This window comes from Corvus kubaryi, unplaced genomic scaffold, assembly GCF_017639235.1.
Source record: "Corvus kubaryi isolate FWS band 111438036 unplaced genomic scaffold, C.kubaryi_AGA036_p1.0 37334, whole genome shotgun sequence".
Taxonomy (NCBI): domain Eukaryota; kingdom Metazoa; phylum Chordata; class Aves; order Passeriformes; family Corvidae; genus Corvus; species Corvus kubaryi.
The window spans coordinates 7,683,668-7,793,827 of NW_024581108.1; the positions used below are offsets into that span (position 1 = coordinate 7,683,668).

Consider the following 110,160-nt stretch of genomic DNA (forward strand, 5'->3'; position numbering starts at 1 on the left):
TGACTGGTACATTCAGCTCAGTGCAGAGACCTTCTTTTTCCTTGTTCCAAAAAGGACACTCCTGTTGCCCACAGACTTCTCAGGGATAAAAGATGTGATAAATCTGTTTGGGTTAAACTTCTTGTCCTTTCTCGGTAAGAGCCGGTCATTTTAACTGCATTCTAACGTTAAACTCCCAGGTACAGACAGCATTGTGTGATGCAGGTTCAGTGCAGAGCTACATTTGCTCTGAAATATCTAATAAACTGTTACATTTCTTTCTCTATAATAGGATAATGGACCCCTTGAAAATTACTGACTTGTTCCTGATAGTTTTCTATTTAAAAAGGAGAAGAAAAATTTGACTCCCATTACCACAGAAGCAAAGCTAACCAAAGAGGAAAATCTGCATGATATGGCACTGTGTGTTTTTAGCACCTCTCATCCTTAGCTCTAAAATGAACTCTAAAATGCTAATTTTCTATTTCAAATTGCTGGTGGTGTAATTAAAATAGACATTTTTACTGAGATTACATACTCCTTCTTTTTACAGTGCTATGATATTTTAATATATGATAGTCTTAAGTTCTGAATGTACTAATGTACTACCTTGTGAAGAGCTGTTATGGCTATATTCACTCAAAATCTAATTTTTGCATATAAATATAAATATAAATATATATATACACATATACTGTTTTCATGGCCTACTTCAGCTATCTCTATTAACAAAAAACAGTCAGAGAATAGGGACACACATTTTAAGAATGGTATGTTTCAAATCTTCCTGCTTAATTTAAATAGATTTCTTGAAATAAATTGAACTTTCAGGCAAAAGAGTGAAGAACACCTCTTTATACTAGGTTAGAAATATGCAAAAACTCCAGCAATCCCTTAAATTCACTTCTGCTCCAATGCTGCATTTACCTCACTCTAACCTTTCAAATTCAGCAGGAAAATAAATATACAATTCTCTCCTATGTGTAGTCCAAAGAGAAAGGGTTGTAAGCACCCCAGGCCTTACATGGATACATTCCCTGGATGCTGCCATGGGAAGGCCTGCTGTTTGTAGCCTGCTCGGAATCGTTTGCCTGCAGTTACAGTTGTGACAATGGGGCATCTTCTGCCTACAAGTTTGTGCTTCACAGCACCAGCAGCACTCTGCACCAGTGGTTTGTCATGTTACAGGGGACATTAGAGCAATTCTCCTTCCCTTTAGATTTTTTTCCTTCTGAACAAATGAATTTGCCTCGTGTGTCACTGAACATCATGAGGAGTAAAATCTCCCTATTTTGGACAATATCTCTGCTAGAGAAAATCTTTCATCTTCAGAGTACAAGTCATAAATTGAGAGTTTCTCTGTGTGATTTCAGCCTTGCTAGAATTTCTATTGAAGGCTGAAGGGTTGTTTTTTACAATAAATACTGAAGAAGAAAAATATTAAGAATATAAGATATCCCATATGCAAAATTCTCTAAATTTGGATAAAGCCGATAATGTTCATTTTTCAAGTGGACAATATCATACAGAAATAGCATAAAGCTTTAAAGAAAAGCAAAAATATATGAAATTCAGTAGGAATATCATTGCTGTTCTAGAGTAAATACTACAAAACTGTACAAAATGTGTTAGTATACACTACATTCAATGACATTTTCTCATGGGGGATCAACATATCATCAGAGTTCTTGGGGTCTTCTTTACAGTTACAGCTACAGACAGCTTTTGGTTCAGATAAAGTGATGTCTGCCTCTGTAACTGCTGCATCTCAGTTGTGCATACTGCATGTGAAGGTTGCCCACGTATGTGTACACTTCACACTCCTTTGTAATTTTGCCCAGTTTCATGGGTGTCAATCCATATTCATATTCATGCACTTGCAATTAGCCTGCTTGTTGGTGCCCTGAGAGTAGAAATGTTAGTGTATAAGGGGAACTGAGGGAAAGGATATACATTTGTCCTCTATTGTACAATTAGCCTCTACTGTACAATTAAGGACCCAAAACTAATCAATGGATGTACCACAAACTGGATAAACATGCAGTACTAAGCACAAAGAAACCTTGCTCTTTTTTTCTTAAATCTAACAACGACTGTAATAAAAAAGAAATAGTAATTGTTCTATTACCCTCTAGAGAACATATATTGCAAGGCACAATATAAAGGGTGGGGTATAGGCTGGATATGCTTCTGAAGAGTGTTTAATTTAGAATAGAGCTGATCTACTTGCAGTGGCACACTTCAGAAGCAACTGTACTGCAGTGAAGGGAGTAATCCCAGCATACACTCAAAATCAGGCCAGTCAGATTGCTTCTGTATTTCATGTTAGGCTCAATTAAGTAGTTGTTTCAAATGTTTTTGAGGTGGTATTATCAACAACCGGAAAGATAGTACTGCTCTTTGGTACTAAGGCTCATTTTTGTCTGCATTTAGCTCCTTCACAGTTTTTCTATAGCCTAGAAAGCACTCAGTAAAGGAGAAGATGGAAGCAGAGACTGACATCCAGGCATGTTTTTCAAGAGCATCTTTAATAAGAGAGAGGACAAGTATTTCACTGTGTTCACTCAAACAGAACACGTTACGATATGTCACTAATGCAGAGTGCATGGGCACATGAACCCAAGCATGATTACTACTCTGCTGTCTGCTTTTATCTGTGTGGTGGATATCGCACAGAAACAAAAAGGACATGAGCCATTTTATTTCAGTCTCTGCAGCTCCTCAGTCAGGAGCGCCATAGATTTTTTTTTTTCCCCCTGCTAGGATAAGGTTTGATCTCCACACAGTTGTATGAAGATAAATCATGCAGCTTATTTATTCTTTCAAGTCAACAAATAGGTTAGCCCTGATGTGCAGACAGGTTTCTGTTTGGTGCGCCTGGCAGCCCCTGCGCTGTTCCCCGGGAGCGTGTGCCGGCTGCGGGCGCTGCCGCGCGGGCCTGGAGCCCTCTGCCGAGCGCTGCGCTCGCTCTGCGGCGGCCACACCGCGCTCCGCCCGCTCCGCTGCGCCTCTTGTCTTGGCGGCCTCTGCTCCTGTCCTCTTCATGGCTTTTCGTGGTGCAAGAATATGTCGTTAGTATTTTTATCCAGCTTCCCGACTGTTGTTCGGGGGATCCGTGTGCAGTGCGGACTGATGGCGAGGGTGAGGCAAGGGGGCCCGCACAGGGCTGCCCGAAGCGCGATGGGCTCGGGTTGCGGCTGCTGGGGACGAGCGTGGGCGGTGGTGGCAGGGCCTGGGACACAAGAAGAGTGACACCAAGGCCCACAGCCACTCCTAGCCCTGGAGTCTGGGCAGTCAAACAGGAATTTTGCTACAGGACGTAGAAGTCTGTTGTCTTTTGAGAATAATTGATTTATAAAACTCAATCAACAGTGATTTGCATTGCTCCTTACTTGGCTGTGAGGGACTGTCAGTCATGTGTGCATAATCCTGTTTCAGTTGGCCCCAGCAATTCCTGTTGGGATTTTCCATTGCATCAACACAGTGCATTCAGTAGTGACTATGCATCAAATTCGCTCAGTCAAAAAAAAGCCTCAAATATTTGGCTTTTTTTTTTTTATTTTCTCAGTAAGTTCATGTAATGTAGAAGCAATCACATGCTATTAGAGCTTTCTGTGTTTATCCCATTATTCCTCTTACTCTTGGCAGCAGCTGCGTGCGGGCAGACAGCCACCGAGAGCAGCCTCTCGCCATGCTGCCCATCATCCTGGCTCTGCTCAGTCCAGTGCTCTGCCATGCCCTGCCTTTTCCTTTCATTGCCTTTTTAAAATACTTTGGGCACCTTATTTTCCTTCAACAGAAGCATTTAATTTCGTTAAAAGCATGTAAGGTAGTTTGTTTACATAAAGGCCTAATGCATATGGATACTTCCTAAAGACTCTTGTTACTTTGTACCTGGTTCTATTAATGTTGATTTAACAGGCATAACGAGTAACTGATGTTGCTAAGGATGGCAATAATTTTTAATATTTTTAATTACCTAAAATTATCTATCCTCAGGAAGAAATGAACGAGAGATTGAAATATGCAGTGAAATGTTTTTTAATGCATTGGGGAATTGAATATATTACAAGAACTCACATAGATGAAATGCTGATTATTATTTAGGAAGACTAATTATAGCTAAAGATTGCTCTGCAGAGCAGAGGTTGATATGCAGCCTTGCTGTGTCTTCAGAATCTTTAGTGTAGGACATACAACAGACTTTACCTTTTCTGAAATCTGGTACATGTGTATTTGTGCGGCGTACAAAATGCTTTTTGTATGCAGTGAGTGATGGATTGGTATGTAAATAAGGAGCCAAAGCATCACACAGCTGTAGCAAAACTGGATACAAATTCCCTGGAAAAATGGAGTCTGATTTCTAAGGGTGTTCATCTAACAGGATGAATCTGTGCAAAGCTTGCAGGATGTAAACAGTAATGTTTTTGCTGATGTCAAGGGCTTTGTGAGCAGGGAATAAAGTGTACTGGAAGGAAATATATTGGATTTTTTTTAATCTATATTTGCATATTTTCTTCAAGTAGGTTTTTCTTCTAATATACAGTTGCAAACTCACAAATGATTTTTGGATTTTGATAGTAGTTGGATTTTCTGTAGTAGAGCTGTTCAGTTCTATACATGCTTTTTTGTACTGAACTTTACATACATTTGAATGCACTGCAGCACTAAGAATGTTTAACCCTTGGGGCATAAAATGATCAGCTACTCAGAATAGGAAGAAGTTCATCCTTCTACTAAACAATACGTTATTGGAGCTAAATGTTTTCTGGAGCAGCAGTGGCTTTTCAGAAAAGATATAAAGCTAGGTAGGTCTTTGGTCTTTCTTACGTAGTGCTTCCAATGTTTCTAAATTTCTATTGACAGCTAAAATTGAAGGAAATGTTGCAGATGTTGATCCACACAATACTTGCTTCCTTTATACAAAATGTTCCACTGAAGGCAGCTGGATAAACCTCTGAAGTATTAGGATTTGGTTCAAAATATTAGTTTTATAAAAATGTAGAATACAAAATAGGTGTTCAGTAATATTTATCAGAGAAAAATGGTAAAGCATATTTCATTCTCCAGATTCTCCAGCCACCAAAAATTCCCTTTCACAAAGCCTTTTTCTCTGAAAATAGAAAAGGAAACCGCAAATCCAGTAAATGCCCCAGTGACCAAAGCATTTCTGCTGAAGTCCCTGATTTATATTGATGTATTGCTAGATGGCTATAATGCCCTTCTGCCTAACATAGTCCCTCACTCCAAGCTAGACACCCAGAATGGGATCTAATAAGACAGTCTGAAAAGGAAGAGCTTAAAGTGCTTACGGAAATATTTTTTCCTACCTAAAATAACAGTCAATAAAGTGACATAACTAAAGCACATCATCCCAATGACAACTGAATTCTCAATGGAAAATTAGTACATGGCCTTTGGCCTATGTGATGGAAGAGCAAAGCAGTTTGTATGCCCAGAGCTGAGACCTCTGAGAAACAGATGCACCTTTGTCATGGTTCAGACACAGAAGGAAACAAAAGGCACTGGGAACATCAAGAGATACAGGTATAGAGAACAGCAATGGATAGAAGTACAAAGGATGCAGGTACTAGCTTCTTTTTCAAATTTACATTTAGGTAGCTATTGCTAAAAGATCTTGATCTTCTGTGTGAAATCTTTCTCAAGCCATATGCCTTAGTTTCCTGGAAAAAGACTTTCAATAATGAAACGGAGGGGTGCTAAGTATGTGTGAAATACAGGAATATGGGGTTCTAAACCAAGTGTCATTCCCTGTAGTAATGCCTACTTGGAAAGCATGGCTGTTTTCAACTTCCTCTTGCCCAGCCCCTCCCCCAGGATACACGGTCTAATATGTTGGAAAGGAGACAACCTTGGCAATGTATTTTATTATCAATAATGACAATGTAATTTTTCTTCTACTAGAGATATTTCCTAATATGTGTCACTCTTGGTGTACCATTCATAAAATCCAAACACAAAGGGATCTCCTTACAGGAATTATGACCTTCAGCTTCCTACTAGCTTTCTACTACCTATCTGCTCTGAGGTTTATGTACATTAGAAATACTTAGAAAAACTCATTGTTCTTGGAGATCATCAATTACGTATTTGTGTATCTTTGGATAGTTTGAAGAAAGCAATTATTCAGACTGAAATGGAGAGACATCTTGGTAGAGATTGACTGGTGAGACTGGTGAGAAATTAGCCAGTGTAAGACTACCCAGAGACAGGCTCACCTGGTGGACGTGGGGTGTCAGCAGTATTTATTCCCAGTCTTTTTTAATCCATCATGCCCATTCCTAACTGCTGTATACTCTGCAAAATTTTTCTGATGTACCTGTTTGAAAGGCCAGGAGACCAATCCATTGTCACTTGAAATCTCATTTTGAGCAACTTGAAAATCTGTTTTAAAATTCTCTATAAGTAAGAAACAGGTTTTCAAGACAGCTGAAGCTAGCACTTCACTAACTAGTAAGTCTGGATGGACACCAATGTAAACAATTCCAAAGACCGTTTTTAAAAAGTATGAATTACATCTCAAGTAATCGCATCACCAAGTATTTGAAATTACGCACAAAAAAAGTGATATCCCCAAAGTAAAGCCAAAAACTTGTTCAGAAAGTAGCAATATCTTGAGGTCTGTCTTTCTGCATATTAAGGCCAAGAGTCCAATTCATTTCAACAGTAAAAGCAAGGTTGTTAGTCCTTTCTTTCTAAGAATGACAAAAAGAAATAAAAAAAATGCCCTTATCAGGAGCCATTAAGTCCTCTTCCAGAATCTTTCAAATATCACAATTCGAGTTGTCCTTCAAACGTCACTGTCAGATTTCAGTGTGGTAGTAACTGCCTGTTCTATTATTACTAGTGCTGTCTACCTTGATAAATGTCTATTCATAATACATTCTTTTTAAAGATGTGCAGCAAGATGTTAATTTGTCTTTCCATCTATTTCTTGTACTGTTTTAACTGCAATAGCATCTGGACCTCAGGAACAGACACTATATTAATGCTAGTTAAGACAAGACCAGAAAAAATTTGTGACTGTCTGTGACAGTGGGGTGCATTTACACTCTTTTTTACTGTGCGGCGTTTAGCATTTATTCATTTTGTTTAGGGCAGTTAGCTAGAAGCCTAGTAGAAATATAACTCACAGCTGTAGCTAAACTGAAGATGGATCGTGGCTATATCCGTAGTCAAAAACTTTTTAAAAGGTCAGTTTCCAACCCAGTGTGTGTGAAATTTTGAGCTGTATGCTTAATTGCATAGAAGTCATTTTAGGCTGCATCCCTCTTTGCCCACGCAGTTGTTCTTCCAGAGCATGCTAAAGCTTTCAGCGGTTCATTCAAATGAAATTATGTCATTGCACATTTTCAAGTACTGCCATTGTCACAGTACTCTTTGTTAGCTGCTTACAAGCCTTGTATTTTCTAGTAAGTGCCTTGAGGCAAGACCACTTACATGGACATTTTCTGATCTTATGGTAAAGACCCAACAGGCAGTTGTGGTGATCGCATGATTTTGCCATTACTCAGTAAACTGCTTTTACACACTGATTTGGCCCACTTGGATTCTGCTTCATCCACAGTAGCCCTTCTTATTTCTTTAGAATCTATTACATCTTTAATTGAGAAATGTCATTTCACTTTATTTAGATTTACATCCCTTTTTAGCCTAGCAAGTTCTTTTTGATGCTGGTATCTTCATCACAACTGCTATTTCAACAAGCTTTCCCTCTAGAGGTTCTTTACCTTAATGCAAATACTTTTCAGGTGTTGCTTACTGTTGGGGTTTTTTTAGCTACTTTATCTTAAAAGTCAGATTTTAGCAGCTGTGTCACTGACTCACTTGATGACACTACTTAATATCATCTTTTGTGTCTGCTTACAATCCCTTCCTTAACATATCTCATCAGAAAAAAAGTCCTCTATTGAGTGGCCAAGCAATCTAAACCCTTCCTTCTAAGATTAGGCATTGAGTCACCTTGAAGTTTATTTAATCCTGTATTTCATGTATGTTCCTTCTCCTGGGTTTGGAAAAATTCCATTAAAGACCAGAGAAGTCAGTGTTTCCCAGCTGACAGCTCTTTGATCCTGTTCTTGATGAAATTTAGCAGTGACACTTACCAGCATGAAGTAGAATTAATGAATGCTTCTGTTCTCCCATGAGAACTTTTTGTAGCTCAGGACAAGTATTCTTGCTCCTGCCACACCATCTTTGCTTTTCTCCAGATCAGCTTTGATGACTTGCTCATAGACTCTTCAGTGAAAATCCTCGTTCATTCCTACATACCTGGGTTTTGTGTTGTAAATCTGCTTCTCATCTTATCCTCTATCTGCTATTTCTTTATTGTGGATACAAATATGCTGCTAGCAAGAATTTTTCTTGCTTCTTTCCAGCCCGGTGAGATATTTTTCTCTCTCACGAAAGATATTAGTAGAGTTCTATAAACTATGAACACCTGCGACCTCACAAAGCTTTGTTTATAGTACGGTAGAAAAATATTTTGACAATGGATGTTTTAGGATTTTAGCCAGTCACCCCAAGGGGTGGCTGATCCTTTGACCAATTAGACTATGAAGAAAAAAGTCTATAAAAGAGTTTGTAAAATAATTAAATAAATCAATCTTGCTGCACAATTCCTGCCTGCTGGATCTCTCTTCTCCTCCCTACCACTGCGGGATGCCATGATGCTTTATCCCTTATTTTTGTCCATTTCTCATCTCTGTTATGATTTTCTGTATAATGTCATTGTCCTCATGATCCTGCTTATTTTCCTTGCCCCTTTCTCTTCTTATGGACCCAGCTGCTCTTCTTTCCCTCTTGGTGTGCCTGCTTTTTATTTCTCCATCTTGATAGTACAATTAGGTGTCTTTCTTCTTACCTTGTATTCATCACATGAATGGCTACTTTTCTTTTCTGTGTCTCTGTGTTTCAGATAATCATTTTCTTCAGCCATCTACAGTTCTTGAATCTTCCATGATGTGTTGTCATTTCTCCTCCTTCATGTCCTCAAGGCCCCTTTAAATACTTGATTCTATGTACCCATGGCAACAGCCACTTCAGATTCTGTGACCAAAGCAAGCACTGAATTAATTCTGCAGTGCTTTTCTTGTTTACCATATCACATAAAAATGGGAGAGCTGATTTCTCTTATCTGATGACTCATAACTTTCCAGTAGAACTGATGTTTAAGCCCTTTTCTTTGGAGCTGAGTGAATGACTCCCAAAGAACAAGTAATTTAGTGAAAGTAACCTTTTTTTTTTTCCCCCTAGTTACCATGAAACAGAATCTGTTGGATTTTTGCAAGGAGTAAATACTGAATTTACTTGGGTGTGTTGAGCTTTGGAATATTCTTCCACAAACCTTTAGAGAAGAAAGTCAGTGACAGGTACCACATACCTGGTATGGTGAGGGAGGAAATAGGATAGACCAACTTGGTTAGCAGCCATCTGTCGCTCCCACAGACACTGTCTCTTGTGAATGAGTGACTGAAAACGTGTGAAACAATGCAGTAGGTTCAGTCTGAGGTGATGGCTTTGCAAATCCTTGGCAAATGCTAGTAGGAAGCTGCAAGCATCCCTCGGTCAATAAGGGCAGCTGCTGCTAAGCTCGTCACAGCATATTGAATGATAGATAGCACCGACTAACATGTTAGGAAAACTGTACAGCTGTTACATATATAAAATACATGTTATCAATGAGAAAATTAGCAGTGAAATGCAGAAGTGGCTGTGATACATAGAAGGATGTTTAATTTAGCAGGGGTGTAGGTGTATACAAAGTTGATTGAACTTGTGAGATAAAGTTCTGGTGCGATTTCTCATGGCAATAATACTAGAAAGACCCTGCTTATCTGATTATGCAGATTGTGAAGACTAGTTCTTCTAGCAGAAGACTCTCCTGCAAATAAGATCCATCTTGATCATCTGTTGCCAGATGGAAGTATTCTACTTTTGAATCACTGGCTGCAATGACATATTTAGACAATGAGTCTTTCATGCTTAGATCCAAAGCACAAACACATATTGAGGTTATATTTTCTGTTTACTTGGCCTAAAGTTATAGTATGGCTATATACTCCTGTGAAAATGCTTTTAGATAGTAGATAGAAAATCCTGCAGTTCCCACTCACCCTTAGTGACGTATTCCAGTTGCCCATAAAGTACATAATTTGTCAGCAAAAGATGTAAAGACTACAAAGAGGCCCTCTTTCACTTTTAGTTTGAAATCTGTAAATTTATTTGAGGGATCTGAATGATTCAGCATATGTGGTGGCCAGTGCAGGCAGTGTTTTGGTATTCAGGCAGGCCCAGAACAAAGCTCACCAACTCATATACCTTCACTTACAGGTCTATACTTAAACCTCCTTGATGAAAAAAAATTGCATTCTTTCTTTTCTTTCTTTTTTTTGCGTAAATTATTTACTGTGACTTGGCGGTTTTCTTTTTTTTTTTTTTTTTTAGTGAACAGAGATTAGGAGGAAGTTTTAACAAAGTATAAAGATGATTATCATGACTGAGTTCTTTGAAGTTTAATTGTGACTTTTTTTACACATTAATATGCACAAATTAGGTCTTATGCAGAAGCTGAGAACTGTCAGTGAATTTTATTTCAGCAGAAATAATGCCAGGTTTTAGTCTTAGATTAGCTGAGTCTAAGTCTATTTGGCCTGAAGGAAATAGAAGAAAAAAGTGGAATCTGAAGAACATATAGAGATTTATACATGCCAGCCTCCATCAAATTTTTCTAAATGGGAAATAATTGATAAATTATTATGCAGCAGTGTCATAGAGACTCTCCTACTGCTGACATTGTGCACCACTTTGATCCTGAAAAAGGAGAATGATACCTGCTCCCATCTGTAGTTGTATCACATCTTTTTGGCAATACAGAATTTGCTTAGATAGTCACATGAGGAAAGTACTTAATGTATTTTAGGATACAGTCGAAAGAAAAGCAGCAGCTAAAGGCTGGGAAGAAAACCATTACAGTGTATTCAGCCCAGCTCCACAAAAACCATCAGAAATTCTGCAGATTGGCTGTTCAAGACAACTTGAAATGCAGCTATTCTTAAATACAAATTAGTTTTTATATATATGTGATATACTCTATGCTTATTCTTTGCACTTCTGGTGAACACTAGTGCAATTAACTATTTCTGCAAAAAATATTTAGAAATAGTAAATTTCACAGGCTGACATGTGAGCTAACTTTTAATTAATACAAGGTGGAATTGATCCTTGCAAAAAAAAATATTGTGCAATGTTTATGTCTACTCATAACTAATCAACATTACTCAAAATTTAAATATTTGGCAATTAAAAGTATTTTAAAAATCAGAACAGAAATGTCAATACTGAATAAATTTAAGGAAACCACAGTGTGGCCTCACTCTGCTATAGTTTTGTTCTAATAATACTGTTAATAAGACACAGAAAAAGTACATTAATCAACTAGATAATTTTTATCAGCAGCTGTCTGATAGCTGATTCCAGATGATGACAGGTCAATGCCCATTACTCACAGTGGGCCAGCTCCACATCCACTACTGGACTGTGGCTGTGACTGATCACTCCCAGAGTTGAGATAAGGAATACCCAAACTGGAAAGAACAGAGAAAGTGTGTCTGGCCAGAAAGTACTTCAGTGACTCTAAACACTCAACTGAGCATTGAGTGAGGCAATGAACTGTGGGACAAAAGATGCTTATCCTATGTAGGTACAACCATGGATACATCAATCAAGCTTGACTCACTCACCGCCTCCACAGCACTCCAGCCATGCCTGTGAGGAACTCTTGGCAGCAGTAATTCTAGTGTCACCAGTGTGTAATTTAAACAAATCCCTTTAAATTTGCATGTTTTATTTGTGAATTATTTGTTCAGAGCTTTTAGGATTGAAGACTTGGTTCCATTGGGTTAAAAACAAGTGCAATATTGCTACCCCATTTCATGGCTGGTGTCATTCATACCTCCCTGGCCATTGGTAGTACACAGAGAACTGCAGCTGATTTGGCCTTGCCTTGTAAATCCTCTCCTGACTGGAGAGCAAGCTGCAGACTAAGACATAACTTTCCACATATTTGAATATTTTGATTCTAAATCAGAGAGCAAAATGAAGACAAAAAACCATTCCAAGATCTATATTATTCCAGACAGTTACACTGCACTAACTATTCTAGTGAATTTCTGCAGAGATTCCCACAGTCAGCTGCCTGTGTGGGAGGGTGTCTGTGTAGATGCCTTCTGAGTGGCAAGGGCTTCCTGTTATTATGGTAGAGAGTTGCTGTCACATCCATGGTAGATAGAATTTTACGTCAGCACCAGAATTTTGCTCTTTCACTCCAGTGGGCTCCTTTTAAAGTACAAAACTATAGGATTAAGATTCGCCTTGATTTCACAACTGGAGTAATTTTATGGAACTCTTTCATTGGTTAATCCCACATTAATTTTTCTGCTTGCAAAACAAGTGCATTCTTCCCTCATCTTCTTAGCAGAAAAATGACCTTGCTGTTTCTGATACTGCAGCTTGTTGGGCAAAACTTAATCCTGTTGCTACAAACGTAATCCCAAGAATCCTCTTCTTGCTGATAACACTTTTTACTGTCTGAACTCCTGTGGGAGCTTTTGATTTGGTGTTTGACAGGCTTCCAGGTCCTTCTAATGTTAATCCTCAGATAATGAGTAATCTAAGAAAGAGAGGGATATAGTTTCTCTAATTCTTAGCTTTCATCTTTCATGGTAATAAGATTGTCACTCTATGCTGTTCTAACTGTTTTACAGTTTTTTAAAAACTAATTTTATTTAATTTCAAGACAGGAGAGCACAATTTAGCTCTCAATATCATCACAAATGATACACCCATCAGAAGGTCAGCAAGGAATGAAGAAACAAAACATTTGTGTGACACACATGGAAGTCACTGGGGAAAATACTGTGTTGGCATATATTGCGCTGCTTCCAGTCTGCTGGTGACGTTTTCCCCCATATTTCATTTACTCTTGACACAGATGTTGCTGTCTGTTGGCAATCACTGACAGCCTGGCAGATGTTACAGGGACCTTGTTGCCTGTGGATTAATACACTTGTGAGGTGGAAGGTTATTTCAAGGAAGTGGTAAAGAGAGTAAATGCCCTGGGCTTCAGAGGGAAAGAGCATCTGAGTTCATTACTAAAGTTCACCAGTTAGTGGCACTCATGAATTTTCAGGTAGCAAAAGCAGCCAAGTGTGCCGTTCCCTGCTCTAATCAGAGTGATTTGCAACTGTTCTTCTCTCATGTGTCTCTCAGTTTATAGCAACCTATTCCTGCAGGTTTTATATGTCATTGGTTTCACACTTTGCTTTTGAAAATACGCTAAATGCTGTCTTTATCTGTATGATCTGCATCCAAGTTATCTTAAATAGTAGCTCTCCCCCAGCATCTTTACCATCAGTGTGTGCTGTGTTTCTTCTGTTCCTTTTTCCTGTTATGTATATAGAGATAAGCTCTCTCTTGTGTTGGAGAGAAATGCCCCTCATGTATTTCTCTGGCAGATCTAAAGCCTGAAAGGATAATCATTCCTATGTTTCCATTTTACAGTATTTTTTTGTAAGAGAAAAGCAATTTGGAAACATCACATATTTGGCTGAGAACAAACTCCCTAGCATTTTACACGAAAAAGGTATAGACATTCGTGTACGAAATTCTCTGTTTTATCAGCCCTATCTACAGACAAGTTCTTTGATATTCTGTAGTTTGGTTTGATATTCAGGTTACATTACATACCAGACTCATCTCTGTTCTGTCAGTTATTCAAAGAATGCCTTTGCTGTTCACAGAGTTAGCTTCCCACTGCTCTGTCTGTCCTCTGTCCTTACACCCTGGAATCAAAACTAATATGTATGTCAGAGAAAAGAGACTTTTAGTTACTGCAGCGCCAACCTTAAAATGTACGATAAATCCTCTTGGAGAAAGAGGAATAATAGTGTGAATATATGGAATAACTTGATGAACTCTGTTCCTCCAAAGATTGTTCTGAATATACATTTCAGTATTTCCACCATGAATATGGTTTAGGTTATTGCACTATTTTTCTCTGATGATTTTTGTCAGCTTTAGATCATGTAAGTATTCTTTCTGATATAAGAATGGACACTTTTTTATCTGTGAAAGCCTGAGTAGTGTTTGAAAAAGCACCTGTCTCTGTGCATATACCTGGAACTGAGAGGTAGCTGGAACACAGATAAAAATCAAAAGGAAGATCTTCACTTACAGCAGTTTTCATAAGTAGAGTATCAATTGCTATAAAAATTAACTTTACATTTTTTCCTCACCCCAATGACATTCAGCAGGAATGAGAGCCATGAAATGTAAGTAGTAAGTCTGAAACTCCTCAACTTTGCACAGCAACTACAGTTCTTGTGTAGCTGGGTATCAGGGCTGTGCCTTTGTGCTCACCAATCTACCGCTACTGGGTGCTGCAGCAACTCTCACTCCGGCCACCTGCAGAGACAAAATCATGGACAATTTAAACAATGGACTAACATGAGACAAAGTGGTTGAATGAATTCTTTGCCACCTTCACAGCTGTTTGACTAATTAGTACAGGAACTATCTCGGTGGGAATTTTGGACTGTCCCAAAGTCTTCCCCAGGCAGCTCCTGTCATGCCCAGAACAATTTGTGTGTTTCAATGTGTTGGTTATTAACCTGGGCAGGAAATCTGGACCTTCCAGGAATTACTCAGCTGGTTCACCTTAGAAAATTGATCAAAGTTTGTATAAATACTCTTTAGCCCACATACTCTAAGCTCTTCTGCTTTATATTCATGCAGCGCATTCGCCCTCCTTACAAATAGATATTGATGATAAATACATAGATATGATACAAATGGGAGATAGAAATGTCAGTTACTCAGAGGAAAGTATCATCATTCTTTGTTTTTCTTCCTCTCTCTTCATTAAAATGTCATAATCTTCTCTATCCTCCATTACCTCTATGAAGACTGTACAGATTTGGCACATAAAAATGGTTTCTTACCGTGAAGATTTTCTTCACAGCACAGTGACCTTATTTCCTTTTTCCTTGACTAATTTCATGTTCCCCAGACACATTCTCTGTTTACCTTCTCACAAGCCACTACATTTTTACTGCACTGGGGCGCATAAGTGCTACTGATAGTTCTAGTGAGCTTTATTTGAATTTGTAGATTTTCTTTTTTTAAGTTTAGAGCATATCTTTCATCTCCTGATTTATTGGTAAGTAATTTTTCCTTGGTATAGGTGAACTTCACCCATAAATGGACAGTGACAAGTGAAACAGAATATGCCATTTGTATTTCTAGATAAATCCTAAGTTACAGGGAAACCTGTAATGAAACAGACAGCTAGTAATGATGCAGTAGCATCTTAGATCTGCTTGGAACTTGTATAATGCACTGCCTTTCACCAAAAATGCCAGAAGACAGACATACAGATGACAACTGTGGATAATAGAAGTAGCAAAATAGTGAGAATCAGGAGCTCCATTTCAGAACTAAGGATATTTGAGTTAATTTTTCTGGCTGTGACAGAAATGCAGTATTAAATAAATCCCTCGAAGTCATATTCAAGCTATGAGCACAAGTACTTCCTCTTCTGCTTCTGAGTAAATTGGAAGTGATTAAAATCTAGGCCTCTTTTTACATTGAAAGTTGTTTAAAGTTTCCCAGAGTTCACTGCTGATGTCACATCTTGAGAGGAGGTCTACTTGTGCATCTGAAGTACATGAGTCAGTAGATATGCCTAGAAATTGCCCATAGAATACATTTCTAGGCCCTATGCAGAGCAGTGACTACTTTTTTGTAAAAACATTCTGCTGTTATGGCCATGGTCGTGGTGCCCAATTCCTACCCCTTTTACAGGAGCTGAGAGTTGGTGGTTTAGGGGTTACAGTCGTAGTGCTGGGCTGATGGTTGGACTTAATGTTCTTAAAGGTCTCTTCCAACCTTAATGATTCTATGGTTCTATGAAAACCCTGCCCTGGAAACACGAATGCAATTGTCTCATGTTGAGGGGAGGTATAAATGGAGTGAGTTTTGATCCAAATGGGATCTGAGAGCAGGTTAGCATCGACTGTGCTAAGTGAGGATATTCAGCCTACAGCCGCCAAGTGTGAAGTTCGCCTTTGGCTCTCATGCTGCCGTCGTTCAGAGCTGCTGCCGCTCAGCCAAATGCTCTTGTCCAGAGCTCCTCCTGGAGGTGTGTGCTTGCTGTCTCTTCCCAAACCAGCACAGCTGTGAAGATGACACCCTAGTCTGGCAGTGAGACAGATTGGTGATGGTATGTGGCAGGGTAGGCTTGTCTGGAACGGGATCCTGTAGGTTGTTGTTAGGCATGCCCCCAGAACAGCAGCTCAAGGGAGACAGGCTGCCTAATGCATACAGTGGGGTACTGCCAGAGAAACTGTTTCATAGGCTGCCTAGTAACTAGTTACATAAAAAGACTTTATATCATTAAAACAGAACTAGTTCTTTACCAAGAGATATTTATAGGGATGCTTGTAGCATTTCAGCCGTGCTCTCACAGATGGCTTCTTGATGTCTCATTCAGGCTCACTCATCTTTCTCCAAACTCATAGCAGCAACCTCTGGAAAGGCAATTTCATGTATTGTGTGTGTAAAGAGTATTCCAGGCTCTGACCAGTGCTTATCTCCATGCTATGGAAAAAAAACTCTGGGATACATCTCAGGCTCTAGAGTTCATCTCCATTTGAGTGCACTGAGAGCTTTTGACACTGGCCAACACACATCTGCAGTACTTACACAACATTATCAAGAGCATGTTGCTCCTTTGATGCTATTCTGGAGAAGAGGAATCTTAGGCCCTTTTTATTCTTGAGGTAACAGCTGAAAAGCAGCCACATATTGGTCCTTAATGCTCACAGCTTGTTTCCTTTTCTTCAATGTATTGTTAGCACTCAATAAATAATAAATAAGTGCTATGTTGGTGTCTCTTTAATGGACTGAGTCTATAGTCCCAACGTGCAGTAGCTGTGCATGCACATCTCCATATGCAATATTAATGGCTATATTATGTAACTGTATAATGGAGTGTCAAGGAGTCCCTGGGACTCTTTCCTGAGAGAGATTTGAAAGGAATATGAACAGCAGAGTTTGGCCCTGGATTCATAAAAGTAAATTGATCAACAGTAGAGCACCATTTTCTATTTGCATGACAAATAAGTTCAGCCTCCTGAGAGAAATTCCAAGAACATATGCCATATTTGCTTGCTTATGAAGCACTTTTTTGTTCATTGCTTTGGATAAACACAAACTGAATGCAGATAACTGCTGCTGTGTTTTAGAGCACCAAAGACAGGGCTAAAAATGCCCAGAGTGACAGGGTCACAGCTAAAATTCTCCCAGCTCCAAGGGAGACCCAGCTGGTACATGTGTAAGTCTCACAGAATTGAGCAATCGCTCTGCTTCACATTGCTACTGACTCTCTCGTGAGGGGAGGGAGGCACAGTATTAGGGTCCCTCAGTCACCTTCACGAGGGGAGCAGAGCATCAGAGATGATCAGTGCATTGCTGGGAGCCAGGCTGTACACACAGAGCAGAGTTTGTTTTTCTGATATTGCTTGGAAGCATCTGCTTTCTCTTCTCTTTAGTGTGCTGACTCCTGGACTGCTGAGCCCCAGGCCCTGTGTGAAATATGCACATGCACAGGCAGGGCACGAGAGGGAGAAAGAGTCAGCTGCAGTTTACTAAAATATCAGAGAAAGAAAGGGAATAAAAAATGAGAGGCCCTGGAAGGCAGAGAGAAGGAGATGCAAGATGTTGAAAGATGTGCTACGTGCAAGAAACTGAATGAGGGAAAGGGTAAAGAGAAACTGGAGGGAGAACACAGGGAAACCAGAAGGAGAGAGCATAAAAAATGGGTGAATGGTGAGACATAAATGAATAACAGTGAGGGGAACAGCTGGCAAAAACAGAAGACAGCTAATGGACTATTTCAGTATCTTTTAGGAAGAGCCTAGAGGGAAGCTTTTAAAGTAGAGTTTTAAAAATTAAATAATCAGAGAAATAGTGGTTATATTGGTTATGTGGGGTGTTTTTAAGGAAGAAGAGAGCAATTTAGAGGGACTACCCAGCATTTAGAAGTTTTCTAATTCTTGAAGATTCTAACTTCTCTAGAGATTTTAGTCAATTTACTGTATCAGTCATGGGCTGTTTCCTAGTATCATTACATCCACAGTACTTTGTTTTCTGCTCTGTTTTTTCCTATAGCAGAGATTAGTAGTGCAGGTTTTTCTTTTCGGCAGTTATTGCTTTTTTTTGTTTTAATTTTAACAACAGATCTTAATTTTCATGCAAGGGAATAGGAAAGTTTTTGTAGGTACAGTGTTGAGAATAAATATTCTGTGGATCCTTAAGAACTGAAGTTCCACTGAACTATTGCAAGACACAACTTCACAGCTTGGTACTTCGTTTTAGTCTTGAGTTCCCATGCTTCTGTAGAAGCCTGATAGATTCAAATTTAAATTTTGAAAACGTTTAAGCTTTCAACTAATGCTTCTTCAGCAAAGTCCTCTTGTTTATAACATGCTTAAGTTTCTTTGAAGTCTACAGAATTAGAAAAGCTCTGCCAAAAAGAGATAAAGGATTTTTTGGTTGACTTTTGCAGGGATATAATTAGTACAATTTTAAGTACAAATCTTTGTGTAGATACTACTATTTGGAACAAAAAGGGCTGTAATCTATGTAACAAAATAGTAAAATCTAAACTAACTTGGAGATCTTTCATACGGGAATAAAGAAGTGAACATGAACAGTCCTCTTCACTGATGCAATTCTCACCATTTGTTATTTTGGTATAAACCTGCATTTTATGCAGGCCTTTTCTAGTTTGCCATTAGCACATTATTATAAACAAGGCCATCTTCTCACAGATGGACACAATATCCTGTATTTCCTTCACAGGTGAACATGATTTCAAGCAGCAGGTGTCAGTCTCAGAGAAGCCACATGATGTTGCCATGCTCCGTATTAGTTGAGGTAAGAAAATATAGCAGGTATGCTGCAAAGTTCTTGTGTGTATTTTTCAATAAAGTACTCTCAGCAACTATCAATGCATTATTTATGTTTATGTTTACAGGTTGCTCTCTGTTAGTTGGCAATCGCTTGTGACTGCTGTCAACAAAATTCCTGTCCCTATGCTATTCTTTCGCGAGAGGGAATGAAGGGAGTCCCTATGCCTGCAATTTAATTTTAAGTAATTGTGAGGTTCTGAAGTGCCAGAATACAGGGAAGTGAAGTACCTCTGGGCTGGACCCATAATTTTAGGATTAAATCTTGATAATAGTACTCTATAAATCTAGAATTCTTTTCATTCTTTAGCCACTTTACATTTGAGAGTTACATATCTTGTGGAACCCAATCAAATATTGCTATGAAGGAGAATGTAACTCTCCACAGGGCAGGTTTTACACAAGTAACTCAGTTTAGGATAGGTGTGCTTATTTATATTGGCAGAGGTTTTGTTCCTGTTTTTCTTAAGCCATTTCTACATCCAAAACATTTGCTTCACACAAAAATTTCAAGCACCATTTTGCTTATCTTTTAGTGCATGCTAATTATAATGAAAAATCCTGATGGCTCTTCTCAGGCTGCCAGCTGACTTGGTATGAGGGAGCCTGAGGGAAAAGATTAAGCTGTATTTTCAGCGCAGTCTTTCCTGCCTTGCATGTGCACACTGGTATCATTGGATTCTGTGGACTGCAGATCAAAGTGGAACCTCTTCAGATGAACATTTCATAGTCTGAGTGAGAGTGGGGCATTTGCATTCAATTTTCTGCTCAGCCACAGACTCATGCACTGTACTGAATGCCCACTTGGGCCTTACTGCAGAGGCAATTAGGCATTGTTATTCCTGGATTTCAGGCAATCAGTTGTTCTGGGGATTTCAGTGGTTCTTAGTATTGGACTTCAGAAGTAACACTTGAGGAGTTTTAGGATTTCCCAGTGAATCTAATTCCTAGACTCTGCATCTTGGTGCCTATCTCCTTACCTCCTACTGGTACTGGGAAAGCAGTGCTTTGGTTCCTGTGGGATGCATAGATTCTTCTGTGATACATTTAGAGTTATCTGATAAATGGAGAGTGGGGGATGTCATAAATTGTGGGAGAATATAGCAGCATGTCAAGCAGAAGTTTTTTATGGTGTAAACATTAAGACTTAAGTGACCTTTCCTGAAGAAATTCTTATCCTCAATGGAGTCATGGAACCTTCTTTGCCTTTTGAATTAAGGTGTTTGGGTTTTTTTGTCAGCACATTTTGGAAGTTATTTCCATGTGAACAGAAAATTGCTTCATTGTCTGGCATTATTTCTGTCACATAATTTCGGCAAGTTTTGTATCTTGGCAATTTATGTTCACTGTTTTCAAGTGATGTTTGTGATCCATTGTGACACAAATCACTGCAGATCCACTGGCTTTTCTTGCTTGTGCTATGTCACACTGAGACAGCAGCAAGACTCATGGCCTCTGTATCATCAAATCTAATGGCATCAGGGGTTCCAAACCTCTGAGGATGTCATGATGCTATTACGTAAGTTTGGAATGAAATTCATTAGGGAGAGGGTACAGAGCAATTAGACCTGTAGATGGGGATTAGGAAACATGATTTCTCTTCCTGAATGTTGGGGGGAATCAGTTAGCCTTGTTCCATTTCTGGCACAATTTGGAAAATCTGAATAAGAATTCTACACCCACATTTGGTAAGTTACACAGGTGGGAAACAACAAATATGTTGTAGCTGATTGCGTTCTACAATCACTTGTTATTATCGTTGCTCTCCAGGATCAAAAGGTGATCCAAATGTTGTATCAGCTGTAATTCTTTTTTTAGAGCAACTGGATAGGACAAGTATGCAGAATTTGTGCATCTGCGTTTAGGTACTTGGGTGATTAAAAGGTCTGTGAGTTTTCTCAGCCTTCCTTTTAAAGTCTCATTACGTGTCCTCCCTACCATTAACCGGGAAGAGCAGCCACGAGGTGCGAGTGGCAGCAGTGGTAACTCATTGGGTGATGATTGCTTGGAGTGATGTGATGTGTCTGCAGTTTATAGGACTGGGCTGTCTGTCAGAGAAACTGTTTATTTGCAGAGGTACAGTAGTAACTAAGTGGCCACTAATGTGCAGCTTTGCCAGCCTGTATTTCAAGTATCTGTTTTGCATGGACCACAGTATAAATCTCCTTTTCTGAAAGTCTGCCAGCCTTTGTTGGCTTGACTATCAGAGTATTTGAGCAGGTGTAAATGGGTACAGGATATGACACAAGACTGTAGACAAGTCCTACCTTATTTCTCAGGAAGTGTGTCTGAGATGCTGTTGCTCTCTGTGCCACTGATGTCCTGGCAGCGCTTTCTCCTGAGCTCTCCAGCAGTGGGTGAAGAGGGGCTTAGCCCTCAGCCAGGGCTTGGCCTGGCACTCGCAGCTGGGAGCTGAGCAGGGCCAGCACAGTGTGGGGCAGCACAGTAAAAGCTGTATGATGGTCGGTAAGTACTTCAGCCCAGGAAGGAGATGAGAATGTGCTTGCTGGAATTTACAGCAGGGACTAGTTACATACATGTTAGTCAAGTTCTATTTCACTCTCCTCAGAAAAATATTACTTTTTCATGAGTAGCCTGCAGGTTAGGAGTAAAAGAAAAGGTGGAGATCAGAGTGATCTACGTTAGGGGAATACTAAGAGAGCTTCTCTCTTGCAACAAGGCAGAACTAGGTTTTCTGCACTTCTTAGAGCTTGCTCACAAGCATAGGCTCAACTCTACCTCAGCAATGATGTTGTGACAGGTAGATCTAGTTTCTGTTCTCTTGCCCTTTTTAAAAATATTTAGTGAAATTTTTTCCTAATTAATTTCTGACCTTGTGAGAGAAATTATCTAAGCAGATATATGAAAACTTTCAGTGATAAGAAAACCGGGGTCTCTGTGCTTCATTCTTGTTGTGATACTAAGCTTTATACCTTTCTGTGTCAGCTTTTCTCTACTGAATAGTCGTGTAAACTACTACTCACAACATTTCCAAAAATTTCTGCCCTGTTCAATTCACAAATGATAGAAAAGGTGCACCTGGGAATTCTGTCTTTTGTTTCAGATTCTTTCATTAGTCCAATTCAAAGAAATTAACCTCATTTAATCTGTTGATCCTAGTGGATAGAATTAGAAGTTTATGTCTGCTTATCCAAGCTGGAGGAAAAAAATCTGTAGGTTCTGTAACACTTTGCAAGCTCAAACCTGAATCTGCACATTTGAGCTGTACAGAACCTGAGCTGCACAAACATCTGTTATGTTCTGTTGCTGTTAAGGGCTTCTGCTGGTTCACGGCATCGTTTATGCAGTCTGTACTCGTGTTCTGTATCATTGAATTGTAGTGGTACCTTGTTGCATTTGTTTATTGTTTTCTAGCTAGTACCTTTTATATTACAAAAGTTAATGTAAGCATTAGATTTTGAGATTTATCTCCTGAAAGCCATGCAATATCAGAAGTTAGTTTCTCCAGCAGTATCAGCTCATGAAGCTGTTATGACAGACCATATATTTAGATTCCAAAGGCCAATTATTGTCCAAAAGTATTGTTCAATTTTCCTTTAACCTGAGTTTTCCATACCTTGTATGTTGTTGTGCAAAACCTGGTTTATTTCTGTTTTCTCTGAGATGTTTTAACTCATTTTTTGATAAGTGAAGTATTTTTTTTAACATGTATGCTGAAAACAGATGTCCAGGTAGCAGCTGTGAGGCAACCTTAGCTCTCTCTCTCTAAGGGAAATACCTGGGACAAGGCAGTCTGACTGCCTGCTGGACTCAGCCTTAACTACCCTAGCAGTCTTGGAACTTCTTAGTATCACCAGGTGCAAGCTTTTGCTCATCTTTCACACTTTTGCGGTTTTAGGCTTAGGAATTCTCACACTAGAATAATTAGGTATATTGCTGTCATTTAGTAATTTAAACAGTCTAGATATTACATGTTTTTTTCTGGCTTTCACTTTGTTTTCCACTTGTGCCTATAAATATACTCACTGGAATCTCTAGAGTAGGTATAATTCTTTCACCTGTTATTAACTGTTAGAAATTCCTAAACTTACCTTTTCTGAACGAAGGAATTAGACTGTTACTAACTCTGGCGGTGGGCAGGTGCTTTAATATATGTACCTGTGAGAATATTGACTTCTGTGTACTTCAGATATGTCATCAACCACATATCTAAATTTTTGTGAAAATTATGTTAATGTGCAAGGAACTTCTGAATTCTTAGCAGAGAGCTATGAACTGTGCTAACTACACTGCTAGGCTTCGTCCTTTTTAGGGTTTTTTAGGGGGGGATATATTTTGTAGCAATACAGCAATATCTTATTTTCATGCTTCTCAGGAGACTCTGACTGACATTTCTCTCTGCCTTGGATATACACTCTGCAGAGTTTACTCTCCACTGAATTGGGAGCTTTTTTATAGCAGAGAATCAAGATGACTCAGAATATTTAGAGCTGATTCAACAGCAGGAGGTCAATCTTAGTTTCTCCTTTACCCTTTGGATTCTAAGGATTTATTTTCTGCCTATGAAGGACATAATTTATAATCTCTCTCTTGTGCAATTTTTCTCATCCTACCATTTTCTTCTCCTCCTTTTTTTTTTTTTTTTTTTTTTCCTCTGTTTCCAGTATAAGTAACTTTTCAACAGTCTTAAAAACTGGCCAGTAAGCCCTCTAGCATGGGGGGCCAAAACTAGTTGTGTGAATTTGTGGTGATACTGGAAAGCCAACAGTAAGTATTTCACATCACCCATCAAAATAGCCAGCCTTCAAAGTATCAACTTCTCAAATGATCTATATTTGAATTTATAACTCTAAAGATATATTTTTCCTTTCAATCTAGAATTTTTTTTTTTTTAATGGACCTTGAAGATATTGCACTGAAGTGAAGCACTAGATTTGTGTACTGGAGTATGCTCTTAGATGAATAAAGTATGATTGATGCTGCTACTAAGTATTTTTTGGGTACTCATTTATTTGTGTATTTATTTATTTATACATTCCAAGGCTTTTAATCCCCTTTAGGTAAGTATTTAGAGTAAAATTTTTCTTTTTCTTCAATGTGGCATGAAACAGCACATGAACAGGGAAAGACAAATCTGAAGTGTTATGCAGATTTATTTCTAATAATTTCTAATAATACTGTTACATATTGTTGATCTTGTCCCATGATTTGGGTCTTAAAGCTTTGCATAGCCATTTGAACGAAAAATGTGGGTCCTGAAAGGAATTACAGAAAGTATAAAGATTATGATAGCAGTTCTACCATAATAGTAATAAAAAACCCCCAGTAATTTAGAAATATATTCAGCTGTTTTATTAAGTATGTTGTAAAAAAGAAAACCATTTAAAAACAGTTTAGTGCTTTAAATATCATAGATAAATGCAAAATAGCAGGACAGGATCAAATATATACAGTTTTGGATGAAATTGAAGTTATACAGAGATTTAATAGGAAATAAATAAAGAAAGAAACTATAGCTGAAAACCCTACTCCATAGCTTTCAGTGGCTTTGAGTGTCTTTGGTTTAGAATTGTTCCTTCAATTAAAAGTTGCACTTCGGCTCGTTTTGACTCAGGGAAAATATACTTTTGACTGTCCTGCATATTTCTTAGGGCATCTGGCACAAAGAAGTTGCTTAGGGAAATGCATGAGTTTGAACTAGGAAGTGAATTGCTTAGGCAGTCTTTTGTCATTACATTACATCTTTGTCCAGGATGTTATAGAGATCATCTTACAAAACAGCTCTTGTGACTGACTGTCCTCTAACCTTATTCCAAGAAAAAAAAAATCACTGGTCCTTTTAAAATCTTGTCGAATTTGATGTATAAGTTGTCTGTCAAAGAGCATGGAGGGAAACTGCATGAGAATTTCCCATTCCAATAGACTCTTCTTTTCTTTTGTGAACATAGCAAAGTTTAGCAACCCAGATTCTGATCTTTGTGAAACTCATTGCCACACATTGATTAGCCTACATTTACTGTGTTGTTCCTTTAAGGGACTTTTGGATTGAAATTAACGTTTCCTGGAAGTAATTCCTTCACAATTCTTTTCAGTTGCTAATTTCTGTTATTCATTTTAGTAATGCTTTGCAATGAAAAATATATGTGCCAAAATACAGATCTGTTCCATCATTACTAGAAGGGAATAGCCTGCTGTTAGAAACAGGGGAGACTCTGGTTATCTGTGTAGTATTTAACTTCCAAGAACAGCAACACATTTTATTTGACAATGCCCTGAAAAATTAAACTTCCAACCATATCTAAAAGGATGATAAACATTCAAAGAGAAGAGCATTTCAACATTAATCATTCACCGAGAGCAATGCAACTGAGAGAGAACAAGCTGATGCTAATGAAAAGCACTAACTGTGGTAATGAAACCTTTTAATGTCTTCTACTGACAAGGCAGGCATTGGAAAGCTTCTTCTGCTTTGAAAGGGATAAAGCACAGTAATTCAATAAATGTTCTTTATTTGCAGTCTTCCCAATCAATTTCTGAGCGTAGCTCTTGTAAGTAACAGTAATACCCTAGTAAGCATTTGCACCTTAGCAGGTTGTTTGAGACTCGTATAATAGAGAAGCAGATGCACCTAAATGTCCCGTGTGTGAGAGTTGTGTTGGTCACCCCAGGCAATGCAGAAAGAGCCACCTCCCATCTTTGTTCGTCCTTCCCTGCTGGCACTGACTGATTGTGGTAGCCTAGAACAAGAGGCAGGTACTGTTTCCCCTGCTTTTTATAGTGCCTGTTTTACTTACAGGTCAAAGCACAAAAAGGCAAGAGAAGGTGTCAAGGACAGTAAGATCCAAGTCAGCTATACTCGGATGAAAACTAATTGATGGATGATTTTTTTCTGTAATTGTCTCGAAGCCTGAAGAAGTTCCCAGGATTTTTGCTCTTCTCTGTAATGCAACGACTTTTTCAGCCCTGACCATAAGAAATGCGGGGAGAAAAAATTCCTGGTACCCAGTGAATGCACTGTGGTTTACCTTTCCTACTGGCTCTCCTAGAAGGGAGGGCAGAGTGAGTTGTGTACCTACCTACAGGACATGAACATGTAGTTGAACTTTCCTTTCTCTGGGAGATATTTTTAGTATGCTTAGGGATATTTTTAAACAGTGGAAGTCTTTTCTAAGAACTTGAGTAGCACAACTACCCCAATGAGTTTATAAACTTTATTACTCTATAGTTCTTTAAAACATCCACACTGGTGATATTTTTCTTTAAAACTGAAATGAAAAGATTGTGTAGAAGTATCAAGTCATTGTATAAACTAGTGAGATTCAGTTACTGGTTCAGAATTAAATTGCTGTGTATCAACATCAATGAAAATTTCTCCATCCAATATTTTTTCTATTTTTGGGGAAGATTATATGACAAAATCTGCTCTGCATCCCCATTTACATCATCCTTGTTTCTGGAGTTGCTAGTTGCAATATTATTGTAAGTTGTGATATAGATTGGAGAGTGTGTGATTAAAACCTGTGTGGATGATATGCATTGTTTAAAGTTGTACATAATACATCATACCTGGATTTCTCTAAACTTACTCTTGACTTTGGCTGTGTAATTAATGCCAAGGTCAGCTGGGACAAATCTGATATTGTTCTCATTTCTGTAGGATTACTTTTCTTTTTTTGTTTTTGCTAGCTGAAAGTTTAATTGTTCCTAATGGAATTAAATACTGGACATTAGGATGCCTAATAAACTAAATAATTTGCTTAAATCCAATTTGGATGCTGTCTAGTCACTGTAGAAGCAGTATGCAGCATGTTAGATATTGGCATTGCTCTATGAAGAAAAGGTTAATGCCATAAAAATTATGTGCTCTAGGGTAGTTGTATCTTTTTAGCAACTGTCCACTCAATTTCCCAAAGGTTAATTTTTGTGCCAGCTTAGGGAGAATATGATTCTGCAGCCCTTATGTCCTGTTCTCAGGTCTCCTACTGATTTTAATTTCTCTACATCAGCAGAATTCTTACAGGAGTGGGGAGAAAGACCAAACACTAATAATATTTTAATGTCTTTCTATTTCAGAGCTGGTTGTACCACATTTAGAGCTTTACCACAGAGCAGTCACCTCAAAGGAAATGAGCCTTATATGCCTCTAAAAATGATAGTTTCTGCCAATATGAAGCGTGTAAAAACTGCATGATGCTTTAAGGGCATAAAAGTAGTCCCTAGGCAGTCATAACAGAAATGATATATGAATCTTAGTTCTGGTAGATATTAATTAATCTTTTCCCAAAATGAATCCTGAAGACATTTCATATTCCTTGGTTCTGTCCCAGTGATTCAGCCTTCTTACCCCTCTACCACCTGCCAGGACTGTGCAGAGCCAGGCAGCCTGTGCAGAATCAAACTCTCCTCACACTGTCCTGCTGTCACATTGGTCACCAGCTGCCTGCATGTGCTGTTGAGCTGCTACCTTTTAATCCTTTTGCTCTGGCAGGAGCCTCCAGAATCCCCATTTACTGCATTTTCCCACAAGAAACCTGTAATTTCAACTTCTGATGTTCTTGCCAACTTTGCAAATGTACCCTTGCACAAATCCCTTGCTCCCCACCTTTCCTTTTCTAATATTTTTTTCCCACATGATCACTTGCCACTTCTTTCTTTTAGTACAGTCAGTTGTCTGTAGTTAAGCTGGCCAGCTGGATGAATAAGGCATTGAATGAGTAAGGATTTTCAGAAGCAGTGATAAGAGTAAAGAGTTGTGTGTTACCCAAACAAGCATATATTTCATTACATAATAATTTGACAGTGTCCCCTATTATATCAGTGATAGACATATTCTAATCTAATAATTTTCTTATCCTCTAGCCTAAGAATTTGTTAAACAGAATATTTTTAAATGAGAAGAGCAATCTTATGTAAGTTAATTTAGCAGAGCTTGAAAGCTTTGGTTATTAATAATTCACAGTGCCAAGTTACCACAAAGAATCTTCAAAAGCTGGTTTATTTATTATTTTAGTATTATTATAGCTCTTTATTTTTCCAGCTGTTACTTTCAGTTCAGGCTTCACTTCTCAACCTGCAATGGCTGTTGTCTTCTCTCAGAAGTGACTTTTTGATTCTTAAGTTACTTCCTTGCTGCCTTCATGAGTCTTCTGCTAATGCTTGACAGTATAGTTTTTGCCTGGAAGGTAATTATGATGAGAAATCACAATGAAGTCAAAGGCATAGTCTCTCAGATAATTTTTTAAAGAACCAGTCCTATAACAGGTTTTATGTAGCACCTTACTGGAGCATATACATACATAGAAATACATAAATATACACACACAGAGTACGGTCTCTTTAGAAAGTGGAAAATTAAGAGATATCTTTCTTGCTACCTCTTTAGATAATTGGATAGGCTGTTTCACTTTGTATCAATTAACCAATTTCGAGGAAATATGATTTTATTTTTAGATATGAATTACAATAATCAAATGAATTACAGTAATTTCAGTGAACCACCATTAGAACAGATTGCAACCATTAAGATTAAAGACAGCAAATCTTGGGGTTGGAGTAAATCAAATGTAATTCACAGAATCAGACAAAATTTTAGGTTCAGAGCAGGGCTGACCTCACTTTTCAATAAGGTTCTTCAGAGCCTTGTAAATGAAGTTTTGAATGTATCTCCAAGGATAGAGATACTTTCCTCCTATCAAGGTATCTGAATAATGATTGATGGAAATGAATGCTTCCTGCAACAATTCTTTGTAGGAATCCAGTCATCTGGAGAAACACACAAATTCCAGTGTGAACATGTCTAATGCCTTAAGAATGGTTGTCTTTTTAGTCCTGCTCTGAGCTTAGGCTTGTATCCAAAAGATAGTGTAGAGGAGATATTCTGCAGAAGGTGGGGGCTTCTCAAAGTGCAGAGGTGTCTGTCCTGCAGGGGGCATGAAAAGTATGGCTTTATGAAACAAACCAGTGCAGGAAATTCCTGTGAGGTGTGTCCTCACTGCCCTGGTGATGGTGTCATTCATGGCAGAATCCCAGGGCTTACAAATGCTTTGTGTCTTTGTAGCTGGTTTTTGTTTCCTGGGTTTTCCTCTTTCTTGAGTTTTCTGTATTTGCTGCTTCCTCATGAACAAGCTACAAAAGAAAGGGCATTTTTCGGAGGAACATGTGTGAAAACATGAATGTCTTGTGAATGTCTTGGTGTCAAATGAAATGTGTGATATACATTTCGTGTAGCTCCATGGGTTGTGAACGCTGGTACCTCAGGGTACCAAAGAGCGGGTCTGATGAGTATTATGAACTGGACTTAAAATATTTTTAATATTTAAAATTTCAAAGTAATCTAAGAAAATAATCAGCTCTATTTCTACTTTTCTTCAACAATTACCTGGTAGCAATGGATACTGTCTGTAATTCTGTTTGGTAAATTATGAGGGCTTGGAGATTTTTTGCTTTTCTCCATTGAATCACTGCTTAAATGTATCCTGAACTTGCTCTATGCTTTTCATTGTAATTTTATGAAGTAACAGATAATGTCCACCTCAGGAATGGGATTTGAGGTGTAATGCTAATGAGAAATGTCTGGTATAATTTGTAAGAACATAAGTAGTTCTAGGGCACAACTGTGCATGAGCTTACCCAGCAGAAACTGTTACAGGGGAAGTGTTGGACTCCTGCCAGCATGAGCTGCATACATTAAACTACAACCAGAGCTGGAAGTATTCCGTGACTTTGGCGCATAATTTATTATATTAGTCTATTTGTCTTTCCCTTCTGAAAGAAAGTTAGGAAGTCAGATAATTTAGTTGTATGTACAGATTTGTTCTTGAAAGTGAAGTCTTGTATACCTTCCCTGTCTGGGAGACAGCTGCTAGGGGCCAAGCTTGGGTAAGGAAAGAGATCTCCTCAAGTTTTACTCTGTAACTGCCACTGAATTGAGGAATCATCAGACATGAAAGGAAGACCTCACAGATCCATGCAGAGTCCCATGCCAAAGTGACAGTCTAATTTCTTTACACACTTTTGGATGGTTTTATATTTCCCCTCCTTAGTATCGCAAAATATTTTATTCTGCTGACATGCGACTAGCAAAAGATAATGATAGCAAGTACGCAGAGCTAAAAACTAGTCATACTTCTCTTTAAGTGTGGAACTTAAAAGTGAGAGGGTGGATTCATTCAGCAAGAGACCAGCAACCCTGGCCACGAAAACAGCCAGCCTGTGAGTAGACAAGGACAGATTTTTCACACAAGTTTTCCGGCAAATGAGCAAGGTCTCCTTCAGTTAAAAGAGAAGTTAATCTCCATCTCCCTGGTAACTTCAGCTGTTGTTCACAGATCCTTGAGCAATGTGTCTATAGTATTTGTAAAAACACTGGGGACTGATAGGGTCCAGTCTCTATAGGCAGCTAAACTGGGGGTGGGAGCATAAGGGACCCCAGAAAGGTCTTGATGAGCTCACCATTTCCTTCCTTCATACTTCTGGGTTTTCAGCTTAATGAGAGTTTTATACTGACAACATAGAACCTGGAGGAGTGGGCAAACATTTACTTTGTGTATCCCCTTAATGACTGTATAGAATCTTTAGCCAATAAATTATCTTAATTAGTCTCACTAATTATAACAAAAACATACAAAGGAGAAGACAAACTACAGTGCAGAAAACTGTCATATTCAAATGAGTGAAATTAATTCAGTAATATGTAAAGAGAGTTTTTGAACTGGTCTGTAAAACCTTCAGGCATTGTTCAAATGTCTGAACTAATTTTAGATTATGTACAAAATCAGCTGTATGAATACATACAGTGTCCTGCACAGGGTAGGTCTGTGTGATTTTTAATTTTCCCCCACTTGAACATTGCACCATGAATAGGCTAGTGCTATGTCAAATGCTGTGCAGTAAAATCTGCTATGTCAGTCCTTCAAGGTGTCATTAATTACCTTGGAGAGTGGGTTACTTTCATTAAAATAAACAATAAAAATTTTGTGTGAATGAGATGAGGAAGCTCATTTCCATATTCTGAGGTTTGTCATATGATTTTTATTGAGCTAATTATGCCAAAGATTGCCAAGTTTACCATCAGTTTGTATAGCATTGCAGTTACCAAAGATGTGTCTATCAATGAAAATAAATTTGTAGCTGTGGTAGTAATTTTCTGAGTGGTAAGATTTTTCCTAAGTTTATCTTAGGTAAGACTAAATAATTACTATTTGAGTTTTCAAGTACAAATGTTTTATGTCATTTTGCATTGACAAAACTGTGTCTGTATTCTTTTTATTATGACAATATAGTGGTAGATATGCTAATACAGGCTTTAATTCTCAGAATGTACAGGCCTTAGGTACATGGTGTCCCTCTGGTATCCCACATTTCTCTTATAACCTATGAAGAACTTATGTGCAATAATACTTCTTAATTTGAATACAGAAAGAAGTTTTGAAAAGATTAATTATGTTATTGATGTAAATACTGACTAGGCAACTAATGTGCTGTGACTGCTGCTCATTATATCAAACTCAATCATTTCATTGCTGCCTTCTCCTCCTCCTCATTCGTTTCATCTCCATCTGCTCACTCTCTCATGTACTTGCACTGCATCATATGAGGTGCCCAAGATTACTGGGGCAAAATGTTGTCTTCTATGAAAAATACAGTCCAGCTCTACATAATACTGCAATACAAACACAATAGTAATGGTTATGCTGCTACTAATTTGACCTTTTTCTCCCTGTTTGACTCTGGGAAAGTGTCGTTCCTATTTTGGAGCTAGTTTATCTGTGTGTAAGTTAAGAGTAAAATTGATGACATCTCACTACAGCCCTTTAAAAGATGGTTACTAGTCTAAGGTAGTCATCAAAGCTTGTGTCAACCCTTGCAATAGGTATCATAAGAGGCTGGTATTTCTTAGGATGTAATGAATGACATTTTTGGAGAATGATTCATCCTGCCCTGATGTAGTAGAGCTTAGTCACCTAATGGAGTTGTTTCTCTCTGTGAACTACATACTAAGACCATAGGAAAAGCTTGTATTTGATGCCTAACTTGTTTGAATCACACTACGAGTGTTCTGGGCAAACCCCCATTTCTTATTCTTTGCTGATGCTGCTCCAGCTGCTAGGAAATTATTTTTATCTTGCATTATCATGGTCCTACAAGCATAAATTTTAGCAGTAAATGTCCTGGGTTTTAGGACTTGTATCACAGCAAATCATTAAACAATTTATCAATTAAAATTTCTTTTTAGTTATCTTTTAACAATATCTTTAGAGATTATAGTTCATTCTGTCTCTTTCCTACTGCTGTGCCATCAGCGCAGATGCAGTACTCTTCTCAGAAAGGGCTGGGCTAGTGTATTAGTAGCAGTGTGGAGATGTAACAGTGAAACCATCATGGGGCTTCAAGCAGCTGACACTGATAAAGCAGGAAGGAGGTAAACAGGAAAGATAAAAATAGTGGGATGATTTGATATAAATTCTTGTTTTCCTTCCCATTGAGAAGGCTTTGTTGGGTTGGCTCTGTTTCTTTACTGCCATTTGCCAGAGCAATGTTTTATAACTAGAAAATACAATGAGCAGTGGTGATGTAAGCACATGAAAGGTTAGTGAATTTGGTTTGGAATTGGAAATATATCTTTTTATTAAAGGTTATGATTTCAAAGTATTACAAAATAGTGTGTTTAAGGGTCCTCTTTTTCTGCACTTGTCTACATTGTGTCTCCTGATCTGAAAGTTCACTTAAAATTAGGTAGCAAATGAAAAGAGCAAGGTAAAACCTATGAGGAATATAAGGGGAACTCTTGCTCTGAGATCAGTGGCACTGTTCCCAAGGAAGTTAATTTCAAAACAAGTCTGCCAGTTATCTGAATTTCAGCTGACAATTTTACGTATGAATAGCCTTCTGAAACAAAAATTGTGGGTTCTGGACTTTTCTTTGCCATTCTTCTGTCGTGCGTATCACTGCAGTTGCAGAATATATTTAGCTGGTTGCATTAGTCACTGGGGATTGTGTTCTTTTGCTTCTATATGTTTTATTTAATGTATGTTTGCATATTCAACTGTGCAGGCAATAAACATCATGTTCATTATAATAGAAAGCTATCTCTGCTTTTACTTGATTAGCTAACTGTGTGGAGGCAGGCCACTGGTGTGCAGGCCATGCTTATAAAGTACATCTGCAGCAATAGGAATGTGTTTATGAATATTAAAATAAAGCAATATTTGGTACTATTGCCTGGGTTTGTAATATTCCAAGAATCTTGTGGAGCTTGGATGTGCCTTACCCATGCCTTCCAATCCTTATACCAAATAGCAGCCTATATATTACAACAGTCAGCCTCTATGAAGAGAACAGTAGCAAACATCAAGTGCATTTATGTTTTTCAACTGGTCCAAGTTAGACAGAATCTAATCCAGATTTTAACTTAACTTTATCAGCTGCAATAAATCAAGCCTTTCAGACTAATTCTAAGGGGAAAAAAATCTTTTAAATAGGAGAAGGGTTCACAGTGTGAGAGCAGGTCTTACCTGTATAAAAATAAATACACAGTTCATCATTATTTTCAGAAACTGCCATAAATTTAGAGAGCTCTCAAAGAAAAAATTCATTGAAGTTTTTATATACCTTTAAATTTTTTTAGTTGAGCCCCTTGCTATTCAATAAAGAGATCCTTATGGAGATTCTTTCCAAATCCTTTAGGGATTTCGATAGTAGCTGCAAAACTGTTCTGTAAAAACAGGATTTTTTATGTCCTCTAATTGCTATATGCAATATCTTCATTGGTACATCTGTAAACAGAAGTTGGTTTGTGATAGCAAAGTGCAGGACTATTTTATCAGCTGGTTTCTGGAAAAAGATTGATTTTCCTCAATGCCAGTTTTTGAAAGAAATATGCCACCCACATTTCTATGGGGCATGCACTCAAATAGAACGGAAGAGCTGGGTCTCGTGCTCATTGCAGTCCTGCTGTTGACTTTGGTCTTTGGGCCAGGCCATATATCCTAACAATGAGGGTGTCTGTATGCAATTTCCAGGAATAAGATTTTTATGTGTATGGTAATGTGTATTAGACTCTGGTAAAGAAATGGGGAAAATAAACTTTGTGCTGGGTAGAATTCACCACAAGATGTCTCATGTCTCACTACAGATTTTTCACTAAAGTAGGGAGCTATCCAGCTAAGTCTGGTGAGTGCAGTGCGAATGACATGATTTAGATTCTTCTGGAGAGTGTGTTAAAAGCACATAAAAATAGACTGGATGTGGAATCCAGGCATGAAGAGTGTGTTCTTCAAGGGCTGATGAAAAATAAATGCACGGAGACTAACATCACTGAATATTGGAAAAAAATCTCAAGAAGGGGAGGAAAATGAACAGTTAAAGTGCAAGTACAACACTAGGAGATGATTACTCATTATAAAACAGGGTGACCTAATCTCATTTGTTATTTCTCACAGTCTTTAAGGTAAGTGGACTCTATGGCTAAAGTGTCCATTTTAAGACTGTTTCCCACCCTTATAACATTTGGGGTAGGGTGTGTACCTTTAAGTAACTCTTTATCTGTTGGCTCTGGGAATCCAGACTAGAGCCCACACATGCCTGAATCTGTACAAGCCTTAGGCACAGTTGTCTATTCTTAAGTGTATGTGCTGTAAATGTATTTTTAAATAGAACTTTTTTGTGTTCCTATGTGTATGACTTCTCTCAGCACTGGTGCAGACTCTCCTCTTACTCTAGGATGTTACTCAAGTGAGGATAGATTCATGGCCAGCTACCAATTTTCTTTATAGCTGTTAAATAAAAGCTTTAAGTGTTAATTGGTTTCATAGCTATCCATATACAAAAGAGTATGTATTTCCATTCCCAGTTTTGGAAGGATTGGGGGGTCAGGGTGGGTAGTTGTGGGTCTGTGGGGAAATTCTCCTGTGGCCAGAAATGAGCCAGAAGCACAAGTTTATTGTAAAAGTCAAATGTATTTCACATATCTGATGACCCAAACAAGTAGATATGCTCAGGATAAGTGTTATGTACTGACAGGTTTTTTAATACACACAGATACTCTAAAGTTGTTGTGTTGGGGGTTTGTCGAGTAATCTGATATTGAACTTTATGATGGACTCTTTTGTTAACATGTAACCACAATGTGTCTCCAAAAATGCTTCCATAAAAATGTCTGGCAAACCACAGAGCAAAAATGAAGCATTATTTTCTTGTAAAATCACAGAATCACACAAGAATACATGGAGGTGCTCAGGGAAAGACTGGATGTGGCAGTTAGCGCCATGGTCTAGTTGACATGGAGGTGTTAGACCATAGGTTGGACTCAATGATCTCGGAGGTCTTTTCCAACCTAATTGATGCTGTGCTTCTGTGGATTCCATGTTGAGGTCTTTACCACCCCAGCCAATAGTGGCGATCCCTGTTCCTGCCCGGGCCCGTCCGAGCTGTGGCTATTGGCGGTGCCGGGGCCGATTCCCGCCGGCTTCGGGACGGGACGGGACAGGACGGGACGGGACGGCGTGCACCTGCGGCAGCTCCCCGGCGCTGTGCACGCCCGTCCTACAGGGGTGTGTGTCGGTGCAGGGGGACCCACGGTGACCCCCGCCCCTCAGGAGGCGGGGGGGAAAGCGCGGAGGGTTCCCTTACTAATCACGGCCGCGGGGCTGTGCCGTGGGAGCCGTCCGGGGGTCGGGCAATTCCCTTCCCCGCCGGGTCCGGCGCGGCCGCTGCTCCCCGGGCGGGGCGGGGCGGGGCCGGGCCGCCCTTGCCACCGCTACGCTCCGCCCGCCCGCCGCACGAGCCGGTGCCCGCGCTGGAGCCGCTGCCGGAGCGGCGGGCCGGGCCCCCGCTGCCCTGTACTGCTGTGCCCTGGCCTGGCCGCGCTCCCCGCCGGGCTGACCTCGCTCCCGGCCGCCGCTGAGCCGCCCCCGCCCGCGGTGGATGCCGCCGGGGAGCGGGCGGAGCGCGCCGCCGGGGAGAGGGGCTGCCGCGGCCGCCGGAGCCCACGTACATGCGAGTGCCCTCTCCGCTCACCAGCATGCTTTACTTCCAGATGGTGATCATGGCAGGGACCGTGATGCTGGCTTATTACTTCGAGTACACGGACACCTTCACCGTCAACGTGCAAGGCTTCTTCTGCTACGAGGGCGCGTACCGAAAGCCCTACCCGGGCCCGGAGGACCGCAGCGCCGTGCCGCCGGTGCTCCTCTACTCGCTGACTGCAGGCGTGCCCGTGCTGGTGGTAAGCAGGGGCTGCCTGTGCCTGCTCTCCGCTGGCTTGTTGGGCTGGGCTGGACTGGACTGGACCGGGCCGGGCCGGGCCGAGCCGCGGGTCCCGGCCGGAGCGGTGCCGCCGGCGGGCGGCTGCGGGTGGGCCCGCGGGCGGGGACCCTCCGCGCTCCCGGGGCTGCGGCCCGGCCCCGGGGCCCCGGCGGGCAGCGCTGCCTGTCCCAGCCCGTGCCCCACCGTGCCCACCGCGCCTCTCAAGTTTATTTTTAGCACTGGTTTATGTAACTGCCAGTGCCTGTATTTCTAGCCCCGTGCGACTCCTTTTGGTAAAAATTTTCTTTTATTTTTCAAAACGCGCGTCGCTTGCAGGTAGATGAACAACCTGAGGAGAACCCGGTTTTTAGCAACCCGTTACTGATGTGTCACCCGGTGCTAATTAGAAAACCCCTCTGGCGGTTTTGTTTTTTAAAAGTCAACTGGTACATGCAGGGAACAGGGAGCACTTACACTTGATTTAGTTGTCTCCGTATGTCACTGTTACTGATGGGTGTGCAAACGAAACCTGTGTGTAATTGAACATGATCTTCCGTCAATTAGTTTTAAACAGGTGTGTCTAAAAAGTGATTTATTTAATTGATTTTCTTTGGGGATCTTTTTTGGAGAACATCGAAGAGAAAGCTTTTTGGAAAAGCAGTGAGATTCCTTTCAAGCTGTTGAAGGTACTCTTTATGTTGTCATGTAACGAGGACATTAGCATCATTTAGTGATCCCTGACCGTACTGAGGAGGAAAGGCCTAGAGGGGAACATTTAACCACTGGGGATGGATTATATATAGACTTAGCAGGTGCATGCACAGTTACACAGAAAGTCCTTGTAAAGAGTTGATTTTAATCTACTGTAAGCATTAGAATAATACAAAAATGCAGTAAGAAGAGGCCTTTTAAGATAGTAATTACTTGTTTCACACATTAATTCTTTTTCAGGAAAATGTAACAAAATAGAAGAAAAAGCCTCCTCAGGGTAATGCTATGGTAATCCCAGGCACGATTTCTGCATTTGTAGCATCATGACCTCTCAGATGGTATCAAACATAAAACCTCATGATCAGGATGAGCCTTAGTATTTGAGACTTGGTTCTCTTTTCGATTTTTTTTTTTTTTTTTCCTGAGGGATTGAACCTCATCATTTGGAAAAACCTGTTATATAGCATTTTGGTTTTGTTTGGTTCTTTTGATGTGAACATTAGTTACTTGACCACTTCATTAACCTGTTTGTTCTTTTGAACCCCTAAATACTGTTGAGATTCAAAAGGGGAATTTTTATTGTTTGTTTTGTGGTGATGTTTTTCTGTTGTTGGCATTTGATGTTTGCTTTGCTTTGAATTCTATTTCTTTTGTTTAGCTCAGGAAGTTATAAAGATTATGTCAGATATTGATGTTGAGCATCTCTTTTTTCAAGTATGTGTCAGCAAGATGGATTGGTAGTTTCAATTCATTTCCTGGGTGCTAGATGATTACGTCAGAGGAATCTCCATGACATTTTGGGTTGGCAGTCTTGTAATTAGCCTTGCTAAAAAGCTAATAATAGAATTTAATGGTACTTAACTGTGTATTATTATTATTTGATTTTATTAAATGAAGAATTTAACTCCTGGGAGTCTCATGAATTCAACAGCATTAAAGTCTAATAATTAACTTTATTAAATGGATGGATTTTTCCAGTTTTGCATAGAGTTTTGTTCTGATTTGTCTTGGGCAATCCTCTTGGACTTAGTGTTTACCTGGGAAGGCACTTACTCAGTTGTGCAGGATGTGTACATTGTCTTTCCTTGTTCTTTTCACTGAGAGGAGTGGTGAAGGTAAGAGTTCTTCACCAAAACAACTTGTATGTTTTCAGTTGTAGTTGGTTTCAGAGATTAGGTTCTCTTCTATTTCATTTGTTTCTTGTCTATGAAATTTTGGACATACATGTTCTGTGTTAATTTTGTTTCTGTAAGTGAAATATAAAAATGAATCATGTAACATAGCTATATTTTGGTCTGTAAAGATACAAATGTACACTAGTGAGGGAAATGGATTTCTGTGAATGCAATTTCACTTTTTTTTTTAAATGACTATTGTCCTTGAACATAGCATATTAAATACTATGATTTATGAGGTTTTTTTAAAAAATACGGGTTTTTTTCCTGCTCGTTTGGTGTATGGGGTTAATGCTCTTTCTGGAGTTTTGAGGTAGAGCAGCAGAATCCTTATCCTTGGTGTTCACAGCAGCTGAGCTTTTTTTGATGGGACTTGTTGAATTGGAGCTGTAGAGTGCTTCAAGATAAGCCAGGTTATCTTAATGTGACTCAATTCATGTGGCTCCATTGCACTGAGTTTTAATGAAGTTGCTCAAAAATCAGGAAAAAAAAGAGTTTTTCTAATGATTTTCCTTTCTACATGCCTGCTAGCAGAAAACTAAAAAAGTAAACTACCGCTAGCAGGATCTGTCTTGATGAGCATCTCATCAGCAGTGGGTCTCTGGCTGCTGTGAGGCTGTCACACAGCAGCTCATCCAAAACCCCTGTGGCACATCAGAGATGCTGCAGCAGCCCTGAGTGCCAAGCCACGGGGTTGAGCTGAGTGTCTGCTCACAGGGCAGCAACATGCATGTGCTGAGACCTAAATAACAACCTGTGTCATCTGACAGGGATGTACTGTGAGCACTGTGTTCGTCCTGGAAACTTTCTGGTTAGTCTTTAAAATGGTACTTCCTGCTAGCACATTCCTACAGCCCTGGTGCAGCATTGCTGCCAGGCTTTCATTCCTGAGTCAATCTGCTTCCTTATCCCATCTGCCCCCATGCCATCCAGGGACAGATGCAGCTGGCTGGCAAGGCACAGGTGCTCAGGAGTGTGATCTGAGAAACGCAGTCCCAGGGCAGAAGCAGAGACTGCTTGCTCAACTGGAATGCTTGACTTTTTTTTTTTTTTTTAAGTCAAGTTCTCTGATATGGGAAAGGGAAACTGTGACTGAAGGAAGGAAATTTTGTGCTCTGCACTTGGGACTCACTGGGTTTGTATATGTACAGTCTTTGGTCAAGTAATTACAACATATTAACCAAGTATTTGGTCAGCCCTGAATTGGTGGGCAGCTGGACTAGATGATTATTGAAGGTCTCTCCCAGCTGAATTATTCTATTCTAAATAACTCCTAGGTTGTGTAGGATCTAGTAAGGAGTCAAATTGTGCTATTTGCTTTGGCTATAACAAATTTATTGTCTGCTAAGATGTATCTGCTTAAAGCCCCTGCAACTTCAGAGTCGCCTGAAGAATCTGTGGGTGCCCCATCCCTGGCATTGTTCAAGTCCAGGCTGGATGGGTTTTGAGCAGCCTGGTCTAGTAGAAGGTGTCCCTGCCCATGGCAGATGGGGTGGAACTGGATGAGCTTTAAGGTCCCTTCCAACCCAAATCATTCTATGATTCACAGGTATTACAGCAATTGCAGGAAACCTGTAGAGGAATCCAGCAACCTTTCTGTAGGATGAGAAGAGCTGCTTCTTTTCCATTTTTCCAGCTGGTTTCCTAACTTTTATGTAGATTCCATGAAATGAAGATACATTATAATGTTGGTTTTCCACGGATTATCTCTAAGGGGTATAAGCACAGTTTCTAATCTGCCAAATCTGTAATTTTTTAGTTCTTCCACTGGAAAATGTTGAGGCCCCAAACAGTGGTTTTTGTTTAGTTTTTTTTTTTTAAAAGTGCTGAAAACAACTGCAGCTTAACATAAAATATATGGTCCCTTCTAATGTTAGACTTTTATTTGTTGAAGGTTTCCTAAGTCATACTTTTAGGCACAGGTAAAGCAATGACTTGAGTGAGTAGATGTGTTTGCATAAGGAGCATTACGCACACAAGCAGCAAAATCTTAAAAAATGTAGATGAGGTGGAAATTGCATTCAGAAGAGTGGAAAAACCCTAAGTATGAGATTTAATGAGGCAAGACTGAGACTTGGGAAGAGGCAGTGCCCCTGTGGGCTCCCTACTTCCCCTTTGTCTTTGTGACTCAGGTTTGAAGGAGTGCTGCTGGCTCTGTGCTCCCATCCTTTTACTGTCCATAGCACTAATATCCTGAAATCTCTGGTATACTGAGAAATTCTCAATACATGGTTTGGTTTTTGGATTATTGTTGGGTTTGGTTTTTTTTTTTTGTTGTTGTTGTTGTTTGTTTGTTTTGGGGTTTTTTTTAATCTTAAACTCAGATGTGAAGGTCACAGGAAATAGGCTCTTGATTTGAGTCTATTCAAATATGTAATGAGCATAGAACTGCTAGTTGAGAGCTCAGTGCTATTTAAGCCATTTCCCAAAGTGCCAGTTCTTGCTCAGTGGGCTGGTTGCTTTTTTAAACTTGTTATGACAGATGTAGCTTGGGAAATACATGCCAGTCTAATCCTTTAACTTCCAGTAGAAATGATTTCTAGAACAGTGAGACTAGTGTCTCATGTTTTCACAATCTATAGAGTGATCAGTTCTGCATTACTTCTTTCTGGTAGATGTTAACAATTTTGACCTCTTTAAAATACTATGAACTGCACTCAAGGATTCTTTTAGTGATTCTACATGCTAATATGGATTACTTAAAATGTCAAAACTGTTCAAATAGATAGTATAAAATGTGGTGTACTGGACCTAAGATGTATACTGACAGGAGGAGATAACGACACGTTTTCATTAAGATATGTAAACAGTTTTATTATGCAAATGTTGTTTGTTTTTATTTCCAAGTAATAAATATATGATTACAGTACTTATCCATAAAATATACACTTCTATTTGTGTAGGTGAATTCCTAGCATATTCATATTTTCTCTGCAAACCAATTAAAGACTAATTTGTGTTAGGATAATACTTTCAGTGTTATCACTGAAAAAATATCTGCCATTTAGACATGAAGTATTGCATTCTCTTTTTTTTCTTTTAGTGGACTGGAGGACTCTTTAGATTGGCACATCCCAAACAAGGAAAGGATGTCAAAAATCAGACATTTTGCCTTGAACTTGGCTTTAGTCAGTAACTTTTTCCTTTGAGGAAGAAATTTTGAATCCTGGCAAAAGAAAGACTGTAAAGTGAGAGATGCAATATCATTGTTCTCATATCAAATTTAATGTACCCTGATGCTTAAGAAAAAAAATGATCATTCTATGAATATTGAAAAAGAGAAGCTGCCTTTTGAAGTAACTGCACAGTTTTTGTAAGTCTCCTTTCTTCTTCACTGTCTTTGCTGCTGTCTTAATAGTTCCAGGTCTGAGTAGCTCAAGAGCAGCTGAAGAATATTCAGAGACCTGAAGGAGATGCAGCATTTGATTCCAGCACATAGATCTAGCTGATATGACTGGACAACTCCCATCTCAGCCTTCCTTTCTGAACCTGCTAGTACCTCTTTTCCTTCTGACATCTATGACTCTATGTGCTGTGGCATCAGGGACTGATCAAATTTAATCAGGCTGAGTTCTCAACATGATCTTGGCAGAGATGCTTTTAGTTAACCTGTAGTTCACTGAAACTATTCTATTAGTGTGTAACTTAGTGCTGTACATGAAAAAGGGTGGTAAAATATCATATCTGGGACATCAAAATACTCTGTTGTCTGTTATAATGTGAGGGAAAGCATAATCCAGAATTAAAGCTCCAAAAATATTTTCTGTGAATTTGCTGTGCCTCATGCCTGTGCTGTTTATTCATTCCTCACCTTAGTCAGAAAAAGCCACTACCTTCACAAGTGTTCCTTCAATCTACTTTAGGCTGATCATTTTTCTACTTCATGCCTGGTACCATGTCACTTTGGCTTCTATGGACACCTTGATAGTATTGGAAAAATCTAAAGCACAGGGACACTCCACTTTTGTGAGACCCCACTGGAGTATTTCATCCAGCTCTGGGGCCCCCAACAGAAGAATAATGTGGACCTGCTGAGTGAGTCCAGAGAAGGATCACAAAGGAGATCAAAAGGCTGGAGCAATTCTATGAAGACACGGTGAGAGAGCTAAGGTTGTTCAGCCTGGAGAAGAGAAGGCTTTGGAAGGACCTTAGAACACCTTCCAGTACATAAAGGAGGCCTACAGTAAAGCTGGAGAGGGACTTTTTACAAGGGCTCATAGTGATAGGACAAGGGGCATTGGCTCTAAACTGAAAGGGATTTAGAATAGACATTAGGAAGAAATTCTTCACTATGAGGGTGGTGAGACACTGGAACAGGTTGCCCGGAGAAACTGTGGATTTCCCATCCCTAAAATTTTTCAAGGCCAGGTTGGATGGGGGCTTTGAGCAACCTGGTTGCAGGGGTGGGAGCCAGATGATCTTTAAGGGTCCCTTCCCACTGAGGCCATCCTGTGATTCTAAGAATCAAACAGACTTTTCTCCTGATCTACTACTCAAAGCAGAAGTGGCCTCTGTGCATCCTGAAGGAGATTAAAGTGTTTCATCATTTCTGCCAGAAAAGAATCAAGGAAGCTTGATAAATAATGCAAGGATGAACAGTTGCCAGCAGCTGTGTTACAGGAAAAAAATTCCTAAGAATATATAGCCAGGTATTTAAGTTTTCAGTTTTATGCACAACTTACTGAGAAAGCTAGAGAAATCACCCAGCAAAGTATGCAGTCTATCCTAGTGCTCTTCTTCTGGGAACAGTGAACTTCTATTATGCTAGGTACTTGCAGTATTTGAACATCTCATGATGCTGTTTATGATAAGACAGTGATAGAGCAACAGAAGATTAAAGTTTTACATCTTGACTCATATGAACTGGGTAGACTAATTAGCCCCTGAAATCAAATGGAAATAATTTTGTTTGTATGAGAAACTAATTAGCTAATCAAAGATAATAATTCCAGGATTATTGAAAAAGTTCTATATCAAGAAGCTAAAGCATTTTAGCTTCATATGCCTTTCTCTTGCTGGCACATTTGTCAGCTGTTAAAACTTAACATGAATAAGGAATTGCCAGAATACTTTATTTACTCTGTGATCACATTGTTCTTGCAGAGCTCATTTGGTCCCTGTCCTCATAGCTCTGTTTCAACCTGTGTGCACAGCTGCGACTTCTTTCCTTGATAGTTTTCTTCTTCTGTTCCCATGTGTTTGTAGGAAAGATAAAAAACTTGCTGCCTTTTTTTTTTTTTTAAATATGCGAATGCTGGGGTCTTCAGGAAGCCACTTTTTTTGGAAGGAGGAATGCCCTTTTCTGGAATGCAGGAGATGTTTAAAGCTAAGGGACGATTTATTTCATGCTTTTCCTTTGTGAATGGATAATTGCTTTACAACTTTACTTAAGAATAAAAAAATAAATCACACTGTTAGGTCTGCAGTAACTTTGTGTACCATATGTCGGTATTGGCCTGTTGGGACACATAGCAAGACAAATACATGATTTGATAGTCTGATGCTGGTTTTATCTCAGCATTAAACCACTAATCCAACAGAGCTATAACCAGGAGAAACAATTAAAAACTCAGAACCACTGTGTGTTTTCTTGGGAGTTGTTCTTTATCTCTGTCTTCCTCTTGTGGTGTGATGGCTTATGTGAACAGTGCCTGCAGAAGTTATGTTTGTACTTCCAATTGAATGTATTTCTGCTGTGCTTAGTATGCATGTGGTTTACAAACAGTAACAATATCGAGTCCATATGCTTCATCCTTTGATGGGCTCTCTGGAAGTAAAGTGGCAAGCAGATGTGAGCAAGGCAGGCAGGGTTCTGTTTGCAACAGCTGAATGCCTGCTTGTCCTACAAATGATGCACTTATGTTTAAGTGAGAAATTGTTAATCCAACTAATCCTGCCTGATTAAGGAATTTGTGTCATTGTTTGTAATCTAAAAGAGTAGGCTTTAAGTAATAATCAGTTTTTCAACTAAACAATTCTTGCTCATTGTACATCATGCAGGATTGAGGAGATGGGTGTCCATATGATACATAATAACTGATAGCCAAAGTAGAATTTTAAGTAGCTTTAGCTGTGTTTTTCAGCCTTAAAAGCATGATATTTAAAAAGCTTTATATGCTCTTGCAGCATCTCTCAGATACACTGAAGTGCATGATGGCCCAGCTTTCATCATACATGGTTTTTATTTAGCAGAGATGTGGTAACCTCATAGGTTGCAAGTAGAAAGTCCAGCTGAAGTGGATGGCACTCAAAAAGTTGTACATGAGACATGGTGTTTTAATGAGGAATATCTATTGAAAACAAAGTCCTTTGTATTCACACATAGTACAATGAACATGCTGTTAGACTGTGACTAGGAAAGCAGAAGTTCTAGCACTTGCTATCTCTGATGGGCAAACTGCCTTTGCTAAGATCACTTCTATTTACCTGTGGATCGGAATATATTTATTCTCAATGTAATGTGCTAAGAAATCTGGAGTAGGAAAATTACTATATATTGTATATATTAAGACTTTTTAGAATCTACTATTAGTGGTAAAAATTGTTCAGTACAGATTCAAAACTGACTCTTAATTCTGGATGCCACTTCTGGGGTATGAGGCACCATAAAAATCTTTCTGGTTATATGGTATGAAAACTCAGGTTGTGGATTCCACTCCTGGTTGCCATTGTGGACAACATACAGTTATATGTACTTCTGTTTGTATTGTAGAAATGTATCATAAATAAACAATGTCTAATTACTATACATTGTATATTTACATGGAAATTTCATTAACCGTATGCACTTGTTAATGTACAGCCAATTATAAATGTAGTATAGCTGTGTTTTAAAAATATTACTTTTCTCTCTCTGCTGCTCTTAATTCTTGCCTCTCATCCATGTTGGGTTAAAGAGTATGTAGGAAGGCATTCAGAGTTTTTAGTTTTGTAAATAATAATTAAGAAAAAAGCAGCTACCAGAAGTCAGCCTAACAGTATCCTGCTATTCTGATTAGATTTTTTTCTTTCTCTGTATACATATTGAAATGCATGTTGGTTTAGGGTGGTAGGTTTCATGCTGTATCTTAAAAGAATTTTCAAAAAAAAATTTTATTTTTTATTTTTCATTCAGATCTTGAGTAATATTATGAGGATTTGTTAGAATCAGTAAGTGGAACTCAGCTTCCCAGTATAGTTATTTTGGGTAGTAATAGGGATTTCTGTGACCTGTCTGTAGCAATTTAGGGCTCAGACATGACAGAATTAATTCTGCTTAAAGATTTCTTAATCATGGGTCAGCTGAGCTGCACTAACCAATGACATGAACTTGCAGCCTGTGGGGAGCACAAGGTGAAGTATTTGAGCTTGACCTGCATTAATTAAGACTGAGCTCAGGATGTTAATTTTTTGGGTTTTATGGAGTGGGTGCACAGGCTGTCCATGACAGGACTCTGCTGAGAAGAGGACCTCCTAGGGTCCAACAGCTCCTGGCTGATGCCTGACCTTGCCAAGTGCAAGTCTGTGCATAAGTTCAGCTCTATGCAGAATGATGTATGGACATGACCAAGCTTCGGCACACACTTAATAGTACTTTGATCATGCTTGCATAGATTAGCTTGATGTCCAGAGCCTCTCCACTGCTCAGTTTCTGCTTCTCCTGTTCCTCTGAGGAGTGTCCTTGGACCTGTTGGGGTGTATCAGGGCTCTGCCATGAGGCCGGGCCTGAGGCTGCTGTCATCGTGCATTCAAAGTGCACAGATGTGAGTCTGAGCATCTGAGAGGCCCAGGGGAGGAATGGGGAGCTTGTGCTGCGTTAGACTGTAGGCCATAAGCATGCTCCACGTGAATGGTGTGAGGATGGTCCCCTTTGCCAAGTGCTCATGCTTGACTGAAGTCAGCACTTCAGTCGGTCACAGGGACTCTTTCCAGAGCATTTAGCAAAGGCAGATGAGATTTGTAGGCAGATTGACCGTGGGGCATGTGAGTGGTTTGGGGACATCTGCAGCTGGCAGAGTGAATGTGAGGAGCTGGGCTGTGAGCTCTGTCTGGCTTTGCCTTGATAAAGGGATCTGACCGCTCAAGCAGGATGGACACGTAGCCTGTAATGCCTAGCTGTCAGATGGTAGTTGTGAAATTAGGCTTCTCTGTTAAGCCATAGGAGATTTGTGCATGAAAATTCATACAAGAGCTAGATTGTTAATTTGTTATCCTGGTATTGCTAATGAATTATCTTGGTATTGATGGAGTTTAATCACATGCTTCAGTGCTACTTGAAATCACAAGGCTTTCCTGAGGTGGAGTGCTGTGTGTGAATGAGTTTGGTGCTGATAGAATCTTTTTCGGGAGCCACATTCATTTTAATAGTCAGTACTGCAGTTTTACTCAGTATTTCTTTTGCCTCTGAATTGATTGTGATTGTTGTGTGATTAGGAGTAGATGGAAATCATAAAGCAGAGACTTAAAAAAACTAAGTATGTTTACATATGCAAGTGTGTATGCACAATGTGCTGCCAGAAAGTCATGTCTACATGGTTGACTTGTATCCAACTTGTATAGTTTAGTTCACATGTACTTTTAACCTTGAATACCAATGGCAAAAATGTAATACCTCAAAGAATTGATTCACTTACACCAGAATACTTAAATTGTCATCACTGAATGTGTGCAAGCACCTTTCATTGCAGCATACTTTGAATTTCTCTTTGTAGTAATTTAAATTGCTCCAATAATGAGACTGCACCCAACACTGGTTAAAAATATGTGTTTTTACATTTACATAACAGTATGTATTTTATCTAATATCCTTTATTGTCTTCACAGAGAAGACCAAAACCCAGCTCTTATAAAGTCTGCCTTGAAGACAGTCAATTTCAGAGCTTCACAAGATCTAAAATTTTTAAATAGACTCATTCATCCTTAAAACACTTCCCTCACCACTTGAGCTTTTTTCAGGATATTTGATAAAGCCAGCAGCATACTTACTATTATTTTACAGATCTGTGCAAAGGAGATGATCCTTGTTAGGATAAACCATTATGCACTATTTCATGAGTGGAAAGAGATACAGTCACATATTGAAGCAGAGTAGCAGGGCTGACTTCAGCCAATGGACTTTGCAATTAGTTTTCAGAATACCATTGCATGCCTTAAAGGGCTGTTTTTATGCTCTGCTGTCTTCACAGCAAAGTATACAATCTCCCCTCTGTCTTGTAGGCATTTCCTGTACTAGGAAATTTTTGCTGAAATTTCCCACTCTTGCTGCTCCTGTTTTCAGCTCATTGGCTGCTGTGTTAATGAGGGCACTTGGGACTTCCTCTTAATTCAAGCACTGCATTGTGTAAACTTCTAAACAGGGTCAGACAACATAGTGTTGCCAGCTGCACATCTGCAGCCATCTGGATTTGTGGCAGGAGCAGTAAAATAGACATTGTGTAGCACAGTTGAAAGAGTGACAAAAGTGGTGCAAATCATATTTGCAGAAAACCCACCATAGAGAAACCCACCATAAAGAAAATCCACCATATTTGATCTACAGAATGTAGAGTATAATTATTGAAAAGGTCTTTCTACTTGTATATTTATCAAATAAAGATAAACAGGATATGCTATTGCTGTGCAATGTTTTGTGACAAAGCTTGCTGGCTTATTCATTCCCATTGCGTTGTTAAGAGCAGGGATAAGTAATTATTAAAGCTTCTGGTGCTCATAAACAGGCCTCTGCCCCCACTTCTATGACTTCATTAAGATTCTGTTTCTAATAAACATCACTTCAGTATCTTAATTTATTATAATAACATTCTTAAGGAGAAATAATTGCATAGTGTGAAGTTACAGCTTTCAGGTCTGAGGAAGGAGATGCAGGAGGAATGGTCACACGTTGTTTTGTATCTGGGCTTGCTAGGTGTTTGAGGTGAGGCCAGAAGAGGCTTTTGTACAATGTGTACAATGTACAAACATACTTTCTCACTGACCAGCACTCTAGTGACTGTTCTGGGAATAACGTCCTGAGTCTGCCTGGTCAGTGAAGCTTCAAAAGTTGACTTCTGTAGAGTCGTTCTCTTTGACTTTGTTACTCAAGGGTCAGTACAAGTTGCCCTCTCTATTTTTCTTGAAAGCTTTTATTTGGTCACTTGTTTCCTGGCTCTCAGAGGCACTAGAATTATGGATTAACACTGTCAGGGTTTGTTACTGAGTAGTTTTATTGCTGGTTTTACACTGAATGCACATATTATGCACAAGTAACCCTAATGTGAGACAGCTCAGAGTAAGTCATAGTTTTAAACCAAATGCTTCCATGCGTGGGCTTTTAAAGTGTTTTAAACTAATTTTTAATGACACCTGGATTCTTTTCAGTGATGCTTACAATGTAAAGACAAAGTATATTAGAAGTATGACTTTAAAATAGTACATTAAAGAGCGGGCATTACATTTGTTGACTTATCTTTCTGATTTATCTGACCTGTTAAACCTCTTTCTCTAATATTTGGTACTGCTTCCCTGTAAAATTGGATTGTCTTCCTAGTTTTGTTTTATTGTTTTCTTGGGACAGTATTCTTAGCTAAGACCTGTTTCTGGACTTTGGTTGAGGTACCGCTCTTACTCTAGGGTGCTGTAAGTTTTCACAACTAATCCAGCTCCTGTTGAAGCTAGTGGGGTTATTACTTTTGATTTCAACTGGAAAAGGTTAATGACCTTAATGTATTTCATTTGTTGGCAATTATACTGTAGCCTAAGATAATGGTAAAGGAAGAGATGCTTATACAGAAGCCACTATAATTAGGAGTGGAGCTACTTATGTGATTTCAAAGAGAGCTATTTTATTGTGAAGATGATTTTTAATAAGAAGTTTAGAATTAATTTTGAGCTACTTAAATTTATAATTTTGAATCAAATACTAGTTGATAATAATAAACATAAGTAATAAACCAATTGTATATGTTTTGTAGACATACTTTTTTTGCCACAAAAATCCAGAAAACAATTTTTGTGGACTCTTATAGCTATTAATCTTATGTACAGCATGTTTTTCTCATAGCTCTATTAAAACACGGCGTGCTTATACTGTTACAGTGTTTGGTCCTCCATTTTCCATTGTTTGATGGCAATGGCAATTTAGTGAAAGTGGCTTTCCTTGAACTGATCTCAGGAATAATATATCTGCAAAATGTGTCTGGCCTTGAGTAGAAGTGAGCTAGAAGTAAGACAGTGGGAAAAGCAAGAAATACAGATATTCTCCTTCTTCTGAGCCTCTGAGAACAGTTGGCTACAGTCATATACTGACTGTAAAACCACTACTTTGTGACCAGAATCTTTAAGAGATGCCTTTTATGTGATCAGATTTTATTCAAACAGGGATGAAAGACCGTTTATGTTGAATTTTCCAATTGAATGTTCATCCTGGGTAGAAAAGCGCAGTTGCGTAGATCACCTAAGGCTTAAAATATAAAGTAACATTGTGGTTGGAAGTGATCATTGCTATGGGTGTCATAAGCACTGGTATTGTCTTTATCAAGGAATCATATTTTCAATATGCACAGAAGGGTTATGACACCAATCTCCCTCATCAGATAGAACAATGTACAGTTTTCTTGGGCAGTGAAGAAACAAAGGGGTTCACCAAGGCCAGGTAATAAAGAACCACAGTTTTTTCCACATGTGTCACTGGAAGTCCAATGGAAGACTTCCTTGATACAGCTGAAGGCAGAGATGAATATATGAAATTCATCTTCTAATAGAGAAGATAAATCATAGAGCTTTGAACATTTTGTTTTTCCTTCACAAATATCACAGCATTTTAAAAGTTGAAGTTAAGTGCCTGAGAAAAATGAAAAAATTTGATATAGAATTCTTTTTCAAACTCCTTAATGAAATAATTGTATTTAACAACAACCTTTTTCAAGTATCAGTTAGAGATCAGGAGACTAAAATTAACTAATCTCTGGTTGTATTACAACTCATTTTCCTATGGAGGTGTGTTTGTAAAGTGTGGAGTTTGGAAACTTTGTGTTATGGCATCTTTGGTTTTTGTAAAAAGAAAATGAGAACAATTTAAAAACTGTAAGAATTTCCTATGATAAGAACCTTATCTGGAGTATAAAGTAACTTCACAGTTTGAAATTTGAATTTATGCCTTTAGAAGGCAGTCTTGAATTAATTTTTCTCTCTTTCCCTCACCATTTACTAGGGTTTTTTTTTAGATGCAGAGATTTTCTCTAGATTAACATTTTTTTCCTAGTTTTTGGATGTTATTTTTTAAAATTAGAAATGCTCGATGCATGGGCAAGAATTCTCATGAATTTCTCTTATCTACTACCTCTTGCAATGTGTTCAGCAAGAATACTCATGTCAGTATTGTAAAACTGGGCCAAACATTTAAACATTTAGATAGTTTTAGAGCCAGGTGCCAGACACCTACTTGGCCCCCTAGTCTGCCACGCTGGCGTTCCTGAGTGTGTTTCCCTTGTGTCCTGGCCATTTCTAATCGCCTGGAGAGCTGCAGTGCTGAGCAGCTGCATGTTCTTCATCTGACAGAGATACAAAAGGTTCAGCAGACACGAGCAGGAGTTGTGATGGCACACACAGTGGGCGGAGTGGGCTGCATGCAGAGCACAGTGTGGAGGTGGAGCCCGGCAGGGCGGGCACACCGCGTGGGCTGTGCGCTGCATCCCCTGCCTCCGGCCCGGAGCACCAAGTGCCATGCAAGGCCTTGCTCTCGTGTGTCAGGAGTTGTGGTCCGGCCCTCTGGTGATGGCACAAGACCTTCTCTCAGTTACGCTCAGCATAGTGGGACTTGGTACCTGTTTCTCAAAATGGCCTTTTACATAACCAACCTTTGCTCTGGTGGTGTGTGATTTCAGCCCTGGTGCTGCTCTGCAGGGGCTTTGCCTGTTGGACACCACAGATGGGCTCCAGAGGAGATGCCTTCTGCACACATGATCAATTGCTCAGTTAAGGAAAAAAAGGAAAAAAGGAACCTCTTAAGAGACTGTGTACTTCAAAATGTTTCATTTTTTTCCTCTCATGTGGTAGTGAATTAAGATAATTCAATGAATGATGAAGTCCATGTCTCTGTGATTATGTTCTCATGTGGTTCATTTCTGGCTTCCTGCTTATAAATGCTTGGTTATTATGTGCCTCTTGCTTTCAAATAGCAGTAAAGTCTTCATGGGGAGAGCAGCCTTTACCATTGTTACATACCGAGTATGTCTACAATGTATTAGAAAGGGCAGTAAAGAATATTTGTTCCTGTCAGAAGTAATATTACTGTTTAGTAGTATATAGCCATACTCTGCACTACAGAGAAATAAGTAAAGCAGCTAATATTTTGCTATTAGATATGTAATCTTTTACTGCTATTTTTCTTCTGTAAATGGACATGGCCAAATATACTAAATTTTAGTATTTTTCTCAAAACAAAAAAAAAGGGGAGTACATATTTTTAAAACAAAATTTGCAGGCTCAAAAGGCTGAGTATTTTTTTTCAAAATCATTCTCTAGAAAAGCAATTTTCTTTTCACGTCTTTTTTGTAGACCTTCAGAAGCTGGTATGCAGTATGGACCTATATCCCCATGCTGAATGCAAGAGAGGATATTTTGTATTTAATCAATACCACACAGTTTTATCTAGGATTTATTTTTTCATTTTCTGCAAAACTACTGGTCATTTGTTACTATAGAAAATGTACTTCTCTGAAAATCGACCAGGGCATTTGCTGTCAGTTTAAGCAAGCAGGAAGCAATGAGAACGAGAAAAACACAAAGAAAATGGCCTCAAGGGAAAGCTCTGCATAATGAACTTGAAATTGCTACTGCTGGAAATACTGTTGCTGCTTTTCCTGCCAGGGCTGTCACCTCACTCAACAATTTCAGCTTCAAGCGGAGAGTGGAGCTTTACTTTCAGCATCACTAAAGGCCAAAGTTTATGTTGCTAGATTTCCCAAATTCTGAGGCAACAACGCTCATTGGTACATGGATGGCATTTTTAAAGAGGAAATAGGCCAGGAATAGCCCATGGTCTCAAAAGTTAAGAAACCAAGGTAAAGAGCAAGGATAACAAAGCATATAGAAGCCATATTTTTAGAAGAGATCTGCATCACACCAAGTGGGAACTCATAAGTGAAATCAGTCGGGAGGCCATGCCATTTAATTGATAACAATTTTCCTAGAGGTACATAAATCCATCCCCAAGATTTTTAGCTCCATTTCCTACCGTCCCTTCTTTCCTGATAAGGAAGAATAAGGGAGCTCGTTCTAGAGAGAAAAGCAGAGCTAGGGCCTGCCTGAGGTGCTCATTCCCCAAAGGTTATTTCTTGAAGATGGCCTCATAGAAGCCTTGGTTAGTGTTCAAGTCATGCCTAAATGAGAGAAACACAATGAATGAAACTAAGTCAGAAGAGAAACTACAATGCACAGTATTGTAAAATGTTGTTCTTCGCTTGACAAGTTGAGGACATGGATGAATATTTAGTGGTCTTTTTAATGCAGTAACACTTTCAGTGTTACTCATCTATCTGAGTGGTTGCTGTAGTTACAGCATAACCCTGAGAATTGGTAGAGAGGGAATCGTGTATTCTATGACATTCCCAGCCTGTGTGAAATATTTCTTGAACACTTGTGTAGCCTAAAGTAGGTGTTAGCTGGAAACGTCTATGACTGTATACACAGAAATTTATTTCCTAATCCCTAATAGAGATTTTCAACTTTACATTTCAGGATTTGGCTTGTTTAAACATATTCACGTACCCTCAGATATTTTGTCATCCATATGAATGTTTAAGTCTCATTTGAGTCCTGGGGCTTTATAGGGAGTTATGTGAAATATATGAGAAGGATAGGCCATAGAATAAACCTCATTAGTATCTTAAGAAGATCAGATTTAAGGTAATTTATTTATATAGGTGCTGGCTGTTGTAAACCATAGCAGACACTAGGGGAATTTTGTTTATGGAGTCAGTTTAACCAAGTCAGAGCTGCTCTAGCTCTAATATTTGGAATGAGTCAGGGTTGACATTTCAAGTTGAAAAGAACGCAGAATTTAGAACCAAGTTAAGAATATACTGGATGGATCATTTGGGGAAGGAGAAATTAGATTTTTAAATTGACATGCAGTGCTAAAACTAGGCACAGCTTGCCTGGATTCAGAAAAGTGACTAATACAGAAAAAAACCTGGACTTATTTGGGAGGAAGGAATCAGTGTAGGGAATATGTGCAAAATACTGTAAGAGTCCTGAGAAGAAAACAAGGAAAGGGACAGGTATTAGGTGGTTGGCAATAAATGCAAAAAATGTACTACTAGTATAAACACACCATGAAAATCAATCAGCTAATATATTAATCAGGAGTTAAGGGGTGAAACAAGAAGAAATATTAATTTTAGATCTCATCCCTCTCAAATTCTGGCTGTCAAATGGGTTGTCACATCATAGACAGGATGTGATTGCCATGGAGAAGTTCCAAGAACTTCTGTAATTTAATTTTTGCTGGGTTAATATTTTTCATGTGCTTCCGTAAGAGTAAATGATCGTTCTTGTCTTGTTCCTCCTTGCAACATTCATGTATACTGTGTTTTTATCTAAGGACTCTGCAAGTTGTTTATACATGTGTTCTTCAGAATACTGGAAAGCCTGCACTTTGTATTGTTAGACTTAGATGAGAATTGTTCTTTTCCTTATACTTTATATGCTGTAGCTATATGTCAAAAGGTTTTCTGACCCTTAGGGAAGGATGACCTCCCCTGGTTTTAACAACTGTTAAAATATCTGTGAGCTAAGAATTTTAATACATACCTTTGGGAAATTTGTACAGTGATCTAAAGTAGTATGATGCTGTTAGAATAAGGTAAAAGATGCTTCTAATATCCACTCTTTCACTGCAAATTATATTTGTATGCCTGAACTTGTGTAGTTTTGTCCAGACATTTATGTTGTCAGAACATTCTCCAGTGCAATCTTTCACTGCCAGTTTTGGAATATGCCAAAACCTTTTTCCCCAAGACTTAGAAAAGATATACACAAATAATTCTGTTAAATTAAATGTCTTTTGTTGGCTGGTTGCAACTCGCATATGCAGTGGAAGGGCCAACAGTGGTGCCCATGCCAGCAGAATACAGAAATTATTCCTTCCAGGAATATCCCAGGCATACAAATTGTTGTAAAGTGCAGGGGGGATGTCGCTCTCCTTTTCCTCTGCCCTGTAGAGCTGATTATTGCCAGTGATGCTGGAGAGAAGGGGGGGAAGGAATTGCACTGTGAAACAGAGTTTCTCCTGGGATTTATTGAGATTGAAAAGGATTTTTCTTCCATTTCTGAAGCATCAATAGGCTGATTATTGAGATGAGCGGTGCTTGTGCTGAAGGATGGAGGAAGGAGAACAGCTTTAGCTGAGCTGCCAGTACAGAAAAATAAAGAACCTGTATTTATTGCCAGTTTCTAGAAGGATTCTATCGAAGCGGATCCATGGAAGCATAGAGATGAATGCCTTGTGTGCTTAGTGGCATTTCCCTCTCTGATTGCTTCTGACAGTAGAGCGCTAGGCCTTCTGTAGCAGGTGTTTTGTCCTTAGCAGAATTCCACATCCTTCTGACCCTTGCACCTACGTGCCCACCCTAAGAGTATTCTTGTTCAGCTAAGAACTTGAATGCTGCTCCCTGCTATTCTTGGAACAGAGGGTTTTCTTCATACAGGTCACCATCAAAGACAGGAAGTGTAATAAGAAGAAAGTGTTGGCAGCAGCAAGGATCTAGATGCAGCTGATGAAGACAGATTGCTGGCAGTGAGGATCTCCTTTCCTATAACTGAACAAGCAGTTCTCCCTTTAGTAAATCCCAGCTTCCCTACCAGCCAAGAAGACGACCTTTATTCTTAGATCAGCAGATTCAGAGTCTCTGCTCAGAGCTGGAGAGTTAAGCTTCTGGCACTCTTGGTGTTCTTGCAAAAGGTTGAGCACTGTATATCACAGATGCTTCCTTTGTGCTGAATTCTGCTCTTTCCTGGAGTTTCAAAATCTGTGAAAATTTTACTGAAATCTATTGAGTTTTGCAAAAAGAATTAAAGGCAGAATCTGACTGTATTCAGATTGCCTAGTCCTTGAGAGGAAAGAAAAGCGTTACTGTGACTCACAGTAAAAATATTAGTGTTTCTGTTGTCACCTTTATGAATCGCATTAAAACTGATTTTTTTGGTATGTTTCTTCATGAGAGCTATAGGGATCACTAGGTTGAATTTTCCTTGTCGTAATTTGGATGATCTTGAATTCAAGGTTGAATTATTTTTCATGTATACTGATCATTTGTTAATTATAGATGAAGAAATTCTACTTCACTAGGCTGAAAATTTGCTTACATCACGAGAGAGAGGATATTTGTTGTTTCAGGTATTGAAATTTCTGTTTCATCTAAAAATTCCGCTAGCATCTGAAGCCAGTCTAAAGTAATAGAAAATGACTGCTTTGGTGACAAATTAAATTTTGCTTTTAACACACTTGCCTCCAGAGTTATTTTTGTTACTTGGACCACATTATTTGTAAGTACCATTTTCCTCCACAATTTAGCCCAAAGGTATCTGCATAATCTACAAACAACTAAGGAAGGTCATTAATTGCATCCTTCCTGTTGACAACAAAATGTGCACATGAGCCAGTGCCCATAGATTATTTTGTTTTGTAGAACTGTTCAGACCTATTATGATATATGAAAAGATTTATATCTTCCTGCTAGGTCAAAGGTTTAGAAAACCTCAGCAATTAATCAGATTTGATGGCATTATTTCTTGTATTTGTGTAGTATTAAGATTTCGGTTTGGTGGTCTTCATTCCTGTTGATCAAAGTGTGATGTACCTATCAATAAGCTTTAAGCTTTTCATGTAGAGGAGTGGAAGGGCCTTGCCTGCAAGTCCCACAGTGAATCAAGGTTAGAATCCAGTGGTCAGTATTTGACCCTTCTATTCTACTTTTCAATTATACCCTTGTTGCCTGCCATAAAGCTTCAGTGTCGTAGTTTTAGATAGATACCTGCTTAAAGTCTTGGCTTTGGCATAAAGTCTCAATCCTTAATTGTAGTGAATAAATTAAAGGTCATGTTTTGTTGTACAGGCAAATGCACCACCTAGAGAAGATACTTAACATTCCAAATACATTTTTTCTCATTTTGTGATTTTTCTGTTTATTTTTTGCCAACCATAATGTGAACAATATACAGACGTGAGAACTCTATTTTGGTGGAGTGAATGTGAAACAGGCCATTCTTAATGTTAAAATATCAGTGGTGACACTTCATTCAAGCATGAGGAACAGAGCTAAAGCCAGACTTGATAAATTTAGCTAGCAAAATGTGAATCAAACCCTGTTAAGTACCTCGAGGCAAACTAAACCTCTGATGTGAACAGGAGCTCTGTTACGACTTTTTTTTTTCCCTTTCTCTCTACCATAGTCCAAAATTTAAAGCTCGACCCTGCGAAGTGCTGAGTGTCAGTGAATGCCATATGGGAACTGAAATGTTCAGCATCTTCCAGGATTAGGGCTTTTCTTTGGTCCAGATCTTGTGCATTATGTTGTCCTTGAACTAATAGATTTCTTTCTCTTTCCCCTCATCCGGAAAACTAGGTTATGTTATGTCGACTACAAATCCTGTAGTAATGTAGTAATTTATTCTCTTTTAAGGCAAATAAAATAAAGGAAGCCATAAGGCATATTTCCCTCATAAGAAGATTAATGTACAGAACTTGATTCACTTATGCTGTCTTTTGTGCTGGTTTGGTCTTGTTTCTTTAAGATGAGATGTCTGTCGCTGTAATATTAATGTATTTTACTTGCTGTAATCTGATGTACCATTTCTCTCCCCTTTTTTCTCCTCCCCTAAGATTATCGTTGGAGAAACTGCAGTCTTTTGTCTACAGTTAGCTACAAAGGATTTTGAAAACCAAGAAAAAACAATATTAACTGGAGACTGTTGTTATATAAATCCACTGGTACGCAGGACCATCAGATTCCTTGGTATGAGCAAAATTACTGCTTTCATTTTCTGTATGGTGAGAGTGATCAATTATGTCTTAATTTTTACCTGGGGAAAATACTCAGATAACCATATAACATTTCATGTGTAGTTTTAACTGAGGTGCAGTTTTCCTTTTAGGTAGCAAATGAAGCTTTTTGGAAGTTTGGATTTAAAAACAGTTGCAGAAACAGCAGTAAAAGTAGAAAAAGCTGGGACTGCAGGGGAAAAATAACTAGCAGGCCTGAAGCAGGGTGAAGTAGAGAAAGTATCCTTGTGCCATATCTATAGGTAATAGTAAACACACACACCCCAAAGTTGAAGACATTGGGATTTAAATGTGTCTTTGAAGCTAAGTTGATTTAGGTGCTGTCTTAGCCTGGATATTGTATTATAGTGTCTAGCAGAAAACTGTAAAAAATCCATGCTACACTGGTTTTGGCTGAAACTCCCCCACTGACTTTAGTAGATGTTAGGTGTCATGTTTTCTCTTAGTTTGTTCTAAATGTGTTTGGAGGGAGAAGTCCCACCACTCAAAATGTGTATTGAACATTTCCAGATGCTGCTTTTTAATACATGCAGGGATGGCATAGCAGGGCTCAGTTCTGCTGTTTGCTTCTCTCGTGGTTGCATCTAAAGGAAACAGCTGGAGGAATGAAGCCTTGGGGCGGCTAATCCTGCTGTGTACCCCAGTCTCAGGGTGAGGGAGGGCAAATGCAGCTGTGTCTGTATTTGCAGTGTTTGTGTGACAACTTTGCCTGCCTTCCCAGAGTGCCATTGCTCCTGGTGAGAAGGAGACTGTCTTGCATAGGTCTGGAGGAGGTGGGGAGTGATGATAAGGAGCTCCTCCCACTCCAGTTCCTCTCTGTGTAATCAGTGCCTGAATGTTCTTCCCACTAAGTGGTCCCTTCTTTCCTCACAGAAGCAAAAGAAAATTTGATAGGGATGGCAGGAGTGAACAAAGGCCTCTTCGCTGTTCCGGCAGATGAGGCATAGCTACCCATTGTGCTCCCACAGAGTGATGTGTGTGATGTTGTGCAGTGCACACCCTCGGGACTGGCTGAAAGGCCCTTCTGTGAAGTGATTTAACCAGGCACAACGTGCTGCTCACCAGGGTCTAGCATCTTGGGGGGAGTTAACATTAGTGCAACATTGTTGACCAGCCAGGATCCCAGAAATCAGCCTTGGTCCTCTAGCTTTGCTAAGAAAAAAAGCCTGACCTGTATAAGTGCATGTTTCTGTGGAATTATGTCTGCTGTGATGTTGATCCATCAAAGTCCTCATAGTGCCTCATGAAACTGGGATTTGCCAGAACTCACTCTATATTCACAGTGGAGTATGGGAAAGGTAAGGTGATTTGCCCATGGAAATACAGGAGGAAATCTGTAGCTCAGGTGGAATTGGAACAAGCAGCCACTGGCTTTTCCTGCTGGTCAGGGTGCTGTGTTTGCATGTTCTTTTTCTATTTACAGAGCTCATTTTCTATTTGCAAAAGGGTAGAGAGGGACCTCAGAATATCAGGAATCTGTTTTCTTTTAAGTAATCAGATACATGCATTTACATTCTAATGATTGAGTACATGTGCTTAATGCCTCACTGATATGTCTGATTGAAAAAACTCTTTAGCATAAGTAGCTCCTCAAATATATAAATCTTTAGCTCACTGTGTTGATACTGTGATTAATATGCCATGCATAGAGATTTACCCAGTAGCAGGCAGATGAAGACAACTCATGCATGGAAATCTTGAATTATTCAGTACTTTATCTTCTTTACAGATGCAAGAGAAAAAAAAAAAGTTTGTCCAGTTTGTGTTATGACTTTCCAAGTTCCTTCTCCATCAGGGTCTGACCTTGGTTTTCAAGCAGATTTATAGGGTAAAGAATTTCCCTCTGTCACTTCTGTTTAGTGGCAAAAGTTAGGTACCAGTAAAGCCAACTACCCCAAACAGGGGACATGCATGGCTATGGGCCCTAGGAAAGCAGGCTACTTGCGCAAGGGGTAGGTGTTCCTATGAAAGATGGGAGAGACATCAGGTGTGTGGGAACATTGCAGTGTTGTTGCTGCAGTTTTGTAGGAAAATGCTATCTTCAGCATGAACTGTGGTCTTTAGGGTACAGTACATGGGAGGATTTTTCATGTTCTTGAATGGAAGAAGCTGGTATGCTGCTGTGATAAATACTATAAATTGTCTGGAAATGTAACTCTTTGTTTCCCTCTTTAGGAATTTACGCATTTGGACTGTTTGCTACGGACATCTTTGTAAATGCTGGACAAGTAGTAACAGGGAATCTTGCACCCCATTTCCTTGCACTTTGTAAGCCCAACTATACAGCACTTGGATGTAAACAGTATACACAATTCATCAGTAGCGTACATGCCTGTACTGGAAATCCAGACCTTATCATGAAAGCCAGAAAGACTTTCCCATCCAAAGAAGCAGCACTAAGCATATATGCAGCTATGTATCTGGCTGTAAGTATATTATACCATTTAATTGTCACTATTTTTTTGAAAGCAAATGACTTGCACTGTCAGGGGGAGGAGGGAGGAATGGGTAGAAGATAAGGCCCAAAATATTGGCTGATTTTTTTATATGTAAACGTGCTGTGACTTACTGTGAGAATGATTCATTTGGCTTAATTCTGACAAGGTGTAGTGGTTTCCAAGCCTTGAAAGCCAAGACAATACTAAGAGAGGGCAAGTTGTCTATAAAGGGTATAATCTGTAGATTGAAGATAACCAGTTCCTTGGTTTTCTTTTTCCCCATTTCCAGAGTGTTTGGACAATCCTTTGCTGGGTGCTAAGGAGTAAGGCTTGGCATTTCCTCTGTCTGGTAGTGGTACCTCTCAGTGTTTTAACCCAGTGCAGATCAGCAGAATTGCACATGGCCATATGCTTTGGTGAGGTGAAGCAGAAGGGTGAGCTATATGTATGTCTGATCTCTGCAGGTTTCCCAAGATCCGTGTGTCTTTTGGTACCAGAATTGGAATTTATAGGTACTTCATTGTTCATGCAAAGTCAGTTTGGCTCTTGTTATGCAATACAGTGGGCTACAAGACAATCGACCCTTTTTTCCCCTCTCTCCTCTATTTTATAGGGAGTGATGAACAGTGCTGGGATAAAAACTGGTGCTTGCTGGCAGGCATCAGAGCTGTTGTATAGGTTGTGGAGGGGCAGGGGAGAGGAAGAGTGACCATTTACTCTCACTGAAGTGTAACTCTGGCTTAGTTTGGAATGCTTATCATTCTAGCCTTAAGCAGGAGCACATCTTGTTCCTGTGCCGGGGACAAATTCTCCCCAGCACATGCCTATGTCTTACCTGACCTGCGCTGGTAATCACAGCCTTTTGCAGCCCTTTGGATGAGCCCAGGGCTGCCTTCATAGTGTCAGTGGGAAACTAGACAGCTGTGTGTACCTTTGTGGTCATTGCAGGAGTCATCCCTTACATTCCCTGAGTATTTGGACAGTGGCCTGCCTATTGATGTGTGTGTATATGCACATGTAGATACACGTGTGAGTGTGTGTTGCTTTTGAGCACATACCAAATGAGCCAACTTTTAATTCCTGATTGATCTGGAAACTGATACTTGACAATATGGCAAAGATCCCAGCCCCATCCACAGACAGTGTGTCAACTCAGTGCTTCTGCATATGGTTTTAGAACCAGTTGCTTAAAATCTGCAGCACTGATGGTAGCATTTACCAAAGGTTCCTTGTGAGCAATGTCTGTTTAAGAGATATTGATGATCAGTTAGTACAGGCAGGTGTTGTCTGCAAATAAGAGATGAACAATATCCTATTCTAATATTCTATTCTAACTTGAGGCGAGTATAAATCTTCTACTAGTATTGTCTTTATTTGGGGAGATATCTAAGGCTGAAATGCTCTAAATATGATGCAAGCTATTTTAGAAAATACTCAGAATTTTTCATTTTAATTGCTCCTATTTTTCTCATCCATCTGTGAAGTTGGATTTCCACTGTTGCCATGAGTCAGAGTAACTAGGAAACCGACTATTCAGCTACTGCAAAGCAGAAAGTAAAATAGTATTAATACATTTTAAAAACAAAAAGTAGACATCAGTAAGGTTTAATACCTAATATAAAGCTTTTGACATGAGCAAGAATACTTTATGCAAACCTTGTCTGTGGTCAATATACAGTTAGCAATATAAAAAATTAAAGCTGCTGAGATCCATTTCATTACTGTTTGCTCTTTCAGTAACTGCAGAAATGAATATATCCTATGTCATTACTGCACTGCTGCATGGTGCTTGACACTGCTATCATTTAACTAAAGCACTATAAACTACTCTTAGGATTTCTGAGTTCCTATAGTAGCTCCTTGTTACAATATTGGCAGGTTGTTTTTTTTTTTCTTAAATCCTACTGCATGACTGAAGCTAAAAATACTGTTTATTACACTCCAAGGGAAAAAAAATTCAGTGTTCCAATATTTGGGGTCATGTCCTTACACTGCCATGATGTTTATCAGGATAGTTGGCCCTAAATAACAATTTTCTCATCACTGTTCACTGGAGTAGAAGATTTGAAACAGTAGCCTAGTCTTTGTAGGAGCCATGCTACAACAGTTACTGAGAGCATGGACATAAAGACCTCCATATATTACTCACTGTTTCATTAGCATATAATCTTTGGTACAAAATGTGCTTTCTCTCTGGTTAACAGAAATTTTGGAGAGAGGGAGAGATTGTTATGGAATCTTCCCTGGACATTTCAGGCAGCTGTGCACAAAACGAAACCAACTTAGAGACAAAAAACCACACTAAGAGCTGACCCAAAGGTCCTTGCTCTCCGAGGTAGTGAAGTAAATGCTTTTAGACTTGTGTGATTTCACCAATCAACCCATTTAGAAAGAAAGCCTGTGCTTTATCTAATGATTCCCCCGTCTCATTCCATTTAAGTGCAGCCATGTTCTTATCACCTAGTGTCTGTGCATATTGTCTTGTTAACAATAGCTCCTTTTTTCATCTAAGTTCTTGAGTCTTCCATTTTTCCCCTCTCCCCTCTTTTGAGAGTGGGTGGCTGCTATGGTAACTCAGAATTCCCTTCCTGCTTGAAAGTACAGTCATTTTGAAACAGTTGTTTTGCTAATGTTTAGACCTTTTTTAATGTTTGCCTCCATTACTTACTTCAGGAGAGTACCTATCAAGAGAGACTTGGCAATGGAAATGTTGAATGGCAGTGCTGTGGTTAGGTGTTTTCTCTGCCTTGCTCCAAACACAGATGTTCTTAATGATGCATTACCTTTCTTCTTCAGACTTTCAGGTTCATTCTTCCCAGTGTACCAGTGTTTTCAAAAAGAACTACTGTAAATCTGTTCTGAAATCTCTAATCTGGCTGGTGCCTGGATTTTTCCTTAAGTATCTGCTCTGATCTCCTTGGAGATTTTTTGTTTGTTTGTTTGTTTTTGCTTGAGTTGGGTTCATAAGTTGACTGCATCTGCTTTCATTTCTTATCAGCATTTCAATTCACCCTTTCTCAGCTGGAACAGTGTTTGCTACATAGGTATTAAGGCAAACAGTGCAACCTTATTAAAAATATATATAATTGTATAAGTCACGTTTTGTTATGCATAGGCTGACATAGCCTGGACAGTTAGAGGTAAGTTTTGAAGCAGCCAAGTATGCACATACTTGGAGTGTTTTCCACAACTGAGACACAGAAAGTGGAAGTCATGAGTCTTTTTTTGGTAGGATTTCGAAGTGATATATGAAGATGTAGGTGGCATATTCCCATAGATTTAAATATAAAACCTGTGACTAACAGTTGTCCTTTGGTGCTGCAGACCTAGAGGATTGGTCATTGGTAGCTGTAGTTTAAGGGAAATTTTAATTCATTCTGTAAAGTTTTGCACTTTTTTTGTTGCTCTCATTGCAGTGGACAAGAGCAGTTGGGTAGAGTAGTGTTTGAGCTTTGTGTTACCACACACATTTCAGACTTGCTTTGGGTTTGTAATGATAGAGGAACAGCCTTCGTGCCTTGGTAATTGACATAACCCTTAAGCCCTGTAGGCAGCTATTACTGCTTTGTACTGTGAGCCCTTGGCCTCAACTGTGACCTCAGACAGGACTAGCAGATAAAGCCTGCAAATAATTTTTTCCTCTGTGCAGAGCTTTTGTTTGGCCCATGATCACATTTTCTGCAAGACTCTTGCTCCTGGCATTTTGCTGCATTGTTTTTGCTGTTTAGTGTGTTTATAAGTTACTGGGAAAAGACAACAAGGCAATGTGGGTAACAGTGCTGGCAACATGGTGATATTCTTCTCAGTGTCGCTCCTTGATCCAGTTATAAGTGTAGGTGTTGTCTCACCTTTCCTTTGTCTTGAAGTACCTGGTAGATTCCAGCTAAATGGGCATCTGGTGAAGGCATGATAGGCCTCTGTGACAGACCTAAGGAAGTGTTCAGGAGGAAAAGGGGTAGCAGAGCCACCTCATTGAGTTGACTTTGTTGTCTATTTTTTGTTAGGAAATGAAAGGATTCTTTTCGCTGCCTTTCAGGGACAGTGGGATTTCTTTTTAGTATCTGGTGCAGCAAGTATCAGTATCCTTCAATACTGATAATAGAACGTATGTCATGAGGTTCACATATTGAGTGTATTGGTTTCTTTCAGACCAAATAATAACATTACCACTTGATCCAGGAATTTATCTAAAGACCTCTAGAAATTTCATGTCAGTCACCTCTTCATTACAATCCAGTTCCTTAAGAAAAAACCCTCTGGGTCTATCTTAATAGTCTTGGTACAGTGAAAGATACCTCTTTCCTTCCCCAGTTGTTTTACAGTTACAGCTGTGGGGAGTTTTTAGTGGGAAAATTAATAGTAAGGTCCAGAATTCTAGAGCTTTCTTTTCCTTTTGCCAAGCCAGGCCCCTGACTTTGAAAGCTAATTTTTGTCTAGGGTCATAAATAATTTGATCAAAACATGTAGAGAAAGCTGGAGGAGGCTTCAGAAACACTAAAAGAAATCTTCAGTGGGCAGAAGGACCCAGATGAGTCGAGAATATGACTTTGGTTTTTTCTAGAAATAGTTTGACCCATTAATTGTTACCAAAGGAAGCTGAAAAGATTTTAGATTGTCAGACAGGATTCTAACTAAGCACAGAACCTGGTTATAGACTACAACAGCCCACTACTTTTCAACTTTTTGATCTCTGAGTGTCTCTTTTCTTGTAGGTCTGATGAATATTGAAAATTGCTTGGGTGGAACATTTATAACATTACTTATATTACTTAAATAATTCAAGAATATTTCTTTAATGCTAGCACATTGTAAAAGTGAAAAAAAAACATGAGATAAATTATGTTTGAAGTGCTGCCTGGGATGGGTGACTGTACAATGATTTGTTCCTCATTGTTCTTGTTGCCTTATGAGTCGTTTTTCACTGCCCATTGATGGACTGGTCTTTGTCAGTCTCCCAGGCCATCTACTTCAGGGAGAAATGAAATGGCAAACACAGAAGGGATCTCCTTACCTGAATCTCTGAGCCCCAGGCTGATGAAATCAGCAAGAAAAATTAGCTTCCTTCCTGGTTGCAGCACCCAGCCTGATGTGTGCTCCAGTGTAACTGAAATGGGATTCTGAGACCTGTTACACGTGTGTTTGTGTGCATAGATGCTGGTGTGGGTGGGCCTAAAGGTAGCTGAAAGATGCCTAGAAAGAGCTTGCAGCATAACCCAGGAATCCACTTTGTCCTACACTCTACATGCAGTGCCTGTTGTTTTCTTACGTGTTTTGGAATGATTTTGTTTGCATGAGATTTAGGACAAACTTCACATGAGACTTGCAACATGACGCCTTTGAAGTACTTTCCCAGTACAGGCTGAATGCCAAGGCTGTGGTTGTTCCTTACACTGTGGCCTGAGTCAGTCCCATCAGAAACCTCTCCAGTAGCTTGCTTTGTCTGTGGTGGTGATGGTGGCAATTTCTTTCGATTTCTTATTTTCAAACCCACTTCAATTAAAGGCGTTCTTTCAATTTATTAGGCTCTCTTACAGCTTCACTTCCAGTATTTTGAAGACTGAAGGTCAAACGCTTGAGTTTTTCTGAAAATCTAGTAAATATTGTTATCTTGTGTGGTAAGGTAACAATCCACCTCATATGACTCCTTGCCAGTGTCTGCGTGCTGGTGACAGCTCTTAATCTTTTAATACTAAAATCTTATTTCAGGAAAAAGGAAAGCAGAAGTTCTTCAAGAGAAGATTCACCACTGTTCTGAAGTCGCAGGAGAATGTGCAGCCTGCTATAGTAATTCTAACTGCTGTATCAATCCTTGACCTTACATACAAAATCTCTGCTGTTGGTCTTTTTGTTGACTAATTTAGAAGTTTTCTTTCATTAGATTCCTCCTCTCCCAGTTTTTGTTCTTAAAAGGAATGGAGATGAAGTTGTTCAGTAAAAATCTTGACCCATGTAAAAAGTTATGTTGTCATTCATTTTTACTAATGTTTTAAATCACTGAGTTATCCTTTGTTGATACTGCATTTAGTATTTATTAGAAGTAAGTAAAGAAAAATCCTGTCATCTTTACAGGTTGTTTACTCTTTGTCAATTAATGACTGTGCTGGTTTATAGTTTTTCCACCAGAATCAAGAAGAAAACAGCTGCTTAATTTTATTTTATTCTTAGTGTATATCAGGTCTTTGACTGAGTTGTCTGTGTTAATATATTGTACTAGAGCTACCAGAGGCCAATGTTAAAAATGGGTATCTGTGAATCCTGCCTTGGAGGAGGCTATATTTGTTATATAGAGCTTTGCAAACACAGAATTTTTGTCCCACTGTTTCAGGAAAGTTTGGCCTGTTTCTTTTGATTCTCTTATATTTTAATATAATGCTATTCTTAACATCAGTGGTACCTGTTCTTTAAAGAAAAGATAAAAATGGTGCCTATGCTGGCAGAACTCTCAGGTTACTTCAAATAATGAGCTGGGCATGACAACCATGACTGCTCATATAAAGAAGGGACTTGGCAAATGGAAGTCTCTATTACTTGTGTGAAGTACAGCATGAATCTGCCATTGTTTTTTCTCAGTGCTTTGAGTAGAGATTTGAAGGACATGCTTGGTTGTAAAAACATTCAGAGAATTTTATGCAGAACACTTTTTGGGTTCAACTTTGTATTAAAAATGTTGAAATTTGATTGAAGTACTGCAGAATCTATAATTTGTACTATAATGTGTTTTGTCTTACTAAAAATTGAGATAATCTTCTTGGGCACTGACCAGTTGTTACAGATAATTGAAATATGTCACCATGACCTGCCTTAAACAAGCAGGTTTTTCCTTCTCAGTAGTTATTTCAATTTAATATAACACAATACAGAATTAAATGCAGGATAGCTTCCTGCTAACTCCCCTGTGTCAACTTCACCCAAGCTGTATTTGAAATTTGATTTTCTTACTCTGTATTAAAAATATTCCAGTGTTTTTCCTAGCACCAGCTGTCCTAACATGTAGTGTGAACGTGGATAATGGTAGTAGTATCCAGGAGAACAATGAGACTCACTAAAATAGATGGTTGCTGAGTTAATTCAGTGTGCAGTACTCTGTAGCTTGGAAAAAACCAGTGGGGCTAAAAAGCTGGAAATTAAGGTTGCAGTTCTCTTATCACCTTTCTGCATGGTAAGAGTAACTCACTGAAGACAACCTGCAAAAGCACAAGGAACTGAGATAAAAGGATAATCAGCAAAGAGAGAAACACTCTTCATGAAATGGTCTAGGAAGAAGAGCAGAGACGTGTGGCTTGGGGATAAACCCCAAAGCTCTTTTTTCTAAACCTTTACTCTGTCTGAATTAGTGGAAATCTTTCTACTAGTTTCTTGTTCGTCATATAAAGTACATTGAAGATTTGTGTGTTGCACTACTCTGATGCCATTTTAAGATTAAGCTTTGTTTCTTCCTCTAAGACATGGATCTTTCTCTAATGTTTTGAACAAAACTACTGTCAGATGTCACTCTTTTTAGAAAAGCTCTGACCACTACTTCTTCACTTCAGTTATTGGAACTGTAGCCACACTTTCCAAACTGCTTCTTGGCTGGATTATTGCAGCACTTGATAAACGGATTCCCCGGTAAATTCCACCAAGGTTTCGGATAGTACAAAAAAAACCCCAAACAAACCAAAAGGATTGGCCATTTGTTGGCCAGAGAGGTGGTACTGGTTCTTCAGTGCAGCCTCATCTGTTTTCCTTGGCAGTTCAAAGTGATTGCATTACAAACTTGGAGCCTCTGATGAAAATCTGTAAGAAATACTTGCATTCTTCAGTTCAAAAACTTAAATCCTATTTAAAATTTGAAGATTTAGGGGTTTCAGTTGTTTAATTACAGAAAGATCTTCTGCAGAGAGTAGAAACTTTTTTTCTCAAAAATCTTGTTAGTTGAAGTATAATTTTGTTTTTCTGGAGGGTGGGGAGGAGGGATGTTTCAAGCAGTCTTAATGCCAAGATTCCAGAGAATGGAAAGTCAAATATTTGATATTAATTTCTTCCATTGGCTTATCAGAGCTTGGAAAGTGCTGGGTTAAACCTGATAGTCACTAATGCACTCTTAGGGTAGAAGAGGTGCTCTGTTATCAGGCAGTGCTTTTAATTCAGTAGTATTGCACAGGGAGAGTTAGACTGCAGCAGGGCAAATGGATTTCTTAGTCTGATGCATAAAACCTGCAGCATTTGCACTGGTTTGTGTGAAGCACAGGGTTGTATAAGTTCAGCACTGATTGGAACTATTACACTGTATTTATAAAAGTAGATGCTGGCATTTAGTTCAATTGCTCTTTGACACTGTTTTTTCACCTTTTCACTGATTTTTGACAAATCACTAATTATTCACATGAAGAAGTTGTGTATAAGTAAGAAAGGCTTTTGCTAATAGAAACAAGGTCTTTATATATTCCCTTTCTTGCTCTGCCTGGCAGCTTGTAATAGCACTAATAATACTTCAGGGTGAAGATATTTTTCTATTACTGTCAACACTACACAGTGAAAAATCAGTCTCTTTACTTCTATGCATTAATAAATAAATACACAGGCTGAGAGTAATTGGATAGGATTGTCCAATTTGCCTGGTTTTCTGTCGGCTTTTCAGGTTCATATAAAATGCAGTTTTCCTGTATGGTCTGATTCTTTTTCTATATCCCGAGGAAAAGGGTGTTATGACTTTATCTATTACTCTATTTCCTAGTTTCTTTACACCCTGCCCCCACTCTGAAAAAAAAAAAAAAAGCCAAATACATGTAGTCTGTTCAAACAAAATATAGAGCTTTTATTCACCAATTAGTGGGAGATATCCATCAGTCTTATACTTTCTTCCTTTCTAATTTTCAGATGTATATCACCAACACAGTGAAAGCCAGAGGAACAAGGCTTGCAAAACCTGTTCTGTGTTTGGGTTTAATGTGCTTGGCCTTCCTTACTGGAATCAACAGAGTAGCAGAGTATCGAAATCACTGGTCAGATGTAATAGCAGGATTTATAATTGGAATATCTATAGCAGTATTTTTGGTAAGTGTGTGTCTGTGTCACTTATGTTTGAAAAAAATCAATGTATAAGCTTGTATCTCTAAAAAACCTTCAGACAACTAAATAATAAAAGACATGTTTCTCATCTTAGGATTTTTAATTAGTCATCAATTTCCTTAGTAATATTTACATAAACTCAGAAATGTGAAGTCAAGAAAGGACTGATCCAGTTAATCTCTTTTCATTTCCATATAAACCAGATTGTAGCATTTCAAACAGTAATTTTTGCAGCAAGCCCTGCTGGCAGGAAGTATATATTCCTCAGAATAACATAGTTATGATTTGATGTATAAAGTATTAAATTCAGTATAATGATACCCACACTGATCAGAGAATAGGTAGAATTTGTTTTTCTGGCTTTACAGTAACCCTAATGAATTTATTTCATAGTGCTTCAGGTTTATGTTGAAATTTTATATTATTCTGCGCCAAAAAAATCTTTGTTTAGCCTTTTCCTTTTCTGGAGCTGTGTTCCAAAACCAGACTGTTAATCACAGTTGCCGATGACTACTGTCTGTGTCAGAAAACTATTTCTAATCTATTAATCACCTTCACTAATATCTGCAGTGCAAGACTATAGAATAGAATAGTCACTGCTGTTCACTGCCTGTAGGCTTGACTGCCTGGCAGCTTGTAATAATACTAAATACACCTTTGAACTTTTTCCCCATGAAAATACTTTTGAGCTTGATTCTTGGATTGCAAGGTCTTGGTCTCAAGATCTTGGATCTGAAAGCATGGTTTGGCTGAGAACCCTCCCAGGGATGGCTGAGGTGGGTGTTTTCACTTCTAGACGTGCAAGGGTAGCTGCAAGTCTCCTTTTAAATACATCTGTTTGTGTTTCCAAACGTTCCTTTCCACACAAAATGTCCAGGAGTTATATTTGGTTGTTCACATTTAAGTTTTTCCATTCTGTTCATGCCCCTAAAGTAATAAAAGAGAACAGAATAGAGAGGAAATCTGTCCCAGCATTTTTTCTTATATTTTGTGATGTGTGTTGCATAAACTCCTTTGAGTAGCATGACATCAAATTTAGTTGTGTTTTGAAGAAAATGCAGTTTGCAAACATTGCTGAGTGTCAGAATCAGTAGAAGCACAAGCTGTTACATATCACATTCCTAAGTCCCCGTGCGAGAATCTCTGCTGCCCTGAGCAGATTTGGAGTTACATTCAGTCTTGGAAATGGTTCTTGCCTTGTTGTTCCCTTTCTTACTTTCCATTTGAAAAAGATTTGCTGATCAAAACTGAGATGCCATTGGCTTTCCTTGGAGCTTAAGGTTAATGCCATGTGATGCTGCAAGACATCTCTTCATGACATTGATAATAACTGGTGTTCTATTATGCAGCTTTAGTAATGGATTCTCTTTTAGATAAGAGGTTTTTTTGGTTCTCAAATGATGCATGTACCAATAAATTGGTTGAAAGTCTTTTGTCCTGAAATATTAATTAAGGATTTTCTGTAAAACACGAACTTCACATTTCAGTCTTTCTACTGAAAAGCTGTGACTAAAGCTGGTGTCACTTCGGCCTAATTATAATTTTCAGGATCAAAGCTTGAAAAAATGAGTTGTTCCTTAGGTATTCTGTTTATCTTCTAATTCCTTCTAGGTTGTTTGTGTGGTAAATAACTTCAGAGGACGTCAGCCAGAACATGAACATTCTCATCTGGATAATCTGGCCCAGATGCCCATGATCAGCATACCCAGAGTAGAAAGCCCTTTAGAAAAGGTAATGTCTGACTTTTTAAAAACAAATAAAACGCTGCTTTCCTGGAAGGATAATCAAAAGCTATCCTGACAAGAGTGCCGAGTTAATCAGATTTAAAATAGACATGTCAGTGAAGGAGAAAGAAGGAAAGAATTTAATTCAGTGACACCCCTTAGGAGGCTCCTCATATCATCATTTTGCTGCCGTAGCTGTTGCTAATCCCATGGAGTCAGGCTGAGTAGATCTGGGGCCCTCTTCCATTGTGTTCCTCCAGTAAGTTTGATTAATACTCTGCCTGATAGTCCAAAGAAGTTAGAAAGTTTTTAGAAGTGCTTAGAAAGTAAGCCCTTGGCCCAAGGGGCTTTGCAATTCATATCCAAGTGGCATTTGTCCTATTTGTTTGTGGTATGTCCGCAGCCTGGTGTGGAACATGGGATGCAGTCTCTTCTGGATCAGCTGTGGGGCTTATACCATCAGACATGTGCTAGCCCCAGGACAGGGCACCCACTTGGGAGCGAGAGTAATAAGGGTCATATAGTAACTGCACTATTCCCATCATCTCTTGTCAAAACACAGGGATTTTAGGCTGGGACATGCTAGTGATAGTCTCCTGGGTTTGCCAAGACTTTTTGCTTAAGTGTCACAATAAAATTTATTTTAGTTTACTGTGATAAAACTTTATATATTTTGAAGATGATGTTGTACTATGTGTTAGGTAAGGTTGAGCAAAAAAAATACTGAAATAGATAGCATAACCAGATATAGAAGTAACTTGAGGTGCTTTTACCAAGGGGAAACCTTAAACTAGTAATGCAAAGTTTAAAGGATGGTTTGCTTTTTCTCGTGACTTTATCTGTCATTATTGGTTAAAATCTATTGAGTTATGCCCATATTTGAAGATAGTAAACAATTCTACACTGGGTAGGGCACCAGAAGTATTTTTCTGTGGTATTCTTTTAATTCAAAATTAATTCTGATCTTTTTTTCATGTTAAATGTAAGAAAGGTTTTCAACCACTTCCCAGTCTGTCCTATTTACTTGAAGGTGTTGGAAGTTGTTCTTTAGTAAGAATTACTGCTAGTCCTGGGGTTTTTATTCCTTTCCTTGAAGGGAAAGAAGATTTCTTTTCAGAGTGGTCTAACATGCCTTTTTTGAACCAAATATGTCTAAGCTACTTCCACTGATATCTTGTTGTAAGGAGGTCAGAGTCTCATTTGCTTGAACGAGCATTTAGATGATGAATGTGTATCTTCAAAATAATCCATTCTGTAAGTTTTCTGTAAAATGTCAAAACAAAACAAGCTGTCAGCTGGCCTGGAACATGCCACATTAATAAGAGCATGTTTTATTTATGTGCTAGGCTCTCGTGCAATAGAAGCCATTTCTGTGGCTCAAAAGCCATCATAGGTAATACATTCTCTGGCTGTTGAAATTTAAATTTTTGTTTTCTGGGGATAAAGGCTTCATGTTAACTTCATGTTTCTGCCTGGTTTGAGACCCTCTCAGTCATGATGAGCAATGTTCTTGTCCTGAGACTTGGCCGAGTTTGAGACGTTGTGAGGAAAGCTTCGGAAGAGTGTGGGAGGATGGCAGCAGGAATAATGTTTGCTCTGATTTAGGATAACCTCTGCCACTTATGAACTGTCCAGGATGCTATTATATGAATGAGCTGCTTTCCTTCTGAACCCATATTCTTACGGCAGTAGAGGGTAGCTGTTTACTGTCATGGAACTTCTCTCTAGATAATTGAACTGGGGAATGACTGCAAGGTGATACCACTTGCTGAGATCTCATTTTATGGGTTCATCCTTGTCTGTGTTGCAAAGCCTTTCTCCTTTCCAGAGAGGATGGGATGCAAGGACACTAAGGTGAAGACCTTGCTAATTGTTCAGAAATGTTTTCTTTTGTTTCCACTTCCAGAAAGTTTAAATAGCAAATAATTGATGAAGAAGTTATTTACATGTGAGTGCTTTAGGTTTTAAGTTTCTATAGGTATTTTTTCCTTTTTTTAATCTATTTTATTTTTTGTTTAATCCAAAGTTTTAGGTAGAAGACAGACCCTGTTAAATAAAAGGCACTAAGAATAATACTTTAGGGAACTGAGGTCTAAATTAAGTTAGCTGATCTCAATTAACTACCATTGCTACAAGAATTCTTGAATTAGTCTTTGGTTTTTAACTCCCTTCTTAGTTTACATCATTTGTTCTCCACTGGAGAGAGTGGTGCTAAATAATTTGTGTGCTATTTGCCTTTTCCTTCTTGAGACACGTGAGTTGACATTTCAGTCAGGACTCTTCCAGTTCAATATTTTGAATGCACGTAGATTTACATTTTGCTCATTTTGAAACTGTTTTTTCTTATTTTCAGTCTCCAAGCTCCTTTGCCAATATTAAAGACAGGTTACTGTCAGAAATTAGCTACTAAGAGTAGCACAAATCCTGTCTGAAGTTATCAAAGGATAAGGCAGTGCAAGCAGGAAGCAATGCAACTATGTGACTGGTACTAAAAAATGTAACTATATGGGTATCTGGGAGCAAGCAATTAAAAATCCCGCCTTAAAGAATGACTTCATTAGAAATACCTGCCAGATAGGACCCCACTCATTGCTATTTTGTAATAAATGAGCAAGCGCACGGTGCCTCATACAAACCTGGAAGCACATTACTTTGCTGTTTCCAGATCTGCTACTTGCTATTCCAGTGCTTTCTTCATGGAGAACAAATGCTCCTGGCATGCTCACCGTGTAGAGATTTCAATGGATTCTGCCAGTATTTTTAAGACTGGGGAAGCTTTCCTCTTCAGAATTTAAGGTGTATTGTTTGAAGTGCACTTAAATAGGCACAAGTGTTCTTGTAATACTCAGAACTGAGTTGCTGCTGCTTAGTGACAAGGTTAGATCACTGTTTGCATGACACTTCTGTTTAACTGTGGTGCATGCAGAGACTTAGCTGTTCTGCACGGGTACTCATGCAGTCAAATAAGCTGTAGTTGCAGTGTCTCCTTGAGGAATCCTTGCCAGAGCCTGCTCAGCAGTGCAGACTTAGTGCTTTTACCTTAACTATAATCATCCTCAGAATTAATGAAAAGAATGAAAGCCAAGAAACCTCATCACTCACCCATCTGCTTCTTTTCTCTTCTGTCCCTGACCTTCTTCATGTCTTACAAGACAATTGGTGTTTCGGTTAGCTGGCAGTCTCCTACAGAGAGGAAGCTCTCATCCTACCACAGTCAAGGTTAGAGAGTCCTGTTCTTTTGCAGAAATTACTGAGAAATGGGGATGTTCTGGATAGTACCTGGAAGAGTTTGAAAGTTCAGCTTTGTCAAAGTGCAGTCACAAACTCTGTTTTCTGTTTCAGGGGAGACTGACATTATTCCATGCAAAAGTCACCTGAAATTGGCCAGGGCTTACAGAGGTCTCCTACACGTCTTGTAGTAGTTTCTGATTCTACTAGCCTTACTTCTTTTAAGTATTTTAGCTTTGAAAAAATCAAGTACAACTACAACATGGAGGATTTCAGGACTAATGGAGACAGTAGATAGAATACTGAGATACAAGGTTTCAGAAGGAAGCATTGGGTTAGGTAGGAGATGCACTACAGTTCATCTCCTGTGAGACGAGATAATTACTGTGTCTGATTATCAGTGCTTTCTGTAGCTATTCAGTATTACTTACTTGCACAGTGGGTTCTTGGCAGTGCTCTGTTTGACAGCTAAACTGCGTTTATTCCCCAAGGTTCTGCTTGGCATTCCTTCATACTGCTACTTCTGTCAGCAGTGCCCAAGCCGTGTTCCCGCACACAGTCACTGTTCCATGTTACAATGAGGTTTCTTATACTCCCCCATAGAACTGACTATCCAGCATGACTGAACTCGAAAGAGATAGAATAGGTGCTCTCTCCTTCTGCCATTTCCAAGTTGTAATGGTCATAGGTTTTTGGAATTCCTCTTGCAATATGTGACATTCTTTTTGCCCATCATATTGGTTTTTAGTGACTATCAGGGTTAACTGTCCCAGAAATCTTCTTGAGACACAGTAATTATTGTTCTATGGTGTATGTGCCAAAGGTAATGATGGTGATAAAACATTTTAGCAATAGTAAGTGTAGAGATTTCAATGGATTCTGCCAGTATTTTTAAGACTGGGGAAGCTTTCCTCTTCAGAATTTAAGGTGTATTGTTTTTTCTATTTACTCCATCTTGATTATTCACAAGACACAGAACAGCTTCTTCACAATGTCAGAAAATTTTAATTCTCAGAGTTACTGCTTTCTCCTTGGTCTGAAGTATTGGTAAGTTGGTACCAAGTCTTTAGTTGTTATGTGCACTGGTATGCACACAGCACCATGGCCTGGGGAGCCTGGCCTGCTCCCTGCAGCTCTTCAGGGAGATTGCCTCTCACTGAGCTCACAGCTAAAAGCAAAACACAAAGATGCTTTAGCTCATCATACTATGGGCAGCTGGGGGAGAGGGTTTGTATCCATTTCTATTGCTTCAAAATATTTTTGAATATTTTGAATATCCAAATACTGTAGTGCTTGATGTCCAAAAGCATGCATAGGTGTCCATACTTGTTTCTCCAGTATGGTTTGATGGGAGCCCATGTGCTTGCATTAGCTTATAGGCAATTTTTGGCATAATGGTTCTTTCTTGATAATTGAGTCTGTTAAAGGAGATACAATACCACATTGCTTCACACACATACCACAAACACATACCCAGGAGAGTCAGCTCATAAAAAATCATAAGCAGTTTTGTTTCAATGTCAAGCATTTAAATTTGTATTCATGTCCTACTCTTCTGCTTAAATCTACTTCTGGGGCATTGTACAAGAATTATTTCTGGCTGAATGCAAACTGTGATCACTACGTCTAATGCTCGAATAAAATAATCCTTAAACATGGGAAGTGGAACAATATATTCAGTGTGACCTCCTCCAACGTACATATTGTAGGTGTTACAGAATCAAGGTATTAGTCACAGTCAAGAAGCTCCTTTGCAAGGAAACTCCCTCAAAGCACGCATCCGTAGGTGGTTCTGCTGGATCTCAGGGACGGAGCGCTGCGAGCCCCTTTCTCTAAGGCAATGAACGTCTGTGCGCAGGAGCGCACCGAGTGAGCGTGTGCGGCTGGGCAAAGGCGGTGCCGGCCTTCTGTGCAGGGCTGCAGTGCTTCCGGGGGAACCTCACCTCAACGCCTCCTTTTGCACTAAAACTCTCATTTGTCCAGTAAAAGCAGAAAATACACTCTTCTGACTCAGAGAGGTATATGATAACATTATTATTATTGTTTGATCAATTGTCATTTGCCTGAAGTACTACAGTAGTATTTTTCTATTTAACAAACTCTTCTGTGGGAAAACTGCAAACATGAGAACAAAGCAAAAAAAATTAAGCTTAAAATATGTAATATATAATGAAAACTGCAAGTCACAAAAAGTTTTAATGTATTTTTTCAATGCTTTGACATTATAGCATTGCTTATCAACAGAAATTAATAAAGCTTAACAGAAGATATACAGGTGTGGATCATTTCCCCCAGAAACCTGCACTCAAGGCTTAGCCTTTGGCTTTTCCTCTTTTGTTAGTGGTGTGAGAGCACAGTTACGATGGCATGCTTTGCTCACCAGCCTGGTACTGTCCTCTTAGAATGGATGGTACAAATGCTGGTCTGCCTGTCTGTGAGACTGCTTCCATTGAGCAGACCCTCAGCATTTCTGATTCTTTTGAGAAGTGTAGGGAAAATAATTTCCCATGGAGTTGGAGAAGCTGAGGTCTTGTGCATGGATTTTTGCTTGTCTTCCTGCATCTGTGTGAATCTGTTTGCTGACAGTAGTCTCACTCTGAACTTTGTCACAGTACATCTAAGCAGATGTAAGAGAGTTGAAACAGTTACTCCAGAGGGATGCTATTTGTTTGGGGTTTTTTTCTGCCATCTCAGCAAGGCTTATTTGTAGTTTTGCCTGAGATGATACTGTGAAAAAGCATGAATAACCAGACAGTTGCATGGATCTGTCTCAGTGATTCTTGCCATCAGCAAGTGATTAATTTTGACCTAGTTATGCATCGCCCTGCTGATTCCATTGGAAATGAATTGACAGGCCTTCAATAGGGTCCAAATCCATAGGTCCATGATCAGCAGCTTAGCAGTTCTCTTTGAGGGCTTATTGAGGAAGGGGGATTTTCTGTGTTATTATATCCCATGCTCTGCATGTCTTCCCAGGGATGGTGACCTGCTCATTTTGGAAGTATAGCTGGCAGGAGTGTGAACCACATTCTCTTTTCCCTAAATAATAGTTATCCAGTCTTGAATTAATGCCACATGAAAGAGTATTTGGTTCTCTGCATCACAGACAAATGTGTGTCGCTTATAGACAGGGATGGCACATAGCAGGACTTGAAAGAATTGATTAAAATAAAGACAAATTCTTTTTTCCCCTCCAATTCCACATTTTTAGATCATCTTACTTATGAAAAAGGTGACTAATTTTAGTTTAAGTTGACAGGATGACTTTTCAGATTTAAATAAAGAAAAAAAGTAAATATAATGAAGAAAATGTCTTAATAGCCTCACAGAAACTCCAGAGCTATTGAGTTTGCCCATTGTATCATCTTTTGTATACTCAAAACAGAAGATGGCCAGCCAACCAAAATGCTTGGAGCTGATTTTTTTTTTTTCTAATTAGGAAGTCTAATTTTGCATTTCTTCTGCAGAATCAAAATCTGAAAGCAATAACATTTGTTGCTATTTTTTACTGAAAACATTTTCATAGAAAGTTGCACTCCTTTTTTTCCTAATTCTTTTTTGAAAAATCTGGCTATGGTTTAATAATTGTTGTTTATTTAAAATATAAATTCTGTTTGGGGGAAGATGCTCACCTAGATGCTCACTATTAAGTAGTATTCTTCTATGAATGCTGTCCTAAAATACAGCAAGAACATGGCTAGAGCTAAAGTGTATATTGTAGGGGAGGTGGAAGAGAGCCTCTCCTCCTGGACACAGCACAGTTATGGCACCGGGAGAGAGGGAGCAAAGCTGCCAGCCTGGCTTGGAGATGGGGGGGATATGGGGCTGCTCTCCAAGCAGCCTTGATACTGGAGAATCAAGGTATTTCTAATTTCCTCTCTCTAATGTGAAAAACAAAGATGCCTGCCTGTCTCCCCCTGCTCAGATTGATAGACAAATATTCAGGCAGTTTAAAGAACTGAGAAATAGAAATTTATATGGTGGGCATTGTTTCTCTCCAGCACTTTTGATGGTGTGTGATAAGAGATTTTCTGAAGGACTTCTCTTAAGCAAAAAGATGGAGACTCCACTCTCCTCAAGTTATCCACGTCCCCCTCCTCTTCAGCTCACTCCTCTCTTCTGAGTTTGATCTGCTCCAGGAGGCACAGAGATGAGAAAAATCTGCAGTGCTTTGCATGGTGCTTTACCCTCTGTGCATTCTTGTGCTTGGGAACAAACACATGGCTTAACATCAAGGTTCCCTTTACTAATTTCACACACAGCATGTTTTGTAAAAAATGGTGGCAGCCAAGGGTACTGTGTGCCCAAAGGGAAAATACGCTTCCTGTGGATCCTGCACATCACTGTGTGGTTGAGTGTTCACCTTCAGGTGTTTGCAGAGTCACTTGCTTTGGCTCGAGTATGAAAAAGCCGCCAAGCTCTTTGGGGTGCTGCAGGGTTTTTAGAGTCGCACAGAGAATGTTCGTGTTCCAGTGCACATCTCGGTGCTCGTAAGAGTCGTCCCATTGAAGGAGAGTGGAAAATGTTCTTAGATTGCAAGTGAACACTGGTGATTCTGAAAAAAAAAAAAAAAATTGAATGTAAGTTCTCAACTGCCAAATGCAACTTGACTGTAAGCATTTTGCTACTTGATTCAGTGCCACTGAGCTCATGGGGATAAATTAATCTTTAAAAAATTAATATTAAAATTGTACTTGCATTGAAATGAAATATTATAATCTGTGAGAAACTTTCATTTTAATTCCTAGGAATTTTGTTTTCAATTATGAATAACATAGCAATAAAAGTACAGCTAACTCAATTATTCACATTTAATTTAAATTTAAACTTAAAACAAACCAAAACCAACTAAAATTAAAATATAATAGAACCATCACACTTTATTACTTTGTTCAGCATACTTCCCTATCCAGTCTTTCAGCAGTTAAGAATTGCTATGGGAGTGGGTGAGAGCACTGCAGTGAAAATCAGTTTTATTTACATCATCCTGCAATAGTCTCCAAGTACAAGGCTGCCCTTCAAGCACAGGAGGCAAAAGTTTTCACAATGGTGACTGCTGTCTATCTGTGTGGTTTTGTGGTTTTTATCTGTTTGTTTTTCCTTTAACTCGTAGAACCACATCACGGCCTTTGCAGAAGTCACATGATGTTGGCGCTGATGTATATTCACTCCATTGGACTTCATCTCTTTTCACAGCCCACACATGATATTTGCAGTGTATCAAAAATAAGAAATTTTTAGAAGTCCTATTTCTGACTTGATTTTTACATCACTAAAATGATACCAACATTTTGAAGAATTCTTAAATATTAGAACGTCACTTTACTTTCTAGCAAAAATATTAACTGTTTACTTTTATGATGGAATGGGACAAACTGAGCACTAATTATCTGACGTTACCCTCTATTTTGGCTTCTCATTGTTTTTAATGGTTCATGTACCTATTCCAACAGTACTTTGTATTTTGATTTAACTTTGATTTTTAAAATCTACATTTTTAATTCAGCATGAACTTGTTTCCATTTGAGGCAATTTCAGTGTGTAAAAACTAGACAAATACTATGTTCTGTATGAAAATGCTGTTTGCACATTGTATTACGCTGTATTCCATGTAAGATATCATTCAAACAGTATGTTATATGTAAGACTGGTGCTTCTGCTTTTGAAGAGAAAAAAATGCCAATTTTTACTGTAATAAGTATTGTATCATAATTAAAAGTTTATTTATTTGGATATTTTCCTGACATATTTGTAGTTGAATTGTTGTTTTGTAGTTCTTGAATGTCTTGGATGATATATATGTATCTAGGCTAAAAGAAATGAAAATAATATAGAAAGTTTGATCTTTGATATATTCTTTATTACTAATGATATCCCATGAAAGGTTAAGGGCTCCGTTCTTAGCTTAGCATATCTGATGGGAAGCTGTGCTATTCATAAATCACTTAAATTATCCAAGGAAGCCTGCATCTTTGCATGATTGTTGTGCTCCCTGATACAATTGCTGGGAGAACAGGTGCTAAGACAAGAAGAGGGTCACTGGCTTAGTGAGAAAAGTTCATCTGAGTTTCTACTCTCCATTTACATGGAAAACCCATGGAAAAACCAAAATGGCTCAATTAATTTTTTTCAGCCTAAGTGACCAGGACAGGCAGACTTTCTCTCCACAAAGCTTTTTATCTCTATTTGTGTTTCAGGCTCATATTCTTAAAAAAAAAAAAAAAAAAACCAACAAAAAACCAAACCCTCTGCCAGTCTGCATGGTGTTGACGAATTGGTTTTTCTTCAACATCAGCCAATGTTACCATATCTCTGTTACTGCTGTGAATACTCAGATTAAGCCTCCCCTTTGAAAGACAGATTTGCTGACTATTCATAGTGAAGTTGTCCTATAAAAACTGAGCATCAAATGGATCTGAATATTGTAAATGCTGAAGACATTCTTAACATCTGCCAGAGAGTTTTCCTCTGGCAAGAGCTGATAAAATGCTAGCACTATAGAAACATTGAGAATACTATTGGTCAGTGCAGGCTGTTGAGTAGTTTAGGCCTTAAATTTTCCACAGTTCAGTGTATTTCCTGTGCATTAATCATTGTTAGAGTATGTTAGAAACACAAGGATGTAGAATCAGGTATATTTTTTCTATGATGAATTTTAATGCATTCTCACGTAGTCATCAGGTAATGCCTGCTTTTACTTTTTGTTTTAACCTCTGCTTTCAATAAAATGCAACTACCTAAAGAGTGCTTGGCAAACAGGGCAAGGCCAAGTCATCTTTGAGTGCAATAGATATGCCACGAAGTCATTGTGCTAAGCTGAGAATTAAGAGATTGAAGAAATATATCCGTGGGGAGAAAAGACCTAGAATAGAGTCCTTAGCTACAACTAGGTTACTTAGGTGATTGAAAATCCACCTTTATTAGACTATCAGCTGTGTTTACAAAATTGTAGTAGATCCAAAGTTTGTATCACCGTGTTGGGCACACTTACCCTGCTCTTAGTCTAGCTAGTTAGGTTCCAAGGTACTAATGATTTTTCTGTGTGCAGATTTAAATGAAATCTTCACTCATTTTTGCATGGTAGCAAATCTGCATTTTTTATATCTGATTTATAAGATTACCAAGAGATTCTTTTATGTTAAAAGAGATGACTCTTTTTCAGTGTACTGTATATCATCAGCTTGTAACTGGTCTCTTTCTCAGGATCTTTCCCAGTCAAATATTTGGGTTAAATTTATCATACTATCTCTGTGAACCAGCAGTGAGAAAACAAAAAGAGAGACACTCTGCTGTATAATGTATTTTTAAATAAAATAATTTTTCATTCATATGTAGTGTATTTTTTTAGATGTCTGCTTTACATACATTTGATTGATAGTGTGCATATAACAAAATGATGATTTTATGTAAATTGCATTTGGTGACATATTTTCTTGATTAACCAGGAATCCCCAGTTAACTACCTTCCCTTAGAGGTGGTTCTGGTGAAATTGAAAAGCATATGAGGAAGAGCTGTATTGCAGAGTCCACAGCCTGTTAGGGAAGGACTCTCCCCAGAATGTGGACCAGCCAAGTTCCAAGGCACTACTTTGATAGATTTTCAGAAGTGGCAAGAATTTGCCCTCTCGCATCTGTAACTCTCCACCTCTTCCATTCTGGACCTAGAAAAGCTTTCAGTAGGAACAAACTGCCAAAACAAAAGTAAGTTGGCACTTTTTTACTAAAATGGCTTTTTGGTGATTGCTTTTAAAAAAAATCCCAGTGATGAGCAAGCATCATTCCTCATTCAAGGAATATTCTGGTACAGAGTGGTTCCTACTGAAAACAGTGTGGTTGAACCATTTCAGTGGTTTTGAATGCAACTGATTTTATTATTCTTGTGGACCTTTTCTGTGTGTACTTCAGTGAAACAGCTCTGCTCTATTTATAAATGAGATGTTTGAGAAGCATCCCTAATGTTATATGCTGCTGTGTTCCTAAAAATGGAATTTGTAAGGCATATGGGGACACCAGCTGGGCTCCTATCCATACCATTTTAGATTCTCTTATATGGATTCTGCTGTTCGTTTATAATCAGGAACTGCATAAGACATACGGTGATAGCATCCAGGCTCACATTTCTTCAGCTTTTAAAAATGTTCATTTTAACAATATATATTAGAAGAGGATAATGTTGGTATTTTTTAGCTGCAATTTTCTTTACTGATTGCTGTTGCCTTCTAATTTTGTTGCTGCCCAAGATCACAGTAAGTGCAACAGTCCATTTGCACATTATGTTAGCAGGGAGCTTTTTATACTCTTTTGAAGTCTAATTTTGGAATTTCTGAGGCTTGCCATCAGAAAGCAGAGTGCATTACATTTTAAGAGCAGATAAACTGAGTCTGTTTTGATCAAATACATCCCTGGCCATCTGCATGGCCTCGGCCTTGGGGACACTCAGGAGCATTTGCAGGCAGAAGGGCGAGCAGACCTCTAGACCTCTCAGCCCTGCAGCACCTCCCTCCAGGCACATCAAGAGCACTTTTACCCAGCTCTGCCTCTCACAGCTGCCTCAACCCCAGCTTACCGGATTTTCCTGCTGTACACCAGCATGAACACTTTCTTTCTCCCCTCAAGCACCCCTGAGAGACTGGACAGATCTTGAAGCGCACTACAAGCATGACTGCAGCTGGAGCCAGCGGCTGCCTGGTTCTCACTTGGACAAGGGGAAAGCTAAAGGAGGACCTAGTATGGCTCCAGCTTTTGGCCTTCTCCTCCACTTTCTAGGCCTTCTGGTTTTCAGGGATTTCCATAAAAGAAAGTAAAGCAAATCTTTACAGTCTCTGCCCACTTGAACTTCTGCTGTGTGCCTAGGGTTGTGAAAGCTTTATGCTTGCTATTGGCCACTAGGGACTTTCCACTATAACACAGTGTTGCCTTTTTGTCACCCTCTCCTGTGTGAAGATGGCTGAAAAACCTTCTTAGAGTTTCCAGGTTTGACCTGATGTTCAGGGAAGAAGACCCTGTGAACACCCCAGAAAGACCCCTGCCAGGGTGGCAGTTGAAGCCCTCGTGTGACTGTGATAAGCCTGGTTGTTTGCTCAGCACTTGCCCAGACCAAGGTATGACTAACAGGTTTGCTGTTCATACTAAGCTGCTTGTATTTGCCTCATCATGAAGCCTCAGTCCCTTTCCAACACAGAGGATTAGGTGCTTGGTTCCATGGTCAGTATTGGAGCTTGTTCTTTCTCTGTAGAGAATCCTAGGAATTGCAGCATATCCTGCATGAAACTTGCCCCCTGTGTCTGCTGATGCTCTCCTAGACAAACTGGAGGTAAGTGAGGTGTCATTCCAAGGTGCTTAGCTTCCACTTGCCTGTAACCATACCATGATCCAGGCATTTGGCGATTGCTGTAGCTGGAAGCACTATAACCAGCCTGTGCCCAGGCTACAGCTTCATGTTTTCTGAGAGCTGGTGTCCAGTTCTCTGCCTATCGTGTCCTTGAACTCAATTTCTTCTATTCCAGTTGTCAGCTCTTGATAGTCTGTACTGCTGTGAGATGCGATATTCACAAGGCATAAGGGGATCATGGCTGTGTTCATCAGCAGACCATTTTAGGTAGCCTTTCATGCCTTCTACTCTGGTCTGTGGTCACTGGCTGTGTAAAACATTTGGAAGTAGGTTAATCTAATTTAATTAGGACAACTGAACGAAAGTTTGCACCCAGAGGTTTTATATAATTCTAACTAATCCACAGCAAATCTCTAGCTAATTCAGATAAACCATCCTGAATTGTCCCCTGTGTGGACAAGTCCCAAGCCTTTTTTTTTTTCCCTGGAGTAGTCTGCTGTTTTAATATCTTCCCCTAGTGACTACAGCCAGAACAGTGTGCAGCAGTCAGCTTCCTCAAGAACTACTGAATCCATTCTCTAAAACAGGGGCATAGAAGCCCCAGTAAAGATCTTGAGTCCCTAAAACCAAATTCTTGGCGACAGTGTTCTCATCTGACAGTGTTCACAGCAAAATAAACAAAAGTAAGAAACCAAATCCTTTTCCTGACGAATTTCTCCCTACATACCAATGTTAGACCTAAATACATACATTCTGCAGGAACAGGGAACTTGTAATCTTGGTGGCAATCTTTAATGTAGTTCTGAGTGCAAGATCCTTGAGCTGTGAATTCCTAGGATTGCTCCAAAGTAGGCAAATAATTCTAAAAAAGAGGGAGTGAACATGTCTACAACAGTAAAAGAAAAACTAGAGCTACAAAATGAGAAGAGGATGAATTTCAGAAGCAGGGGAAAAGCCTTCTTATACTCGTTAGCAGGTGTGCCAATTTGAGGTAGATTTGCTGTATTTTTCTAACATAAAATATTAATATTTAGTGGATGGCATTTCTATGTTTTTTGAATATTGCAGTAGAAGAAAACTGCTGCTTTTAGTCTGCTGTTTCTGCTAAGAAATCATCTGCTGTTTCATACTCTTTGCTACTGTTGCTTAAGGAAAAGCAGCTACTGTTCCTTCCTTAGCAACCTCTATTTATAAAGTAGCAACTGACAAAGATATTCTATTCAAATATTCTAAAAATAAGTCTGATGTGATGAGAATAAAGTGCTTATTTAGCAAAACAAAAGAAAATGTCCTTTAGTTCCCTTTGAAGACAGGGGACTTGAAGCTAGTCCTAGTAGGAAACTAGGAAGAAGATAAGACCCCTGCCTTTTGCCAGCAGTTTACAATGTTATCAGGACAAGGTGATAGATCTTCTTTGAGATTAATACTCTTTTTTTTTTTTTTTTTTTTTTTTTTGTCCCGTGAGAATTTAGAGAAAACATTGTAAGGATATTGGCTTGGAGCATATAATCTTACAAAGAAAGACATAGAATGTCATTGGTTTTGTATTAGGTGTACTCTGTGGAGTTACCCTCAAAGGCAGTGAACACCAGCCCAGTAGAGGGGGAATAGAAAGACTAAACAAACTATTTCTTGTTAGTTGGAGGGTGACAGATTTCCCACGCTATGTCTTTTCAGGAAACCAAATGAGTAGGGAGACTTGATATCAACTGATTATGTGGCAGAATTCTGTCATCCTGGGTCTCCTATGGGAATGCCTGCTTGCAGTGTATATGTTTCATTCAATTAACATTTTGTTTAGAAGAACAGATAATTTTTAGATGTTTGATCCTTAGTTCTTCGTCAGATTAAGCAAAGTTGATACTCCCATGGCATTGGAAACTATGCTGCTGCCTTTTATTTTCTGCCTGATGACCTGGCTTCCCTGCATGTTGAAGGTAAAAGGCTGTATACTGCATTTTAATAAAATTAATGAAATGGACTTCAGGAATCTGGTGACCTGCATATAGAGCTTAAGAAAATCTCTCTCGTGGATGTAATTTCTTTCGAAACTTGGGATTGTAAACTCAGTTCTACCTGTATACCGCTATAAACCTGAAACGAAAAGCTTCTTATAGTTGAGGGGAAGAGTCACTCTACGGGCTCAATGGAAGAGCCTACAAGCCTTGAGCACCGTGGTGGAAGACACCACAGGAGTTTGGTCACCTAGGAGTTTCTTTATGACTTGCTTGATCCCATGTGTTTTGATTTTCAAATGTCCCACTCACTGCACTGTGGTTGTGGTTTCGTTTGGAAGGAAGATTGCTGAGAAGCATACGTGTTAACACAAAAGAGAACAGTACTATGGCTTTCTTCTTCATCCTCATTAGCTTTTAGTATACCTGCATTACTGCCTTTTGCTACATGGCTCTGTGCCCAGTCTTCACTTTCTGACCCTGCTTCTGGCATTTGTATGTCTCAGTAGATGTCACATACTGCTGTGTCACATTGTATAATAACCAGCAAGTGAATTGGACTTAGGCCTTTGCCAGCATAAAATTTCTTTTTCTGATGCAGGTATGAATATAAAAATAGAAAAATGTGGTGTGGTACCAATTATTTTAATGGTAGTAGAGCAACAGCAGAAAATAAGATTGTTTCAGAAGAAAAATGAAGGGTGATGATGAAAATTTGATAATAAATGTGAATGAGGTAATTTAAGCTAAAGAGAATTCTGAATACAACTCAGATTTCAAAGGATACAACTTGCAATGACTTTATGGACAGTGAATAAGAATTTCCTACACAGCTGGTAAAGCAAATAGATCATACTAGATTAATTCATGACACTGCAGATCCCACAGGGAGTTGTCTGACCATCATGTTTATAGGCACAAATATGGCCTGAATTTGTGACAAGTCAAAAACTAATGGGAAAGCCAAGATGTTCAAGACTGTGTGTATCATACCTTCTGCAATATAACAGGAAAGAAAATTGGTCAGGAAAGGCCTAGATAGTGCTCTTGTTGATTCTGGTTTGTTTAATTCTAGGTGGGAGCTGGGGAGGGAGGATGCTGGTTTTTCATCTTTTTATCATTTGCAAATTGGACAGCCACCTTGTGTCCTCCTGCTTTGAGAGGCAACCCATACCCCACCCTGATTTGGCTTTGAATTAGACCTCAGATGTAGGCCACCTGCTGCAAATCCAGTTGTACCTCCTCTCCTGCACATCTCTGCTCTTGCCACTACTCCAGCCTGTGCTTATAGACCATCAGCAAACAGCTTTTTCATTTGAGGAGTACACAGGAGAGCTGCACCTTCCCCTGTCACTGCTGATCTGTAGCTAGAGCTGAGGTACACAGCCGTGCTTCCTCCTGCTGGGGTAAAAGGATAGCAAATGTCTTCAGCAGGACAGCATGCTGTGGGAAGCCATGCCATGGTTTTAGTTGCTGATGAGTTTTTGCACACTTGTATTGTTAGATTGGTATTGTTCTTCCTTACAGACTTGGTTGTTGCAAGAGGCTGCAAGTGATTAATGATTAGCCCTGGAATATGGGAAGGCCCTTTCACCTGCCAGATGGGGACTAGAATTATGATGAAAATTTATCAGCTATGGCTCCCAGAATCTTCCAGATGTCCTGGCATAGCCCTTTTCCAGGACAGTATGTTATCAGAATAGGATTTCAATTTGCCTTATTCCGTGAGTATGAGATAGATGTGATTTCTATTCATTCTCTGTAACATATGATGTCTTGTATTTCATACGCCAGTTTCTTGTTCATGATTAGTTTTTGAACTTATTCACTTTTCCGTGTTGGACTTTTATAATGCTCTTAGTTCCAGATGGCAGCATACATTAACCTGACATCAAAAATTTTCCATTTCCCTTCAATGCCATTTCTCTCTGCTGAGTTTTACACCTCAGCAGTGTTTAAGCATTTCATCTTCCTCATTGTTTGATGTTGGTTTGCAGTACATCATAGATAAACACATACCTTCTCCTTGCACTTTTCAACACCTGGGCTCCTGTCTCGCTGCGTCAGTGGTGGAACTGTGAAATTCTGCCAGCTGCTGTTATTGTTGGGTTTAAGTGCTGGTTTCAGTGCAGAGGTACGGGCAAGGAGAAATGTGACACTTTCCAACAGCAGGGAGAGACCTCCTGTCCTGGGCAGCAGTGTCCTCATGGCTCTTATGGCACAGTCACTTACAAGACTTGGGAAGCTCTGACATAGGCAGGTGTGGTCCTGCTCTCATATTCAGTGTTATTGTCACAGTAACAGCTGTATTTTGCTTTTTTGCCCATACATCTCTGTTTCTGTGTCAGTGGGGTCCAAGTGGAGTAAGTAATGCCAGAAATAGAGAGGGCCCCTGACACTTCCATTTTCTGCTGTCTGCCCCATGTGCCAATCTGCAACATGCTACTGTGTCAGTGCATGTATCACCTCATCTGCTGTCACATCCATCCTTCAGAAACCACTGACCGTGTCATTGCCAAGGGATCAACACAATGTTGACTCTCTCCCTTGTCTCATTCCCTCCCTTTACTCACTACTGTTACTCCTTTTGACTTTGTATTTTAGCAAAGACCAATACACAACAGAAGTAGCACTGTTTATGACTGTATTTGCTTACTACACATCTGGCTACAAGTGTGGTGTGATTTATATCTATTAGACTGTAGATCCTTTGCAGTATGAATTGTCTGTATCTGAGTCTGCAAGGCACTTTATAAAAGGGACTTTCATCCCATATGGGACCTTTAAGCGTCATCCACATTTTCTGTAGAAACTTGTATCTGTCTAGGAGACATTTGGATCCCATTGCTGAGCACAGTATTTGCAAACCTGGAATAGTGGCTATAGAACTGGGGTGCTCCAGCCAGTCTAAAAACATGAAGGAGCAGTCAGGATATATGAACATCTTTTATTCTGCTGAAGGCTTGATTTCTGTGAAAGAGGGAAGGCATGAAAATAAAATTGATTAACTAATTAATAAAATAAATTTTAAAGGAGCAAGAAATTTGTCTAAAGATTTAAAGAGATATTTAGATATTAAGATTCTGAAGGAGAAAAGCTTACTAAATCCTGGTTCCAGCTGGGAGAGAGTTAATTTTCTTCCTAGTAACTGTGTTTTGGGTGTTTTGGATTTAGTATGAGAATACTGCTGGTAATACACTGATGGTTTAGATGTTAAGAAGTTCTCACTCTAAATGAAGGCTTTTTCAGTTTCCCATGCTCTGCCAGCAAACAGGTGCACAAGAAGCTGGGAGGGAGCAGAGCTGGTAACGCTGACCCAAGCTGGCCAGAGGGATATTCCACACCACAGAAGGTCATGCTCTGTCAATAAACTGGGGGGAGTTGGCCAAGAGCTGCTGACCACTGCTTGGGGATGGGCTGGGCATCAGTTAGAGAGTGGTGAGCATTGTGCATCACATGTGTTTCCTGTGGTTTAGTCCTCTCTTTTTTCATCTCCATTCTTCTTGTTGTTATTATTATTATCATCTATGTTTGGGTTTTTTGGGGGTGTGATTTTTGTTTTGTTTCATCCTTTTTTACTTTATTTTAATTATTAAGTTGTTCTTATTTCAGCCTACAGTTTTTACCTTTTTCTGATTCTCCTCCCTGTCTCACCAGTGGGGATGCAGTGGGTGAGTGGGTCTGTGGTAGTCAGTTGATTGCTGGGTAAAACCATGATAAGCACATCAGGTGAAAAATCACCAAAAAAAATCTCTGCCAAAAAGGGAGCTTTCCAGATATTTCACTGAAGAAACAATGTAGAAACTCAGAGAAATGCAAATAGATTTCTGCCTTTTCTCTGAGACTGAGCCTTTTGCTGTGCCATCCTATGCAGGAAATTGCAGTATATGCTCAGTGTACAAAAGTATAAATTGACTGTATTTATAGATTATAGTTATGTAACAGGGGTTTGTTTTCTGACCCGCTGTTCCCTGAATGGAGCTCATCATGATCACTATGAGCAATCAAGTGGAGTTTTGCTGAATACAGTTGTGCAGGCAGGACTTCCTGATATCAGCTAGATAAAAAACAGCTTAGCAGCTGGGGGTGATGACTACTGAATCCATCATTCCCTGATTCCCTTATCACATACCCATGCTCCTACAAAAAGATACTATAACAAAATCACTCAATTTATGACCTGACCAATAGAAATTTCAACTGTTGATAATAGCATTACAGTTTCTAATTACAGCAGTGATTAGAGGCTTCTAGACAAACTGGCAATTTAGGTACAGTTTGACTTTAGGTATCAGAGTTCTGATGTTTTGTGCTGCTCATTTATTTCTGGAGAGGTCTAGAAGCAAGATCTGTCAGGCAGAAGGTGAAGGAACATCAGGAAAGAGTTCTGCAGCCAGGTGAGTGCATTTTGGGTAATGACATAGGGCTCCATTTATCGGATAAGGTACTCAGCTTTATAGGACTCTATAGCTATAAGAAGGTGCCATAGGAGGATTCACACTCATCTTCTATTAAAGCATTTGGTCACTATGGTATCTAAAAGCAACATCATCTACATCATGGTAAGAGATCTTCTTCTCATCCTAGTATACTAATCTGCTCCCTGCCACACCTCCCAGCCCCTAGATATTTCTGAAGCACCTAGGAGACTCCAGAGAAGTGAAAGTTCAGTTTGAAGGAACTGAGGAATTTTTTTCTCTCTTTAATAGGTGTCTTCTGCATCTTTTAGTACCTGCCCTCAGACTTAGCCTAATGAACCAAAGCTTGGGAAGTGGAAATGCAAGATCCCGCCAATAGAAAATCTTAGCTTGAGTTGGCAGATAATAAATCATTAAGAATTGGTGGCAGACAGGAAAATTACGGGACATACATTAAATTTTCTTGAAAACTAAAAAAATAATGGATTTCTCCTTTCTGTTAATTTACTGGATACTCTTCTGACAAAGACTAAACATAGAGGAAACATACAAAGCTGTATTTCCTCAAAACAAAAATACCACTCAAGAGTTGTTTTATTTTCCTGAGTTCTGATTTCTTTCACCTACCACAATCCTAAAACAGTCGAAAGAACCCTCAAATATATGCTTGCTTATAATGCTTAAACGGATGTTTAAAATGAGCAGGGGATTGTGGTTGGCTGGATATCGACCAGTGTGGTCACCCAGGTAAGCAGAACACATTGCAGTTTGACTTGTTTTTCAGCAAAAGCAGCCAGTTTAACCCTTATGCATTAATTCTGATAGCAAAGGACCTGCTCCCTTGGCTTGTTTCCCCTGACTGTAATTAAAAACTGCTTATTGCCTTTGGGACTCTACTCCTCTGTAAACCTGCTCTTTTCAGCAGCAAAGAAGCAGCTGTTAGAAATGAGCATTTCTCTTATTCCTGTTTCTCTCTTCTCCTGGTCTCCATGTCCCCCCAGCTAGTAACAGAGAAGCAGGATGTTGCAGACAGCAGCAAAAAGATCTGAGTCCATCTTTCTCTTCCCCTATTCTTCAAAAATTGTGTTTTAAAGGTCACCTTAATTGCAGATATGTTTGTAGCTGTCTTATTTCCTTTGCTAAATGGAGTTTAGCCTGATTTGTCATCCAAGATCTTAGTCATTTGGATGAGAAAATTTGTAGTACATTCTGTATTCTGGCTAAGCTCCAAGTATGTTCTGCCTGGCTTAATTTACTCAGTGCCACCAACAGACTGATAGAGTTTTTGCTTCCTGTTCTTCCATTTGGTATAGTGTTGTCCACCACTGAAACAGCCAGTTCTAGGTGGTCACTGGGCAAAAATGGTAGTGGCTGAAAAGGCAGGTTGCCCTGGGCCAGCCAGCCAGCACCCAGCAGCATGATGCTGGCTGGTGGTCTGGCCTCACTAGCTTAGGGGATATTGTTGTCAAGGTCCTTAGAAAGCTTTCGCAAGGATGACAGGTGCATAAACTGTGTCCAGACTGGTTTTTGAGCATGAAATTTGCCTCGTGTTTACCTTGTTTGGAAACAGTTTCATAAAGCATGAAGAACCATAGGAGAAATATTACAAGGAAAGCTCTGTCTAAAGGCAGGAAGATACATAACTTAATTCTGAAAGGCATCAATAGATTACTAGGTTTCATATTTGCATATTCTGTAGCCAACGCAGCAATGCCTTTCCGGGTTTGGCTGAAGTCTGTGGCAGAGATTGGTTGCTGAGTTTTCTCACACCTTGATATCTGTCTAACTATAAAAAACAGAACTAATGGAAGAACAGTCGGGTAAATACATGAAACATATTATTATAAAGTGTGAAAGGACAGGGGGATAGATGGGGAATACAGATTTGGAAATATGGAAAGTATGTTTAAAGCAGGACATTCAGTCTGGAAAGCAGTGCATATAAGAATGAGATGCCTGTGCTTTGAAAGTCATTCTTCATAGAGAAATCACATTCTAATTTGAGTTTTGTATGGAGTTGTTCTTTATTATTTTGTAAAGTCAGTGAAGTTCTCTAAGTGCTTATAAAAAGTTACATTACTTCTAAAAGTATTTAAGTTTATTTAATAGCTATTTTTATACAAATAGATCTCTTTTTGATTACTGTAAGCTTGAATTTAGGCCTGAACAGATGGTAGTAGACCTAGCTTAGGTGAGCTACAGCTGACTTTGGCTTTTCCAAGCTGTTGGTAGCAATTTTAATTTTTTCTGTTGTTGGGCCAAAGTTTTCAAATGCATTTTAACTTTCAAATATTAGTATTTTTTCAAAGGCATTAACTGCCCATATCTACTTGAATGTGCTTATGTCCGGATGAAGCAGTCTAATATTAGGCTAAGAATTTGGTTTTGGGCTTAATGTGCTGGCAGTTATGAGCTGATGCTGGAATGATCCTGCAAGGGTCAGCTTGAAAAGCTTAGTTTTTTTGGCTTTATGCAGTGAAGTAGGATTGCATAGGATGCTGGGCTATGGCAGTACATTGCTATGAGATAGACACAGTGAAGGGCTTCCAGACATGCTGAGGAGCTCAGCTTGAGGTTTTGGATTTCTCTCAAGCTCTTGATGAGCTCATTGGACACAGCCAGCAGGAACTGAAAGCAATGAGTGGCTCATCACTTAGTTAGCGAGGGCAGAGGCGACCCAAACAGTCCGTGCAGGACAGATTAGCCTGGAAAGATTCCCAGGAAGGAAAAGTATAAAGCAGAGATTATACCTCCTTCCAGCAGGGTGATGGAGAAGGCAGGTCTTGAATTCTGATTCTGAAGGCAGGCCTTGAATTCCCCCTTCTAGCATGTGCTCTGAGGACAGACGTGGCAAGGAGTGCTCTCCTGCATGGAGTGACCTTGCTTCTTCCTTCTGAGGTGTTTGTGCTGGCCACAATGTCAAAGACTGCCCAGCCAGCTCCTGCTAGGCCATAAAATAGTCTCTGCAGGAGGCTGTTTCTTCTGGCCAGGAAAAGGTGTTTATATACCATAGCTGAGGGATTTGCTAAAGAGGCTGTAGAAACCGAATGTCAAATGCTTTAGCTTGCAGTGAGAGTTCAGTAGATTAACTTTAGTGTGCCTATGAAAGGCAGAGTCTGTGCTATTCATTTGAGAATTTTAAGTGGCATTAGGATATTTCACATGCTTACAGGAAAGAGCTATACAATGTTCAGTTTGGGAAACCTAGTTCTGCTGCACTTAGCACAAGTAATTTAGTAATATTTCTGCCCCTACTTGTCTTTGAATAAACCAGAAAGAAAACAACACAAGGCTTAATTTTCCAATATCTCTGATGCTGACTTGAAACTTCCAGTTTAGATGAGTATCTTTTGGAAGGAGAAGAGAAGAGAGAAGAAAAAGTTTGGAGAGCTTATTTATTGGCGTGCAGGCTGAGGGTTGGAGGTTTGGAGTTTTTTAACCTCTGTGGAAACCTGGGCAAGTCACTGGGAAGAAAAGCCTGTGACTTATCCCACAGCTACTGAGCAGGCAATTAAGAGGAAGTACTGGAGGAGGGCTGACCCTTCAGAGGATGGAGAACCCTTTCTGCTTTGATTGCTCACACATCACAGCATGGATGTTCATTCATGTTCTCCCAGTGTCAGTTGTTTCTCTCAGTGGTAAAACAAAGCAATGGCTCCTATAGGCAGGGATGTTGACTTTCAGGGCCAGGTTGGTAACCCTCGTGATGCTGCTGAAAAAGAAATATTTAACCTGCTCTGTGGATGTTGACCACCCTATCAGCTTCCCTTGCATCCTCAGTGGTTGTCACAAGCTATCACGATCCAGTCACTGAAAATGTTTTTCTACTATTTTAAAAATGCATACTTAAATGTAATTTGTTAAATTAGGTCCCTACCAGTAGTTCTTGAGAACCAGGTTTTAGTCCAGGGCAAATTATTTAAGGTACAAAACACAGAATAAACAAATTTGAAATGAAAATGCAATCAACTTTGAAAGCACCAATGGTTCTGCTGTAATAAGTTTATCTTCATGCCTGCAAGCAGTCTTCTAATGGAAAAAAAAAGTATTAAATTGTGTTTATGACATATTATGGCATTTCTAGCATTTCATTGCATAATAATATTCCCATGTTAGAGAAGAATCTGTGTCCTTGCATTTAAGCATGAGAATGTTTCTCTGATGTTCAAGAGTCCATTTTAAAATGAAATTTTGCAGTCCTTACCATCATTCATTTGTAGAGCCTAGCAGGATTTTATTAAAAAGACTTTCTAATGTATTAGTGATAATTTAGGCTTCTTTGTCCAAACAATTGAACATGCAATTTAATTTAGAGAAGCCTGTGATGATTAAAATATGAAAAAACCAAGTCATGCAAAAGCTGAGTTTCTTCTGTAATGCAATTAATATAATGAAATTTGTTTTGAGATTAAGTGTAGATCCTGTATCTATATTTCATTTTTGTAATTTTTTCAAATAATGAGTTAAACTCTATAAACTTTATTAAAATATTTTAACTTTATAGAGTTTTTCTGGTTATCACTTTCTGGATTTTATGCAACCTACCCACTGTGTTGTAATACAATATTAATAATACATGACATTTTCATTTTATTTGGTAATGTGTACACATTTAAAATAATGGAAGAACAGTTCTGCAGCACTCGTTGATGATTCACTGCAGTGCTGCACAGTGTACTTGCAATTCATTTCCAATATCATCTGCAGCTGTTATAATAGTGCATTGTACATTTGCAGGCTGAGATCACTTGGAAATAAAAACAAGATTTAAAATATTTACAAGTAGTAAATAAACAAAGAATTATGTTCTTCATGCTCTTTACTGCAGATGCTTTTATAGTTACTTCAGAACACCTCAGGACCTACCTAGTAGTTTATAGATAATAATATCCAATTAAACTATATAGTTTTTGTCCACACATCACCTCTCTGAAACAGTCTGGTGGATAGGGAACCAAACAGAGCATGCAGAGGTTTTGTTTTTGTTGATTCAGTGTCAGTAAATTCTCTCTTGTACTGGATTGCTGCCAACTGTTTTTTTTTTTTTTTTCTTTTTCTTCCTTTTCCCCTTCAGGAGTTAGAAAACAATTTATTTTTCAAGGGGACTGGTAGCAGAAATAGCTTTTTATGCTAGCAGTGGTATAGGAAAATTATTCTTACTCAATTGTGTACCTTGCACAGTTTTTACAGCTATTTCCAACATATTACTGAGTATTTATTTTAATGGTTATTGCTGACACTTGTAAGTACTGTGTACTGTTCATAACCACTTGTGACTCTGTCCACAGTACACCTTCTGTGCATGTGGGTGTTACAACAGACTTATATTTAATTCTACAAATGTCATTGTGGGCTTCTGAGAGCTAATTTTCATACCCTAGTGACTTCCTCTGCCTCCTCTTTGCTCCTGCTGGATTTGGATGCAGACATGTGCCATGACTCAAGCTGTCGCCCATCCGCTGTCACCCTGTCCTGCCACATCAGTGCAAGGAGTGCTTGCTATTCAATGGACACCCTCCAGTGCTCCTCGGGGCTTGGAGCAGTCCTGGCACTGGCACTTCTGAAGTTAGTGCTTCAGCAGGAATTGTGGCCCCCACAGTGTTCATTAGACATTTTATTGGGAAGATCTAAAATACTGTATTGCAGAAAACACCTTCTGTTGTGAATAGGAATGGTTCAGAAAAGTTCCTGATGGAATTGCAAGTTGAAGTTGCTGAACTTGGAGCTGGGCTCTTTGTAGCCGCTGCTCTCCAATGTGCACGTTTTGGGACAAAAGTCTTTATTCTCTGAGGCTTTTCTCACTAGGGACTTTGGTGTTTAGCAGTATTTACAGTTTAGACTATCCTGATAGGAAGTGAGAAAATCAGGAATGCAGCATTGTTCCTGCTTTCTGCCTGACTAAATATACAAACGCTTTGTTAAAACAGACTCGTGGTTTAAGTTGTTTTGTCAAAGTGGGTTTTGTCAGTAATAAAATACAAGATGAAGTCACTTCATTAGGGGGCAATAATAGTGCAAGTTTGCAAACATGATTTGTGTAGACAGAAAATAGTGTGTAGATCATAAACAGCTAAGGAAAATAACATAAATCATAGTAGGGCATAATGTAATGCACTGCTATTTCTTATAGGTTGTTTTCTTTGCCAGAGAGAATTCCTTCTAATACTAAAAACGATGGAAAACTTTTTCTTTTTTATTTTTTAATAGTAGTGCAAACTGCATGGAATATTAAAGAAATTATAATACCGAGAAAAGACATTATTTATTGCAGTGCTAAATAGAGATAAATGAATTATTGTGTAGATTACGAGGATGTGAATCACTGAAAAGCAGTGTATAGAGACTGTGGTGCACTTAGTGGAAGTGTAGTTTCAGGGTTAGAGCTGTTTAGCAGTAGCCAGAAATCAGGTATAATGTTAAAATTTTGGGGTATTTTAGTTCAAGTTGTATAACAGTTACACTTGCTCTATTTGCACTTGTAGAAAGAGACTGGATCAATTTTTATATTGATTAGCAGTTTACTCAGGGGTTTTGACTGCGCCAGGATCTGATGCTTTTCCAATAAGTCCTACATTAAAAGTAATGAACTGCAATAAATCTGATTACTCTCAAACTTAGTTCTTTGAGAACCAGTAGTATTTTAATAAAATAAATATATTGTTATCTCTTCCACTGGGGTTTTTAATTTGAGAAGAAACAGCTATCTGAACACATTGTGTGAACTGAGCAGATCTGACTAACATTTTAAGCTTATTGTGTATCATATAGTTTGCCACAATATGCAAGGAGATGATGTTTTGGGGCAAACAGTTGTATTCCTGTGGGTTATCATTTTGATGTGGTTAATTACATGTACAGTTGTAAGCTTAAGGTATTCTGTTCCTTTTGGCAAAGATTAATCAATGCATGAAATTGTAGAGAATAACCTGGATTTTCATACATGAAATTTCCTCCCTTACTTACCATCTTTCAAAAAACCTTCCTCACTTGTATTTCCCTTTGTAATTTTCTTTGCTATAGGAATAGTAGTGTGTTCAAAGGCGGTCATTTAATTTTGATAACATGACAACTGTAGTATTTTTTTTCTTGTGATCTGATCTGTTTCTCTTAGGTTTTCAAAGTAGCTTCCCATAACAAATGCCACAGGCTGCAGAATCCTTAATGTTAAGATAGTGCTTTGATTAAGAGATAGGCAGCCAGTGAATTAGAAATGCTGGTCCTCTCATGCCAAACTGTAACTTTGATTAGTCATTAGCAAAGTCATACCGAAACATCCTCCTCACTCATAGATAAATATTACATGTCATGCCTGTCTCTTTTGAAGCAATCCCTCCTGTTCTTGGCAAAAATGACCAGCAGCCATTGTGTGGCACAGTAGCAGCAAGCAGTAGAGTGGTCCATGAAATATTATGTCAGTTATGTAGGGATGAAGGGCATAAAAAAATACATACATGAAGTGCCTTGCATAGACAGCAATAGCTGCAGTTTACCTCGGTCAATCTTTTTAGTATCAATTTTTCTCACAGTGCATCCTGTTTCCTAGTGGATCATCTAGGCTGTGTGGTTTCCCTAAAGCCCCATTCAGCTGTGGGATCTCTCTCACTGAGGTGAGCAGGCCAGGATCTGTACATTTTTCAGGTGCTTTCTCAAGCGGTCTCTTTGCTACCAGAGCCACAGGTGGTGCAAGGTGGGAGCTGCAGCTCCAGGCTTCCCCTAGGACTCTTTGGGCTCCACATGGAGAGCTGAGGCAGGTCCATAGGACAAGGCTTTAAAAGGCCAGACTACCAACCAGCATCCAGCCCCAGCTGTCGAGGGAAGTGCAGGGCTGTGCCAGTGCAGAGAGTGTGCCAGAGCCCTACAGGGTCACTCACACCTGAGCAGCCTAGGGGGCAGGAGCTCCCCAGTGGCACAGGGCTGGAATGGCTGGGCCAAGGTGTCTCTTGCCCTCCTCTGAGTGGAAGTACTGGAGCATGGAAAGCTGGAACCTGGAGGATAGTGGCAGTGAATGGCTGTGCTGGCATGAAGGGATAATAGGCTGCATAAGATTTGATGTTGTAATAACCCCTGTAAGTATAAATGAGCTGTTGATCACAGTAATTGTATAAACATTAATTATTTTCATAGTGTTTTTCAGCTATTTTTATATTATATAACTGAATTTTAACAGTGATAACAATGTAAAAAATTCAGTAGGATTCTGAACAAAATCTAAATTCACAAGGGGCCTATTTTACAGTGTAATTTTAATCCTTAACTGCTTGATTTACTTTTTATTTAGTAGGAAATCCATCATGTTCTCAAAGAGCAAGTATGGTCAATTTTGAGACAGGGTAAGAAAGAAAGCCACATCATCCAGAGAAATAATGAACTTTAACCCCTGATTTAAATTCAAAGCTCAATTCAGCCTTAACTATAGAGCTGGAGCTGGCACCTCATAACACTTAAGTAGTGTGTTGAATTTATCCTCAATGTCCACAAATGCAGTTATAAACTTTCTTTAGAGCTTCATTTCTCTTCAGTGCCTGCCCATGGTTTTAGGTCCTCTGCAGATTTCCCAGTAGCCCTGTTTCCCTGGGTGCATGGAAAGTTCAGTAGCAAAGCCGCAAACATCCCGTGTATTCAGCTCTCTGCAGCTGTGCAAACAGCACAATGCATTTCCAATATTCTGCTTTAAACATGCACATAGATAATTGAACTTCAAAGCAACAACTCTGCTAATTCTTTAATGAAGATGCAAATTACTAGTGTGACTTCTCACCAGACTAGGGGCTTATTGGAACAATAAGTCTGATCTAAATCCTCCCCAAAGCATGAGCACAGTTGGGGGTATTTCTGTGAGTCTAATCCATACTTTACTCACTGGCAGGGTGCAAAACTAATAGTAGCCTGGAGTCAGCAAAGTTTTCACGTTCAAATCCCAATTCTCGAGTTACCTCCCCTAATAATCTACATTATTCTGGTATTATGTGCAGGGATCAGGCATCAAGATGAAAGTTTAAACAAGAAAAAGAAACCAGGGTCTTTACAAAGATTTAGTATGGAAAGATGGAGTATTTATTAAATTCAGTGTTTTCTTTCAGCAAAACTGTGCTTAATGGTTGCTTAAATATGTGACATATTTTGCTCCAGTATACATATTTTCTGGTATATTTTTTTAAATGATCCTTAACTTGATAAATGCTTGGCACCTTCTCCTCTGACCATTACCCTTGTACTGCCAGCTTTTAAATGAAAGGTTGAAAAATACATTATGTTCCTCAAAGGCAGCCAAGGAAATTTACCGTCTTGCTTTCCAGTTCACAGCTATGAAAGTTTAACTTCTAGCTATTGGGAAGTCAAACTCTAATTAATTCAATATAGAACATTAAGTCCCAAGAGTAATAAATATCTTTGGTTATGCCTTCACAATTATGCCTATCTCCACACATGCACTTAAAAAGAGCTGAAGTAACACTTTTTTTTTAAAAGCAAGATCGTGAACACTTGTAAAAAAGTGCAAATTTCAACTTTAAAATGCAATTTAAATTTCCCTGGAAGACCACATAAAAACTTGTTGCCTGTATTTCCAAGTAGCTGAGTATTTGTGATACAAGAAGAGAACCCTTTTTTCAGTCAGTGCTAGGGATCTGTGGGCTGAAATTTTGCACCTTTCAAGGTCTTTCCATCTGAAATGCATGTGTGTGTCTGTAGAGGGAACTGTATGTTCACCAGTCTAAAACATGGCTGGGTTTTTTACATGCTTTGAAAAGTTGTGAACGTCTCAAAGGGAATTACATACAGGACAGCTGTGCTGGTTTTGGGTGGGGTATAGTTAATTTTCTTCACACTAGCTGCTCTGGGCTGTGTTTTGGATTTGTGCTGAAAACAGTGTTGATGACACAGGGATGTTTTAGCTGTTGCTGGACAGCGCTTACACAGCATCAAGGCCCTTTCTGTTCCTCACCTTACTCCAGTGAGGAGACTGAAGGTGGTGCACAAGGAGCTGGGAGGGGACACAGCCAGGACAGCTGACCCCAACTGACCCAAGGGATATCCCAGACCGTATGGAGTCATGCTCAGCACATAAAGCTGGGGGAAGGGGAAGGCGGGGGGGGGACATCCAGAGTCACAATGTTTTGTCTTCCCAAATCCCCATTATGTGTGATGGAGCACTGCTTACCTGGAGATGGCTGAACACCTGCCTGCCCATGGGAAGTACTGAATGAATTCCTTGTTTTGCTTTGCTTGCCTGCATGTGTGGCTTTTGCTTTATCTATAAAACTGATTTTTTTGCAGCCCATGAGTTTTCTCACTTTTATTCTTCTCATTCTCTCCCCCACCCACCAGGGAGTAGTGAGTGAGCCTCTGTGGGGTGCTTAGTTATCATCTAGGGTAAAACTACGACAGCCATTTTTGGTGTTCATTGTGGGGCTCAAAGGGTTCGAAATAATGACAGGTTTGATTGGAATGTGCTGGATGGAATTCGTAACTGTTACTGCTGTTTGGCTAATAACTGGCAGGCTCCTGTGATTGCCATGGGGCTCACTCGCCTCCCTGTGCATTAGAGTCTAGGGCTCATTAGTGGCTGCTTTTTGCTTTGCTGCAGCCTGTGCTGCTGGTCCCCTCCCTCTGGGACGTTCTGATCCCGGCACTGGCGATGGCCTGGGCTGGCACCTGGCCGGGGCAGCGCTGCTCTTCCTGCGCTGCTGCAACTCCAGTGTGGACTCGAGCCAGAGGGACTCTGACCTGTGGGTGATGAGTCCACGGTGGAACAGGTACATCTGGAAGTGTTTGTGGCCATGGGAAAGTCCACACCACAGCAGGTGCATCTCAAGGTGTCTGTGCCCGTGCCACAGCAGGTGCACCCCTGACGGCGCCGGGCCCAAGGACAGGGCCGTGCTGCAGCACGCACACCCTGATGCACCCGCGGCTGTTCACGAGGCCCTGCTGCAGCGCCTCAAAGCCATGGCCATGGATAAACCCACAGCAGAGCAGGAACACCCTGCAGGGACTGCAGCCAGGGGCGAGGCCGTGTGGGGCAGGTTTGCTTTCTGCGGGGATGGTGGCCGTGGGTGAGGCCGTGCTGGAGCGGATCTGTTTCTGAGGGGAATGAGGCCCATGGACAGGGCCGTGCTGGAACAGCTGCCCCTCAGAGCCACTGTGGCTGTGGATAAATCCAGCAGCAGGTGTGCCCTGAAGAGCCTGTGGCTCACAGAAATGGCTGCTCTTGGGGAAGGTACAACCCTGAGGGACTGCAGTCTCCAGGTAAGTCCAAGCCAGAGCGGGGGTACAGAGAGGAGTTCATTGCAGTGTTAAACATGGTGGTCTAGTCCAAAGGAACTGGGAGTGGACATTGTAATGGAAATAGCTTTAAATTGTTGAATTGCATTTTATGGAATTACTGTAGCAGGAGACACCTGAACCAAAGGAGGACAAGCCTTACATGAAGCAGCCAAAGTGCTTAGTTGCCACCTGGGGTTAAACCATGACAATGGCAAAGGGAGAAGAATGGAAAGAGAATTTTGTTTCATGGGGTGGATATGGCAACAGAGGTACTTCTGGCAGTTCATTAGTTCATACATTACTTGCACGAATACTGGGGCAGTAACAGATTGTCCTGTATAGTACCATTGTCCCCTTTGAGATTTTACCAAGGAGAAGAAACCTTTCCTCCCCGTGCAGTGCCAGTTCTGTGCATTAGAGCTGGAGTGCCACTGAGCAGGCACAGAGAGCAGGAGTTGGACATGTAGTATGTACCATTTATTTATTTATTCATTATCTTTTTTTCTCTTCTCCTCTTTACTCTTTGATTGGAGATTCCCTACATTTTTTATTTTACCTCCTTGTGCTCCATTTCCCAATTTTTTTTTTTTTGCTCTACTGTTATTTCCTTTGGGAATTTCTTTTCCTGTTCATTTTTTCACAGCATTTTTGAAGCAAAAAATACATCAGAGATGATTTGAGTTTGAAGTGAACTTTAAAACACACGGTCTTTGAGGGACTTTTGGGCTGATGTGGATTCACTTCCTTCTTTGGTAAGGAGGATGGGGTGGGCCCAGAGTATCTGGCTCGTCAGACAGCCATGGCAAGCAGGGCAGGTACGGTCCCCAGCAAAAAACCAGAACAAAATAGGAGCAGCCTGGGTGGGAGCTGCTCACTGGAGCTAAAAATGGCACCCGAACCTCACACCTAACCACTGCCACCATTCCTCTGCCTCACTGATGGAAACAGAGATACTTTAAACATAATCTGGAATTTTCCCAAGCCTCGATATTTGGTAGGTAAACAAGAGAAATATGTGAGTGATAGAAAGCCTACAGTAAGAGGCATGCTCTTGTAGTGTCTTACTAGCAATCAGCACAGAGGTGAGCAATGGTGACCTTCAAATGCTGCGTGGAGACCATGATGCAGCTTCCCTGTTGGGGCAGTGCCATGAAAACCAATCATGTGAGCTAGGGGGAGGGAAGTCAGGAGGTGGTGATTCCCAGTGCACTGTCCAGGAGCTGGCACAGGGGCAGGAGTGTGAGTAGGTGTCCCACTGCAAACATGCATGCTCTTGCACCCTTCTAGGAGTTTACCATGCCACCAAATTATCCTCTTAATAGAAAGGAACTGCTAAAAGCGAGTGCAGCCATGTGCAAGCATCCCTGAAAGACATGGCCTGCTGGCACTTCTTTAAAGCTGGCATTTAAAATTGCTCAGACAGATGGAATGAAAGTATGTAATAAAATGTGACATTTTATTTTATCATCTACATTTGTTAAGTGAATTCTTCTGATCTTTCCCACTTTCAGTAGCACTGAATGCGAGTCAGATTCTGACAATTTGCAGTTTGTAAAAACCGACTCCAGGGGTCAGACAGAAAAACAATAAGTAATAATTAATTACAGGATACACATTCATCCACAGAATCTGGTTATGGTGTGTGACAGCTCAGCCTAACAGAAAAAAAGACACGATTCCAAAAAGTCACAGCTTTATAGGCAATGATTTACAGGCACTTCTCAGTACCATTTGTCTACTTTGTGGTCTTCCTTGTATATATATTTCTAAGTATCAAGGTCTTCCTAGGAATTCAAAAGAAAAAAATATATCTGTTTTCTTCTGTCTTCTAGGTTATTCCCACTTGTTTTCTTCAGTGTGCAAGATAGTACCTTCCCTTGGTCCTCTTCAAAGCACAGCTCCATTAGATACATGTTGTCTCTCCCTGACAGTGTTTCTCTCCCTGCTGCCCTGGACACGCTCCCAGAGCCTCTGCAGAGCACAGGTACAGCTGGCAGCTCTCACAGACTGCAGCAGATTGCCACACTCATTTCACTTCCGATTTTGTTGCTCAAGAGGAGCAAACCCTGAGGGTCAGCATTCTCAGCTTAGCATTGCTAGTGAAAGGAGAAGGTGTAAAACTGACATAAGCACAGACCAAGCCCTGATGCTTTGAAAGATTGCCCCCATCCCTCCTTTTACAATTTGGTCAGGGACCTCAGCAGCCGTTATATCACTTAATGTTAATTTAGTGCTAAATTGGGAATATTAAGCAGTAAATGATTTAACTTTCAATTTGCAATTAAATTAAAAGCAGCCTTCTCACTGCAAGAGAAATGTCATTGAGAACTAACTTCATATCTGACAGTATTTTGAAAACAGCTTTACTGCAGTTTACAGGTAACACTTTTATGGGGCCTAGCCCTGAGTTTGCAATGAGGACTTGCTCCTGCTACAGACACAAATAGCCTGCACCCTAGGATACACCAAAAAATACCTGTGCAGAGGTAAATATTAATTCCACTGTAGCAGCAAGTAGGAGTTCCAACCTTAGAGCAGAAAAACTGCTGTGTTCATGATTTCTCAACAAAACTGAAAAATAAAACACCTGGGCCTTGAAAGGATCAATCTAAGGATTGCAGTATTTACATAGATGCTTACACAAATGCCTGGAAACAACCTTGCTACTACTAAAACTTGTCACTTTTTTATTTCTGGCACCAATTTTTCCATCAAGAAGCCAAAGTAGCCAAGAAAGTACTGCCACCTGTTTATAAGGTGTAGAAATGTGACCTCCTGATCCCACCAGGCTTCAAACTCCTGAAAGCTCAGCCCCTCACTCCCCAAAGTGTGGTATCACTCATCTGTGTAAACAGAGGTCAGAACACCCTGGCTGCCACTGGTGGCTGAAAAATATATGGCTGAATGTAAGTGAAGCATCTGGTTTGCATGTCTGCACTCCAGGAACAGTGCTGCAAGGGAAACCCCAGCACTGCCCTTGCTCTTGATATCAGTGTTATCTCTGGCTATGCAGAATCACAGAACCACAGAATGGTTTGGGTTGGAAGGGACCTTAAAGATCATCTAGTTCCAGCTGCCCTGCCATGGGCAGGGACACCTTCCACTAGACCATGGTTCCCATCCAACCTGGCCTACTTCCAGGAATGGGGCATCCACAACTTCTTTGGGCAGCCTGTTCCAGGGCCTCACCGCCTTCGCAGAGAAGAACGTAAGTCATAGGTACATTTCACTTTTAAGAAACTTGTCACTTGGTGTAACCTGTTCTGTTTGATGGTGATGAGGAGCAAAGGCAGTAACTGAGTAAAGAGAGCATGACAGCCCATTGGCTCTCATGTTCTTCCTTTCCAAGCAGTCTGAAAAATATTCACTTATTTGGTGGGTATTTTATTCTATATCAGAACTTGTGAAGTGAACGTTGAGGAGTATTTTCAAGAAGCCTGTTGCAAGTGGGGACATTTTCACCAAGTGCACCAAACACCAGATAAAGAAGAGCTTCCATCAGGAGATGGTTGGATCAAAGTTGAGGTTTTGCCACTTGGGTTTTTGGTTGCACCTCTGAACAATACACAGACCAAGAATTATTTGCAAAAAATTATTCAGTGACACATTTCAAATAATGAATATTTCAAGTGAATTATTATGGGCCATACTTGAATAGGAAAAGAAGCAAAATAGTTGATGAATTATTCATGCAGCTTTAGCACTGATGTAATAAATATTACATGGTGTCAGAGGGAAATGAAGAATTTTGAAATGAAGAAAGAAATTAACTATGAAGGAAAAGCACCTGAAAATTGGAGAAGGTGAATACAAAGATTTGAGCTATGTGAATAATAATGAAGAGACTTAACGGAGAATAAAAGGGGTGACAACTCTGAGTCAGTTCAAGAGGCAAAATACTCTTCCTCTTTAATGCTTTCTCTACAGAGAATACACAAACTTCTCAAATCTCCTTCAGCTCTGTCTAAAAACAAAATGAGGGAAACAAAGGAAGACCCCCTAGAGTCAGCCAGGTGGGAACATATCTAGATCTGGCTAAGGGAGTTACAAAATCAGAGGTACTGATTTACAAAAGCGCTGTAATGTTTGGAGAAAAATACCATTTTTAATAACAAATAATGTCTTATTTTACTTGGCAAAGTGACTTTTCCCAACAGCTTAATAGTGAAGTAGGATAACAGGATTGTGTATTTCTTAAGGACAGAATCCATAAGGCTTTTGTTGTGCTTTGGGTACACATTCAGCAGGTTTAGCTGCTCTACCACTGATCACGTCTGAATGGTCAGTGAAATCTGCTTTGACATACTGCATCGAGGAGCAACAATGTTAATTCCAAGTTTGCTCTTTTGCTCAGATGTAGTGTGTACAGATTCTTGTTAGTCTTATCAGTTGACTCTTCATTTTAGCATTCAAAACCCCCATTTTTTAAGTCCTATTTTTGTGTGTGAGAGGAATTTAACCTGGTTTTTTTCGTTCCAAATACCTGCCTATTGACCTTTCTTTTACAACAGTAAGTAGAAAATCGGAGAGAAGAAAGAAGTTGAAAAATCCCAACATACTCCACATATTTTGAAACAATTTCTTTTTCTAAAAGTAGAAGTGGAGACACATTACACATATTTTCCCTATTGACAATGGACTTGAGCTTCTTTTAACCTCGGGAGTAACATATTAAAATGAAATGTTTTATGTTCGTCATTTCCGTAAATGTCTCATTTACAAAATCTGTTATGGGCACACCAGTCGCCTCCTCATTGGACATTTACCAGCCTTGGCATATCAATCCATCTCTTGCACATCTGCTCAGAAAATGTAATTAGTTATACCCATATGCTGCAGAAGTACATGATAAAACTTAAAAACCAGAAAAGGCCAAGAGACTTGACAGCCTTTCTCCTTCATACTATGAGTATTTTGTTGAAGACCTAGGAAAGAGAGAAGCTTTTCTTGCCCTCTGCCACAGGGTGGGGATATCACCGTGTCCTAAGCAACTTCCATAGATAAGGCAAAGCAATTTATAGTTTGTTCTAAGAGTGTTCACTTCAGAACAATAATATGTGGTTTTAAAATACATAGTATTCCTCAAATAGGCACACCTTCTTTTCCTGCTCATTAAAATACTTACGAACATATCCTTGCAAGGAAATGTTAAATAAGATGGACAGGGAGCCACATCAGAAGTTTTGACATGGGAGTTCAAGATGAGAAGCTCTTGCTATGCCAAATGACACTCATATGTAGTGAATATGGAAACTCAGCTTGTTGATCAGGTTTTTGACAGCTGTGCTCAAGTTTGCTGGCAAGTGGCAAAGGAGAGAGGCATTTGCTGTCCCAAACGGAGCTCTACCTCAGCAACCAAAATTTGGTTCAATGGCACCTTTGTGCCACTGGCTTGTGGGTAGAACTGTTCCATGTTCACCAGTGTTCAGCCTCTGCATTCACTGGACATGTCTCTGCAAAAGGGATGAGCAGAGGGCTGGTGTAACTCCCTTGGACTTTAGTCAGGATCCTTTAAAATTTGCACTTTTTTTCACTAGATAACATTAATTACCTTGCTATAGATACAAAACAGAGCTGTAAAAACCGTGATTTATCCATTGATCCCAGCTTCTTCAAAGTTCACCCCATAGAATGCAATATACTCTGGATATCCTATAGTTCCATCTCCATGGCAAGGGATTTGCAGCTTTTCTCAAAATCTGTTGTAATGAAACATTAGTTAAGTTTTTAATGGATAGTACATTATCAGCCTCTGTTGGTGGTGTGTTTAAAACCCAAGATTACATTTCAATTCATGAGAGATCTGAGCTTTCAGCCAGATCCTCACAGTGGATCAGAAGCCACTGGCCACTAGTTAAATAATACAGAACAAAACAAATTCTAAAAAGGCTGAATTCTGTCAACTCTGTTTTCTTGTTTTCTTACTGAAATCCAAAACAATGTGTCACTGTTCACTATATGAACAAAGTCATGGTGATCTGGCATTACAGAAACACCATTTTAAGTTCATCTCTGACATACCACATTTTGTTGTGTATGTTGTTTAATGGCTGTACATTCTTCTTAAAAAAAACCAAACCCACTTTCAAATTATTAACATTCTTTTACTTCAGTAGGGGGTTCATAATCATAGCTGCTGCACCTCCAGCCTCCACCTTTTCTTTTAGGATTAACTGGGGAAAAAGAAAAGCTCTAATAATTATAGAGATTTAGCTGTCTTTATAAACTGGATATTTTAAGATCTGTTTACAAGATCACAATATGAAACATCATTCAAAAACAGTGTGAATTGATTACATTCTTCTGAAGAACATGTAGCAGTAGAATATGCATTTGTAGCTGTTACACTGCCCTATAATTAAGACTTTATTGCTTCCCTTCTAAACACATTGCCACTGCTGAAGAACAGCTGAGATAATTTAAATGAAACAATGGAAAATGCTGCCCCCTCCCCCAAAAATCACCTTCCAAGCTTTTAGAAAAAGGTGGCAGAAAGACTTTGGTCACTACCAAATATATGAGTAAGTAATCAGTAACTACTGATAATAGTTTTCTGCTCCTGTTTCTTTTCAATGAGCATATTTTCCCCAAATACTATTAATAATTTGAATGTTGCTTAGTTGGGAGACTTTATATTAGAACAGCTGAACAGTCTTTGGTCTCTTCATTCATTTCCATGGAATCTGGATCACAGCATGGTGATGGTATGGTCACCAATTATATTGGGAATGTTCATGTATTTCAGAATGAATGAACAAACCAAAAAACCTGAGAGGCACCAAATAAATACATTTGCATGCTTAGAATTACTCAGAGACTCATTTCTACTCTGAACCAATCTTAAATATTTTTTAAAAACTAAAATTAATACTAATAAATTAATAAAATAGATGTACCACAAATAATGGATTAGAACAATCTAACATCTGGATCTGTGTTACTGGAGAGGGACTCCAAAGGAAAATCCTCAAAACCTTGCAGTTTATTTGTTCTGAATAAATACTTTTGATAAATGAGATGACATATTACAAAGCAGAGATGAAGTAATACTTTTTTCCATAAAGGTCATCCAGAAGACAAATGCTTTTAAGGAGAAATGTACATATATAGCAATAGCATTGATGAGCTTTGTCAAATTGCAGATGATTTTCCAAGCATGGAAGCCAGAATTCCCATGGCAACCCTCACAAACTTCTCATACACACACACACATATTTGATGTAGGTAGCAAGCCATATAATGTAGGAACAGGAACATTTCAAGTAAAGGGTTAAAAACTAAGCTAAATATAATTTAAACCTTGAAACCAAATAACCCTCTAATTGTATCCAAAGTATTGTTTTCCTTCATCCTATTTTCTGATTTTCTATATTCTGAAATCTATGTATAAATTGCAATCCAAGTGACAGATGCCAGTTATCTTTGTACCACTCCCAGAATCTGAATAAGAGACAAAGTGCAGTACCTCCTTTTGCTCCTCAGCACCTCTCTCAGCACTGGGGTGGCCAGGAGAAAGGGAGTTACCTTTCCCCAGCGTATGCCAGGCTCCCAGCCCTCCACACCCTGCTCTGTGCCACCTCCTCAGTTTGGGGACTCTGTACCCTGTCCTAGCATGGCTGTAAAAGTCCTTATTAAACCTGGGTGAGGTGCTCAGTGTGTGAGCAGGAACCAGCTTTACAGCCCTTATGGAAAGGGAAAAAAACCTGTAAACAATGCCAGGGAATGTTTTCTATTGGTGTCACTGCATTTTAACCAGATAGGGCATGGGTTTTTTCAATTTGGTTATAAGAACCTGGCTGAGAGTTGCCAGGCTGACCCAGTACTGCCATTCTGTATTAGATGCTCTGGATAGGGTTGATGATCATCTGTACTGAGAGTATCTCTGTTTCAGCAAAAACTCACGCATAAAAGGCTAATAGAAATAAAAGGTTCTAGGTTCAGCCTTTAGCAGAAGTGTATTTCTTCATTTGCTGTACCTGCATGTGACAAAATGAGGCACAGCTGTATTTGTGTAATATTTTTAAATTCTTTTGACAGATGAGTGTCACAATGCACAATAATCACCACAGAAGATGATAGTTGATTTTTCCACTTTAGCACCTCCCCTTTTATACTTCATTAATTTTCTTTCCTACAATGAGATGGTAACAAAACAGGTGCAATCATAGGAATAAAGGAACATCTGGAATGCACCAATAAATATTGAACAACTTACTTTACAAAGTTAAGCTGCCACAATTAATTCACTTATAAAATTTTTCCTGTCCTGTCAGTGAATGAACACAGTCTCCAAAGAGCTATTCTCATTTAGGTATTTTCTCTCAAACCAAATTACAAATCTTTTTCTAACCTTGCTTTAGCTTTGCTTTTATGTCAGCTGAGTATCTGCCAGGTTGTTTTGTTTATTGCAAAAAGATATTGCAGGTGGGTCAAAGTAGGAGAGGATGTACTGAATTCTTGTAATAATTTGTCTCTTAATAATATAATTACTGTCAATTTCCACTCTATTTCGTAGACTCATATGGTATTTTTTAGGTTCAAAAGGACCCTCATAAATTTCCCTCTTTAACCTTTTATTAGATAGAAACTTTGGACTTTTGTGCTGTGTATATTGAAGAATCAAGCAGTGAAAAGAGATGAAAGAGCAGTCGTGATTCTGAAACTTCAGTGAGCTGCTGCTCATTTACAGACCTTGCCAGCCTTAAGGGCTTGGTACCAGCTTTGTGGGGCCAAAGCAATTCTTACAGGCTCGTGGGCAGGAGGTCCTGATGTTCAGAGCAGCTCTGGCTTTGCCTTCTAACCTGACAAATAATGCAGTGCATGAGTGAAAAAACATTTCTCCACTTAGAAGTGAGGAGCTTTGTGGTAGTCGTACATGTTGTACAGAGCATCTTGCTCGGCTCTCATTTTACGTACTATTTCTTTACCTCCTGGTGAAAACTTGATTTATTATTTAAATGAACACAACTCCAGGGTACAAATAAAAAAATAAACATCTTATTTGTTTTCCTTTGCAAAAAGAACCTGGTGAGATGCTTCACTTTGCAAAAAAAAAAAAAAAAGGAGAAAATCACATTGTAACATTGCAGCTATTTATTTTCTTTGATTGAAGAAGTTAATTTTAAAAAGCAGTTCAGTTGCTCTTTAAGCCATAGTTAAAAAACAGTCAATCTTCCCCATGTCACATATTCAGTGTTGCTTTGATTCCAAGCAAGTTTCTTAGTTTGGCTTTAAGAGTAATGGCTTTCTGGCAACTCTTGGTTAAATATGAATGCAGACATGAGAATGCTTATTCCTTAACTAAACTTCTAAGCAATACAACTATCAAATGAATTATTCCTGCTGAAAACTCGTTGTCATGTTACAGTCCAGGTAAAAAATTTCAAACCTCAGATACGGCTTTTTTGCCTGTAGGAAAATGAGTACAATGGGGTTTTGATATGTTTTTCCAATTATATTTTAAACAAGGACATCCTCTTACTGTTCTTCATTTGTTCAATTGTGTGTCTTACCTAAACCAGGATGTACCCTCACTTTTCAGGTCCCCAAAACCTCCCAAATCTGCTGAAAGTTTGTGTCTGTCCCTTTCAGGTTCAGATGAGTTGTTGCTGCTCTG

The 110,160-nt window shown here is 39.3% G+C and overlaps 1 protein-coding gene across 3 annotated transcripts; it reads left to right on the forward strand.

Moving 5' to 3' along the window:
- The first annotated feature begins 3,033 nt into the window (after positions 1-3,033).
- Positions 3,034-80,906, forward strand: PLPPR5 (phospholipid phosphatase related 5). Of its 3 annotated transcripts, XM_042030111.1 has the most exons (8): positions 3,034-3,120; positions 18,922-18,996; positions 36,025-36,213; positions 56,958-57,090; positions 59,313-59,563; positions 68,435-68,611; positions 70,238-70,357; positions 78,692-80,906. In XM_042030111.1, exons 1-8 carry the CDS (start codon positions 3,046-3,048, stop codon positions 78,722-78,724), a joined length of 1,053 nt encoding a protein of 350 aa, XP_041886045.1. In that variant the 5' UTR covers positions 3,034-3,045; the 3' UTR covers positions 78,725-80,906. The 3 variants fall into 3 exon arrangements, with proteins under 3 accessions (XP_041886045.1, XP_041886046.1, XP_041886047.1); XM_042030112.1 differs by lacking the exons at positions 3,034-3,120; positions 18,922-18,996; positions 78,692-80,906 and adding an exon at positions 75,288-77,066 and having other exon boundaries at positions 35,786-36,213; XM_042030113.1 differs by lacking the exons at positions 3,034-3,120; positions 18,922-18,996 and having other exon boundaries at positions 35,794-36,213.
- The last annotated feature ends 29,254 nt before the right edge of the window (positions 80,907-110,160 follow it).

Bases quoted from the DNA above. Each gene is read 5' to 3' on its own strand.
- PLPPR5 (XM_042030111.1), top strand. From the start codon at position 3,046: ATGTCGTTAGTATTTTTATCCAGCTTCCCGACTGTTGTTCGGGGGATC. The intron at 18,997-36,024 runs GTAAGAAAATAT...CTTTACTTCCAG, and splicing joins CATGCTCCGTATTAGTTGAG to ATGGTGATCATGGCAGGGAC. The intron at 36,214-56,957 runs GTAAGCAGGGGC...TCCTCCCCTAAG, and splicing joins CAGGCGTGCCCGTGCTGGTG to ATTATCGTTGGAGAAACTGC.